This window comes from Hirundo rustica, chromosome 22, assembly GCF_015227805.2.
Source record: "Hirundo rustica isolate bHirRus1 chromosome 22, bHirRus1.pri.v3, whole genome shotgun sequence".
Classification (NCBI taxonomy): domain Eukaryota; kingdom Metazoa; phylum Chordata; class Aves; order Passeriformes; family Hirundinidae; genus Hirundo; species Hirundo rustica.
In genome coordinates this window covers 1583205-1721764 of record NC_053471.1, presented here as the reverse complement: position 1 = coordinate 1721764, position 138560 = coordinate 1583205, and the positions used below count along the sequence as shown (strand labels likewise).

General features: G+C 52.3%; 9 protein-coding genes across 11 annotated transcripts in view; 5 read left to right on the top strand and 4 right to left on the bottom strand.

Annotated features, from left to right (window-relative positions):
• Window positions 1-22964: 22964 nt before the first annotated feature.
• On the top strand, window positions 22965-38223 carry LACTBL1 (lactamase beta like 1). The gene is made up of 7 exons (XM_040084725.1): window positions 22965-23029; window positions 25599-25743; window positions 27290-27399; window positions 28955-29112; window positions 30970-31217; window positions 34797-34902; window positions 37245-38223. Exons 2-7 carry the CDS (start codon window positions 25638-25640, stop codon window positions 38221-38223), a joined length of 1707 nt encoding a protein of 568 aa, XP_039940659.1. The 5' UTR covers window positions 22965-23029; window positions 25599-25637.
• Window positions 38224-83726: 45503 nt separating this feature from the next.
• Window positions 83727-88571, top strand: EFHD2 (EF-hand domain family member D2). Of its 2 annotated transcripts, none has more exons than XM_040084547.2 (4): window positions 83727-83923; window positions 87069-87216; window positions 87339-87473; window positions 87612-88571. In XM_040084547.2, the coding sequence occupies exons 1-4, from the start codon at window positions 83727-83729 to the stop codon at window positions 87744-87746; spliced, it is 615 nt and encodes a 204-aa protein (XP_039940481.1). In that variant the 3' UTR covers window positions 87747-88571. The 2 variants fall into 2 exon arrangements, with proteins under 2 accessions (XP_039940481.1, XP_039940482.1); XM_040084548.2 differs by lacking the exon at window positions 83727-83923 and adding an exon at window positions 84712-84824 and having other exon boundaries at window positions 87612-87800.
• Window positions 88572-89420: 849 nt separating this feature from the next.
• On the top strand, window positions 89421-90872 carry LOC120762439 (chymotrypsin-C-like; the record flags this gene model as incomplete). The annotated part of the gene is made up of 7 exons (XM_040084862.1): window positions 89421-89516; window positions 89594-89691; window positions 89773-89898; window positions 90015-90151; window positions 90234-90379; window positions 90530-90682; window positions 90770-90872. Coding segments are annotated over 7 exons (774 nt in total), but the record flags the coding sequence as incomplete, so codon positions are not given.
• A 5628-nt stretch (window positions 90873-96500) lies between these two features.
• Window positions 96501-98537, top strand: LOC120762265 (chymotrypsin-C-like). Its single transcript, XM_040084494.2, has 8 exons — window positions 96501-96540; window positions 96658-96749; window positions 96827-96924; window positions 97006-97131; window positions 97220-97356; window positions 97440-97585; window positions 98249-98401; window positions 98504-98537. Exons 1-8 carry the CDS (start codon window positions 96501-96503, stop codon window positions 98519-98521), a joined length of 810 nt encoding a protein of 269 aa, XP_039940428.1. The 3' UTR covers window positions 98522-98537.
• A 1337-nt stretch (window positions 98538-99874) lies between these two features.
• Window positions 99875-106079, bottom strand: CASP9 (caspase 9). Its single transcript, XM_040084642.2, has 10 exons — window positions 105948-106079; window positions 104832-105051; window positions 104388-104459; window positions 104207-104238; window positions 103499-103675; window positions 102740-102829; window positions 101937-102084; window positions 101402-101581; window positions 101122-101231; window positions 99875-100542 (listed from the first exon to the last, which is right to left on the bottom strand). The coding sequence occupies exons 1-10, from the start codon at window positions 106077-106079 to the stop codon at window positions 100450-100452; spliced, it is 1254 nt and encodes a 417-aa protein (XP_039940576.1). The 3' UTR covers window positions 99875-100449.
• Window positions 106080-109100: 3021 nt separating this feature from the next.
• On the top strand, window positions 109101-120387 carry DNAJC16 (DnaJ heat shock protein family (Hsp40) member C16). The gene is made up of 14 exons (XM_040084638.2): window positions 109101-109282; window positions 110276-110342; window positions 111201-111531; window positions 111777-111961; window positions 113041-113145; window positions 113736-113894; window positions 114242-114372; window positions 114603-114786; window positions 114959-115141; window positions 115364-115440; window positions 115691-115771; window positions 115859-115957; window positions 116388-116558; window positions 116935-120387. The coding sequence occupies exons 1-14, from the start codon at window positions 109122-109124 to the stop codon at window positions 117329-117331; spliced, it is 2331 nt and encodes a 776-aa protein (XP_039940572.1). The 5' UTR covers window positions 109101-109121; the 3' UTR covers window positions 117332-120387.
• Window positions 120388-120390: 3 nt separating this feature from the next.
• Window positions 120391-124500, bottom strand: AGMAT (agmatinase). The gene is given in 9 exon segments (XM_040084640.2): window positions 120391-120976; window positions 121083-121167; window positions 121431-121610; window positions 121946-122141; window positions 122279-122327; window positions 123069-123271; window positions 123378-123775; window positions 123777-124082; window positions 124084-124500. Coding segments are annotated over 9 exon segments (1518 nt in total). The 5' UTR covers window positions 124111-124500; the 3' UTR covers window positions 120391-120902.
• A 553-nt stretch (window positions 124501-125053) lies between these two features.
• Window positions 125054-134521, bottom strand: PINK1 (PTEN induced kinase 1). Of its 2 annotated transcripts, none has more exons than XM_040084639.1 (8): window positions 134189-134521; window positions 132048-132347; window positions 130998-131101; window positions 129194-129376; window positions 128658-128821; window positions 127565-127692; window positions 126602-126838; window positions 125054-126236 (listed from the first exon to the last, which is right to left on the bottom strand). In XM_040084639.1, the coding sequence occupies exons 1-8, from the start codon at window positions 134516-134518 to the stop codon at window positions 125976-125978; spliced, it is 1707 nt and encodes a 568-aa protein (XP_039940573.1). In that variant the 5' UTR covers window positions 134519-134521; the 3' UTR covers window positions 125054-125975. The 2 variants fall into 2 exon arrangements, with proteins under 2 accessions (XP_039940573.1, XP_058279318.1); XM_058423335.1 differs by having other exon boundaries at window positions 129194-129358.
• Window positions 134522-136419: 1898 nt separating this feature from the next.
• The window catches only part of CDA (cytidine deaminase), a 2464-nt gene continuing 323 nt past the window's right edge, over window positions 136420-138560 (bottom strand). Inside the window, exons 1-4 of the mRNA XM_040084637.1 lie at window positions 138545-138560; window positions 138134-138245; window positions 137816-137873; window positions 136420-137193 (exon numbers count right to left, since the gene is read on the bottom strand). The exon at window positions 138545-138560 is cut by the window's right edge and continues 323 nt beyond it. Coding sequence (XP_039940571.1) covers window positions 137080-137193; window positions 137816-137873; window positions 138134-138245; window positions 138545-138560 — 300 coding nt within the window. The 3' untranslated portion in view covers window positions 136420-137079. The remainder of the gene's footprint in view (window positions 137194-137815; window positions 137874-138133; window positions 138246-138544) is intronic.

The window sequence follows — 138560 nt, the reverse complement described above, 5'->3', positions numbered from 1 at the left end:
GAAAGGTGTCAGCTGCTGTGTCCTCACAATCCCTCCCTGGCTGCTCCTGATTGTCAAGGATAAGAGGTTTTTGGGCAGTAGTTCTGACCCAGAAGTCAGCATTTATTGCAGCGTGATCTTTTGCTTTAGGCTTTTTCTTGCCTCACCCTCGGCAGGTCTTAAGTGAGATTGATTTCTGGTGCATGTGTTTCCTTGTCTGGGGCCTCTGGTGGATCTGGTGCATTTGTTGGGATAACATGATGAGGGATAAGCACAGACACCGGGGTGTTTGGCTGCCAGAGCTGCCGGGGGACAGGTTTCTGCTGCCAAGTCACCTGGGCCTTGGGCTCTGTACAAGCAACACTCTTCTCCTCTGCCATCACTCACGTCCCTTCTGTCAGCCCGTGCTTACCTGGAGACAGCCCACACAGTGCTGGGAGCCCAGGCAGGAGGAGCACCACGGGCGGTGGTGGATCTCACAGAATCAGGGAATTGTCAAGCTTGGAAAAGACCTCCAAGATCGTCAAGTCCAACCTTCACACGACTTAACCCCCACAGCCACCAAACCACAGCACGAGGGGTCTGACTGGTTTTTTGACCCCACCACCGCCCTGGGCAGCCTGTGCCAATGGCTGAGCACCCTTTCAGTGGAGGATTTTTCCTTAATATCCAACCATTTCCTCTTGTTCCTTGGGAACAGAGCCCAACCAAGCCCCAACCCCAGCTGCTCCCTCCTGCCAGGGAGTTGTGGAGACCCAGAAGATCCCCCTGAGCCTCTTTTACCCCAGGCTGAACAACCCCAGAAGGAAACATTTTGTTTGAAGGGCAGCCTCTCATTTTCTTGGCTCACCTGTGAGCTCCCAGCCCCTGCCTGGCCGGGCTTTGTCACATGCCAGGGTTTCGTGAGATGCTCTTGGTTCTCCCTGACTTTCGGGAGGAACTTTGACAAAGGCTTTTGAAAGACTCAGTAAATTGCATCCTTCGCTTTGCTGACACACTTGAAGCAGGCAGAGGAACACAATTTTCCTTTAAAGAGGACATGCTGGGTTCCCTGTCCTGCGTGCCATAACCAGTAATGAGAGTCAAGCACGTCCTCTGCACACTCCCAGGCTTTAACCCCTCTTGCTGCGCTGCCTGCTGCGAGGTGCACAAGGAAAGGCAGCAAATGACTGAAAACCTAAGCAAACCCGAGGGTTAAATGGGAAAAAAAAAAAGGGGGCAAATCCAAAAATGTCTGATTCCAGAGAAGCAGGAGGAATGGATTTTGAGGGGTGAGTAGGGCTTTTTCTCTTGGCTAGAGATCGTATTCTCAGTTTGCCCTCCTAGAGTTTGAAAAACAGCAGAGGGAATTGCTAATTAAAAGATACAACTCGACAAACTAACTCTAAACACCTCTTGCATGTTGTTTGTAGCTAAAACTTGAGTAGTTAACAACAGGATCAGTAGCTAACTGATCCATCAGGATCATCCCCAGTCCATCCTCCCTCTGTGACAATGGAATAACTCAGCTTCTCCAGGACCCTGAGCTCCCCAGGTGAGTCCTTGCTCAGAGCTCGCTGTGCCAAATCCCCTGGCTCAGAAGGAAATTCTGGCTCAGAAGGAAATTCTGGCTCAGAAGGCCTCACCTCTTTCTGCTGGCATTTATTTATATGCCAAGTTCAGAGCAATCTTCAGGTTTTCCTCAGGAGTTTGATTACAAAACTCAGGTACTTGATTAGATTTGTGGTTTACAGTTAATAGTAAGCACAGCTACAAATAATTAAGTATTCCACATGTGACTTAAAAAAAAAAAAAGCAGGAAAATACCATCTCCTGGCGTGGCAACAATGTTATATTAGGGGGAAATGAGAGAACATTCCCGGCTCTGTCCCACTGACTCTAAATAGTTCTCTCCTGGTCACTGAAAGAGATTTTCCCCTTCATGGGTTGTCGTGAACAAGCTTGGAAAGGCTCCTGCCTTCACAGAAATCAGCGTAAGGCTGTCCTGCCCTGCACTGAGATGCCAAACAACGAGGATAATGCCTGACCAGAGCGAACAGATCCACACGGGAACACATTCCAACTCCCCAAACCCTGGCCAGCCAGGGCTGGGCAAAATTCATCCCTCCAGAGCTGAGCGTGCCAGGAGGGTGCTTGGCAAACCCATCTTCTGCCAGGACAAACAACCCCAAAGCTCGGGAAGAGCGAGGGAGCGCAGAGCCACAGAGCAGGTCCAGTGATCCCAGGAGGGGAAGAGTCAGAGTCCAGGCAGGAAGGGACCCAGCAGGTGAGGACTCGGCTGAGTGGAAGGGAAGCAGTGGAATGGAAGGAGCTGGAGGGAACCTGAAGGTGGTAGAAAACAGAAGACGAATTTCAGGAAAGACACGGACTCATGGAATATGTAATCATGGAATGTCCTGAGCTGGAAAGGACCCACAAGGACCATCCAGTCCAAGCCCTGGCCCTGCACAGACACCCCAAATATCCCACCCTGTGTTGGGAATGTTGTCCAAAGGCTCCTGGAGCTCCGTCAGCCTTCGGGGCCGTGCCCATTCCCTGGGGAGCCTGGGCAGTGCCCCAGCACCCTCTGGAGGAAGAACCTGTTCCTGAGCTCCAACCTAAACCCCTCTGACAGAGCCTGGACACCACTGAGTTAATGCAGTGAAAAAGCTTGGGTGCGGCTGTGGCAATGGACCATCCCTAAGGAAGGGCAGTGGGTACAGTCAGGCTGGAGTTTGACGAACTCCAGGTGACAATCTGAGTGTCCCAGGGCAAAGCAGTGCCCGGGGGTAGTTCAATATCTCCCTGTGCTCTCTGGGTGACAATTCAGGTACAGCCTCATCATGTTTGTAGGCAACACCAGAGGTGAGGAAGCAGCTGGCAGGGGAATGGAAGAGCTTTAGCCCAGGAGAACCTCAACAAACGTCGGATCTGGGCCAACAGGAACCTCTCAAACTGCTCCGGGGCAGGGCAGGGTAACCCTGGTCAGCAGCGCAGCCCGGGAAGCGATGGATCAGCCTGCTGGGAAGGACCAGGAGGACAGATGGAACACGAGTCAACAGTGCACTCTCATGGCAAATCAGAGAAACCACAAACTGGGCTTCACCAGCACCGGGACCAGAAGGGAGGAGTTACCAGTTCCCTCTGCTCGCTGCTGGGATCCCCTCTTCTTGTCCTTCCCCCAAATCCCCTTCCCCACCCAGAACGAGAGGATGTGACCGACTCACAGGGGACGTGGCAGGGGCTGGCTGAGGCGTCAGGGCTCCGACACGTGGCCCCAGGACAGGTGGAAGGAGCTGGTTTGTGCTGTCACACAAAGATGATGCTGAGGGGCTGGAGGTCACAGCCCACAAACTGTTGGAGGGCACTTAGAGAATGGCACCGAAGAGACAACAACGCTCTGGGTGGGATAGTAGGGGAAAAAAATTCCAACAAAGCGTTAGCTCTCACTCCATCAGGTCCCAGAGTGACCACAATTCCCAAAATATCTGCTGCACCCCAGAATCACAGAGCTCCCTGCAGGATGAACATTCCCATGATCTTCCATTCAACTCCCTCGTCTGCACAGCAAAGAGCCACCAGGATAATGGTCCCTCAACATTAAATTGCGTGGGATTCTATTTGCCTAAAACTTCTCGCCGAGCAGATGTCGGCATTGAGACCTGCTCCTCCAGGAAAGGAAATGAAAAGTGGAGCATACTAAGATCAATCTGTGAACCATCAGTGTCGTGCGAATTGGACAGTCGGTGCCACAGTTTGGGATATTGCCTGCTTTGTGCACAAGTGAGGGAATAGTTTATGATAACAGTTTTTGTATAATGTAAAAAAAAAAAAAAAAAGAAGAATAGATGACTGTGGTAGCTGAGGGGGGAAGAGAGGTGGGGAAAGCAATAGAAACGGAAGAAAACAAATTAACCAGCAGCTGAATTCTTTTTATACAGTTGTGTATCAGCAAAAGAGAAAACTAAACTAGAAAATTTTGACTCATTCAGAGCAGACAATGTTTTGCTTGTTCTTAAAGGCATCTCGGGGAATGAATGCAAACTGAGAGGGAGATGTATGCAAATTCATGCAAATTCATCTGCAAATCAGCACATACCATCAGTCTCTTGGCACGCTCCCAGCGTCTCTGTGCCAGAGGGACTGAGGAGGGACTGAGGAGGATGAGGGGCAGTGGAAGTGTTGTGGTCTCTCCCAGCAGGACCCACAGCCCTGGGACGCTGTTGGCCGCACTGGGGCTGTTTTTCCTGCTGCCCTTTTCTCCCTCCTGCATCATCAGCATCTCCTCCCTCTGTCCGGGAAGAGAGGGAAAGCTGGAGCGCAGGAACAAGGCAGGGACTGACACCTGCAGTTCAATTTGCTGGCCATCATCCCCTTTCCTCCAATAATTTTACCTCTGAGCGAACAGAAATCGTCTGTATTTTGGCTTCTCCAAGCCCTGCCCAGAAGTGTCTGTGTTTGTATTCTCACACTCATGTTTCCCTGTACTTTAGACTTCTCTGTATTTAAGGATTCACCTCTTCTGTTTGCCAGCATCTTTCCTTACACCCACGCAAAGAAATGCTCATAGTTGTTTATCCTCTGCTTTTCTTTCCAGATCACTTTTTTTTAAAAAAAAATATTCTGTCAGAATGAAATATTTATGAGTGTTCTTCATTTTGGGCTTCATCCTTATCTCCTGAGACCAGTGGTCCTTACTGACATCCGAACAGTAAGACTAAATTATTTCTCCTCCTTCCAAAGGAAAACAGCAATTTATTGTGAGCTTTTAGGGTATTTTGTAGGGGATTAATTTTTTTCTTCCTTCTGCTTTGTTGAAACAGCTTCGTATTAATTGTTCTGGGAAAGTAAAGTATTAAAATGCATTAAGTTACTCATCACTTAACAATTAATCAAATCCACCAAGATACATTTTTTGGGCAGTGTCTGTCAGTACCAACACCCAGCTCTGAAGGCCATCTGAACATCTTCCCAATTCTTTCCACCATCCTGCCCTCACCTGTCGTGCTCCTAATAGAATTTTGTCAATCAGGACAGGAAAAGGGACAGGGCAGAAACCAGGATTTATAGTTGCAGTCAAATGTTGGACTTGACAATCCTGGAGGTCTTTTCAAACTTTAATAATTCTGTGGCTCTATAAAGAAATAAGCATGTTTTTAGGGCTATATTTTTATATAGCCCCATTTTTTTTTTTTTTTTTAATATATGTATTTTATATTTTTAGGGCTATATTTTTAATAAACATGCTGTCATGCATTTAGGAGCTCCACAAATAAAGGAATAATGTGCACCTGGGTTTATGTGTAGAATCAAATGGCAGAAGATGTTGTCCAGAGAGGCTGTGGAGCCTCTGTCCTTGGAGGTTTTTGAGGCAGAACTGGAAAAATCCCTGAGAATTCCTTTCTGACCTCATACCTGACCCTGCTTTGAGCTGGAGGTTAGATCAGAGACATCCTCAACTCCCTCCAACAAATTCCCCTATAAACTGGTGAATTGGAATATTTCCCCAGGCAAGCTGTACTGAAGCTCATGGAATGTGTGATTTGAGGGTGTACTCCCCAAGCCTCAAATCTTTAATCTGACACTGTTCCTCTGCCACAAGCCAATGGGAAACCATGCTCAAAAATCCCAGGGGGGCCAAAAATCCCAATCCCCCTGCCATGCTGCTGGGGAGACTTTGTGCTTTGGGTGGCACAGGCACGAACCCCAGTGCTGCGTCCCTGGCACACGAGGCTGCTCCTGGATGCAGAGGGAAGGTGTCAGCCAGGCTCTCCTGGGCTTGAACCAAACTATTTTTAAGTCTGCCCCATCTTTGGAAATGCCTGTGAGTTCCCAAATCAAGAGCCACAATCCTCGCTGTTCCTGCCCCACCCTGAGATATCGGTACAGCCTCTAAGTGCCTGGCAGTGGAGTCCAGATCCATCGTCTGTCCTGGAATCACAGGCTGCTCTGGGCTGGAAAGAACCCTGCTTCCAACCCCACTGCATGGGCAGGGATGCCAGCCACCAGACCAGATACATGATCCAGGCACGGGTACTTTTAGATGATGGAGGCTCACAAGTGTATCAGCAAATTTAAATTAAAGGGTCCTATTCCTTCACCTCCCCTTCCCCTGTGCTGGTTTTGTTCAGAGCTGCGCAGCTTCCATTTAAACACATTGTTCAACTTCTTTCATCTAATACTTTCTGGGATATTATTTCCAAACCCTGGATGTGTCCAAGGCCAGCTTGGACAGGGCTTGGAGCAACCTGGTCTAGTGGAAGGTGTCCCTGCCCTGGGCAGGGGGTGGAACACTTCAAGATCCCTCCCAGCCCAAAACACTCTTCTTTTTTGATTTGATGATCTCCAAAGTTACCTCCCAACCCAGGCTGTGATTCAATGACCCCAGCTCCAGCTGCTGCAGGCAGCTGCGAAGGTCTGTCCTCCACAGCTGAGGATTACCCCGTGGCTGGGCTCCTCTTTGCTCTGCTCCCGGTTTTCTGTATTTATGATACTTTTAACACGTGCAAAACAGCAAGCTCGGCGTGGACAGGATGGAGTTACACTTTCCCCGTTAGGTGAAGCACAAGGAATCAGCAGGAATCTCACAAACACTCCATATTCTGCTCCCGAGGGTTTGGACATGGTATCAACACCTTAGGAGGGAGAGGATAACCCTGTTGAGGCTGTGAGTGCCAGGACAGCCCAGTGAGGTCAGTGGCACCTTGTGACAGGCTGCAGAGGAGCCCAGCACTGCTCTGGGACCTCAGGAATCGATCTTAGTACGCACACATCTCAGTACTCAGCCACCCTGAGTTCATGGCTTGTTCCTTCCCATATGCCACAGGCAGAGCAAACTCAAGAGAAATTATAAAGAAAAAGAAATTGATATGACCATATTTACCATAAATAAGGAGAACAAACTCGAGAGAAATTATTAAAAATTAAAAAGATAAAAGTGGAAAGGGGCATATTTACCATAAATCAAGATAATTTCATTAGTCACAGAATTCCAGAATGGTTGGATTGGAAGGAATCATAAAGGTCATCTTGTCCCACCCCCCCTTCCACTAGACCTGGCTGCTCCACAGCCAGCCTCACCTCTCTCCAGCCTCACCTTAGAAAATTATTAATTGTGAAGGTTACTCTGAAGCTCGGGGACCAGCTCAAACAGAGCCAAAGTTGGCTCACACCTTCCTGGCTGTATTTTGGGAGCTGTGGGAAGCACACCAGGCTCGCAGTGATGCTGCCCGACCAGCCCGCAGTGGAACTGCTGCTCTGAGGGGTTTTTTTTCCCATTTTTGGTAAGCGTTTGTGCCACCCCTGGGCACCCAGCCCGGTTCCTGGCCCATGGAACGCCTCGTGTAAAAGCAAGTTGGTGTCACTGGGCTCTGGAGGCCCATCCATGCCGCAGGGCAGCAGGGAGTCCTCCTCTCCTCCGTGCCTGGGCGTCACCCGTGTCCAGCAGGATGGACATGGAACAATGGTGCTCCCCCTCTCCCTGGGCTGGGAGCCAGGAGATGCTGCTGCTGCTTGCAGTGCTTAATCAGCACATTCAGGCCATCACCTGGACAAGATGATAAGATTTTCAGCCATGTCCCTGAAGGCCAGACCAATGGGACACAGCAGTTGTTCAGCAATTCATCCTCCTTAAGGAACCAAAGAGCCAAAGTGACACAAAACCAGTTCATAGAGCCACAGAACGCCCTGAGCTGGAAGGGATCCACAAGGATCATTGAGTCCAACCTCTGCCCTACAGGACAATCCCAGGAATCTCACCATGCAGTCAGAAGACCAGAAGACATCCCAGGTTTCCAAGACCTTGCAGGAAAGAGCCTTAGGTAGCCTGGTGTGACCTCAGAGCTGTAGGCTGGACTAAATCACTTCCTGACCCCAGGACAGGTTCCATTCTGAAGGACGTCCTGGGAAAAAATAAATGAAAAAGCCCAGGCACAGCTCATGGAGGTGCAGTTCCCCACACTGTTCCAGAACATGAGTAAGTTCATCCCACCTTTTGAAGCAAAAGGAATTTTCTTCTCTGGACTTGAGAGACCACTCCTTTAATGTCCTCACATCTGCAGCACTTGTCCGGAGCTGCAGCTGTAAATCTGCTGTGACAGCTCAGCACAAGGGGGAGGTCTTGTCTCACCTTCCACTGCTCCAGAGGTGCTCAGCACACGCCTTAGAGGTGCTTGGATCTCCTGGAGTGGCTCTGGGAGCTGGAACCCCTTGCAGAAAGGTGGACAAGCACAGGAGATACTGGGGGAACTGGGACTGGGGCCAAGGAAGAGTGGGGAAGGTGGGAAGATGAACGAGAGGAGAGGATGCCTCCCCTTGTCAGTGGCAGGAGCTGCTCCAGTGGCTGAATTGCCCTGTTTCATCCTTTTTCATCTCCGTTTTGTGGGCTAACTTTTGGGATCTGGAGCGTCCCAGTTCCAGCAGATCACCCCAGCTGCACTCATGGTCTGTTCTGGCACTGGGACACCCCAAACACCATCACTGCTCTGGCCCTGGTTCCAGTACAAACTGGGCTGCCCTGTGCCGTCCCCACACATTCACTGGGGACCTTATTTGTTCCCAGCAGCAAAGATGAAAAAGCAGCTGCCTGTGTCAGCCCTGCTTCTCGAAAAGGCCTGCTGGAGACGGGGGGAAAGAGCAGGTGTGTCACTGAGACACACAAAGCAGCCACACACAGACAAGAGATTTCACAAGGCAGAGGTCCTTCCGAACCAGCTCCAGCTAAGAGAGCAGAGAGAAGAGACCCCTTTGTTTATTTTTTTACTTTTTATACATTTGTGGGTCTAGCAGAAGATTGGCTTTTTGGGGTTTCCACCCCTCAGCCTCAGTGGCCAGACCAATTGTCAGTTACAGTTGTTTTCAGATTAGAAATATGCAAACAAAGGACAGAGAATGAAAAACAAAGGATTTGTTTATGTTACATCTGTGGGAATGGTAGAAAACTGCTCTTAATATTGTACAATAACTAATTAGATCTGACTCCGTTTAAGAAAATCAAAAGGCTCAGAAAAACCAGGGTAACACAGGTGGATTTAAATCAGAACTCAGGGGGTAAAGGCAAGTCAGCCTCTCTCAGTCACACTGCGGTGATTCACTATTCCTCTGCCCCATGCGCCTGACACCACAAGCCAGCTCCAGCTCTGGGCTCCTTCTGAGCCCTCAGCCTGCTTTCTTCCCCGGTGGGACAGCGCTGGCCTCATGCTCACCCATGATCTGACATCGTTTTCCCCAGCACTCAGTCCCCAGCCCTGCCTCCCCTGCTGCCCTGTTGCGTCCCGTGTCCATTCCCCGATGCTCAAGTCATGTCCTTTACCCTCTGACAAATAAAAGTCCAGCCGCACCCAGTGACAAACGAAGAGCTGTTTTGTTCTCTGTTTACCTCCAGAAATGGAGAGGTTTTGAATGCTGGGCTAAACTGGCACTTTGCTGTGCTCCCCCCACGGCTGCTGGGCTCTGTGCTGACCCAGGGGAGAGCAGAGAGAGGCTTTGGGCTTTACACCCAGTCCCCAGCGACGGCTTTGTGGTGTCTGGGACGTGTCCCTGCGCACGTTTAGAGCGGTGGCATCGTCCTCCCGACCCGGCCCACGGCGCACGAGGAGTTAAGGAAAACTGCTGGATTAAAATCATTTCATTGTCCCCGGCAATCCCTGCTGTTAGCCATGGGGAAGGGCCTCGTCTGCAGCTCCCTTACCACAAAATGAAGGGTAATTTCATCCAGTCACCTGCTGCTGACCTATTTAAAGTACCCGGAGCAGGGCGGAGCAGGGCGCCGCTGCAGGTGACGCAGGTGACACGTCCTGGGGACACCTCTGCGGGGGCACAGGGCACCCAGGGCACCCTCTCAGCGTGGGCAGTGTGAGCGGGCAGCTGGCACCGCTGGCACGGCCCTGGGCAGGCTCTGGGGTGGGAAGGCGCTGCACAAACCCAGCCGAGCCCCGGCCCAGGAGCCACAACTGAGCCCATCCTGCGCACCCAGGCTCTGGGGAGCTCTGTGCCTCCTTCCTCCGCTGCTGCCCAGATACCCCCATCCTCCTGTGGGCTGAGGAAGGGGAAGATTCCCTGTACTCATTGCCACAGCTGGAGCTTTCCAAGACCTGAATTAACTCTTCTTTCTTGCGGTGATTTGGTTTGAGCAGCCGAGTCACTGTGAGGGCTGCGGTGGTGAGCTGCACGCTGCTGTCTCCTTGGTTTGGAGGAGGCAGACACCAGCTCCAGCAGCCTGGGATACCTGTGCCAGAGGACACAGCTCTGCTGAGAAGAAGCAAACTGTGCTGAGCCCCCTCCCTGGGGTCACTCTGGTCCCCAGCAGGGATTGCCTGGCTTGGCTGGGTGACTCCTCAGGGAGGCACGGAGCTCAAGCCTCCCATCCGCTCTGTAGGAGGTGTACAGTAATATGAGGAGCTTGTTATATCTCTTATAATATTCAGTCTTTTTCCAGCTCTTGGAGTCCCTTGGTGACTATGGGAGAAACGCTGCTTTCATTAAAAAAATTCAGAAAGCTTTTGCACGCACACTGCTATACGAAAAATAGCAGTGGGTGCAATCCCAAGGGCTCCAAAAAGCAGCTGCAGAGGGAAAAACACCTAAAACCTTCATGGCCAGGCATGAATCCACCAGAATCTTCTCTGCTGACTGCCCTCAGCCCTCTCCAGGGTTTCTCTTATTCATGCACCCCTTCCCCTCATCTCCCTCCCAGCCTGGAGCCTCTTTAATAATTTTCTCTCCCCCTGAGCAAACTGATATTCCCCTTTTCCCAGGCCACTCCATGGCTCCAAACGATTCCAGGGTCTCTCCCACTGGGGACAGAGTGGGGGGAGGCAGCACTGGGGAGGCAGGACAAAGGATAACGGGGTGGGCGATGCTGGCCGTGTGCAGGGTGATGCCACCACCCGTCACAGGGACATCCAGGACCACTGCCAGTGTTAACTCACCCTGGCTGGAGACAGTCGGGGTCTTACCAAGCTCAGCCTCATCATGTCCAAGGGAGCTCAAAGAAACCCACTGCTGCCCATGCCAGGGGTGATGGAGCCACTGGGTGGGTAGAAATGGTGGGATTAATTAACTAACTAATTAAGAATTCCAATCATTAAGGTTGGGAAAGCGCTCTAAGATTCTCCAAGCTCCACTGTCAACCCAGCACTACCAGGTGCGCTCCTAAACCACGTCCCCAGTGCCACATTCACACGGTTTGGAACCCTTGCAGGGATGGTGACTCCACCACTGCCCTGGGGCAGCGCCTGACCACCCTTTCTGTAAGGAATTTTACCTTCTATCCGACCTAAAGCTCCCATGGCACAGCTTGAGGCCATCTCCTCTATCCCTGTCACTTGTCACCTGGGAGCAGACCCCAACCCCAACCTGGCTCCGTCCCCTTCCTGCTGACAAAACTGCCCAAAAAGCCCTCTGTAGTGGCAAGCTGTGTAATTTCTCAAATTGATGGAGAGGGAAACGCTGAGAGCCGGCGGCACAAAGATCACAGGCACAGGGCTGAGTGGAGCTGCACCAGGGCTCCCTGGTGGATCCAGGGAAAGGTCACTGGGATGGAGAGAGCTGGAGAGCTGCAGGCATGAGGGGAGAACTCACTGCCTGAAAGGGCTGGAGAGAGGATGGGGACGGATTTGGGTGTGTAGATGGGGACAGTGGCTCAGAGAAGCTGTGGCTGCCCCTGGATCCCTGGAGGGTCCAAGGCTGCGTTGGACAGGGCTTGGAGCACCTTGGGACTTTGGAATGTGTCCCTGCCCAAGGCATGAGAAGATGAAATGAGCTTTAAGGTCCCTTCCAACCCAAAGCAGCTGGGGATTCTGTGGTTCTGTATAGTGGGACACACAGCAGAACTCCTTCAGCTTGAAAGTGAACAAGCACAGGGTGCCAAAAGCCTCTGCTGCAGCCCACCTGAAGTGAGTCCTTGAAAAGAGATTTCCCTCTTTTTCTTGTGAGGAAGATTTCAATTTTTAAAACACATAAAGGTTTCTCATATTTTCACTTGACTCCATGAAAAAGAATATTAAAAAAAAAAAGTATTTAAAAGCCCCAGTATTTTGAAATGTTAAAAACTGCTCTGCCAGGCCAGGCCATGTCGTTTTAACACGCTTGAGATTGTGTGTGTGTGTGTTTTCCTGCCTCACCTGCAACGGGAAATCATCATTTCCAAGGGCCTTTGCTTGAGGCACGAGGTGGATTACCAGACCTGTGTCCTTCGCTTAGGAATAATGGCCATTAAACTCCCTGTTGCTATGGGGCTGCAATTTCCAGAGGCGATCCCCATTATCGGAGAGCCGGCTGCTGGCAAGCAGCTAATGAGAGAGCTTTGAAACGGCTCAGTGAAAACCCAGCTCCCTGCAGGCTTCAGAGCAGCTCTGAAAGAGGAGAGGGAGCCAGAGCTGGGTCCAGCTGTGACAGCCCCAGCGTGGGGCGGTGGCTGTGGCTGTGGCTGTTGCTGCACAGGCTGAGGGAAGGCACTGCTGGAGCCAGCTCGGGGGATTTTCTGCAGAGATTGATCGTAGAATCATAGAATTCCGGAATGGTTTGGGTTGGAAGGGACCTTGGAGCTCATCCAGTGCCACCCCCTGCCATGGGCAGGGACATTTTGCGCTGTCCCAGGTGGCTCCAAGCCTCATCCAGCCTGGTTTTGGACACTGCCAGGGATCCAGGGGCAGCCTCAGCATCTCTGGGCACCCTGTGCCAGGGCCTCACCACCCCTCAAAGCCAGGAATTCCTGCCCAGTATCCCATCTATCTCTGCCCTCCGGCAGTTCAAAGCCATTCCCTCTCGCCCTGGCATTCCAGGCCCTTGTCCCAAACCCTTTTCCAGCTCTCCTGGAGCCACTTTAGGCACTGGAAGGGGCTCTGAGACCCCCCTGGAGCTCTTTCCAGGGGAGCAGCCCCAGCTCTGGCTCCAGAAGGGCTCCAGCCCTCAGAGCATCTCCAAGTTCCCAGTGCCCAGCCTGGAGATTTCCAGTGGCACAAAGACTGAACTCACTCTGTGCTAACGACCTGTGGATAATTAGGGAGGTTGTGGCATCCACAACGTGTCCCTTCGCTCTCTGGGTGCAGGTCCAGGAGCAGGGAGAATTTTTGTCTCAACATGTGGCCAAGTTGAGAAAGATTAAAAAAAAAAAACCAAAAAAAAGTGTTTTCTGTAAATGTATTAAATAAATGAAATGTCTAGAAAGGAGTTTACTCTTGTCAGGGAGCCAGAGGGCTCCCTGCTTCCTGAGGGACCACAAGGTGGGAGCCAGGGACCATGCTGTGGCCACGGAATCAGGAGTTCCACCAGCCCCATGGCACCTGAGCAAGGGGAGCAGAGCAGCACCAGCCCCGTGGGGAGGGGCAATCCAGAGTGGGGATGGTGAGGCAGACCCACACCAGGGTCAGGATCCGTGGAATCCACAGGCAGGGAATGGGCACGGCTGCGCTGGGCACCAGCAGAGTTACAGCAAAGCCCAGGCAAGGACCAAAGGCTCAGGTGTGGAGTTCAAAGGCAGCCTTTGAGCCAACAGGCAGGGCAGGGAGGCTCCAGGTGAGGCTGGCCCAGGCCATTGGTACTCCCAAGGCCTTGGCAAATCCTCCTGGAAATGAGGCACATCCAACCCTCAGCAGGGAGCAGTGTTCCCTGTTTGATTTTATCACAAATCCGCTTTCAACAAAACCCAAATCCCCAGGGTCCGTGGATCATGACATACGAAAGAAAAGAGTCAAACCATTGTGCCTCTGCATTACTGACTTTGAAGAAACCTTGGAAAACGTGTCCTGGCTGCCTCCAGTATGGAATATTTCCTCTCAGGCTTCTGGCTCTTGCTTCCTGATCCCCTGAGCTGGGCAATGACAGCAAATGGCACCGCCGGCCACCCCCTCCACTGCCACCCGCGCCACACCATTGCCACGATCCTGGGTACGGGAACGTGCAGCTGGAGCCCCTCTGGAACTCCGCTCCGTCTTTTGACTTTCAAAGCTCACTCCAAGCGCACAAAACCATCAGTGAAACGAACCAGCTGGTGACAGGACACAAAGGCTGACAATGGTGCCCGGCAGGACACAAAGGACACCCGGAGGGACAACAAAGTCCCGGCTGGGCTCTGCGATGTGGGGCGGCAGGAGGGGGAGAACGCCGCTCACCCCGCTCCTGGTTCAAAGGGCTGTGAGGAGAGGAGGGCAATTAGGGCTGGCAATGCCCCCAGCAGCCCCCCGTGTCACTGCGACGGGCTGACAGCCCGGGGAGGAGCGGACAGCGCAGCCCAGCCCCTGTCCCCGGGACGTGTCACTGCTCTCCCGGCTTCAGACGGCGCCTGAGAGCCTCCCTCGCTCGTTTTCTAATTCCTTCTTTAACTGCTCGAGCACCTGGGCCTCATTCATCTGCTCAGACTGTTCGAGGTGTTTTTTTCTTCCGGCCAATTTAAAAAAAAAAAAAATTAAAAAAAAAATCTGACGGCAAAATATCCCCATCAGTCTCCTCCAGCCAGCAAAACCAGACCTTGCCGTGTTCCCTGCTCTGAGCCAGGGGCTGGGCAGCAGCTGGGGAGCTCCTGAAGAGCTGCAGGTGCAATCTTTAGGCAGGAAAATGGCAGACTGGGACCCTTGAAGGCGGAGAGGTTGAAAAACTACTGAGAGAAAGGCGTAGGGGAGAGCTTTTCCTTATGTGATCATGGAATCATGGAATCCCAGAATGGTTTGAGGTAGAAAGGACCTTAAAGATCGTCTCCTTTCAAACCCCTGCCGTGGTTGTGGTGATGAGAGAGCCTTGGCTGACAGCAGAGCTCCCACCCAAAAACTCCCACCTACTTCCCCAAAATACTGGGGGGAGAAAAAGGGGCAAGAAAAGAGGATAAGATGGGGAAGTCACCAATTCCTGTCACAGCCTAAAACAGACACAATCTGGGGAAAGGTAAATTAATGTATTGCCTTAGAATCTGGGTGGTGGGAAACAAAAGGACAAACATCAAACCAACGTGCTTCCTCCTCACACCCCAGCCCTTTCTCAGATTCAGTTTTGGTTCTTCACTCCAAACTCCCCTAATCAGCCCCCTCAAAAAAAACCCACAACAATATATATATAAAAAAATATATAAATATATAAATATATATATATATATATATATATAGTTGCGGGGGTTTTTTGATATATAGATATAGATATAGATATAGATATAGATATAGATATAGATATAGATATAGATATAGATATAGATATAGATATAGATATAGATGATATAGATTATATAGATAGATATAGATATAGATATAGATATAGATATAGATATAGATATAGATATAGATATAGATAGATAGATATAGATATAGATATGGTGCAAGGGACATTGGGGGCAGCAGGTCAAGGTGAGCACAAAGTGGTTTTTTCCTCCTCACCTTTCCTGTGCTCCAGCCTGGGAACCCCACAGGCTGCAGCCCTTCAGGAAAGCCTCCTGCAGTGTGGTCCTTCGTGGGCTCTTTTCTTTCTGCCCTGGAGCGGTTCCCGTGGGATGCTGTGTGAGTCTCTGTCACAGCAACATCCCCTCCACATGTGCAGGGAACTTCTGCTCTGGTCTGAGTCCTCCTTGGGCTGCAGGGAAAATCTGCAGCTCCATGCAGCCCCTCCTGCGCCATGGTGCCGCTCCTCTTTCGCTTCTCAAGTCACTCTTTCCTTCTCCTCCCATCTGGCGTTTTCCTCCCTTTCTGAAAGGTTTTCACAACTTTTCAGAGTGAAGCCACCTCGGCTTCATTGGTGGGCTCAGCCTTGGCCACGGAGCTGACTGGGACCAGCCCCCTGAGGGGGCTCTGCTAACTGGGACTGACTGGGACTGACTGAGACTGACTGGAACTGACTGGGACTGACTGGGACCAGCCCCCTGAGGGGGCTCTGCTGACTGGGACTGACTGGAACTGACTGGGATTGACTGGGACTGACTGGGACCGACTGGGACTGAGTGGGACCAAACTGGGACCAACTGGGACTGACTGGGTCCAGCCCCCTGAGGGGGCTCTGCTGACTGGGACTGACTGGGACTGACTGGGACAGACTGGGATTGACTGGGACTGATTGGGACCAGACTGGGACCAGACTGGGACCAGACTGGGACCAACTGGGACCAACTGGGACCGACTGGGACTGACTGGGACTGACTGGGACCAGAATGAGACTGACTGGGACTGACTGGGCCAGACTGGGACTGACTGGGACTGACTGGGACCAGACTGGGACTGACTGGGACTGACTGGGACTGACTGGGACTGACTAGGACCAGCCTCCTGAGGGGGCTCTGCTGGCTGGGACTGACTGGGAATGACTGGGAATGACTGGGACCAACTGGGACCGACTGGGACTGACTGGGAATGACTGAGACTGACTGGGACTGACTGGGACTGACTGGGACTGACTGGGACTGACACGGAGCTGACTGGGACCAGTCCCCTGAGGAGGCTCTGCTAACTGGGACTGACTGGGACCAGACTGGGACTGACTGGGACTGACTGAGACCAACTGGGACTGGCTGGGACCAAACTGGGACCAACAGGGACTGACTGGGACCAGTCCCCTGAGGGGGCTCTGCAAACTGGGACTGACTGGAACTGACTGGAACTGACTGGGATTGACTGGGACTGACTGGGACCAGACTGGGACTGACTGGGACCAGCCCCCCGAGGGGGCTCTGCCGACTGGGACTCCCCCACTGCACACTCCTGCCCCTCCCAAATCCTTCCCGTGAAAGCCCATGTGGGATGGCAAGCTGCCTCCCCAAATCCAGCTGGGGAAACGGGATGGGAGAGGAGCTCGAGAAGCAGGAGGAGTTTCTGGAAGCAGGAGAGGTGTGGGGGCCCAGCAGGTGCTGCAGGAGGGAAGGGGCTCTGTGTGGGGGGAATTTCCCAAGCTGCTGATTCCCAAAGTGTCTGCATTAATCACCTTAGTGCCAAAGGTTGTTTCTGGGCAGGGATGGAAAAATAATTCAGCTGGAGAGAACCTGACGGGCATTCTGGCTCTCTGCTCCAGGATCTGTGTAAAATACCTGGTAATTCAGTGTTCTTTGCTGGCAGTGGAGACAGACGCAGCCAGACCGGGCAGCTCGGGTCCTGGGCGGATCTTTGTGTTGATCTGCAGCTGAGTGGGGGGAGAAGCCTCCAGAGCCCTCAGCCAGCTGTTTGTTTCGGTCATTCCCTATCCCACTGACTCCTGGGCAGAGCTATTCCACGGATTGACCTTTGCAGCCCTCTGGTGTTACGAAACACAAAATCCTTTGGCTGCAGTGCCCGTTGGATGTTCCCTGCTGGCTGCGGCTCCCTGGGTCACGGGGGTGCCCTGGGAGCAGGAGGGAGAGGCTGCCCTGGAAACCACAGCATCCTCTTACGCCCCTTCTGAGGTTTCTCTAAGCTGGGACCCAGTGGAAAACCATTCAGTGGAGGCCATTCTCAGGCCTCCCCAAGGACTGGGGTTGAGAAATATCGGTTGTTTGGCTTAATAAGTAAGTTTTAAATCAAAATAGGTCACCCGGAGTTGTAACATTGTGTGGTTTAGCGGCTTGCTTAGCTTTCCTTTCTTAGTCTGAGTAGCTGGATTGGCAGAAGCCTCAAGTCACAAGCTCTGAACTCTCACCCAGATGTGCTTTTGGGAGGAATGGAGTTCATTTTCCCAGTCATTTTCCTCGTAGCTGGTACAGAGCTGTGTCTTGAATGCAGTAGGAGGATAATGCTGATAACACACTGATGTTTGCGCTGGTCCATGCTTTCCCCAAATCAGGAAGGGTTTGGGTTCCCCCAAGCTCCTCCGGCTCAGCGAGAGCTCAGGAAGCACAGAGCAGGAGATGAGGAGGCTCCAGCCGTCGGTGGAAGCTGCAGCTCCACAAGATAAGAGAAGTCAATGGCCTGGAGCGTGCCTGGAGACAGAAAGAGTCCAATAAGGTGCTGCAAGGCCGCAGACCAAAAATCAGCACTGGAGGCACGAAGAGCACATGCACACACTGCGAGGGTAAAAAAGCCCAGGGATCTCCTTTTTCAGGGTCCCTCTGCAGGGACAGCCAGCTCAAGCTGTTCCCATTGCTGTAGCACTCATTTCACTTATTTTCTTTCTTTTTTCTTTTTTCTTTTTCTTTTTCTTTTTCTTTTTCTTTTTCTTTTTCTTTTTCTTTTTCTTTTTCTTTTTCTTTTTCTTTTTCTTTTTCTTTTTCTTTTTTTTCTATTTCTATTTCTTTTTCTTTTTTTCTATTTCTTTTTCTATTTATTTTCTTTTTTCTTTTTCATTTTTCTTTTTCTTTCTCTGGAATAGGATGTCTGAGACTCTGATGCAGGAAGCCAAGGGCAAAGAAACTTTTTTTAAAGCTGGGCACCTCAGGTGGGACCCAAGACCACAACCTTGGATCCTTTCATCTCCAAAGATCCATTACCAGCAACGTGTGAGTTCCCCTGGGTGGGAGGCTGTGGAGGTTTAGGGATGGAATTTTCCAGTTTAGTGCTCCCATGCTTCCCCTTGCTTCCCTCTCCCTCTCCACCTGTGGGTGGCTGAAAAGGACAATTGGAGGCGTGAAAGATAAAGATGGTGGGTTGAGATAGGAACAATTTACTGGAAACAGAGATGAGATAAGAAAATGAACAGCAACAGCAACAATACTGAAGACAAGGGGTGTAAGAAACAATTCAGTTGGAAAAAAAACCCCAATAATAGACAATACCCAACCACTGCCTCAGCTGAAGGGGACCCCTTTCCCCCTTCTCCCAGAAGAGTCCCTTTCCCTGCTCCCAGCAATTCCATAAAGTGGTACAGAACAACCTTCAGGTCCTGGTCATGCCCCTTCCAAGCTACTGCAAAAATTAACCCTGTCCTGGTCAGAACCCGGACCAAGGCACCAAAGTGGTAAAATTCCATCAGTAGAACTGGTGAAAACACTGCAGTGAGTTTCCCTGTACTGGGGGCTGAACCCCTCCTCCTGCTGCTTCCCCAGGCACAGCCTGCTCAGCACAAGGCACACACAGAAGAGGATTTAAATCCCTCTTGGCTCCTGAAAAGGATGGGAAAATCAACCCGGCGCTGAGGAGGGGATGCCTTTAACGGAGGTATTGCAAAACCGGGAAAAGAACTTCTGGCACAGCAGGTCTATCAAAAAGGCACACAGATATCTCATACGGAGGAGACTGGATGTTTATAACCAGAGATGGAGCCCCAGCAGGGCAATGGCCACCACAAGGGACCTCTGACAGCACAGACTCACTTCTCTGAGGCATTGCCTGGGATCCCAGGATAAAGGGAATGTTGGTACGTGTGGGATGAGGCCACCGTAAATAACCTTGGTAGCAGGGGCAGAAGGAAATCAGAGTTCCCAGAAATGGGGAGCAACAAAACCATGAGGAGCCCGATTACCTCTGATTAGTGAGGAGGTGGTCGGCAGCCCCATTGACCAAAATTTGGGCACACGTGGGGTTGTTATCTTCTTTTCTTTGTGTTGGAAATGGGATTAATACACAAGAGTCACAGTTTCGGACTCAGTTGTTTATTAATTCTTATCTATATTACAGCCTCATGAGTTGAGTCGTGAGCTCTAACTAACAAGGTAGAAAATGGATCCACCTCTGACTCTTTCCAAGGTTATTTAAGCGCTAATCACCCAATAACGAGGTGACACCTGTATTATTTATACTTTTAACCCAATAACTGACCACACAAGGTCCACAATGAGGACCTTTTTCACCCAATTAGAGAAAAAACACCCGAAACCAAGAAGGAGAAGGTGAAGAAGGACTTAGCCAAAATCCTGAATCTCAGCCCTAAATCCTCCACCTTGCCCCGTATATATTACTATACACTAAAAACCCCAAATTCTCAGTTTTTCACCCTGTGAGATCACACAGTACCATTCAAACCACGCACCCACAACCCCAGTGCCATCACTCAATTTTCGGATGCCTGTTCCACGGCCTCAAGTCAAACGTAGTGCCTGCCTGAGGGTCGGTGCCTTTTAGCACAGGAAGCCCGAAATCCTCCGTTTCCAGAACTGCAGCAGGCACAGCTCTGGGGCTCAGGCACAGCTCTGGGGTGCAGGCACAGCTCTGGGGCTCAGGCACAGCTCTGGGGTGCAGGCACAGCTCTGGGGCTCAGGCACAGCTCTGGGGCTCAGGCACAGCTCTGGAGCTCAGGCACAGCTCTGGAGCACAGGCACAGCTCTGGGGCTCAGGCACAGCTCTGGGGTGCAGGCACAACTCTGGGGTGCAGGCACAGCTCTGGAGCTCAGGCACAACTCTGGGGCTCAGGCACAGCTCTGGGGCTCAGGCACAACTCTGGGGTGCAGGCACAATTCTGGGGCGCAGGCACAACTCTGGAGCTCAGGCACAGCTCTGGGGCGCAGGCACAGCTCTGGGGCTCAGGCACAGCTCTGGGGCTCAGGCACAGCTCTGGGGTGCAGGCACAGATCTGGGGCTCAGGCACAGCTCTGGGGCTCAGGCACAACTCTGGAGCTCAGGCACAGCTCTGGGGTGCAGGCACAGCTCTGGGGCTCAGGCACAGCTCTGGGGTGCAGGCACAGATCTGGGGCTCAGGCACAGCTCTGGGGCTCAGGCACAGCTCTGGGGTGCAGGCACAACTCTGGGGCTCAGGCACAGCTCTGGGCTCAGGCACAGCTCTGGGGTGCAGGCACAGCTCTGGGGCTCAGGCACAGCTCTGGGGTGCAGGCACAGCTCTGGAGCTCAGGCACAACTCTGGGGTGCAGGCACAGCTCTGGGGCTCAGGCACAGCTCTGGGGCTCAGGCACAGCTCTGGGGCGCAGGCACAGCTCTGGGGTGCAGGCACAACTCTGGAGCTCAGGCACAGCTCTGGGGCTCAGGCACGTGGCTGCACAGGCTCCACTGGGTATTTTTGGGTGCTGTCAGATTCTGGGCTGCTATTGGAGATACTGGAATGAAGGGATGGTACTGGGGGGAATGCCCCTACCTACGAAGATCTGAAGAAGGAACAGGATGGCAGGTTCCCCGAGGTGCATAATCCCCCTGGACCTGGAATGTGACTGGGTGGATAACCACGCCCTCCCCTTTGGAGAGTATTTATGATGTGCTTTATGAATAATATAATATAATATAATATAATATAATATAATATAATATAATATAAATTATACTAGATTATTCTATATTATACTATATTATATTAATTATACTATATTATATTATATAATATAGTATAATATAGAATAATCTAGTATAATTTATATTATATTATATTATATTATATTATATTAGTATATTATAGTATAATAGAGAATAATATAGCATAATATAGTATAATATAGAATAATATAGTATTGTATTGTATAATTAATATAATATAATGTAATGTAATATAATTAATATAATCATATTAATTATTATAATTAATACAATACAATAGTGGATTATCAGCATTTCCAGCTCACAGCATGTTACGGATACCCACACCACAGCTCCCCGTTTTCCGCTCTGCGCTACCCCTGGAGCCAGGAAATCACCAGCAATCCCCCCTCTGGCTGCATCCCTGGACAGATGCTGTGCTGCTTGTGGCAGGGTGAGGCCTGGCCCATTAATCCATACTCAGAGAGGCTGGCAGCTGGATTAGTGCTTCAGATGCCCTTAACATCTGCAGCTGCAGGACAGCCCCAAATTCCTCAGCTGGAAGCCGGAGGTAGCAGCGAGGCTGGTAAGAGCTCTTTTTTTGGGGGGGGTTGGGGATTGAATTGCTGGTGCCAGGTAGATGGTTGAGGGAGGTTTTATGGGAGATTTTGTGGGAAAGATGGTGGTGGTGCTGTTATCCCGGCACTTCCAACCCTGTCACACAGTCCCTTGGCTGTGGGTGTGATTCCCAAGGGCCAGGGGGTGTTGTTGGCTGTGCAGAGGGAACAGGGTGGAGGAGCCTTGCAGGGGGGCTGGAAGCCACAGGGAAAATGTGTCAGCCCTGGAGGTCTCAAAACTTCCGTTTCTTGTCTTTGGAGGTGAGGATGGTCAAGGAAAATTGGGAAGTCCCAGAGCTTGGGGGCAAACACAAGATGCTGCCAGACCAGAGGCAGAGAGAGGGAAGGTGTTGCTGAGGACTTAACTTTTGTGGTTACTGTGGCTTATCTCATAGAATGGGTTGGGTTGGAAGGGACCTTAAAGACCACCTCATTCCAACCCCCATGTCCCTATCCAAAGCCAGTCTGTCCCTGCAGCTCTGCTCACCTGAGCTGGGCTTTGTTACCTGGGGCTTTGTTACCTCTTCGCTCTGCTTTTTTCCTGCACCAACTCTGTTCTCTTCATCACAGGGGTTTACAAACCCTTCATTTTCAGGGACCAGCAGCACAGAGGATGAGAAGAGCCTCCTGAGCAGCCATGGAGGGGTTACAGCTGCGGGTAAGGACCCCCTCCCGCAGCTCCCACTATCCTCCAGGGTGCCTGGCAGATAAGGGGGGAGAAATCCCAGCTCCATCTCTGCCCTGCCAGCCTGGGAGCTGGGAATCATTCCCTTGTCTGTCGCTGTGGGGGGAACTCCAGGAGGCCATTCAGGATTAAGCCCAGAGAGTGCCTGAGCTCCTGGTTTAACTCCCCGCGTCCCCTCCCCTCGAGCAGCTCCAGGGGCTGGCTGGAGGCACACAGGGACTGGCCCTCTCCTGCTTAATCGCCTCCTGTTCGGATGTCAGGAGGAGATGAAGCTGCTATAAATAGACGGTGAAGCCCTCCTGGTTTCAGCTGTGATTCACACACACGGCACAGGAGCATTAGGAAGAATTAACATCCAATCTCTCCGGCGCTTTCCTGTGCAAACGCCGTGCTGTCCCCGCCACTTAAGCTCCTTTCCTGGGAGGGGGGGATCAGCAGCACTCTCTGGAGGGCCTGGGTGGGCCAAATGGATGGGGAAACCCAGAGCAGGACCCCAGGGGAGATGAACCTGGGGCAGGTATCCTGGGGAGATAATCCAGGCTGCTGCAGCCGGTGACGGAGCAGCGCCCGGCCGTGACACAGAGCTGCCTTTGGGAGATGCTGAGGGCTCCTGCTCCCCGCTGCCCGGGGCTGAGGCTGCCCGGGATGGGCTTGTTGAAGTGCCTACACGCCTGGACGAGGGACAACAGCCTTTGGGACTGAGGCAGCTCCTGGAGGTGGTACGTGAGGGGCTGGGGGTCTTTCTGGCTCTCCCTAATCCCTGCTGCGCTGTGCCTTGACCGAGCGACCCTGGTGGGGCAGGACGGTGACCTGGGTGGCCCATTGGGAATCCCCAATTTTTCTCCCCATCTTAATTTTGCAAAGCTCAGGGGGGGAAAAATACCGTATCCTGCTGCTAAGCTGTCCCCATGGGAAACTGCGTGCACTCATTCCTGCATGTGTTTGCATTCATTTGCATGTGTTTAAATGCTCAGTGTCCCCCTCCCCCTGCCTTGCTGTGTCTGTGCTGTGAGCAGTGACAGTCACAGAGACACGGAGTGAGGGGGAAACCAGAGGAAGGTGAGACCAGACAGGTCCTGGAGTGGGGATTGTGATGAGTGTTTGTAGGGAGCTATCCATCTGCTTGCCTGGCAGTCTCTCCCAGGTGCAGGGAAAAACCGGTGTTTTCCCTGAAAGATGGTTTGGAGGGCAGAGCATCTCCTCGGGTGGATGAATACCTCTCGCACGTTCCGGTATCTGGTGTCCCATCAATGAAGGAGAGATCCATATCTCCAGTCCCTGGTATTGCCAGGGTTTCTTTGCATTCCCACAGGGCAGAGAAGGAAAAAGAGCCATTGGGGCACTCATGATCCACATGAAGTAAAGGGGGATTAGACTGAAGGATGGGTTTGGACTAAAAGATGAGCTCAAACTCGGTGTCTTTGGGACCTCAGTTAGTGGCCCAGGGAGTCTGGAGTCCATGAGATGAGGAATACACCAGAAAGGGGGATTTGGACTGAAGGATGGGTTTGGACTAAAAGATGAGCTCAAAGTCGGTGTCTTTGTGTCCTCAGTTAGTGGCCCAGGGAGTCTGGAGTCCATGAGATGAGGAATACACCAGAAAATCGCCTTCTCACCTTGTTCTTTGGGATTCAGGAATCGGGGCTTTTCAGTGAAGCAAGGAAAGAGACTGAAAAATGGTCAGAGGAACTGAAAATTGGTGGAGGAGTCAATGTTATTAAGATGGGATAAAATTCAAGAAAGTCACCCCGTGACCACTCCAGGGCAGAGGGTCAGCTCTGAGTGACATCCTCGAGCACACACTGAGCCCTGCCAGTGTGAGGGGATTAGAGATCTCAGCACAGGCTCTTCCTTGAGTGGTGGAATCTCCTGCCTGCTCAGGCCCTGGAGGAGGTTGGTACATCCAAAGAGAAATGGGATTGGTGACAGGATGGCATTCCCCTATTTAGAAACAGGCTGGAATACGGGCCTGGAGCGCTCAGGCAGGCTCAGGTGTGAGTGGGTCTGCAGGCACCCGCACAGTCTTCAGCCATCCTTGAATTTTAATTATGTTATGGAAGAACCTGACATAAGCTGCTTTCAGAAATTCCTAGAGGAATGCCTGACCGGGCTGAGGGCCTTCAGGAAAAATTATGATATATTTCTGTTATTACGCAGAAAGTGGAACTACAACCCAGAGTTCTGCTGAAGGCTGGAAAACCCAGCTGGATCCACAGAATTTTGTGTTAGTCTGGGAGAGGTTCTGCAGATTCCCTGGCTGTGAGTGACAAGGCTTGGTTGATTTGCAGAAGCTTTTGCATGAACTATCCTGCATCTCAAAAACAAGGAGGAAAGAAAAGGCTGTGTGGAAATCTAAAGGGAATATTTCAATCTGTCTATCCTACAAGTGAGTCCAGACAACCTGAAACAGCTTAGGAATGTGGAACATATTGGATGCAAATGGCAGGCCATATGTTTTAAAACATTAATTGCCAAACTTTCAAAAGCACCCTCCTGACCTCCTGCAGGCAGTCAAGGAGCACAGCTCAGGCTCAGGCACCTCCTCATTTGTCATCTGTTCCTTGTTTTTCCTCAACACTGATCTGGTTCTCTCACCAACCTGGATGGTCTCCAGTGTTGTGAGAGCTGCACACACTCAAATATCAGGCAGTTTCCCAAAACATGGCATCTGTAAATGCCAAGCTTACAGATGGTACGTGATGGAATGGGATTTACAGGCACAACAGAGAAGGGTAAGGGCAGCACAGGGTGAAAAAATCCATCATTCATCTAGAAAAGCTGGATCTGCTCAGATGGTCTGGCTGGTGGCTGCCATGAACAGATGCTGGACTCTGGAAAAAAGGGGCTGGAAAGATATCCAGGAATAAGTCAAGGTGGTTGAGAAGGAAGGAAGGGAGAGCTGCAACTGAGACTCCTCCCAGGCTGGGATGATGAGCTTCAGGGGGAGAAGGAAAAGGAGTGGTTGGTGCTCCACAAGAACCAACAAGAGGAGGAGAGGAATGGCTCACAGAGAGCCAGAAAGTCATTTCTGGTTCCAGTTACCCCTGCCCTTGTGCAGCAATCTGAATTCTGGGTACTGAAATTACCCCAGAACCCCAGAACAGTTTGTGTTGAAGAGACCTTAAAGCTCATCCCACTCCACACCCTGCCGTGGGCAGGGACCCTTCCACCAGCCCGGGTGAGTCCTGTCTCTGCAGCAGCTTCATTCTCCAGCACAGGGGCCTCTCTCACAGCTGACACACGCAGCTGTTTTCTCTCTCCCCTAGCCCGTTCCTTTTCCATCCCCAGCAGGCACCCTGCAGCCGGAGCTTCCTCAAGCTCGCTGCCATGGAGGTGAAGTGGATCCACGTCTTGGTCGTGTTCCTCTTCCTGCTGTCCGTGGCCATGACCGGCTGCTTCCTGTGGCAGTACAGCCTGCCCAAGGTGGAGCCCAGTGAGTAGGGGGTTTTAACCTTGGTCGTGGTGTGGCACAGAGATTTGGAAAGCTAATAAAGGCTTTATTCCCGTTTCTCCCCAAAGAGCTCTCCCCCAGGTTTCCTCAGACAGCAATAAAGCAAGGCCACAGGGGAGGTGAGGGCTGGGTGGATGGAGGTACCACATCCACCAGTGATGGTGTGCAAAGAAGCTTCATCACTCCTGGCCTAGATTTGGATAACTGCAAAGGAGGCTTTTTTTTTTCTTTTTTTTTTTCTTTTTTTCTTTTTTTCTTTTTTTTTTTTTCTTTTCCAGTTACTCCAGTTTGGAAACAGGTTTTTCTATACCTTACCATGTGCTTCAGCTTCAGGTTTTTCTCTCTTTCCTATTCCCCAATTCTTTGCTCTGGCTTAAGCCCCCTGATTCACACTAGAATTCATGGAATCACAGAATCATAGAACGGTTTGTGCTGGAGGGACTTTAGAGCTCACTCTGTTCCACCCTCTGCTATGGGCAGGGACACCTTCCACTGCCCCAGGCTGCTCCAAGCCCTGTCCAGCCCGGCCTTGGACACTGCCAGGGATCCAGGGACAGCCACAGCTTCTCTGGGAACCCTGTGCCAGGGCCTGCCCACCCTCACAGCCAGGAATCCCTTCCCAATATCCCATCCATCCCTGCCCTCTGGCAGTGGAAGTCATTCCGTGTGTCCTGTCCCTCCATCCCTTGTTCCCAGTCCCTCTCCTCCTCTCCTGGAGCCCCTTTAGGCACTGGAAGGAGCTCTGGGCTCTCCCTGGAGCCTTCTCCTCTCCAGGTGAGCACCCCCAGCTCTCCCAGCCTGGCTCCAGAGGGGCTCCAGCCCTTGGAGCATCTCTTTGGCCTCCTCTGTTGATTATAGGAAACTCAACTGATGCACTCAAGCTGACAGATCAGGGTAGTTGCATTTACGAACACCTTGGGATCAGCTGGGAAAATAGTGCCTCCAAGTAAGGGAGTTCCCATCTCTCTCTGAGTTTAAAGATCTTTGCTGACCACAAAAATTTAATCTCTCTGTGGGAAATGGAGGATGCAGCCGATTCAGGAGACAACTGATGGAGCAGGTGTGGGCCCTACCAAGTGTTGTTAGTGCTGGATTTCAGGTGGCCCTCACAGGTCACTCCTGTCCCTGTTTCTGAGGTTGGGACACAAGGGATGATTCTTGGTCACTGTTCTCCTGAACCCCAGCTCAGAATTCCCTCTAGACACGGGCAGTCCTTTCCAGGGGGGCTAAACCCACTGCCAGGCACCCCAGAGCCTTCTGCAGCCCCAGTTCCTTGCTCTCCCAGGTTGCAGAGTTAGCTGAAGCACATCCTGTGTCCATGCCACGCTGGAATTAGCAGTAACAGGGCCCAGTGCCCCTGCCAGCCCTGTTTTACACCAGACAGAATAATTCAGGGTTGTCCCTTCCCTATGCAGAAATGTCCCTTAGGCCAACACAAGCAAGAAAGCTCGTGGTGGCTGCTGAGTGAGGTCCAAGCTTGTCCATGTGTGTGCTGAAGTCACCTGTGTCACCCTGAACCGTTTTCCAGATCCATCTGTGATGGAAGTGAGGTCAGAAGCTGTGCAGATGTGTCCCCGCTATCCTGAGCCAGTCCCGCTGGACCACCCCCTCCCCATCCTGAAGGAAGCACTGGAGAAGGTCTGTGGGGAGGAGGGGGACACACAGCTCTTGGCTGTGAGGTCCGGGGGTCCAGGGACCCGGGGGAGATGGAGGATTTTGCCACTGATCATCCCTGGGGAAGGGGGTGGGGAATTGAGGAGGGGGAGAACGCGCAAGCCTAGACATGGAGGTGTAAAACTCCTCCAGTGAACAGGTCAGTGAGCACTTCTCTTGCCCAGAGGGCGAGCTGGGGTGGACAAACATCATCACTTGTCCGTCAGAAGGTCTGGTGAGCTTCCACCAGCAAAAAAATAATGGCTCCTGGCATCTGGTCCACTATGAGGCAGCCCTCATGTCCTGGAGAGTACCTGGCTCAGGTATCTCCAGTGCCAGTTCAGCAGCCAGTGCCAGTTCCTTATTTTCATTCTTTGCTGGCTTTCCCCACACCCCTGTTTAAAAATCAAAAAGATGACCATACATAACTCCTGGGAAGGGAGTGGAGAGGAAGGAGAAGGGGAAAGGGAAGGGAAAGGGAAGGAGGAAGGGGAAGAAGACCTGCATCTGACTGGAAGAAGGTGTGATACACTGTCATTATATCCTCGGTGTGAGATGGATCAGACATTTTAGCACTGCCTGAGGTTCTGGCAGACCCCATGTGCTCTGAGGAAATACTGCAGCATTGCTCTGACTGTCTGGACCATAGGTACAATCATGCTCTGACAGGACATTCCCTATTTTAGCCTCTATCAGGGCTAAATCAGCACTGTAAACAATATTCAACATGCAAGTAAATCAGGGATTTATACAGTGGAAAAAATGTTTTCTGTTATATTTCATGTTACTTCTCTAATAATCTAAACAAAATCCTATTTTATTTGCCTTTTTTTTTTTTTTCTGCCTTAAGGCACTGAGCAAATGTTTCCACAGGAGCATCCACCACAGCCCTGGGCTCCTGTTGCTGAGAGCTCAGGACCAGGTTTGGGCAGTTTCCCTGCACACACATGGCTTTATCCACATTGAATTTCAATTCCCATCACTTCACATCCACTTTTATGAAGTCTCTGCCTGTCTGCAGGTCCAGGCAGTTCTAAAGGTCAGACTGAGAAGAGGAGGACCATGACTGTCGACATGAATATTAGACTCACATGGGTTGGAAGAGACCTCAAAGCCCGTCCTGTCCCACCCCTGCCATGGCAGGGACACCTCCCACTGTCCCAGGCTGCTCCAAGCCCAGTGTCCAACCTGGCCTTGGACACTTCCAGGGATCCAGGGGCAGCCACAGCTGCTCTGGGCACCCTACATTGTGCACCACGGGTGGTTGGTTATTGGGTTGCAATAAAAATAATTTAGGTGCCATTTCATAATTGGACAGTTTATCCTTAAAAGGCCTTGTAAAGAAAGAGATCGGAGCCATTTTTTAGTTCATTAGCTGGGAGTCACTGTCTGTGAGACTGTAACGTAGATAAGAATTAATAAACATCTGAGTGCAAACACCAAACACCGTCTCTGGAGCATTTACTCCCGACTCTAGCAGAAAAGAAGATTTAAAAAAAGCCACACTTTTGGAAGCTCATGATTTCCCTTCCGTCCCCAGGTGGATCAGATGCTGCGGCAGAAGATGCACAGCTCCGGCCTGCCGGCCATGTCGGCCATCGTCATCTACAACGACACCGTGCTCTGGACCGGCAACTTTGGGAAGAGGAACGCCTCCGACCCTGCCTCGGGGGTGCCCAACGAATACACCATCTACAGGTGAGACCCCTGGCACCGGTGTGAGAGCCAGGAAAGGGCACACGCGCCCACGGAGAGCCGGGACCTGGCAACAAAACCGTCACAAACTGCGGGAGGTTTTGCACAAACGGGACGCGGCCACTGGGAGACGTTCCTCGAGCCTTTACTGCCACATCATTCTCATAACAGGTCGAGACAAATGCAAGATGGCAACAACTCGTGTCTTGCCAGCAGCAGCTGAAGATTTTTTTTTTTTTTTTTGTTACAGGGCATTTTAAAATCTTTCTAGCCAACAGCACGTTGCTAAAGCTTACAGACAATTGTTCCAGCCAGTCACTAAAAGCACGCGTGCACCTGCTTCAAACAGTGCTTGCTTGAATGCTTTCTGTTAACAATACACAATACTCTTATTAAGCTTAAAACCTTCTACTATCTTGCTAGGTGTATTTTTCTGCAGTCTTAAGGTCTGTCCTGGCCAAACCTAGAACTCAAACTATTGTTTCATGTCCTTGCTTGCTGTACTATTGTAACTTTTCCTACTTTCAAGCTTTGCAGCTGTGGCTAGTCCTCAGGTTCTCCTGCTCTTTCTGTTTCTGGAGCCTGCTTTTGCAGCTTTCTGAAAATCTCCTTTAGTATTTCCCACACAGGTCCATGCAGGAACCTCTTCTGGCTTATGCTGGAACTTTGTGAGACAAAGCGAATTCCTGGACTGTTACATGCTGGTGGTTTACTGAGTTACTTTGGATTTATGTATGGGTGTTTTGTTTTGTTTTGTTTTGTTTTCATTTAATTCCGGCAATATTTTAAATTGGAATAGCAATGACCCTAAAGAACCTGAAAACATACTACTTACATGGGAATGGTTTCTTGTCCAGGGCACAAACATGAAGACCAAGAGCTGGCACAGATTTGGAGAGCAGAGAGGAGACACAGGGTTCAAAAAAAAAATAATAAATGTCAGTTTAGGAAAAACTGATTTTTGGGATGAATATCTACAGAACATGTAAAGTAGACCCATAAGCTTATTCTTCATTCCAGTGAAGTCAAACTCATATTGCCTGTTATTTTTTAGGTTAAGACAGAATCAAGCTTTTAATGTGTGCTAAAACCCAAGAACAATGATGAAGGAAATGCTTCCTTCCTCTGAAGATGAATTTTCAGTCAATTGTAACTGTGTTAGCTAAGAAACATGGGTTGCGCTCCAACTATAAAATTTTGCCCGTGAAATGAACAATTTTGGACGGTTCCAGCAGCTGTGATTATCTGTTCCTTCCCATCTGTGTAATGGTAAAATGACCTCATGCTCTCTTTCCCCCAGAACCATTGGATGATTTGGGTTGGAAGGAACATTCAAGCTCTGGTTCCAGACCCCTGCCATGGGCCAGGGGTGAGGTTCACGTCCCTGGGTGGCTCAAACCACCAAACTTTCAATTAACAGCTGAATGTGCTGACTGATGTGCCACAGGGGTGGCCTGGATAGACCCCAAAACCTGTGGAAATCTGGGATTTAGGGAGAGTTTGGTAGTACTGGGTAAATAGTCCAACCTAAATGATTTTGTGATTTTTACATTGAAATTCCAATAAACTACTTGAGAGTTTTTATGGTGTTTACTAACCAGTAATTTACAATTTATGTCGTTTTATGGATGCCAAGTGAGTAGAAAGAGATCAGCAGCCCACTGCACTGCTGGGGGGCAGGCAGAGGTTATGTTGCAGCCTACAAAGATTCAGATTTAGGGATATTAATTCAAACTTCCTACCTGTATTTTAGCCATTCCCTCTGCAATGAGCAAAGGTGTCACGCAAAAAATCACGGTGACCTCTTCTTTCCTCTTGATTCTTAATGCTAAATTCCTCCAAATGTCTCTTCCCTAACAGAATTGCCAGTGTCTCCAAGATCTTCCCCACCATTATGTTGTACAAGATGTGGGAGGAAGGAAAAGTCACATCCCTTGACGACCCACTGGAGCGTTACGCCCAGAACTTTGTCATTAAGAACCCTCTGGGGAGGCTCAAGGACTCGGAGCAGAGATACACAGCAGACGGGCTGGTTTTTCTGGAAAAAGGCTCGATGCCGCTGAAGCCATCCCGAGTCACCCTGCGCAGAATGGCCAGTCAGCTCTCAGGTGAGGCAGCTCCCCGAGCGTCCCCGGGCCTCTCTGCCCTGAAACACACCGCAGATAGCAGACTATATTCCAGGAATAAAAAAAAAAAACCTGCTGGAGGCTGTTTCCCAGTGCACTGGGCACTTCCCAGGGATCGGGCAGGGCTCTTGGAAGCACGGTGCCAGCAGCTCCGTGGCATGCTCAAAGGGAACTCCTGTCCAGGACACCAGGCAGGAAAGGGGCTGAGATGAGGAGCTTTTGCCCCTGCAAGGTGAGCACAGAATCCTTTCAGGTGAACACATTTCTTTCAGGTCAACAGATTCCTTTCTCCTCGGTACCATGACCTGAAGTCAGGCTCCAATTGCACAACAGTGTTTCCTACTCCAGCCCCAGGCGCTCTCGTTTTTCTGAGATGTAGAGTTCAGGGTCAAATCTCTTTGCTTTGAATAGAAAGGCCTTGATTGCTGAGCTAAATTTAGCTGTCAGCGTGGTTCCTGATCCAGGATTCCTGAGCTATTAATAGCTTGGCACTTGCTGTCAGAGAAGTGTTAATCTGCTGCTACCTTCAGAATTGGGGAACTCATACATGAGGGGAGAAGGAGCTCACAGGACTAAGAACTTTAACCTTTCTCAGAAACAAAGCTGCTAATACTTGACTGAGGGATTTGCAAAATGTAACAGCCAAGGAGACTGTGCTGATAGCACGTGAGGTATTTTGATTCATCAAACACTTGCATTTTTCCAGATTGGAATAGATGCCCTAAAAATTAGGACCTAAAATCAAAATAGCATGCCTGCAACTTGCGGGACCTCGGGATGGGGTACAGCATCATCTGAAGCAAGCCAGTGTGAAAACGAGGGCTCCCCAAAATGGAATGATGCTGAAACCTGGAAGGAAGCAGATAAACAACCCAAAGTGGCCAGTGGCCACCTCCCAGCCCCTCTCCCTGCAGACAAGGTGTGGCTCCGTCCAGCCTGATGCTGTGCCCTTCAGGGGCACCAATTCTGCCTGGTCCCCTGTCACTCTCATGAGCACCTGGAGCTGCTCTGACTGCTCCTGTCACCCAGGGAGGTGTGAAGTGCACCCCAGGAACGTTGTAAGGAGCATAAGTCAGAAGAGTACCTGGTCATGGCATAATTGTTTGTGCTATGCAGCCCCTCCATCGCTTCCATCTCCGTGCTGGATCTGTGCCCCTGCTCAGCTCCTTTTATGCTCCTATGTATTTTTGGATTTTAGAATGTGGCCCAGATTTCCCAGAGCACCCCCACAGGACACACCAACCCTTGGACCCTGACAATTCAGTAGAAGGAGACGCACAGTTTCAAAATCCCAACTGCAAATCAAAGGAATGTTCCGGTTCCACTTTCCGTTTGCTGTGTGTCAAACCCCAAAAAGGAATAAGTTCTGCTTAGCACTGGGATCAAAGCCACTGCATGACACATTGTAAAGTGGGTTTCATCTAAATTCTCCCAGCAGAAACTGATCTGTAATAGATCCTCATTATCTGGTCTCTCCACTGCATATTACAAAAGTAACTCCAAAGGTTTTTCTCCTCAGCACTTGATGGGCCCATTGCTGGAGGGAAGCTCCGGCTTGTTAAGACCATGATTTTCCACACAAATGACAGGAGGGGATGCAATTGTAAATTATTAACAACGTGCTTGTCACTTCAATTAGCAGCCCATGAGGCAGAAATCAATGACTCTGGATTATGTTGTGCTCCGGTTTATCATTTCCAATGAACCTCAAGGAGACACTGCGCCGCTGTCGCAGAGCTGGCGAACTCTCCCACTGCTCCGACGTTTTCTTTGCTGCCACTGGGGCAAGTATGTAATGAAGGAGCCCATTGTGCACTGGGAGATGTCAGTGCATCTCTTATCTGGTCATGCAGCTGCACAAACAACCGCAGAGCAGGGGCAGAAGCAATGCTCTCACTCCAGCACAAATGCCACGTTCAGGCCAGCTGAGAAAAACAAATGCTGCAAAAGAATGGGGCCTCGTTCAGCTTTGGCAGGATGCAGGACAAGAGGAAAAGGCCTCAAGTTGTACCAAAGGGTGCTTAGGTTACATATTAAGAAACAAATTCTCAGAGGAAGGGTTGTAAAGCCTTGGCAAGGATTGCCCAGGGAAGTGGTGGAGTCACCATCCTGGGAGGCATTCAGAAAATGCGAGAAGTGGCACTTGGGGGCATGAATTAGTGGTGGACATGACAGTGCTGGGCTAATGGCTGGATTCCATGGTCTTGGAGGGCTTTTCCAACCTGAGTGAATCCATGATTAGGACATGGTCACTGAGCACACAACTGTGAGTCATTTTTCTGACAGAAACATAACATTTCCCAGTTTTCTCCCAAACATCAAAGCAAGTTGCACATCCACATCAAAGCAAGTTGCAAATGGCAGCAAGGATTCCATTCCAAAAGTGATCCAAGTTCTGGCCTAGGCAAGCCACAGATCCAGTGCAGAGGAGCTGGGGTGACTCAAAGAGTACTGACCAAAAAATTTTAGGGAATCCATGTTCAGTGAGGAATGAAGTGTGAAAAGAACTTGATATTTTCCACATTTAGAAACCCTGAATAATTAAAAGTGGACAAAACCTTGGTTTTTTCTATATCGAGAAACCCTGACTAAATGTTGCTGAAGATGAGAGGGAAGATAAGAAAACTTTAGGCCAAGCCTGGAGTTGTCCAGAGAAGTTTAGGCTCTCTGTGGTGAAGTGTAAAGAATGAAATCCCGTTAAAAGGGGCTGTTACACATGTTTGTGGTCAAGGGAATGCAGGCACACGGAAACACAGGGATTTCCCAACACCCTGTCTGCCCCTCTCTTCCAAACCACACTGGGGGATCCAGGATAATTTCCATCATTCATTGAGGAGCTTTCACTGAGATGCAGCAGCCCAGAGTTAAATTTGGGGCAGGACCTGTGTAACCCAGAGCCAGGAGACTGTGACTTGGTGCCATGTCCTGCTGCTCAGCAGGAGCAGGCCCTTGCTGTGTCTCCAGAGCTCTCGTGTCCACCACTACTGGAATTCCTTCTGAGCCAGGTGTTTTTAGCTCCACGAGGGTCCAACACACTCTGAGGGCATCCAGCACCTCACAGAAAATGGCTTAAATAACTTTGCGAGACGGCGTGGTCGAGTGTATCTTGGAAAAGCAAAGAGGTTTTAATAAAAGAAGAAAAATAGTACAAAAACAAAAGAATAAAGATGTGCACAGTGTAGGGACAGGTCCCACACACCTGCTGCAGCACCCCGAGAATGCACAGAGAAGCCTCGTCCTCTTCCTTAAGTATTGAGGGATTTGGGTGGGTTTTTTGGCAAACAGTCCAATACAAAATAACTACATTTCTGAGGAACAGATAAAGCGACCATCAGTGGTTTTTGTCTTGGCATTGAGCCCAATTACTGCCAGGGGAGCAAATAAGTTTCTGGCGCTCTTCCCTTAAAAGGTTCTGGGGTGAAACTTTTCCTCACAGAAAACACCAACCTGGTGCAGTGCAACACACCACCGGTGCTTCCATTTTTCCGCTGAACCTTGCCTTTGCTCCCTCTCCTCCAGAGCCATCATTTCCGTGGTTTCTCGCTCTTTCCCCTGGCACAGGTCTGCCCAGGAGGCTGCGATCCACCAGCCTGCTCTGGAAGGGCAACACACAGGACGCCCTGGCGCTGCTCAAAGATGATGTCCTGGTGGCCGACCCAGGAACCAGGTCAGATTAACGTTTATTTAGAAGCTTTTGGTCTGGATGCGTTCTCCACCCTCAGCCCCATCCCCAGCCTCCACGGGCAGTGGATAAAAGGCAGCCATTCCCAAAGAGAGCTTCAGCCATCTCCCCACACACCTGTCAGAGGCTGGGAAAAGAGACTGTTGGAAGTGTCAGGGTTGTGTTTAATTTTTTAAGCCCAGGTGAGCCAAATTAGACTGCTATATTTCACTTAATGAGCCTTAAATGATGCAGATTTTCAAAAGTGGAAAGGCACTTTAATTTAAGCAGCTTCAATCATCACGGGTTTCAGTTAAAATCATGTCTGTGGTGAGTTGTGTGTCTCTAAATGATCTAAAATGTCTATGAATGCTTGTTTCAATTCCTGTAGCCTGTTAAAAGTCTGTTACCTGGGTTGCAAACGCTGGAAAATGTCATGGAATCATAGAATCCCAGACTGATTTGGGTTGGAAGGGACATTAAAGATCAGCTTTTTCCACCCCTCTGCTGTGGGCAGGGAGACCTTTCACTACCCCAGGTTGCTCCAAGCCTGTCCAACCCAGCCTTGGACACCTCCCCACAGCCTTCAACAGCGGACAGCAGATGAGTTAAAGGATTCAAACTAACTGGGAATAAACCTTCTAAGGCTGCAAAATTGCTTGTTTATTAATTACAGTCTGAAATAATTTACCCAGGATGGCTGAGGATCTACCAGTCATTTGTGTTAGCTCTGTCTCGTATCATATAAGAGGCTGTGACGGATATTCCTTAAAGGATTTCAGGACTTCAATACCATCAATTTCTTTGGTATTTTTATATCTTTATTGTAACTTACCTCTGTTGGTATCGTTATTTTATGATCCCGATGAAGATAAATAAGGACATCCCCTCATAGTCTCTCAATGCCTTATTAAATGATATGTTGATAGTTTTTACTCTCTCTTTGTTCGTGGTTATGCTTCCCAGCCAACAGATCATTATCCCCAAAGGGAGTTCCCATTCACTGATACAGATGTTTTAACATATTTTTCCTATGTTGAAATTCAGCTCCATTTCGAATACAAGGTTTTACATACAGAATGTGCTTGTTCATAGGGTAAGAATGTATATGCTCACCGTGCTTTTATTCAACTAAATGGGCTGGAAAAGGTTGAAGTGGTACCAAATTTATGATCTAAATAGGTCTCAATGAGATGTGTGGCTTCACACAATTAAAAAAACCAACAGGGTTGAAAAATATAATGAATTTTGAAAATGTGTTTTTAAAAAATGCCCCTTCATGTCTTCATGCCATTAAACTTCATTCAAGTGTGAAGACTTAAATCACTTCATGGTTATTAAAGATTGGAGTACTCAGGTTTCTTTAATGACTCCACATTGCTGGATGCTTCTTTGTGGGCTTTTAAGTGCTTTTTAAGTGCTTTTTACCATCTTAAGGTAGCTTAGGTATCCAAGTGATTATCCCATGGCAAATCCCCAAAGAGGTTTACCCGGGATTTTGAGACCTTTAAGGTGAGCACCTGGAACTCTCCACGCTGCTCTTAAAAAGAATGGATGGTGAACAATTATAAACAGCAAGTCAGGTTATGCAAATATAGAGGGATTGCTTCTTTTCCATCTTCAGCTCTCTCTGTACATCAGGGTTAAACAGCTCTGTTGATGTTCCCGTAAAACATTTCTCTTTCTTGATTTAACAACAAATCGTGGCAACAACATGCAGATTTTTCTCTGTCTCCCCTTCATCTGTCATTCCATAAAATGTGAATTTTTCCCCGAAGAAGAGAGACCCAGCCACTGATTTCGCATATCACTGATGAATAGCTGATCCCAACTGATGGAATCTTGCGTGGTGTCAGATGTGATAAACCCCACAAAATTCCGTCCCCTCTGAGGGGCCAACCCTTGCAGAGAAATGGCTTAAAATAATTTGTGAGACAGCATGGTGTAATGTGTCTTGAAAAAGCAAAAAGATTTTAATAAAAGAAGAAAATAATACAAAACCAAAGAATAAAGCTACGCACAGTGTAGGGTCAGGTCCCACACACCTGCTGCAGCACCCCAAAAATACACCAAGAACCTCGTGCTCTTCCTCAAGTATTGAACAAATTAGGTGGATTTCTTTCGGCAAATAGCCTGACAGAAAATAACTACATTTCTGAGAAACAGCTAAAGACACCCTATCAGTGTTTTTGTCTTGGCATTGAGCCAATTTCCACCAGAAGAGCAAAGAAGTTTCTGGTGTTCTTCCCTTAAAAGGTTCTGGGGTGAAACTGAGACCCTTTTCCTTATATAGAAAACATCTCCCTGGCGCAGTGCAACACCCAACACGCATTCCTCTTCCTTCCCAGATGCCACTACAGCAACCTGGCCTTCTCCCTGATGGCCCACGTGCTGGCTGACCACGCGGCCGACGGGCAGTACCAGCGCTGGATCTCGGAGAACATCCTGGACCGCCTGGGCATGGAGGACACCGGCTTCGACATCACGGCGCCCATCCGCTCCCAGATGGCCGTGGGCTTCTACGGCAGCCAGCAGCCGGCCCCGCTCTACGACCTGGGCTGGTACCGGCCCTCTGGACAGATGTACTCCACGGCTGCTGACCTGGCCAAGCTGGCCATGGTCTTCTTGGGCAGCTACCACCGCCGGCTGCTTGAGCCCGACACGGTGAAGACGATGCTGACGCCCCTGTTCAAGTGCTCCGTTGAGTACTTCGCTAACAAGACAGGCACGCCCTGGGAGATCAACGAGCAGCTGGGGTACGATGTCATCAGCAAGGACGGGGACCTTGATGGTTACTCAGCAACCTTCTCTCTCATCCCCAAGCTCCGCCTGAGCTTCATCGTGCTGATGGCAGGGCCCAGACCTCAGGGTGGGAACATCGTGACTCAGACGTACGAGTATCTCATCCCTGCCATGGAGACAGCATTCAGAGAGGCCGACAAAAGCTTGGTTCCCCCTCCAAACCCCATCCCTTATGTTGGCTACTACACCTATTCCAACCTGACTTTCTACGAGATCAAAGTTGGAATTGGTGGGGTGCTGGTCATGCAGCAGTTTGGGCCTCACGTGGAAGAGCTGATCCCTGAAAAGTATCGGACGATCAAGCTCCACCACCTGGAAGATCGCGTTTTCCAAGTCGTTTTTGACAAGGAGTTCCCGTGTGTCCTGCACCTGGGCTCCGCCTCCATCTCGCTGGAGACACAGAACGGGCAGCTCTTCAACTTCTACCCCTTCGACCGCAAGGGTTTGTCCCCTGGCTTTGACGCCCCGGGGCTGAACACCTACAATGTCGTGCGTGTCCTGCGCAAGCCCGTGTTCTACAGCTAAACATTCCCTGCTCTTCCCTCCGCTCCCGGGAGCTGGCTCCGAATCGGTGTCTTACCAGACTCTCCTGCCTGTGTGGCTTTGTGGATGCCATTCAAAAGGGAAGGATGGAGGCAAATGACTTTTTTGCCAAACAAATCCTTCCCGCTTTTAAGACGACTTTAATGACTTGTCGTTGGCCCCCAGCAGTGGCACCTGGAGATACCTGCAGGAAAAGGGAGCGGGAAAGTGCTGGATGGATGTGTTTGGGTGCCATAATAAAAAGCTGAGCACTGAAGTGTCCGCTCTTATATTGTCTGTTCGATGACCACTGTGGTGCTCACCTGCTATCATCAAAGGGCTGAGAATTCCCTGGGTCTCTCAAAAAATGTCTCTTTGTCAGCCCAAGGATTTTTTCCAGGGCTTTCCAAGAGCCTGTCTATCACAAACAAGATCCCTTACCTGGGTTTGCCAAAAGCATTATGTGCTAAAAAATGGCACCTGTTTATCACCAGGCCCTGCTTGGGATTCCTGGGAAGTGAGGGTCTGATTGTTTCCAGCATCATGAACTTTGAAAAGTACAGGGCAATGTGGCTCTGTCTTGGCCCCTTGGCTGGTCCTTCAAAGGATGCTGGAGCAGTGCAGATGATGAGGCTCGCTTCTGGGAGCAGGAGCACAGGAACACAAGGTGGGATGCTCCAGCTGGACTCAGCTCTGTGAGGGTCTCAGTGTACAGAAAAGTGTGTGAGCATGGTGTGGAAATTCAGGAATGCATGGGAGCTTTTCTGTACATTTTGGGCAGGATGTCTGGATGCAAAGGTACCCACTGTGTTTCTGCAGCTGGGAGTGAAGGTGCTGAGGGGAAGTGCATCAATCTGGGGAGCAGCACCTTGGGGACCGTGCCCCTGCACCTACGGAGCCACTGGTGTGTTGTGTTATCCCCTCCTGTGCCCAATCCATGCCAAGGAGTGATTGTTTACCCTCAAAAGCTTCCAAGAAAAATTAGGATTTATATCCCATGTCGCTCACAGGTCAGGAGGAAACACCACCCCTCCATCTGTGTGATGGAGAGCTGGAGATGTTTTAGTTTTCCATCAGAAACGCAGACACCCAGAAGTTTTTTCTAGTGAGTGACCCTCACACCTGTTCACCAACATTTGGGGGGCTCTAATTCATTCTCATCAACAGCAGATTACGCTCTCTGCCACTCCTGAGTCAAATTAGTTTCCTGAGCTGCAGCAAAGCTTACTCACCAAAGCCTGGCTCACCCCAGGAAGGTGAACAAGAGCTCAGTGAGGGCAGGAGAACCCTTCCCTGACTCAGAGGGGGAAAGGGGACCTTGAAAGACCTGTACAGAGGATTTGGGCGAGGCTGTGCATGGCAGACAGCACAAGGTGGAGTGCTGGGATGGTGCAGTCAGTCATGGAGATCAGCCAGGGTCACAGTCCTGAGTCCAAATTATTTCTGTCACTCTGTGCCAAAGCAGCATCCTGAGAAGGGCAGAACCAGCTCTGTCACTGGGAGGGGGGATGATCTGACTCCATCAGCAAGTGTTTTACGCCAGCTTTAACAGCTCTTTGTGAATTTGCCTTTTTTTTTTTTTTTAATTCCTCAAACTTTTATAGAATCAAAGTTACCACTGTGAATAATGTTTAAGGTTTTGTGTACGCTTGCGGATGAATTTAAAAATATCCCACTGTTATTTCACCCATGTCAGAGACTGGCTCCACAATCCGTACAACAAACATGCAAAATTTGCCCATCTGTTCACTTTTCACTGAATCTGTGCTTTAAAAAGTGACTCAATGTGTCTGCAACAGCCTATAGAAACACAGCGCTTAAAAATGTTTTTAGAATTACTCATCAGGGAACCAAACAGATAGAAAATGCTTCATTAACATTCCCAGCATCAAAACCAGACAGGAACAAAACTTACTTTATTGGTTTAAGAGGCCAAATTCTGCCCTAAGGAGCGCTAATGAAATGACATAATATTGTAATAGTGTCCCTTAAACTGTAGTTACCCTACAAGTTAAAAGACTCTGGACTACTAAGAACGAGAAAAATCTGGAAAATATAAACACCTACATCTCAGGGCTTTGAACCCTTTCTCAGTGAAGTTTAACGTCTCCAGTCAGTGGAGTGGATTCATCTCACGTCAAAGGGTATAATTGGAATAAATTGACGAATCACACTCTACAGATCCCCAGCCCCCAGCTGGGTGGGATGGACCCAGGCCCTGCTGTCATGAGCATCTCTTCAGCTGGAAGGGAAACACTTCCAGAACCTGCTCTCAGGTAAGGACAAGTTCTCACCTTGCTCGTCACCATCGCCCTGAAGACGTGAGATTCACAGATTAATAGCTCCAAACCAAACAAGGTGGTGCTTGTTGTGGTCCCATCCTAACATGACGTTGGTTATGACAACTTCTTCCCCTTTGGATTGACTCTGCCTTCAGGAGAATCAGCTCAGGTGAGCATCACGCTGATATCTGATATGCATAAAGGGGTGGCTGTGCTCCCTCTCCCAGTTGCAGCTACACCTCATTCATGAGGGTTTTGCCCCCATTCTCTTTGGCAGCTGTGTCCCATTTATCCCCAGCCCTCACTGCTGCAATCTCCCTGTCTCTGGTCACTCCAGCCCATGGAGCCCTCACCTTTCATCCCTTTCCTCTCAGGGCCTGAAGTGGAGCATATCCCCCGAATTCACATTATCCACTCAGGGAAAGTGCTTTTTCCCCAAATTCACATTATCCACTCAGGAAAAGTGCTTTTTCCCCGAATTCACATTATCCACTCAGGAAAAGTGCTTTTTCCTCGACAGGCTGTGCTCTGGCACACCCACCCCAGCCCCTCATGGCTAATGAGCAAACACGGTTTTAATGTTCCAGGTAGAATTACTGCACAGACAGAGCTGAAACACAGTTATACTACAGTCTGCAGCGCTAACCAAGTTGACAAAAAATTATGAAAAAGCAATAAAAAGAAATTGATGTTTCATGGCCAGAAACACTCAAAGACATAAAAACAGAAAGAAAAAAAAAAAAATTCCCTTTCTCCGCTGGGCAGGATTCAAAGCTCTTTTGCAGATACAAACGGGAATTGCGGGAATACAGCGTAGTTGAAGTGCAGTCACAAGCTACCACTGAGACTGTGTGTGCAACCTGTAATTAAGAGTCTAATTATTTACCATGGACCCTTGGGAGTCTCCCAGACCTGCCCATTGCACACACAAAGGTTCCTGGCTTCTTGGCATTTTGAGAGCTCTGGGCATTCACCCCAAGCCAAGACACAAGGATTTTCACAAGGCAGAACGCTTACACATCAGGACAGTCCTGCTGCTCCTCCAAACTTCTGGGAGGGAATTTGCGTGGAGCTTGCAAGTCTGAAGTGACCTGTGCCGTGCAGCCTCTCACAGGGATGTCACCCTGTCCTTGTCAGTGCCGTGGTCTGGGTGACAAGGTGGTGTCAGGACACAGGTGGGACTCAATGATCTCAAAGGTCTTTTCCCACCTAATTGATTCTGGGGTTCTGGGATTCTTGGAGTGTCTGTCTCTCACACTTCCTGCACTTCTCCCCCATTCCCACTCTGTTCCCTTCAGCCCAGGTGCTGCCCAGCGCCACGGCAATGGGTAAGTGTCTTCTCCCCCTCCTCCCCACCCCTGGTCTGGCTGTAACTGCTCCGGGCAGGTGCTGAGCCTCCCCCGGCAGCCATTCCCGATTCAAACCAATTATTGGGATTGTGGGTTGACGCCAGCTCTGCCTGGCAGCAGCTCCTCTTTAGCTCCCAATTTATTCCTCCAAGGAGTGATATTTCTGCTAGGGTTGGGCAGGCACATTTCGTTTAATTTCAGCTCCTACCTGAGCACCGTGGGTAAGATGCGAGAGCATCCGGCTGGCAAAAGGTTGTGGAAAAACTTGGGAAGAGAGGAGTCAGCAGGAGGATGGAATGAGCACAAGAGGGAGCCGAATATAAAAATGTCCGGCCACAATTTCCAGCCACTTTCAGCTAATTATCGGATATACTGATGAAAACGTAAGAAAAGCAGTTGGTTAAATCGAAAATCTGAAAGATGGGAGCAAAGCGCTCCCAAAGAGGCAATTGGAAAATATTGTGCCCTGCAGCCCCCAAACTGTGGGAGAGACAAGCTCTGCTGGGAAGAGCAGGTCAGTCCCAGGTGACAGAGGGCTGCCTTCCACAGCTCCTCCTGGGGAAACCGGCGGAATCTTCAGCATTCCAGCGCCAGTTCTCTTGGCCGGAGTGTTTGGCTGCTGTTGGTTTGGGTTCAGCCCCATCACTCCCAAAAATCTGTTGACACTGTGCTTGTTGTAAGAGATGAACCCCCTCAGGGGTGTCCCTTTGGGTCCCCATCTGCCACTGCACCTCGGTGCTCCTTCCTGGTGAGGATGCAGAAAAGCCTCTGATCACTTAACGCCATCCACACCCCCTGGTGCCTGCCAGGAAATCTGGGATGAACTGGGACATAAAACTACTCTGGAACACCTCACACACTGGTGGGATTTACCGGCTGGAGGGTGGGACACGCTGTGGGACACAGGGGAAGAGCATTTGATGACTGCACAAATCTACAAAGGTTTATCTGGGGGAGGTGAGGAAAAGAGCAATCCAGGGGCTTTGGAGAGCAACAACATGACAAAATAAAAAGATAAGGGATTCAAAGGAGCCTCCAGCTTCCCTTTCATCTGTCCAAGCTGGAAGATGTCAGCTCTCAGTCTGGCCCTTCCTTGTGCCATCTGATGCTACACGAAGTCCTGTATCTGCTGAGATGTCCTGACTGACTCGTGAGAGTCGGGAGGGGCTGGACATCAGGGTGATGGCCACTGTTTGCCACAACAGTGAATCCAAAAATGGGAGATGTCCCCAGGAAGGATGTGCACAGAATCTGGAATGGCTCCCAGGACGGCAACCTTCCTGGATATTCACAGCTGTGATCCGGAGAATCACAACACATGGGACAGTTTTGGTGGGAAGGGACCTTAGAGCTCATCCTGTCCCACCCCTGCCATGGCAGGGACACCTCCCACTATCCCAGGGTGCTCCCAGCCCCATCCAACCTGGCCTTGGACGCTTCCAGGGATCCAGGGGCAGCCACAGCTTCTCTGGGCACCCTGTGCCAGGGCCTGCCCATCCTCACAGCCAGGAATTCCTTCCCAATATCCCACCCTACCCTTCCCTGTCAGTGGGAAGCCACTCGCCTTTGTCCTATACAAAGAAGAGGATTTAATTCATCCAGGAGTCAGTGGTTTCAGCATCAGGATTATTGTCCTCATCCTTTTCTTGCACGTGCTTGAAGGAAGCTCAGGTAACACCCACCTGTCCTGGCACTCCCCACGCTCTCATGTGTGGGTGACAACAAAGTGTGAGGTTCCTGTGAGGTGGTCGAGATGTCCAGAGCCATCCCCTGCCGTGGGAGCTGTGGAGCCGAGGGCAGAGACCAAGAACATGTGTGGGACGTGAGCTCAGGGCTCACAGAGTAGGAGCAAGTTCAGAGAGCGCAGAAACCCCTGAGGAGCTGGGAAGAGAACAAATCTGAGCCAAGCCCTGTGGTGGAGACCCACAGGCACCGGGGGAGCGGGGCACCACAGAGTGCTCCGGCTGAGGAGCAGCTGGGATTTAATCTGTCGCTCCAACAGCCTGGAACACGAGCAGGCTGGAAGCAAGCCAGGCCACGCTGCATGTCCTGGAAGCCACCCAGGGCTCCCCGGTGCAGAAAACAAATGCTGGAGATGGTCATGGGTGCCATCAGCAATTGCTCCTCAGGCAAGGGCAGGGCACTTCAGACAATGCCTGCGGTGGGAGTGAGTCGCTGTGTGCTGAGCTGCTGCTCTGACACCGTGGCCATCTGCAAGAATAAAGGAACACTAATCCAAAAAAATTCCATCGACAGAGGGTGAAAGGGAGGAGGAAGCGAAAAGAGAGGGATATTTGCACACAAGGTGTTGGGAGAGGGGCTGGCAGGGCCAGCAGGCCAGAGAGGAGCAGGTGAGCACAGAGCTGGTGTAAGGACAGCAACCACCCTGGAGTGTCACCGAGACACACAAAGCAGCCACACGCAGACAAGCGGTTTTGCAGAGCAGAGGTTTCTCCGTCCAGCCCAAAAGCTGAAATCCAGGTGGAGAGAGAGCTCTTTGTTTTATTTCTTACTTTTTATACATTTGTGGGTCTAGCAGAAGATTGGCTTCTGGGGTTTTTCACCCTTCAGCCAAGTGGCTAAACCAACTGTCAGTTACAATTGTTTTCAGGTTAGAAATACGCAAACAAAGGACAGAGAATGAAAAACAAAGGATTTGTTTATGTTACATCTGTGGGAAAAGGTAGAAAACTGCTCTTAATATTGTACAATAACTAAAAAGATCTGACTCCATTTAAGAAAATCAAAAGGCTTAGAAAAACCAGGGTAACACTGGAGAGCCTCAGAGGAAGGCTCAGTGTGTGCAGACTGCTGATGGCTGCACCAGGGCTCTTCCATGGCGTTGCCGGTGCTCTTCTGAAGGGGCTTTTGTCATTAACAAAAAGAATAAAATTAGCAGAGTGGTTAGATTTGGGGGAAGCTCACAGGGAATGCTCTTTTGAGATGCCAGTGTTTCTGCTGGTCCCTCTGCACACTCAGAAGTCAACAGCAATCTTTGAAATTCCTCGACTGTGTGACACAGTCCCTGGGCCGAGTCTCCACTCCGCCCCACAGACTCTCTTCACCCAACAAGACATTGAAGACTGTATTTTCTTCTCAGACCCTTTCTCATTTCCCTCTCATCCTCGAAAATTGTCCAGCACTATATTTCCTCTCTGGAATGTTTTTTTTTTTTTTTTTTTTTTTTTTAAGTAGGAGACCACAGGAACTCCTGATCTGCTGCTTGTTGAGGAGGTTTCTCTGTCCATTTTTGGTGCAGACATTGAAGTCATCTAGAGAGACACAGTATTGCTTTTCTCACCCAGCAGCTGAAGACTGGGATGGGTATTTCAGCCTTTCACACCTGTCTGCAGTTTCTCCCTAAGAAATTCCTTCCTCTTCCAGTTATTGTGAGGAAATCCTCACACCTCACAATGCTCTGTTTGACTGATTATTTTGTAAGCTTTGAATATCAGCACTGAAGTGCTACATCAGGGAATCCACTGGGCCCAGTAGTTATAATTTTACTAAGCCTTTTCCCGACAAATCGTGTAACTCAGAATCCCAGGAAACCACTAAGCAAATTAAAATCCGATGCACAATAAACAATTCAGCTTTAAAAAATACACAGCGCAATAAATGAACCAGAACTGGCCCCGTTCCCATCCACAAAGGAAGATTAGTGGGAGCAGTGTGACCTCTGCAAAGCATCAAAATATCCAGGAGTGCGGTATAAAAGTGCCCACCCTCTTTAATTGCTGGTTTGCCTTGATTGAAAAATATCAGATATTTTCTGGAAGGGACCATAAACCTCCTATAAATCTTGTTTCAGAGAGATGCAAATCCCTTTCTGCCATTAACCCAGCACCCAAAGTTTGCCCAGTGCAGAGAAGCTGAGTTCTTGTGCAGAAGAGATCAAGGCCGTCTACATCTACTTACAGGACAGTGACAGAGAGGACAGAAGAGAAGAAAGTGGTACCAGACAGTACAACAAGGGGCAGTAGTCACAAATTGCAGCCTGGGACGTTCAAGGTGGCTTTTAGGAAAAGCTCTCTCCCCCAGATTTCTCTGCAGCCCTTGCACAGGTCACCAAAGAGGTGAGGAACCTCCACCCTCTCGCTGGATACTCCATTCAATATTTGGATTGATGGAGGCGCAGTCACCCTGATCTAGTGTGGTATTTCCCCACGAGACTAGACAACCGCCGATGGCAAAAAGAAAGAGCCTGCTCTTTGTCCAGGGGGGAAAATACTGCTTTATTCTCCAGTCCTGCCCTGCTTGGCTGGAGATCTTCCCAATAGCTCACCGGTGCCAAAGAGAGCTCGGCCCCACCTGTCCAGGGGCTTTTTCCCCAGGGGGCAGGGCCCAGAGGCAGGGACAAGACACCATCCAGTCAGGGAGAAATGGGAGTGGAAGAGAATCAGGTTACAGATAAGTAAGGAAAAATCACATGATACAGATTACAAATCCGGTAAAACACGATACAAACCCAATTAATGCATTACCACAATCTAGTGTAGGGAACCGTGCTGTGAGTGGGTGTCGGGTTTTTTTCCCCGAGATTCAGGTGGTTTTAGAGTCTTTTGCCCTCTGCAAAGCTCTGAGCCAAACACAAGAAAGAGACGGAGTCTTCAGGTCCTGATTTTTCAAGGTCGCGTGCTTCGTTTATTATTTCTTATCTTACAATTTTCTCAGTGCCCAACAAAGGTCTGTGCAGCTGCTCAGGCGTCTGGTGACTCCTCCCGAGCTGGGCAGTCGTTATCTTTTATACTAATTGCTACATATTCTTCATTTATCATTACTTGCCAATACCTATCACTTATACTAAACAGGTCATCTCTACTTTGACCCAATCTCTTTAAACTCTTTTGTGCCACCGTCACTGCTGAAAATGGAGTGAGGGAAGAAGAAAGAGGAAGAGGGAGACAACGCCCCAAATCCTTCATCTTGCCCCCATTCACTTCAATGCTAAAAACCCAAATCTACTGTTTTTTCACCCTGTGATAAGCTAAACTACTGTTTTTCACACTCTTGTGGCCTGCAATCCCTCCCGCAGTGCAGGAAGCCTCTCCTATGGACTGAGATCAAAGCCAATGTCCCTCTGGGCTCTGGGCTGGGGTCCCAGACCCCCCTGCCCAGGTCTCTGACCCTCCAGGGCAGCCAAAGGAATGCCCTGGGCTCCAACAGGTGGGAGGTCCATCACCCACAGAAATTCCTGCGGCCAGGTTGGATCAGCCCAGCTTAGAACTGAAGGAAAGAGTAGGAGCGTTTCTGAAACACTGGGACTTGGGCCTTCTTGATGAGCAAAGGGGTACAAGGACAGAAGGATCCTCTGCTCAGCTCTTCCTGAGCTCCTAAAGCTGGGGCTTGGCTTTGCAGAATTTATCCACACTATGCAAATATTGCCTTCTGTGGGAAGGACAGTCATGGAGTACATCTGATCAACGTTTTTCCCCTCACATCAATATGGAAAATTGGGGGGCAATCCCCATTTCGGTGCTTGGCATTTCGGCAGCGCTCGGGACATTCTGACAAACCTTCCTGGAACCATGACAAGCCCTGCCCGTGTGTCTTCCCTCCTGCAAGTCGTGCTCAGCCTCTTTATTAAAAAAAAGCCAGACACATCTGGGGTGAGTGGCTGGAAACCTTCCAGATTTCTTGGCTGAAGGTCCAGCTCCGTATTCGAGGCAGTGCTGAGGGAGATCTCACTGCTCCTGTGCCTCTGCCCTGGGAATCCAAGTCAGAAGAAGGAAGAGCTTTCACCAGACGTTGCCAGGAGCAGTGTTTCTGTTACCCTGGTTTTTCTGAGTTTTTTATCGCTTTTTGATTTTCTTAAATGGAGTCAGATCTTTTTAGTTATTGTACAATATTAAGAGCAGTTTTCTACCTTTTCCCACAGATGTAACATAGACAAATCCTTTGTTTTTCATTCTCTGTCTTTTGTTTGCATATTTCTAACCTGAAAACAATTGTAACTGACAATTGGTCTGGCCACTTGGCTTGAGAGGTGAAAACTCCAGAAGCCAATCTTCTGCTAGACCCACAAATGTATAAAAAGTAAGAAATAAAACAAAGAGGGTCTCTCTCCGACCTGTCTCAGCTTTGAGGTGGAGGAGAAACCTCTGCTCTGCGAAATTTCTTGTCTGCGTGTGGCTGCTTTGTGTGTCTCGGTGACAGCGTTCCTTTCCTAACAGCTGGGGTTGTGCTGTGTCAGGTACCCAGTTCCCAGGTACCCCCATTCCCAAGTATCTGCTTCCCCTGCCTCTTCTCTTTTTAACTCTTTAACTTTTCTTTGGGATGTTGTGAAATGTCAGTCAGGAATTCCACAGGAAAGGAACCACAAGGGGCCCGCCTGGCAAAATCTGCAGCTTTATGGGATTAATTTTATATAAAGGAGCTTGATAATGAACAAGTTGGTTTGATTGTATCTGAGGCAATTTTACCACCTCCTTGCTATCAGTCCAGAGAAGCTGTGGCTGCCCCATCCTTGGAATTGTCCAAGGCCAGGCTGGATGGGGCTTGGAGCACCCTGGGATGGTGGCAGCTGTCCCAGCCCATGGCAGGGGGTGGAACTGGATGAGCTTTAAGGTCCCTTCCAACCCAAATCATCCTGGGATTCTGTACAATTCTATTTATTTTCCCTCTTATTCATCATGGATCCAGGACAAACTTTGACATTTCTGGCAAAGGCATGAATATCCCTAAAAGTTCTTAATTTAAAAAGTCAGCGGGAAAAAATGCAGGATTGCTGAGTAACAAAATAGATTTTTTTATCACTCCCCATACCCAAAACGCCGGCAAAGCAGTTCCTACAGCTCAAATTTCTGTCCAAGGGACTGTGCTGTCCCCGTGGGCAAAGAAACACTGCGGGTTTCTCAGCCCACTTTGGGACATCGTGGTCTGGGAGCTGTGTCAATGATCACAGAGCTCCAACAGCTCCCGCTGCCAACTATCTTTCCTACAGATTTTTTTTTTTTTTTTTTTTTTTTTTTTTTCAGTTTTGACTCACATCTTCTGGAAGATTTATAACAGCTCAGCACCTGGGAAGGTATTCCCGACGGGATTTTTTTCTTTCTTTCTTTAATAACCTGACAAGTCTTAACAAATTCACTTTTCCGTCTGTTCTACCTTTCACCATCCCAGGTTGCTCCAAGGTCCAGAGCCTTGGACACTTCCAGGGATGGGGCAGCCACAGCTCCCCTGAGCCTCAGAGAGACAATTTGCATGGTGGAACCCCAAACAAATTACAGGAGATGGGTTAATTGAGAGGAGTCCTTTGACTGTGTGTCCAGCAAGGATGGATTTTCCTGTTTTGCACATGGAAAAATCTACCACAGAAGTGTTTACAGCGATGTCTTCTCTCCTGATTTATTACAATGGAAATTCAGGTGCCATCTGTGCCTGCTTTTCTGTAATATTACAAAAGAGCAGGTACTGAGGCAAGAGAGCCAAATTTACTAAAATGGGAAATTTCAATTATGTTGCGTAAGGATGTATTTTTCTTGTTTTGTTTAGGCTGTATTTTGCTAATGCTTATTTTATCTGAATAACTAGGAAGCATTTTCTGATCCTTATTTGTCATTTGGAAGCTGAGAACAACCTACACAGTGAGATACCGTAGTAAATATAATTTTAAATATTTTGTTTGTGGAGATAAAAGTGAATAAAAACTGTAAATTCATGTAAATATATGCAAATATAGTCTCTTGAAGACAAAGAAAATGCCGTTTCAGGTGTTTGGGCGAATTGGATGAATATGGCTTAAGCATCTCTTTGCCGTTGTTTATGCGGGTCACCACAGAGATAAAACAACAGCAGGTCGTGGCTGAAATTCCCACAATTTCCCACTTGTGGTTTCACTCCTGGTCCCACAATCACCGTTTCAGAAATCTTTATGAACTAACTATGGTAAGTACTCCTCTGTTAGGAAGAAGTGATTCGGGGATATCACCCAGACATCATCCAGAGGGTGCTGGCACTGCCCAGGGAATGGGCACGGCCCCGAGGCTGCCAGAGCTCCAGGAGCCTTTGGACACTGCTCTGAGGCACAGGGTGGGATTGTTGGGGTGTCTGTGCAGGGGCAGGAGTGGCACTGGATGGTCCCCGTCGGTCCCTTCCATCTCGGGACATTCTGTGGTTCCCTATGGAAGTGCTGATACAGCTGAGGGCAGGGGGTGGGAATGAGGAGATCTTTAAGGTCCTTTCTGCCCAAACCATCCTGTGATGCTCTGATTCCTCCTTCAGGGTGTGCAGTGACCCACCCTGGCCCAGCCCTGCTCTGAACTGAGGCTGTGACAGCCCCAGGGCTCTGCAGGTGACCTTCCTCCTCCCCGAGGTCACTCTACTGGTCTTTTGTACCTCATCACAATAGAGGCAAGAACCCACGTGGGACCCGTTCCTCACATTCCTCCTGGCCTCAAAAAGGGATGGACACCTCTCCTGAGCACCGTTCCTTCCGTAACCTCACAAAGGATTAAACCAGAATTTCAACCCAGCCCTGACAGAGGAAGAGCTTTGTAGGCTCTGCACCTGAAGCAGATGCTGGTGACCATAATTCACAGGGATTTGGGGGGGAAAAAACCAACATCAAATCAAAGTTCAAAGCCCAAAACTACTGAGTGCTATTCCACTTTAGAGGGTCACGCAAGGGAGCACTGAAGGGGATGTTAAAGAATTTCAGCTCCTGGGATTAGGATTTGTGGGAGGGGGATGTTATCCTGAGCATCTCTGAGGATTGTATTTATATCAGAACACTCATGGGTCCAGATTTCTCCGGGAATTAGCAGAGCAGTAGCAGCTTCCCACAGGGTGACAGAAGGTGACACAGATCACTGGGTGGAGCTGGATTTGGAGCGCTGCCCCCGTTAATCCCGGGGATTTTCACAGACAGCCCCAGAACAAGCACTGTGCTCATCCTGGGAGCAGAGCTGTGTGCCACAGGAGGATCCATGGGGACCAGCACAGAACACAGAGGAGACAATCCAGGAATCTTCCTCCTTTCACTTCAGGTCTGTGGCAAATGTCATCTGCTGCCGGGTCAACATTATTTATAGCTTTGAGGACACAAGAAGTGGTCCCCAGAGTAGGAGGTGCTTTTTTGTGCTTTGAATGAAGGTCTGAATCCTTCTGTTCATGATGAGCTATTTGAATAAATTCTCAAAAAATTCCTGCAAGTAATTCCCATGAAGTCTGGGGAGCTGTATTACTTTTGTGCTATAAATCTGCCAGAGGGTAAGGTTAGATGGGATTTTGGGAAGAAATCCTTCCCTGTGAGGGTGTTGAGGCCCTGGCACAGGGTGCCCAGAGAAGCTGTGGCTGCCCCTGGGTCCCTGGCATTGTCCAGGGCCAGGTTGGACAAGGCTTGGAGCAACCTGGGATAGTGGAAAGTCTAAAAGTCTGAAAAAATGTCTTCGTCTTTTCTTTTTTTTCAATTTCATATCCCACATCAAAATGTAATCCATAATAATCCCCAGGTTTTTGCAAAGCTGCTCCACTCCTGCTGAACTCCTGCTGGATTACCTGGCATGTACCTGCTCGTGTTTATTCATTAAAAAAATACAGGACTGCACCTTCAGGCTCCAGAACAGACCCTTCCTCTGAAACGTCTCCCAGTGCAAATCATCTCTCACAGCCAGGTTTCATCTGCAAATGTCAGCAAAGTCTGTTCAATACAAAGTGTTAAATGGAAATATTGGATCATGCTGGCTCACACAGATTCCTGAAGAATCAGCGCTTGATGCAACACCCTGGTTTGACAGGGAACAATTCCTAACTCCTCTCTGAACGTGGCTTTCTCCAATCAGCTGTACAAGGATGTTGTGATTGCTCTGTGATGAGATAATTTTCTCAAAACAAGCACAATAAACTCAAATTATTCAGTTAAGGTTACACTTGAAAGACATTCAAATATGGATAAGTGGGAAGTACGCAATCCACACAGCCAGATCTGGCTTTTTTCACAGCTGAGTTACTTTTTTAGGCTCAAAATATTGCAGAACATGTGGGTTTGTTTTTAAAGATAGCACGAGTTGGCAGCAGAGCCACAAAAACACTTCTCATCACTTTTGCTACGATTTAGGGCAATCTGAAGAGTTTAAACATCTTTTCTTCCCTAACTATGAGCTGATTATCTTGATGTGTAGTATTCCCTTGGAATTTCTTGAATTTATCACACACAGCAATATCCCTGTGGTGGTTTTTAACCCTCCCCAACCGGTCTTTTCCTTCAGTGTGAACTCAGCTTAAATATAGGTTTAATACAATCTTTTCTAAGAGCTGCTCATTCTTTCTCTCAGTGAGCAGATTTCAGGTTTTAATTATTTAAGATTCCCTTTCCAGAAGGGCTCATGGCCCTGGGAGAAGCTGTGGGAGCAGGTGCTTGAAGCCTGAACCTGGAACGGCTGCTTGCCCTTCCCATCTCCATCCTTTGTCGCCCTTCTTCACAAAAAATTCACATTCCCTTTCCCATCTCCATTTTATATCACCCTTCTTCAAAACAAAAATTCACTTTTCGCCCCCTCCTTCTACTCCTTAATAGCCCCACATTTAAATGACCCCACCGCAGAGCTGTAAATAATAATGTCATCTGGAACAATTTTCTGCAAGCCCCACCACAGGCCTGAGCCAAGGCTCCCTGGGATGCTCTTCCCAATTTCCCTTCGATTTTCTACCTTTAGTGAAATAAAAAGAATGAAAACAGCTACATCTCCAATATTTGTTGGCCTTTTTTTTTTTTAATACGTGGTCTTTGTCTTTCAGGAGGTCATCTCAGGGACCTGGTGAGGAGATGTAATGATATTCATTATCTCAGCAGACAGAAGCACAGGTGAAATCTCAGTTTCAGAGAAATAAAACCCCAGCCTTGCTGATGAGCAGATCCTGGGTTTGTCCTTCCCAGCCTGGATGGTCTCGCCAAGACAAAGCCATGGGAGGCGGGGTCAGCAGTGAGCCCTGAGGAGCTATTTTGGAATAAATCTCCATTAGGAGTAACGGAATTGGCAACGTCCATCACCTGGAGGAGGGGGAAAGAGGAGGGTGGGGAAGACAAACCCCAAACCAGATGGCACCTTCATGTGCAGTGGAGAGTCATACATGCTAAAAGGGGTGACAGTGCTGGTTGATTTTCCACACATTTGTTTTGCAGACCTGCTGATCCCATTGTGAGTGACCCACAGACACGTGGGGCGAAGGGAGGGCCAGGCTCTGCCTGCTGGAAGGTGCTCGGTTGGTTGGATCCGATATTCCGTTTACCTTCGTAAAAAGGTGACCCAGAATTCCTCAGCTCAGCCCCTGCCCCAACAGCAAGGCCAAAGAGGAGCTGGTCTGTGTGAGGGCTAAGCCAGTGAGCAAAGCATCCCAGAATCCCAGAATCCTAGAATCTCAGAATCCCAGAATTCCAGAATTCCAGAATCCCAGAATTCCAGAATCCCAGAATCAAATAGGTTGGAAGAACCCTCTGAGATCATTGAGTCCAGCCTATGACCCAACACCATCATATCAACCAGACAATGGCACTGAGCACCACATCCAGGCTCTCCCGAAATCCTCTGGGGACAGGGACTGCACCACCTCCCTGGGCAGCCCCTTCCAGTGCCCAATCACTCTTTCTGTGAAGAACTTCTCCCTAACGCCCAGCCTAAACCTCCCCTGCTGCAGCTTAAGGCTGTGTCCTCTGGGATTCCCGAAGTGAGGATCCCCTGCTGCCCACACAGACGCAGATCTGGAGTCAGGGTGTACTGGGCAGTGGTGCAGCATCTCACCTCTCCTCTTGCTCCATGCATGGCTGGCTGGAGGCTCCCAGAGCACTCAGGGGTCTAAAAAGGGGCAGCAGCTCCGTGTCTGTGCTCTCCAGGGTCTGGGAGGGATCAGCAGCTGAGGTTGGGCAGCTTTCCACCAGAGAGCTGGGATGCGGCTGCATCTCAAATCCTGGAGCAGTTCTGGGGTCCTGAGGGCAAGAAAGACATGGAGCATGTCCAGAGAAGGGGACAGAGCTGGGGAAGGGGCTGGAGCACCGGGAGAGGCTGAGGGAGCTGGGAAAGGGGCTGAGCCTGGAGAAAAGGAGGCTCAGGGAGAACCTTGTGGCTCCGCACAACTCCCTTACAGGAGAGGACAGCCGGGGGTGGGTCAGGATCTGCTTCCAGGGAACAGGGACAGGACAGGGGGAAACAGCCTCAAGTTGTGCCAGGCTGGACATCAGGGAAAGCTCCTTCACAGGAGGGGTTGGTCAGGCTCTGGAACAGGCTGCCCAGGGCAGAGGTGGAGTCACCATCCCTGAAAGGGTTCAAAAAACACGTGGGTGGACCTGGTATTGCTGAGTCAACGATTGGACTTGATGATCTTGGAGGTCTTTTCCAACCTCAGTGATTCCCTGATTCTATTTAGGCTGGAAATGTGGAGGACGAGGTCTTTACTGGCAGCACAGGACTGATGGAGAAGGTGAGTGAGATCCATGAGGAAAGGATTCCATCGCCCAGATCATGGGAGGGCTCAGCTGCCATTTGAGTTTGGTGGGTCGTCGTTTCAGAGCTCCTGCAGGACATGCCTGGAGACGTTTTCTTGATGTTCCCTTCCTTGATAAGAAGTGACCGTGAACTGCAGGAAGGTTTCTGTTCATTTCTTTTGCTTCCAGCAGGTGCCAGGACGCTTTTGGCAAATGTCGGCTGAAAAGCAGACACATAATCCCACAAGGGCATGAAGAGGCACTGCTCGTGTTTTGCAAGATTTTGATGAGAAATAACGAAAAATCCACAGTGGAGCTAAAAAAAAATATCTCATTTTCCCAAAGACAGAGCAAAACAAAAATGTCGTGTTTTCAACACCATTTAATTTTAAGTGGTCCCACTGAAAATTAAATATAGATTAGTTTTCCCCTTTAACAAAGTAATTTTCAACATTTGTGGGACAGGTAGAACAAATAATTCTGCTTTCACTTGTCTGCCCATGAAGTGAGTCTGGAGCTCTGCTCTGCTATTTCAGGAAGCTGAAATTATTTTTTCCTACCCCATTTTCAGTTGCACTGCATTGCACAGGGCGTTGGAATTCATTTTGTCCTGGACAGTCTGAGAGTTTTCACATCAATTTCTCCCTGCTGATCCAGACAGAACCACTCCACCTGTCACAAACACCTATAATTGTACTCGTGTGTGTGGTACAAGAACAGGCTCACAATCTTTGTGCCGTCTTTTCATCTGTTTGAGAGGGGCCCAATAAAAGTAATAATTCTTTCAATAACCAATGAATAATCAATGAATTACCAAAGCTATCCGGTGAGCCACATGGTGTGTTTATAGAGGTGTATTTACGTTTGGAGTCCCCCAAATATAAATTGATTTACTCCATCAAATCAAGCACGAAATTCCTGAAAATCACTTTCATGGTAATGGTGATGATAAGTATAAATTTCCTGGGATTTTGATCACTTGAAGAACAGTTTATATCCAGAGTGGGACCGCTATGGCTCACCCAGTGTGCACACATGCCCAGACACAGAGACACTGGAACAATTTTCACTCCATGGGTTTTTCACGATAACTAATTCCAGGTGAATTAGGACACAGAACTTTAGTCATTCCCAGAAACAAAACAGAACAAAACAAAAAAGTGACAGTGGAATTAAGGATTCTGCGTTATCACAAAATGAGGGGGGTTTAACACAGTGAGATAAGTGAGAGCTGCTTGTCCAGGTGTTTCCCTCAGATCCCAGACAGGTTGTGTCCCAGATTCCTGCTGGGGGGAGAAGGTCATTAACCCCAGCTCCAGCAGAGACTGATTCCTGCCAAAGAGAGAACCAGCTCTTGCAATTCCAGCTGCCAATTGTCCTGTCCGACCTTTTTTCTGACCTTTGTTCTACATATTCCCCTTCCACGACACCATCAGCTGAGCTCAGACTGCTCCAAGTGCACATTTTATCTCCTCCTGAAGGGAGGACGTTCTTCCACTCCAGAGCAATTACATGAAGCCTCAGAGAATCCCGTGGCACATCCCCACACTGGACACAGCCTTCACCTCTAACTCAAAAAAAAAAGGAGAAGAATTTTAAGCTAAAAAAAAAAAAAAAAAAAAATCTCCAAATTAAATCTAGAAACACATTCTTCTAAGCAGAAAACCCAAGTGACTGGTGGCAGCAAGAGCCAGAGCTGGGCTTACAGGGGAAAGATCTGACAAAATACTTGGATTCTGGTTTCTGAACACCCCTTTCTGCTCCCCACTGGGCTGTTTCCAGCGAAAGTCTCCCCTAACTGGAACAGCAGCCAGGAAAAAAAAAAAATAACAAAAATTAATCAAAACATGTATTTAAAGGGTCTGTAAGTATATACAGAAAGGGGTTTTTCACTTCTAAGAGAAAACAATTATTTTTTATATACTGAACAGTTTCCCACGCGAAGATTCTCCTCATTGAGGTCTTTGGTTGATTGTTTCTCAGTGGGGATGCTGAGACAGACGAACGCAACTGTATTTTAAATTTCTTTAAACTTAAGAACTTTTTTAGCAGAGATTGATCCAGTGGTTGTTAAATTCTGGACATGGTTCCTGTGGATGCCAATCATGCCCCGGCAGAAATATTCCCTTGCAAAAGCCACACTCGACTGCACCTGAATCATGCAAATTGCAGCTTGAAAATACCAAAAATCTCTTTCTTCTCTTAGTTTTGGGTGTTGCTTTGATCTGGGAGAGGGTTCGTGGAGGTAACTTCATGGCTTATTCACCCTCACAGGCAATTAATGTTGAATTCCTAAATGCTTGAAGAAATTCCTGGGCAGAGCTAATGGGTAACAACAAAACCCCTTCACTACAGCATTTCAGGGTCAGAGACAGATTAATGTCCTTTTAGTAGTAATTTGGTTTCCACGGTAATCTTGGAAACAGTTACATAGTTTAGATTCTTGATCTGGCAAGTGAGATTTTTTTCCACACATGATCTTTATTTGCAGTGGTGTTATGCTTCTCTATGACAAATGAGATGGAAGGTCTTTGTTAAAATGAAAGGGCAGCTGTTTATATACCTTGAAAGAAAAGAAGATTTTTGGATCATTCAGTGCGTGCCTTTTGCCTCTCATGTTCTGGAAAACTCTTGATTTCATCAAATTCTGACCCCAAGCAGAGTAAGGTGTGCAAAGACCACAAGGATAAAACAAAAGAAACTTTAAAAAAAAAAAAAAAAAAAAAAAAAAAAAGGCAGCAGATAAGATAACCTGGTTAAACTTTGACTTTTTTTAACAAAGAAACCACAGAACAACTTCCTGGGAGTGCAGATTTTATAGTTTGGGATAAGGAAGGTTGGGTTGTCTCCTCCTCCATCGCAGCCTCATTGGAGAGCAGGGTTAAGGTCACTGGTGCCCAATGAACTCTGCACTTGTCTAAAACGTGCCCTTGGTATTGAGGTTCCTTATTTTTCTTGGGGACAATCTGAAATACCTGTGAGATCCGTAATATCAGTCTGAACTCACTTTGGAAACTGCAGGAGACAACTGAATGAAGTTCAGATTTGGTCTTTTCTCCCCTGCACAAAACCCCTCGAGCAGCAGATCCAAGACCTCTTGCCACGAGCCTTTTCCTCTTTAAGTTACCCAGCTTCCTATGAAGTTAAATATTCGTGGAGCTAAAGACTGTTCAGGCTGGCAGATCAAGAGCAACTCCCTGGAAAACAGCCATTAAGGTGCGTGCGAGCAGGAGGTGGGACAGCTGGCTGAGGACACAGAGGGGGTTGAAGGAGTCCCTTGGCAGCAGAGAAGAACACTCCAGAAAAGGGGGATGTCCCTGCCCTTGGTGCTGGCCACCTAAAACGCCTTTGGGTTGTTGGCCATGTCACGTCTGGTACCCCCAGCTCCGCTGGCTGGGCACGATGCGCTGCCACAGTTCCCTGGTGGATGAAAGAGAGCGGGTTTAAATGGGATTTTGGGAAGGTATTCCTCCCTGGGAGGGTGGGGAGGCTCTGGCAGAGGTTGCCCAGGGAAGCTGTGGTTGCCACAACCCTGGAAGTGTCCAAGGCCAGGTTGGACAGGGCTGGGAGCAGCCTGGGGCAGGGGAAGGTGTCCCTGCCCATGGCAGGGGGGGCACTGGATGGGCTTTAAGGTCTCTTCCAACCCAAACCATTCCAGCATTCTATGACCAGGCAGCCTGATGCCTGCAGAGTATCATTTTTGGTACCTCCACATCGCATTCCAGGTGTCAGTCCCCAGCTGGAGCAGCTCCAACTCGCTCTCAGCCAGTCCAACACACTCTGCCCGTGCTGCCACCCAAAATCCCTGTTCCCTGTTCCACAGCCCCACTCCACACACAGCCGGCCACGCACACGAGCTTTGTGGCTCCCTCAATCCCCATTTCCATCCTCTCCCACCCACAGACTTATAAAATGTGATTGTGGTGATCTCACTTTGAGGAATTCAGTCCTCCAGTCCCAGTCCCAACCTCAAACCTGACGCTGTCATCCCATCAATCCCGGCCCAACATCTTCCCAACAGCTCTCTCCACCCTCCTCTGCTCCCAGATGATTTTTCCCTTTGCTTCAGCCCCAGGGACCTGCGACACGAAACCCAGTCCTGACACATCGCTGTGTGCAGAGCAGGAGAATTTACAGACAGCAGGAAAGGCCTTGGCTGTAAATCTGTAAGATTTTCATCCTTTGGAGCGGAGCTCAACAGCTCCCAGATTTTTCCCGGTGTTTAAACATCCGTCACGCAGCAGCGACTGTCCTTGGCCATCATCGGGGCTCTTCTGCCATCTCCTGGGTGAGATGGATTTTTACATCAGGAAACCCGGAGTTCCTGATGGGTGATCTGGATTTGAAAAGAAGGGGATTTGAATGTTCATTTCTGCCCTTTTCTTAAAATAAATAAATAAGCAAACCCGCAAAACCGCCAACAACAAAACAGGCAAAGTGCTCCTCAGTCTCCCTTCAAAGGGGTTCTAACGCTTAAATAATTTATTTGTGCTTCTTGGGCTGAAGGAGTTTGTTAACTCATGTTACTTTTAAAGAAAAAATTAATGCTCAGCTGTGCATCAAGTCCACTCCAAACGTGTGAGCCACTCAGCAAGCAAGGAAGTTAAATATGGAAAATCTGTGGTTTTTTTCTTTACCCCAAACCCGTGGTAACAACATGCCCATCACTGGCATAGTGACTGCCAGGATGTCTTTAAGAAAAAGAGTGAATTTCTTACAAATGAGTGGATTTCTTACATTTGGATCAATCTGGACTGAGAGCACACTGGGGGTTTTTTTGGGCTCTTACCTCCGGGTTCGCAGCCTGGCGTCTCCCAGCCTGCCTCGATGAGGAGGAAGGTTTGCAAAGCTATTAAACACAAATAAGGGTTTGTTCCCAGACAGTTTCTCCAGCTCTTGCTCAGGCACTGTGAAAAATTTGTTGCTGAGATGAAATTTCACGCTCTTGCTGTAGAATCATATGAGAGAATTACAGTGTTTGGGTTAGGGAGACCTTAAAGCTCATCCAGTGCCACCCCCTGCCATGGGCAGAGACACCTTCCGCTATCCCAGGTTGTTCAAACCCTGTCCAGCCTGGCCCTGGACACTTCCAAGCATAAACCCTCTCCTGCTTCTGCCTTTCTGGCCAATGCAGCAGTCAGCAAACTCCACCTGCTGATCTTTAAGGTTCCTTCCAACCCAAACCATTTGATGATTCCATGCAAAGATCATCGAATTCCGCCTCTTTTCCTGGACCTTCCTTAGCTCTGCAATGCCCAAAAGAACTTTCCTGCAAGGATTGATGCCTCACTTCCCATCTCCCGCTTCAGGCAAGGAAAGGTGATGAAAAGGTGCCTGATTAGCAAGTTAAAGGCAGGTCCTGCCAAGCCAGGCTCTTCTCCAGGGATGCCTCTGCATTCCCAGGACATTCTTGGCTTGGTGTCCATTTGATTGACCTCTTCCCTGTTTTCCAAGCAGGGAATACATATCCATGCTATCTGTAGGATGAAAACGTGGTGACCACGGCAGAACCGCACTTGCACACCAAGGATTTCGGGATGCGTTTCCATGTTTAGGAAGAGCAGAAGGGAAGCAAAAAGGCTGATGGAAGTGGAGTTTATTTAATCCATAGGGCTTTGATCAGAGATATCCCAGCCTAGGAGTTTGTGAGCTCAGGGGCTGCCACAGCAAAGAACACTGCACCATTCCCAGTCCCCAAACTTCAGACAGTCCCATAAGCAAAGAGAGGTGCAAATGTTCCTTAGAGAGCAGGGACACACATAGGGAATGGCCGGGACACCCTGAGCGCAGCGCTGTTAATTTTTAGCAGCTGTAAACTGCATTTGCCTTATTCATCTGACTTCCTGGCTAACTAACGGCCCATCTGCACCCTGATATCCATCCGGGGTGATTGTGCTCCGTGTGCATCCCACAAATAAAAACTGGTCATGGGGTGTCATTATCCAGAGGCGTTTCAACCACCTGCACGTTGCCAAAGGAGCATAAAACTCTGGGAATTTCCAGCCCTGGCAAAGCCCAGCTGGGACTGGACAATTTCACAGTTAATGCAGCAACTTGTAACTGCCTCGGTCAGTGCTCACCCAAAGGTTTTGAAGAGTTATGGAATTCAACATTTAACCCTCTTCCATTAGGCACAGGAAGAGACAGTTAAAATGTCTAAATACCTCTTCCCATCTGCTTCTGTCTTTCCTTAGACTTCCTTCAGCAAAACCTATAATTAATGTGTGGAAAGGGAGTTTGTTCATGGGTTCACAGGCAGTGAAGCATCTTGTATCGCTCCCAGAGCTTCTCCAAGCTCCAGAAAATCTTCTGGAGCCCGGGACAGATGCAGCAGAGATGCTCCTTTCAGAGCATGGAAAATTCCCTTGGGGTGGAAGTGAAAGGAAGTGTGGGCTAGAGCTGCTGATGAGCAAAGGATCCCCAAGGTCAACCTGGAGCTAATTCAGAGACCAGCTCTGGATTCCCACTATTTGCTCCTGGCTCCAGCAATGTCTTTTACTCCACAATAATTATCCCGCTCCACATTTTCACCAACCATCCTTTAATTCCAAGCTGATTTTAAAAAATTAGGTGAAACTCAGCACAGCTATTTTCAGCCAAAACTTGGCGAGAAATTTGCAGTTTCTGGTTAAGACCCAAAGAAGATGGTGAATTTCCAAAGCATTTCTCTCCTTTTTTCCAGTTTTATCAGTTGGTTTAACAGAATTACCTCACTCTGCAAATCTTCACTTGCTGGCATGGGAATAGAGAAAGCGTAAGACTTCTCAGGGTATATGATATTTTTCCAAATGCCATTAATCATTAAACACCCTCTATATGATCCATTGCTAAATATTATTGAATGCCAGAGGGTCTCCGAAGGAATTCTGGGGCAGCTGAGCTTGCAGGGGAAGAGTCAGGTGTGAGCACCCGGTTATGGAATCACAGATTCACGGAATATCCCGAGCTGAAGGGGCCCGCATGGATCGAGTTCCACTCCTGGGTGCTGCAGTTGCACTGAACAGAAGCAGGAAAATCGAGTCAAATTAGAGTGGGGGGGGAGGGAAATGATTAATCCAGAGCTCAAGGCAGCATCTGGAAAGCTCTGAAGAAGGTCACAGGACCCCTTTCTGGCACATCCACGGGGCTGTCTGGGGAAGGCTGTGAAAAATGGGCTAAAAGAACATTTCAGGGGTTGTTTGGCAACCATTTGCATTGTGATAGGAAATCTTTACCCTGGGCCCAGATAAGAAGATGTTTAATGGTTTATTAAGCAATAACTCCATAACTTCCTGACAGGTTCTGCTTCCAGGGAACAAGGGGGATGAGAGGAAAGAGCCTCAAGCTGTGCCAGGAGAGGTCTAGGTTGGGTATTGGGGAAGATTCTTCACAGAGCAGCTGGTCAGGCACTGGCACAGGCTGGTGGAGTCACCATCCCTGGAAGTGACCATAAAACCTCTGGATGTGGCACCTGGGGACATGGGTTAGGGTGAACATGATAGTGGTGCTGATGATCGGAGAGGTTTTCCATCCTAAATGATTCCGTGGCTCTGTGATGAACGCGCTCCTGTGGATAACCTGATTGGTGTGAGGGTACAAACAACGCAAGGTGAATTCCCCACCCTTCTCTTCCCAGAGATGGAAGCCCTGCCTGGCTCTGGCAGAACCTGCTCCTGACCCTTCTCCGTGCCCAGGGAAGCCACATGGATCATCCCCTGCAGTCCCAGCCCAGCCATCAGCTGTGGTTTGCCATATTCCCTCAGCATCCCCTGGCTTGGGAGTCCTCTCCATGGGCAATGGATCCCCAAGGTCAGCCTGGGGCTAATCCAGAGATCAGCTCTGGATTTCCACTATTTGCTCCTGGCTCCAGCAGCATCCTTTACTCCACAAGAATTATCACACTCCACACTTTCACCAACCATCAAAAGTGCCGCAGCTCCTCTTCGCCAACCACAGCCATGGTCTTGCTCTCTCCTACCATCCTTCATCCCCAGGGTGGGAAGGATTCCTTCCTGTCCTGGCCACTCCCTTTCCTTTGTCCCTGGCTCCACTGAAGAGGCTGCACAGAGCATCCAGGACATGGCTGGAGAGGAAATGTTTGCCCAGGAAGGGCGGAAACTGAGGGGAGACAAGGAAGTGCCACAGCAGGGACTCCAAAACTGCTGAGGGAATAACTGTGCCCTGGTGGGCTGCAGCAAAGGTCCAGCAGTGCTGAGGGGAAGGGAAAGCTGGCTCTCCCTTCACGCCAAGGCAGCCAGAACTCTGCAGGGTAAATAGAAGGTTCAAACCCCCTGCCAGTGCCAAGGGGTGGATCCCAAATACTGAAAAAGAGCATAAACAGCTGTGAAAGAGATGCAGCAGCCTCCAGATGAGATCAGGCTGGAGAAGACCTAGGCATGACTCACTTAAAGGTAAAAAAAATAGAACACAAATTCAGGAATCCCAGATAAACGTGAAAACTGACCTCAGTGATGAATAAGAAAGAGAGAGCTTTGTACAGGTTTCAGCTGCCAGATCCGCTAGGTGCACGGAGATCACCTTGAATGCACCTGCAGAATGGTCTGATATTTCTGTAACCATAACTAACACAAAAGAAACACTAATCCTAAACCTAATGTGGACCTTCATCAGAAAAAAAACCCCATGGTGTAACACTAACCATGAAACTACCCCTCACCCAAACATTAGCTCAGATCTCAGCATAAGCACAACCCTAACACCAACCCTAACTCTACTCCTAACCCTAATCCTTAACCTTAACTCTACTCCTAACCCTAATCCTTAACCTTAACTCTACTCCTAACCCTAATCCTAACTTTTCTAACTCGTCATCCCAGTGGATGAGGGAGATGCCTGGGTTCAAGTTTGCTCCGTCCAAACCTCAGGTTACTCTGAAAGTTTACAGAAATCCTTTGAGGGACGTATCAACAAAAATCCAGCGAGGTGCCCATTAACATCAAAAGCCAGCGGGGGGGAAAAAAAAATATCCAGTCAGAATATTGAAATCTGCTGTAATGGGATGGATCACTGGGCTATGAAACCTACAAAAAGAAGCTTCATCTCATGAAACAGAAGGAAAAAAAAAAAATTAGAAATTTAACAACTGGAATAGGGTAAAGAAATTTAAGGTGTGGACTAGGTTAAACAATCCCAAAGCGCGTTTTGGGATCACTGAGATGCAGTTGTTGGGCTTTTTATCACAAGCACAAAATAAGGAATACTAATAATGACCTTGGGCTAAAATTACATTTCACTTTTGTTTAGAGAGATGTTCCGCTCTGGGCACATGAATAAATCAATGCGCAGCACATCTGCTCCACGAAAGTGTAACCTGACAGTTTGGAGTGGCAGCTCCCCCCAAATTAAGAGTTACTCCAAGCCCTGGTAATGGGATCATCAACAGCCCATCGCCAGGTTGTGCATATTCAACCCACTGATTTTATGACAAACCATTTGTCAAGGTCCCTGAAGGTGAGAACAGATTCTGAGTTCTCAGCATTTCTGAAAATGTACGCAGATGTCTCTTTTTTTTTTTTTTTTTTTTCCTCTCTCTTAATAAGAAGAGTCTACTGAGGATGATAATGATGTCATGGAAGTCAAAAAACAGTGAGGTGACAAGAGATGTTTAAAATCATTTTATAATGTCAACAACAGCAAGCTCTGCCTCCAGAACTGGCAGCTGTGGACTGGGTAAGCAGAGCAGACACCATTGTCCAGCTCCCTGACACCGCCAGGGACAAGAGTGGCTGGGTGCAATGGGAACCTTCTCCTCAGGAAAGACAAAAAGCACTAAATTGATGTTATTTCTCTGTGCCCCGACTGCATTCCCAGCACCCACCAAAGCTTCTCCATCGCTGCCCTCCACAGGGCAGAGAAAATAGGATGGAGGATTCGTGGGTTGAGATAAGGGCTGGGAGAGATCCCTCAACAGATATCCTCATGGGCAAAAAGCAGGCTGGGATGAGAGGTATTGACTGAACGCATTACTAACAAAATCAGAGCAGGATAATGGCAAGCAAAAGCAGACCTTAAAAACACCTTTCTGCCACCCCTCCCTCCTTCCCTCCATCATCACAGAGGCGTGGGAATGGAGGTGTGTGCAGCTCATGTCATTCCTGCTGCTCTCCCTCCCATGGGAGACAGTTCTCCGTGAACTTCTCCAGCCTGAGTCCATCCCATGGGCAGCAGCTCACCACGAGTCCCTTCCACAGGGTCAGTTCTTCAGGAGCTGCTTCTGTTCCCTGTTCCCTGGTGTCACTGCCCATTCGGTGCCACTGGGATGATGCTGGCCAACATCTCAGCTTGTAGAAATAAGGTTTGTGAGGGCCCAGCATGTTAAAAAACGTTACTGGGTTTAGTCAGGACATTTGGAAAATGATCTGATGCATCTAGAAAAGGTGAAGAACAGGACAAATGTATGGAATTGATCCTGATGGAATTGATCCTGTGATAGTTCTGACCGTGGAATGTGCAATTTTCTCTGTGCCTTCCATGAGCTTTTTCATTCCTTTTTTAAACCCCTGTAAATATCTGCCATCTGACCCTGCACGTGATGAGCCCACAGCTAATTAACACTTGTGTTACCCTGGTTTTTCTGAGTTTTTAAAGCCTTTTGAAATGGAGTCAGATCTTTTAGTTACTGTAGAATATTAGAACAGTTTTCTACCTTTTCCCACAGATGTAACATAAACAAATCCTTTGTTTTTCATTCTCTGTCCTTTGTTTGCATATTTCTAACCTGAAAACAATTGTAACTGACAATTGGTCTGGCCACTGAGGCTGAGGGGTGGAAACCCCAAAAAGCCAATCTTCTGCTAGACCCACAAATGTATAAAAAGTAAGAAATAAACAAAGGGGTCTCTTCTCTCCGCTCTCTTAGCTGGGAGCTGGGATCGGAAGGACCTCTGCGAAAATCTCTTGTCTGTGTGTGATTGCTTTGTGTGTCTCGGTGACACACTTGTGGGAAGAGACAAATTCTTTGGTGTGCTCTGAACCTGCAGCCCCACGGTTCTGTGCGGCGCTCTCCCGTTCTCGTGTCCGAAGTGACGTTGTGACATCACATCCCATCAGCCTCCCCCAAACTGCTCAGCACTTTTCCTGCCTCTTTCCCTGACTCTTTGGCCTTCTCTGTTCCCGCGAGCTTGTGCCTGCCCAAAGTGCCACACAAAAATGTCATTTCAGCACCGAGGGCTGGACTGCTCTCCGTGGTTCCTTCTCCTGCCTGTTCTGTGATCCCTGGTTCCTCTGTTCTCTCATTACTTCTCCATGATCTGAGAGGTCTTTTCCAACCTCAGCAATTCCACGATCCCATGCACAGCACAGTCACCTTTTGCTCAGGAGTCTAAGCGGCAAAATCCTTTCTTTCTGACTAGTTGTAGTTTTTCCCCCTCCTCTAGTGGTGTTTCTTTTTCTTATCCTACCAAAATTAGGTTTTAACTGATTTCCCACACTTTCTGGAGGGACCCTGGAGCAGGAGGGGTGGTTCTCACTGGGCTGATTTTCTCTCTGGGACCAGACATCTTTTTTAACAGCTTTAAGCTACATTCTGAGGACACAGCAGCTCCTTCTTTCCCTGTGGGACCTCTCCTACAGAAAGAACACCCTGACCCTGCCCTCCCCTGCATGTAGGAGCTGAGCTCTCCTTGCTGCTCTAACGATTCCGTCAGGTAACAGTATTTATGTAGCAATGTTAATTAGAGCCCCTCCAATGATATCAGTGCCCAGGGCTCACTGAACAGCAGTTAGAGCTGTGGGTGCCCAGAACCAGGTGCTCAAGGGCTGCTGGAGGTTTTACATCTGCAGGGGTTCAGCTTCAGCCCCTGAGCAGTTTCTTGAGCACTTTGATGGCCTCGGGAGCCTGTGCTGAGCTTCTGCTTTAGACCCCTGGTAACATATCCCAGCCACCTTCTTTTCCTGTATATGACTAAAAAATGCTTCCATGGGGATCCTCTTCCAGGATTTTCCCAGGGACTGAGGTGAGGCTGACTTACTCGTAGTCCCTAAACTTCCGTCTTGAGTTTCCTCTGGGAGATGGGCGAGATGCTGAGGTTTATTTTTCAGGAAGTTCCTTTTTCACCAGGACCTTTCAGAAAAGATTCTTGTGCTGATTCCAGCCCGTTCTCCCTGTGCCTTGGCGTGGAGGGCAGTGCACTTCCTAAACCACAGCACCCTTTGGAGGCTCCTTTGGAGGGACCTCCCTTGACTGGGACAAGTCCGTCCCTTCATGTTAGGAGGAGAAGAAGCTGCCTTCTCTCAGAGTTCTTTGGTTGTTATTCATTGTACCCCCTTCAAAATTTGAGTTCTGTTCTGCCCCTTAGTGCATCTCTAGTCCAAGAGGATTGTTTCCCTTTGCGCCCTCTGTTAGGAAATAGCTCTTGAGAGCCTCTTTAACCTTTGCCAGGGAATTTAAGCTCATTTCCCACAAAAGACAGGATAAGATTGCCCTCCAGTGGCTTACAAGAGAAATAAAGTCAGGAAAATAAAATTTAAAATAAAATAAAATAAAATAAAATATAATAAAATAAAATAAAATAAAATAAAATAAAATAAAATAAAATAAAATAAAATAAAATAAAAATATAAAACATAATATTATAGTTTGGCAAACTCTGGTTCCTGCTGTCGTTCTCACAGTCATTGCCCCTTATCCTTTTGCGTTTACTGAGAGAGCTGCACCTCAGGGAAGAAAAGGAACAGCTGCCGTGATTGCAGAGAGAACAACAAGTGTCCCTGGAGGGACAGACAGATAAGAGAGGACTGAAAAAAAAAATAAGCAGAATATAGATATGACTGAGGTGAGGATGAAAACAGCCCTTGGATTTGTAGGGAGTTGATAAAAGGTAACACAGCTGCCCCATCCCTGAGTGTCCAGGACCAGGTTGGATGGGGCTTGGAGCAGCCTGGGATAGAGGAAGATCCATAGCAGGGGTAGAACAAGACAGGCTTTGTGATGTTCCTTTCAACCCAAACCCTTCTGGGATTCTGGGATTCTATGAACTGCAGCAAAGGGCTGATCCAAAGAGAAGAGGTTTCAATAACAGGCATGAGGAAGCTTTGGACGTTGATGAGGAAATTGTAGGGCCTTAAGAACGAGTCAGACGAGCACCTCCCAGGAACAACCTGGCAGGAACTGCTTCTGCTTTTGTAGGAAAATGTAAATCTGTATTTCAGCGTAAATCTGTGTGGATCGAAAGAGCACACAGATCTGTCAATGCAAGGATTTATCCATAGATAGACCAGTAGATCTCCATGAATCTGGATCAACAGATCTGTAGATCACCGCAAATCTGGATCAATACATCTGTAGCTCACCAAACGTGAATCAGTCGATCTGCATCTCACTATAAATCTGCTTGGATCAATAGATCTGCAGGTCACCATGGATCTGTCTGGATCAAAAGATCTGTGGCCCAGCAGCCGCGTGAGCTGCTCTGGTTTCACAGGACACATCTCCCGTGGCTCCTGGTGGCATTTGCACACTCTATTTCTCATCTTTCACTGCCAATGCACTGAACCAAGGAAGCAACACCCACCCACATGCCAAACATGAGCTCTGGAGTCAGACCAGCGGCTCTGAGTCCATGGCAGGGGCTGGAACGAGAGGGTCTTTAAGGTCCATTCCGACCCAAACCATTCCATGTTTCTGTCTCTGTGTCCAGTGCACAAAGAATCACAGAATGTCCTGAGCTGGAAGGGACACACAGGGACCAGCCAGTGCCACTCCTGTCCCTGCACAGACACCCCAACAATCCACCCTGAGAGTGGTGTCCAAAAGTTCCTGGAGCTCTGGCAGCCTCAGGGCTGTGTCCATTCCCTGGGGCAGAACCTTTCCCTGAGATCCAACCCAAACCTGACACAGCTCCAGCCGTTCCCTGGGGTCCTCTCCCCGCTCACAGAGAGCAAAGATTGGAGCTGTCCCTCCCCACGCTCCAAACTTTCATCTCACTGTACAAATCTCTTCCTTCACTTTCCTCTGCCTCTTTTGGGAGAGGAATTTTCTCTCTCCCAAGGCTCTTTCTAGCTGGAGGCTTTTCTGATCCACCCCTGACTGGTGTCCTGGAGAGACACCTGTGACTGAGGAGTGGGACATGCCCTGCTGCAGCAGGGAGGGATGGCGTCCTGGTGTCCATGGGGTGCTGTGACCCACCTGGGGACAGTGGGCACAGCTTCTGTCAGCAGCTTCGGGAACACCCAGAGATGATGCCACAGCCCCGTGCAGAATTTTATCAGGCAATAAACATTAACAATCCGCAGCCCAACTGCCAGAGTGTTGCTGGAAAGGGATTTGTTGTTTTTTATGAAGGAGAAGATGAAAGGCTGGCGGGAGAGAAGGCCCCAGTAACCTGGATTCCATCTGACTGAACGCACACATCCTCCCATAAAACTTCACCACAAACGAGAGTGGTTTGTACCCGGCCCTTTGTCGGTTTTGAGTGATCCAGCCGCAGGAACCAGGATCTGCAACTGCCCCTATTTCACACGGAACAAACATTATTCCTGCCATAAACTCTTCGAGGCAGGGCTCCTGTTTTATTTGCATTTATTTGTCCAGCCTCTTTCCAAGCCAGCTCCTGGCATCCTGTACTCCCAAACCCCCCAGGTGACTCTCGGAGACGGCCGCTGATTGATTTAACTGATCTCTCTTTTTTTGCTGCTGCTTCTCGTGGGGAGCTGCAGGACCTGGGAGCCCAGCAAAGGCTGCCACAGGCACAGCAGATCAGCAGTGCTGGGGCTGTATCTCCAGTAGCTGCTCCTGGATCTTCCCCATGGACCCCTTCAGACTCCAAAATCTTCCCTGCCGTTGGCCTCGTGCCTCTGGCAGCCAAATCCTCTGGTTTTCACATCCTCACTCGCATGCAGGCTCCTGGCTCCCGAGGCTCTTACCCAGCCACTGAGGCTGAGGGGTGGAAACCCCAAAAAGCCAATCTTCTGCTAGACCCACAAATGTATAAAAAGTAAGAAATAAACAAAGGGGCTCTCTTCTCTCCGCTCTCTCAGCTGGGAGCTGGTTCGGAAGGACCTCTGCGAAAATCTCTTGTCTGCATGTGACTGCTTCGTGTGTCTCAGTGACACATCTACCATGAGATACCAAAAAATCAAAATTGCCTGGGGTAAATCACCTGAGAGACACTTCAGGCCCCAGCTGGGAGACACCAAACCGTGGCGTGTTTGCTCTTTAAAGCAGCTGAACGCTGACAGGGATATTGGGATCTGCTGTGTTGCCTCATCCACTGGAACAGCAAAGCAGAGAATTTACTGATCTGGTTAAAAAAGTGTCTCACCATGACAGGACTGAAAACGGCAATAAAATACCTTTATCATTAATTCTGATTCCAGTGCCCGATAGTGAAATATCCCAGAAAGAGGAGAACGTGGGATTTGTCTTTCAGACTCTTGGAAAAAACAAAACAAAACAAAACAAAAAACCAAGTTAAGATCCTGGAAACATCTAAGAGAACTCCTATCCCAGTGATAACAGTTTTTATCAGAACACGGCAGCGATGCAAAACATTTAAAGCAGATTCTCCTTGGCTGTGACATTGCTTTTATGGGATTTTTATTGCCTATAAAGCAAATCACGTTGTTGCTGGTTGTCTCTCTGCCCCTTTAGTTAAAATGTTACCCCGAGGACAATCACATCTTTGTGTGCTCAGTGTTTGCTGAGCGCTCCGGGATCCTCGGATTTGCACGGGGTGGGAGCAGAGCCCCACCCAGGGGTGACACCAACCCCATCAACATTGCCTCTAATCCTTCTGCTGCTTTTTTTTTTTTTTCCCCAGGAAAAGCACTGGAATTCCCTGAAAAAGCTTCATTTGAAATTAGCAAAAGCTTCTGTTCTGTTTCCTAGCTGGGGGCAAGTCAGAAATTCACTGATATTGAACAAAAGCACAAAAAGAAGGGTGGCTGAGCACTGGAAGGGGCTGCTCAGAGAGGCTTTGGAGTTTCCATCCTTGGAGACATCCAAAAGTCATCTGGAAACGGTCCAGGGCACTCAGGTCCCAGGGAGGTGGGATGGGATCACCCCCAGTGCCCCTTCCAACCTCAGCTACTCCAGGATTCTGTGAAGAAATGGGCTTTGAGCCTTCGCATTTTTGAGCATTTTAAAGGAAGGGAGTGTTTTTTGCTGGCAAAACAAGTTCTTTTATGCTTGTCTCAAATTCTGTTTGGAGTTTCCCATGTAGGGAAAATAAAAAAAGACCCGAAAAAAGAGAAAATAAATAAATAAATAAATAAATAAATAAATAAATAAATAAATAAAAATTTTAAAAGTAAAAAATAATGGAGAAACAAACATCTGAAATACAAGAAGAATGTGTGCAAACCAAGATGTGCAAATGGCCAGAACGGTGGGAAGACAGAGGTTATTGGGAGAAGAAGCAGATAGACACAAAATTTCTGGATAGAAGGGATACAAGAGTGGGACTAGGGAATAATGTGGGTGGGAATTGGAAAGAAACGATGGGATTAGGATTTTAATAGGATCTACAGCCTGTTGGTTGAGAACACTGGTGGCTAGAAGAGGGAGTAAAAAGATGAGAAATGTGTAGAAATTATATATTTTAAACTTTAAATATTATATTTTATATATATCTTAAACTTTAAATGTTATATATTTTAAACTAAGACAGAGTGATCCGTCCAGGGAATTTTGAACTTCAGCAGAACAGAGTGAGAAATGGGCAAGGAAATCCCACAAGGACCTAGACTCCTTGAATGAGGTAGGAGAAGCTGCTCTCTTCTGATAAGGAAGAATTAAATTCTTTTTCTCTGAAAGATTTACATTTCCTGTGGCTGCTATCTCTTTGCGAGTACCTCCTTCCTCTCTTTAAAAAAATACCCCACATACATAACTTCTATTTTAACTACAAAAACTACATTTTAACTGCAAAAACTACATTTTAACTACAAAACTGCAATTTACTGTACTATCAAAACATTAATATAGCACTACTAATCAACACAACGTAGTGCATATAGCAAATATCCTGCATTGAGCCATACAATATGCACTTTTCACAACACCCACACCTTCACCCATCAAATTATCTGTGAGGACATCAGCACGCATCTTTCCCGTCGTGGAGGAGGAAGAAATGAAAAGCTGGAGCTCCCTCTGCTGAAGGAACTCAGTTCGATGGGAAAATGGAACAGCACGGGGCGGAGATGCATCAGCAAAGGAAGACCTGGAAATTGTCCTTTTCCTCTATTTGCAGTGCATCAAGGGGCTGGAGCGGGACCTGGAGGGGCTGCAGGGGCAGATGCAGAAGCTCTGAGAGTGTCCAAAAGCAGGTAGCTGGGAAAGCCAAGGTACACCACGGGCTGCAGGGGCACTCAGAGGGCAGATGCCATCATCCCAGAGGGGTGGGAAGGGCATCAGCAATCCCTGGGAGCACAAGCTGCATGGGCAGGGCATCCAGCTGTCCTGAGATCCAGCATGGACCCTGATGTGTCACCCTGGTTTTTTCTGAGTTTTTTTAAAGCCTTTTGATTGTTCATAAAAATGGAGTCAGACCTTTTAGCTACTGCACAATATTAGGCGCGGTTTCTACCTTTTTCTCACAGATGTAACATAAAGAAACCCTTTGTTTTTCATTCTCTGTCCTTTGTTTGCATATTTCTAACCTGAAAACAATTGTAACTGACGGCTGGTCTGGCCAGTTGGCTGAGAGGTAGAAACTCTAGAAGCCAATCTTCAGCCAGACCCACAAATGTATAAAAAGTAAGAAATAAACAAGCAGAGGCTCTCCGCCTTGGCTCGGCCTTGGCTCTCTCAGAGGAACAGCACTGCCCTGCGAAATCTCTCGTCTCTCGTGTGATTGCTTTGCATATCCCAATCACACTGATGGAAGAAGAAAAGAAGAAAAGAAGAAAAGAAGAAAAGAAGAAAAACAGATGGCAGAGTGCCCCGTGTGGGTGTTGGATGAGGAAGTCAAGGATGGACGATACCCCAGGGACCAAACCCAGACAAGAAGTGCCGTGAAGCGTCAATGCTGCGACCCCGCTCCCTGCAACAGGATTGTCTCCCGGTATTCCAAAGGCACATTTGGACTTGTCTGATGGGAACAGCGGCTGGAACGCCCACGGCGTGGTTTTGGGTGTCGCTCTGAAATGCCGAAGCTCTCGCTGCGGGTGGAGGAGGAGCTGCAGGCAGCCTGGTCCCAGCAGCTGGGGCGGCTGCGGGAGATGGGCGCAGGGAGCGTCTGCTGCTCTCTGACGCGCGGCGAGCTGGGGAGCAGGCAGGGAACGGCCGGGATGCAAACATCACCACTGGGCTCCGGGCAGCACCGGGATGCAGCTTCCCATGGGGAAGGATGTGCTGTGGAAACAAAAACCCAGAGTCCTGAGCACCAGGCCCTGGCACGGGTGAAGTACAAAAGGCTTATCCGCAGAATTTGTGCGGGCAGCACGGGCAGCGGAGTTGAAACACGACTTTAAAGAGTTCAGGTTTTAGCTAAGGGTTAGAAGCAATTTATATTGATCAAGATGTAAGTTAGATTAGTAAATGGTAGGCTAATGATTATTAGATGCCCAAGCTAGAGCTGTTATATTATGAGCTTGTTTATAGAAAACATGGAGTAAGTGAACTGTCATAAGAACAGATTGAAACCACTAAGAACAATGGCCAACACCTGGACTTGGCATCAATCAATCATGAAGCAGGGGACCTTGGACACTGCCTGAGGGTCACAGAGACCTGACAAAGACTCTCCTGACTTCATCCTTTGAGATCACTGACCCAATTCGAGACCACAGACCCAATTCGAGAGAAGAACTGCGCACGTGTGAGGGACTAATCGCGTCATTTGAATAGAGAGCGGGGATGGGAGGTGCTGGGGTTATGCATATGTATTGTAGGTAAGGTCTTGGAAAATAAACAGAGACCAAAGAGCCTTGTTCGGGGTGGCCACGCCTTTCGGAGGTGACTCCCGGTGAATAAACATCCCACTTTCTAACTTTAATTAGTGAGAGGGTCTGTGTCCGTGACTATATCGGTTTTCAATGACTCAGAGCAGTTTAACAGGACACAGAAAAGGAATCTGTAATCTTAGTTACGCTGTCCAGGAGCCACACCAGCCTTCCTAAGTGCCTGGGTGATGCTGCTCTGGGCAGGGAAAGCCCTTTGCAGATAACATCATGCTAGATATTGATCATCAGTGATCAGCAGAGCGGCTCTCAGTGATTGTGATTGTTACCATGGATTGATCCCTGCTGCAGCTGGAGTCTTTCAAGACCCGAGTGATGCAAGTCTGTTCTCCATCAGCAGCTGGCAGCACAGGGAAATCTGTGACAGAGCAGCAGGTGCGTTTGTGTTGGAGTCCAGGGCATTCCTTTGGTTGCCCTGGAGGGTCAGGGACCTGGGCAGGGGGATCTGGGACCCCAGCCCAGAGCCCAGAGCTCAGAGAGACTCTGGATTTGATTTCAGTCCATGGGAAAGGCTTTTTGCACTGCAGGAAGCATTGCAGGCCACAAGAGTGTGAAAAACAGTAGTTTAGTATATCACAGGGTGAAAAAACTGTGGGTTTGGGATTTTTGGCATTGAAGTGAATGGGGCAAGATGGAGAATTTGGGGCGTTGTCTCCTTCTTCTTCCTTCTTGTTCCCTCACTCCATTTCTGCAGTGACGTTGGCACAAAGTAGTTAGTGAGGATTGGGTCAGAGTAAAGATGAGCTTTTTAATAATAGTGATAGACATTGGTAATAAATAGTAAATAAAGAATATGTAGCAATTAGTATAAAAGATAAGGACGACCCAGCTCGGGGGGAGACGTGAGAAGTCCAAGCCGTGGCAAACATCTTGTTGGACTGAGAAAATTGTAAGATAAGAAACAATAAACATGAAGTATGCAACCCTGAAAAATCTAAACCTGAAGACTCCGTCTCTTTCATCCGTTTGGCTCAGAGCTTTGCAGAGGGCAAAAAAGACTCTAAAACCACCTGAATGCCGGGGAATTTAAACTCCCACAAAAGGAGCCCCCGAAAGGTTTGGACACCAGCTCACAGAGAATGTTTGGAGCCTGCAAAGCCCCGAGTGGCTCAAAGGCAACTGCTGCAGGTTGGCCGTGGTCCCTGCTCCATGTGCAGTAGGGCTGCAGCACCCAGGCTTCTCCAGGTGAGGGTTTGTGCTGTGGCCATCCCAGGATAACGGCACTGCTCTGTGATGTGAAGGGAACACAGTCCTTTTTGTCTCCCAAAGCTTGGAGGGAGCCAGTGCTCTGCAACAGGGACAAGCCCAGGAGTCTGTCGTGGCTGCCAGCTTGCAGCAAATCTCAGCTGTTGCTCTCTGGGACCATCCTTGGCCCCTCAGGTGGAAAACAGCATGAGCCTTGTCCTCCTCCTTCTTTGCCCGCTTTTGCCAGGTGGTAGAGAAGGTCAGGCAGATCTCTGATGAGAGAGAGATGAGACAACAAAGTCGTGAGAGGGAGAAGAGTCTGCAGAAGGAATTCTTCTCCTTTGCAAGCTTGGAGCTTGAGGTATCTGCAAAACACCGAGGTGTTTAAGAACTCCCTGCAGAAGATCCAGGTCAGCCCTTCAAGTACTAAGGACCAAGCTGAGAAATAGTGACTCGGGGCGTTTTGTTGGCCTGAGGAAAGGTCAGAGTAAAGATACAACCCTGAAACAAAGTGTCAGCCTTAAGTGTTCATGTGGTTGTTCCCGGGAGTTTGTCACAGATTCTCCATAAATCCCATCCCGTTCCACCCCCTGCTGTGGACAGAGACACCTTCCACTGGACCAGGTTGCTCCAAGCCCCATCCAACCTGGCCTGAGATGTTGTCTTGGTTTGGAAAGACAGGTGTCTGCCAGGAAAACCAGCGCCTCCCTTGGAATGGAGAATGTAAACCCCCTTCCCTCCAAATTATTATAATTGTGCAATTAGGGGCTTTCAGGCAAAAATATGGGAATAGGAGTAACAGTTCTTTAATTGAAATATATATATATTCCAAAAAAAAAAAAAAGAAAAAAGGCAAGGAAGCAAACAAAAATCCTGGAAAAAACCCCAACAGACTCAGAGAGTCAGGGATCCGAGCTGGCACGCTGGTGGTCAGGGTGTTGGGAGCAGCCCAGATAAATCCTCCTGCAGTAACAGCTGTGGTTCTGTGGAGCAGAGATGCTCCTGTAGGCAGTCCAGGGTGGCGAGATGGGTCCGGTCTTCCTCCAGAATCCCGTGGAAAACCCGGATCCCTCGTGTCCTTCAGCGCCAGTTTTTATCCAGCTGGGAGCAGCTGGCTCCTCCCCAGTGCGTGGAGCATCTCCCGGTGGGTGATGGAATGTGTCCTGGCACCGGTGGGCACTGATGGGCCGTTCTCAGGAGATGTCCCCTGGAGGATGGAGGGGAGGTGACAGAGATAACAAACACGGCCCCACCTGGGTTTAACGGCTGGGCCGTTATCAGGAGGCATCCTCCTCCTTCCCCCCTGGAGGAGCAAGAGAAGGATAAAACATCTCCCAAAAACCAGCTTTCAGCAGGTGGAATAGAATACACATTTCTAGGTTACATAATCTAAGATGTTCAGAAATGTTGTGTCATTTGCCAGTCCTTGAAGGCCACTGACAGTGGAGACTGGCTTGTTCCAGCCTGGTTCCATTTGTTCAAGGCTTGCCTGAGGAGCCCCTGCAGCAGCACCATCCTGCAAGAGGAGCTTGGGCAGCTGGAGATGTTGTGCCTGGATCCCTGTGTCTTGGGACAGCAGTGGTGGACACAGCACGTGGTCCCCTGGCCTGGCTGGAGGGCGCAGAGCAGCTCCTGGGCAGTGCGGGGATGGATCTGTGCACCTCTGGCAAAGGTCTGTGTCCTGATGGGCATTCCTGGGAACGTGGGATGTCCTGGCAAGCCACGTGTAGAGGAGAAAGTCCAGCATGAGCATGGATTTTTCCTTGGGGGGGGGAAAAAATCGCAGAATCATGGAAATTTTAAAGCTGGAAAATACCTCCAAGGTCACCAAGTCCAACCATTAAGCCAGCGCTGCTTTCAAGCACCTCAGCCTCACACTTTTTGAAAATTTCCAGGGATGGTGGCCTATCCCAACACCTGACCCTCCTTTCCATGGAGAAATTTTCCCAGATATCCATGATATGGTGTGTGAGCACCCCAGACAATGAGGCTCCATTGACATTTGCAGGGCTCTTGGCCGCTCTCAGGAGCTTGTCAGAAAAGAGTAAGGAGATGGCACAGAGGAATCAGATGTTGCAGGTAAAGAAATATTTATGCACATAAAGCAGGTGGATTTGGACTCTTTCTATGGGTAAATATGATGGCAGTCCCAAAAAAAAGCCAGCGTGGCACCTGGATTGGGGATGTGCAATAGCTGAGATCCCTGAGCCTACAGGAAATGTAAGGGAGACAGAGCCCACTCTCAGTGTGTCCCCGTCCCTAATGCAGCAAGGATGGAGAGATCTCTTGTGAATATTTTGAGTGAACGTACACACACATCCTTTAATACATCCGTGTCTCCCTGCAGGAGCAATTAGAGAAGCTCCAGGAGCCGCAGGCAGAGTTTCTGCGGGAGCACACAAAGGAGCTGGGAGCAAAACATGAGCCAGGAGTAAGAGATAAAAATCCAGCAAATTATCCTGGAAAAGGACAAGGAGAGCAAACAGGTACAGTGACAGGGTTGGTATTTCAGAAAAGGAATGTTACACAGGAAAAAAGGACGGCTGAAAGAGCATTGCATAACGAGAGGAGCAACCACCAGCTCCGAACAGAATGCAGACCCAAGAGGCTGGCTATCCTCCCGTAGGGATCCAAGTGATAATGGATCCATATTGGATCTGAGACAAATCCTGCACGGTTCAAAATCACAGCGGGCAGATGCGCAGTGCCAGGCCCAGTACCAGGCACAGGGCCTTAGATGGGAACAGCGGCCCTTTTCCTTGGAAAACTAAACTCAGCCCCCCAGGCTCCTGATGTCAGTTGGTAGGAGGCGTTTGGCGCTCCAAGGGCAGCCAGGGCTCCAACTTGTGGCTGCTTGCATCTGGGAGAACTCCTCATCCGTTTGGAATTCTAGCTGGCAGAAGCCCGGTGCCAGGCATGGGGAGGTTGGACACGAACAGAGGCACTTTTCCATGGGAAACTAAACTCATCCCCCCAGGTTCTTGATGTCAGTTTGTAGGAGGCATTTTGCGCTGCAAGGGCAGCCAGGGTTCCCACTTGCGGCAGCTTGCATCTGGGAGAAATCCTCATCCGTTCGGAATTTTGGCTGGCAGAAGCCATTGCAAGGAAAATGGCCAGGCGCAGCGCGTTGGACACGAACCTTGGCCTTTTCCATGGAAACTAAACTCAGCCCCCCTGGGATCTGAGGGCAGCTGTTAAGGGCAGGGCAAGGCTTTGCAGGGACGAGCCCCACTGTTGCTTCCATGAGGATGCACCAGCTGCAGATCCCCCAGGAGTGGGGGATGAGTCAGCCAGCATCCCACGGGGCTGTTCTGTGCTTCGGGGAGCTGAGTGAAGAGCAGAAGGTGGAGCTGGAGCACAGCCAGAGGCAGATGAAACACCGGGAGTGGGAAGTGAACCAGCTCAGGGAGAAGCTGTCTGAGATGTCCAGCCTTGTGGGGGAGAAGGATCGGGCTCTGAAAGCAGCAGCTGAAGAGTTAAGGTGCACCTTTACATAACCCGATGCTTCACGGATGCCACTCCGTGTGTCCCCAGCAGCTGATGGTGTTTAGGGTTCTCCCCAGAGCATAAAGGCACGTGTGAGAGCATCAGGATGGAGCTCAGCTCTGAATCCATGACACGGGAACCAAAATGGGGGTTTAGTGGAGCTCATGCCAGTAGATGTGTAACTCTACACTTGTATCCCACCCACACCATGGTAGTCATCACTGGGTGCCCAGGGTGCTGCTCTTCACAAGCTGTTGGGGTCACCTTCATCCACATGGGCTCCCACAACACCTTTTCTCTCCACACAGCCAAGCCCAAACGCCCTGCCAGGTGCTGAGGGAGGGATGCTTCCCAACCAACACCGGAGAACCCAGGGGATGCTCCCAGGACCCCAGTGCAGGTGGGTGAAGCCTCCCAGAGGGTGAGTCCTCATGGAGAGCACCGGGGTTTGCCAAGAGCACGGATGGCACAGGTGAGAGCCAAGCCTGGAGCTGCTCCCCGCTGGCCCGGGGGTGGGATGGCCGGGCACCCTTCCCGAGCTGAGGGCTGCCTGTGCCTCCTGGGATCCCGGGAATCCTTCGCCCGCACCAGGCTGCCGCTGCTTAATGAGCCGATGTTTGCGCGGCGCTTCGGAACCGCCAAGGGTTGTGCGTGCTAATGGCAGCGTTAATTGCCAATTAGAGGGAATAGCAACATGCGAGAGCGTTCCTTCCTTTTCCCAGCCTGCCGAGCTGCGGACGCTGGCTGTGCAGGTGATGCAGTTTCGGGGTTGTACGTGCAGAACTGGGGGCAGCTCGTCGCACAGGGCAGGAAGAAAAACTCCTCATTCTCCCGCGCCAAATCCCCGCTCGATTTTCCCGAGGCTGGAAAAGGGGAGGACTCGCAGGTGGCGGCGGCAGCAGATGGAGGGACTGCGGGAATTGTACATTCTGTACAGGCAGCCGGCAGCACGGGGGCCGGGCAGTGACTCACAGCCAGCTGATGAGCGGGCGGCAGGAACTGCCCGTGCCTTCCACACGCTGCTGCGGTGGGGAGAGGAGGATCCCAGTGCCTGGGGGGGCTGTTCGGGAGCGCGCTGAGCAGAGACGTGGCGTGAGCTGGGGGTCTGCAGCCATCGTTGGCTGCCCACAGCACACAGCCCTGTGGCTCTAGCCCCATGACAGGTTTTTGGATGTTTGTCGCAATTCAGGGAGCTGGATGGGGCTGGGACAGTGCATATGTAGGGAGTAGCGTCCACACAGTGGGACACAGTCTCTGAAGAGCGTTGGTGTTTGGGTGTAGATGCTCTGTGGTGGTGCAAAGGACGAGGGAAAAATGCCGATGTGGCTGTTCAGAGCTGTGCACCAACCCTCTCCTGGCTCTCCAGAGCAGGGCTCAGATCCTGACCACGGCACAGCAGAGCAGGAGAGAGGTCTCTGACAAGTCTCTGATACCCCCCCAAATCCATGGAGATGCTCCCCAGGCTTTGTCCTTGTGCCAAGTGCCCACTGTCTGGCAGTAGGGCTGCGTTTACACTGAGCTTGTGCTGCGCCAGATGCAGACTGAGCCAGAACCTGTCTTCTTCCAGGAGCCACCATCAGACCTGGCTGAGCTCGGTGCAAAATGCCAAGGTCTCAGGCACGAGCAAACGACCCAGCACCAAAAAGAAGGTTTGGCCGAGCTCCGGGAGAGAGTAAAGGTGCTGGAGAAGAGACAGTGCTCAGGTCAGCAGGGCTCTCCTAGAATTATGGAATGGCTTGGCTTGGAAGAGACTTGAAAGACCAATTTGTTCCACCCCCTGCCATGAGAAGGGACACCTGCTTCTCTCCCAGGGTGCTCCAAGCCACGTCCATCCTGGCCTTGGGCACTTCCAGGCATGAGGCAGCCACAGCTTCTCTGGGCACCCTGTGCCAGGGCCTTCCCACCCTCACAGGGAGGCTGAGAAAGCTGGGCAGCCTCAAAGCTCTGTGGAGAGAACAATTTGGCATCTGCTTGTTTGCCTCCAGGTGCCGTGAAGAGCAGTTCAGAGCCGCTGGCGGTCCGGATGAAAGGCTTTCCAGAGAAGATAGTCCAACAAAGAGGCCTTGAACTGGAACCTTACCTGTGTTGGGAGAAAAACTGAAGGCTGGCAAGACAGGGAGGCAGCGTGTGGTTTGTAATGCCCGTGACTTTGTTTGGAAAGTAGGCCCTGGGACAGGGAGAAATAGGTTTTCAGAGCTGCTGCATGAGTCAGGGTGGGAGATGCAGGCTGAGGGATGGCAGGCAGTGCTCCTGCAGAGGGTGGCAGCTCCAGCAGGACCTGCACATTGTCTGGTGCTGCTGGGGTTGCACCAGGGATGCCATGAGCCGAGCAGGGTGGCAGGTTTGGGACCACAGCCATACTGGGGCGGTTTCCCATGAGGTGAAAGGGAGGCTCAAAGGCCACTTGAGCAAAAGCCAGGCCCAAAGTGGGCTCCATGGGTCTGCAGGTTCCTGACCATGATCCTAATGGGGGCTCATTCACCAACGGCACAGCCAGCTGAGGAAACAGACTCGGGTGAGGAGGTAGTAGGTCAGGGATAGATGTGGTAAATCACGTGTGCATGCCCAGTGTGTGTAGAGTTTAGATGTCTTTTTGAGCTCATTCCAGAGGTATGTCACATCGGGATGCTGCAGGAATGTGGAAGATGAACTGCTCTGTGGGCCAGTGGATGACATCCCTGTCCATGGCTTCCCTGCTTGATGACCTTTAAATTTCCATACTAAACCATTCCATGATTCTACGGCCCAGAGCACATTGTGTGTCTGCCAGGACATCCTGGGACCCCCAAAACGTGCCATGGTGCATCAGAGAGGCTGGGGAGCAATGGAGGGAGCTGCCAGGGAAGGGGTCCGTGGATAGCACAGCTGGTGGGGTGGGCAAGGGGGTCTCTTCCCTCCAAAAAAGGCAGGGAAACACCCATCAGGGAAAACAGTCGTCTTAGAAAAGGAAGCAATCCAATCCCAGCGAGCCGTGCAGCGGGGAATGGAATGCAAACCTCCTTTCCTTGGGACACTGTAGTCTCCTCAGGAAAGCAGGCAGAAAGCAGCTGGCTGAGCAGCGTGATGGAATGAAGCAGACCTGGTAAATAATGCATTCCCTCTTCTTCCCGCAGTACCTTGATGTAATTGGTGCTCTGGGAAGCCTGATGGGGATGAAGGGGCTGTCAGGAACGCAGCCTCTGCAGCACCTTCCTCAGGAGAGAAGGGCAGAAGTGGGACTGCAGAGACAAAAGGCCCTGGAGCTGTTGTGCAAAAAGATCGGGAACCTCCAGGTTCACCTGGAAAGGAAAGAAAAAATGCTGAAAGATTATGAGGGAAGCGTGGAGCAGCTCAGGTATGGAAAGCCAGGGTTCTGAACATGACCTGGTCCTTGGATGCAAGGTGACAGGGAGCTCGGGGCAAGGAGTGATGTGGCACTGCTGAGCCTAGGGCCACAGTACCAAAGTCAAACGTCAAGAGGAGTGGGGAAAGGTCCTCCCAGTTTTCTGCCATGGTACCTTCTGCAGCCTCCCGCGGTTGAGCAGTGTCAGAGCCAGGAAAGCCTTGACAGGTTCCCTTGTCCTGGGTGGCTGGAGCCTGGGACAGCAGCGGCATCGGCTGGGGCGGAGGGATGGTGTCAGCAGGGCCAGGGAATGTGGGAGAGCACAGCTGAGTGTCAGGGGGGTGATAAGGGCAGAACACCCACGGAATCCTCCCCTCCTGTTTTGCACAGGCAGAGACAAGCTTCCCTGTGAAGGGGCCAGGAGGATATGTCCAACCTGGAAGATGAAGCCCACAGGGAGGCAGAAGACAAGGCTCTGCTGCGAGAGGCTCCGGAGAGGATGCAGCTCCAGCTGGACCAAGAGAAGAGGCTGCAGCAAGCAGCCAAACGGGACAAGGTGAGAAAGCAACACCCAACTCCTGCTCTTTGTGCAGCAGCCAGCTCTCCACCTGTTGGGAACCATCCCCAGTCAGTGGGACCATCCCAAGAGGCTGGAGGTTCCAGGCCCCCAAGGCTCAGCCGCAGCACGGTGGCAGCATCCCTCGGTGAAGCTGGAGGAGGTGCAGACACCCGTGGCCGTGGGTTTGCACCACGTATGAGGGTGAGGGAGAAGAGCAGGTCATGCTGAGCTCTCGTGGCCAACGCTGCGTCTGCTGTCTCTGTTCTGCAGCCTGGAGCCACAAAGCCTCTCTGCTCAGTCAAGCCAAGGGCCACGGAGCACGTGGCGGATGCTGTCACATCGGGAAGCTCGTAGGAGCACCACGGGGACCTTCACTAGGTGATGGTCTGCAGTAGGAACAGGACATGGCCGTGGACTCAGAGCATGGAGGTGTGGGGTGAGGTGTGGGTGCATTTCGAGGAGCCCCAGTTTGTATCCCATAGCTCCCGGGCCCAGTGGTGCGACTGTACAATGTAGGACCTTATTTTCCCAGAGTCCGTGTCCCATAGAGTGTGGTGGGATTTATGAGAGGGAAAGGTGGTGAGGATGTGTCCAGTGTACACGTGTGTGTGTGTGTATTTATGTGTGTGAGTACAGCCCAGTGACACGTGAAGTCAGCTGTGGGGGACGTGTCCTGTCCTTGCTGGAGCGGCCTCAAGCACACGAAGCCAGCGTGGTTTGAAACATCCCTTGCAGCTGCTGTGTCCTCCAGCCTCTGTCGTGTCACGGGGGAACTGGAACATAAGGCACGATGTAGTACGGAATTCTGGAATTCCTGGAACTCCCCAGGAACGCTGGACCTGCCACCAGGGAAGGGGGAAGAAGAGGACCTCTGTCAGCCGCGCCAGTACAGCAGCAGCGCGAGGACAGGCTGGGGAGATGAGAGCGATGTGCTGGTGGGTTGGGGTGGGCTGCGGTGAGTACAGGCTCACTGACTGATTCCTGCCATTAGCAAGGGTGAGAGCGGACCCGGGATTTTGGGGAGCAGCAGTGTTTTGGGGGGGCGGGGTCCCTGCAGCTCCAGCGCATCCTCCCTGCAGCCGCTCAGAGTCATCCGTGCGCCGAGTCCTCTGCAGATCTCTGCAGCTGAGGACAATCTGGATGTGAGGAAAGCCCCGCTGGGTGGTGGGGGTTTTTTTTTTTTTGGTCTTTATTTTTTAATAGCATAAAAAATGTCTGGAAGCAACACAGAGGGCTGCAGCGGGCTGATGCAGGGCCGCATTGTCTCTGGGCACGCAAAGCACCCACGTGTGCGCAGTGGCCAATCCCTAGTGGCAATGGCAGTGCCGCCGTGGGGCTCTGGTGATCGCTGTGGCCTGGTTTTCCTGCTCGCTGTGCCGGGAGCAGCTGGATGCTTCCCTGCCTGAATGCCTGGGTTTACGTGGGGGCAAGGCATGACCTTGTGCGCCTGTGTAAGTCAAAGGTGCCGCCGTGGGCACTCTGCAGGTGGATCTGGAGGTGCCGGGCTGCTCCATGACCCAGTGTGTCCTCCCCATGCCACCCTTGGCAAACTCTGGGTCAGGAGTGGATGGAGATGGCAAAAGCACAGGCGGCTGTGAGCGCACCACTCTCCCCGCACCCTCCTTCGAGCCTGTGGATTCACGGAATCACGGGTTGGTTTGGGCTGAAAGGGAACCCTAAAGATGGTCCGGGAGGATCCCACCGGGGTGTGGGCCCCACTGGTGATGCCGAACCCTAAGGACCATCCCAGGCTGATCCCGCCGGGGGATGGATGAGCCCCAGCCGATGTCGCCGGCGGGGCAGAGGGGGTCTGAAGGGACGGCGACGGCTGACGGAGGGCGGCGGGCAGAGGACCCCGGCGGGGCTGTCCGAGGGGACGGCGATGCGCCGCCGGGGGCGGGCAGCCGGAGCCCCCCGTGGCGGGCGTGGGGGAGCCGGGGGGCCGCAGCCCGGCCCCGGGGCGGAGCGGGGCGGAGCGGCGCGGCCATCCGGGCACCGCACCATGGCGGCGGCGGCGGAGGAGCCGGAGGGGCGGCGGGGCCGGGGGCCGCGGCCGGGACCGGCGCCGGGCAGCCCCGCGGGGCGGGCGGTGGGCGAGGGCTCGCCCGGGGGCGGCGGCCGCCGCGTCTTCAGCCCCGCTGGGGAGTTCCGCGAGTTCTCCCGGCGGCAGCTCCGCGACATGGAACGGCTCTTCCGACAGTGAGTATGGGGCACGGAGAGAGAGGGGGGGGGGGGGGGTCCCCCGGTGGCAGCGCCGAGGAGGACGGGGGACCCCGCGCATCCGGCACCCAGGACATCCCGGTTCCTGCATCCCCGGCATCCCGGCTCCTGGCAGGGCACATGCCCCAGCATCTCCCGCCCCGTGCCTGCGGGCGGGACCCTCCTATTCCTTGTGCGAGGGACCCCCAGGCACCCCAGCCTTTTGCGGGAGGGATCCCCCGGCCTCTTCTCGGTGACTCCCCGTCCCTTAGCTCCGTGCAGCAGGGATGCCAAGGCACCTCCAGTTCCTTGCAGGAGGGATCTCCCTCCTGCCCCTCTCAGAAGGGATGCCAGGGACACCCCCGCTCCTCCCAAAACCCCTCACAAGCTCGGGTGCCGGGGACACCTTCCCCCAGCTCCTTGCAGGAGGCGTTCCCGTGTGCCCCTGAATTCTTGCGGAAGGAACCTCCTGTCCCCCTGGTGCTGAGGCTGGAGAAAGGGGTCTGAAAGAGGGGACCGGGGACCCCTACATTCCCTCTGCCGCATGACCGAGGGATCCCGCATCGCCGCAGCTCCCGGGGCCGCGGAGGCCAGGCTGGCGCGTCCCCGGCATCCCTGTCCGCGCTGCGTGCCACCACGCGTGGCGGAGCGTGACTCGGAGCACGAGCTCGGCCCCCGGCCCCTGGGGAAGCGGGGGAGCTGGCAGCGAGCCTCCAGCCCTGGAAATTTCCAGGGGGAGCCAGAAATGGGGATTGCTCCAGCCGTGGTCGCGCTGATAGGCGCGGGGATAGCCGAGGGCGAACGGGACAGCCCGGAGCATCCCCACGGATCCCTCCCGCGCTGGGTGCTTTGTGCGAGGAGGCGTGGAGACAGCGCAACTCCGGGAAGGCGCGGAGATACGGTACAGGCGAAGGCATGGCTGCGACATGCCAACACCCCTCATCCCGTCTGGCACCGGGGGCACGATCCTGGGTGGTCTCGCTCGGACCCGAGCGGGGCTGAGGGGAGGAGCTGGGGGTTTGGAGGCAGTGACCGGCCGAAGCACAAGGCTGGGGGGGCTGCGGGCACACCCTGCCAGCATCCCTGGCGGTGCGCGGAGCCTCGCTGTTGCCCGTGTCCTGCGGGGGGCTGGCGCCCACCGCCAGCGCATGGCAGGCAGCCAGACGCGCAGCTTCTGCTGCAGCAGGAGAGAGCCTGCGGCGGGGGGCAGCGCGCTCGGGGTCCGCGGGGAGGGGGCAGCGGCTGCTCCCGGTGCCGGAGGCGATGTGTGGCCGTGCCGGGGGTGCTCTGGGCGCAGATGGCCCGGCGGGTGTCGGCGCCGAGCCGGAGAGGGAGCGGCGTGCGGAGCAGACGTGTTTGCTCTGGCAGCTGCGGCGTCTCGCTGCAGCGAAAGGAGCAGCGCCGGGGCTGCGAGGCGCTGGGGAGGTTTGGGAGCCGGGGAGGGGTCTCCCAAGGGAAGGGTGTTCTGGAGCAGAGCCCTGACGCACTGTCCTCGCCGCTGTCGCTGTCCTCGGGATGTGGCAATCCGGCTTGTAGAGGATAAAGAGATGTGGGGAAGGGTTTTGGCTCTCCACAGGGGAGGTGGTGACCTTTGCGAGGTGCAGGATGCAGGTGTCCCAAAAAAAAAAAAAGCAGAGGAGGGGATTGAGAGAAAGGAAGTGCCCTGCATCCGGGGAGGTGGCTTGCGTGGAATGAAGTGGCCAAGTCAGGCCAGGCAACTCGCCCCTTGCAGAGAAAATCTGTGGGATGCAGGATGGAGAAGGACCTTGGACAAGGGCATGGAGTGACAGGACAAGGAGGAAAGTCTTCAAAAGTGACAGAGGGCAGAGTTAGTTTGGATACCGTGAGGAAATTCGTCCCTGTGAGAGTGGTGAGGCCCTGGCACAGGTTCCCCAGAGAAGCTGTGGCTGTCCCATCCATGGAAGTGTCCAAGGCCAGGTTTGGATGGGGCTTGGAGCAGTCTGGGATAGTGGAAGGTGTCCCTGCCCATGGCAGGGGGGAACAAGATGGGCTTTGAGGTCCCTTCCTGCCCAAACCAGTCTGTGATTCTGTGATTTGATTCCACACACTGGGCTGGAATGAGGTCTCCTTAAAAGTCTGTTCTAACCCAAACCATTCCATGAATCTGTGATCCTATGCTCCAAGGGAGGTATTGGAGGCAAAAATCATGTGGGATCTGTGCCCACAGCCCCGCTCTGAGCGTGGTGGCAGCAGTAGACAGGGGTGAGCAGGACCAGCCCCACTTTGGGATCCCTGGCACATCAGGAAGGTTCTTCTGGAGACACAGACAGAGCAGACAGCAGCAGGGGAGGTACAGATGAGTCACGGACCTGCAGCATGGGGGGCCGGGGCTCTGCGCGGCTGCTGCAGTGATAAGATACAGAAAAAAAAGGAAAAAGCCCTGTCACAATGGGTGCAGCGTGTAACTGCCCACCTACAACGTGTGGAGCTGCACAAAGCGTGGCTCCACGCTGGCTCCCCGTGGAGATTCCACTGTGCCACAGCAGCGTGGCGCCAGCACGGCCCACGGCGCGCGGGCAGCGGGCAGGGGAGCGGGCGCTGGGGTGGAAACTGGAGGGGACTGTGGCATGACCGCAGGCAGGAGTCTCAGGAGAGGCATTCCTGACAGGTCTGTAGGCAGCATCAGCGGGCAGAGCTGTGCCCAGAGCTCTCAGCCAAGCCCAGGCACCCGGCTGGGGTGGAGCATGGATGGCACGCTGGGCAGTGAGGGCGGGTCACCTGGAGGTGTCATAGTGAGGAGGAGGTGGTGACACGGGGAGCAGTGCCCGGGGGGCTTAGCCCGGTGGCCTTTATGCCATGCTGCAGCCAAGGGGAGCGTGTGCTCGGGCTCCTGGCACGGGGAGCTGGCAGCAGGCTTGGCAGCATCCCGGCAGGTCCTCCTGCCAAGTGCTGCACGGAAACGGGCACGATCCCGGATGATGCTCCGGGGGGTTGTTAGCGGTTCAGCAGCAGTTTCCCTGTGGTCTGGAGAGCTGCCCATCAGTGCCCAAGCCCTTGCTGATCCTTCTTTGCTTCCCAGCCAGGGTGAGAGCACGCAGGGGTCTGCTGGGGGGGCTCAGTGTGGGGGGCTGTGTGGGCTCTGCACCCCACGGTGATGTGTCAGGATTGTGCCGCCATCCTGCAGGTATGACGCAGGGAAAGACGGCTTCATTGACCTGATGGAGCTGAAGCTGATGATGGAGAAGCTGGGGGCTCCACAGACACACCTGGGGCTGAAGAACATGATCAAGGAGGTGGATGAGGACCTGGACAGCAAGCTCAGCTTTCGAGAGGTGAGGGGATAGGAGGCTCCACGCTGGCAGGGAGATGTCTCGGGCCACTTTTTGGGCTGGTGAGAAGGTGGGCACTGGCTTTGGGGTCTTCAGGGAGCCAATGCTACCGTCTCCCCTCGCAGTTCCTGCTGATTTTCCGGAAGGCAGCAGCGGGTGAGCTGCAGGAGGACAGTGGGCTGCACGCCCTGGCCCGTCTTTCTGAGATCGATGTCTCCACAGAGGGGGTGAAAGGCGCCAAGAACTTCTTTGAGGCCAAGGTGAGGCAGGGCTCAGGAGGTCCCGCTGCAGGCTGGCAGTGCACCGGGGCAGCTCGGTGCTGGGTGGGCAGGAGGTGGAGGTGTTGGGGTGGGCAGGAGAGCTTGGCAGAGGTCACACACGGACATTTCCATCCGCAGGCACAAGCCATCAATGAAGCCAGCAGGTTCGAGGAGGAGATCAAGGCAGAGCAGGAGGAGAAGAAGAAGCAGGCTGAGGAGCTGAAGCAGAGGAAGGCAGCCTTCAAGGAGCTGCAGTCCAACTTCACGCAGTGACGGGGCCAGGCAGGACTGGTCAGCGGCGCCCGGGGCGGCACCGCCGCCTGTGCCGCGCGCCGTGCCCAAGCCGTGTGCCGCCGGCAGGATCCCGGCGCGGGCTCGGCACGGCGCCCACCTTGCTGGCAGAGCCCGCTCGGCCCCGGCTCCCCGCTCCCCTCTCGCTATGGTGTCCGTAGGTGTCGTTCGTGCCCCCCGCCTCCCCAGCGTGCCCCCCACCCCGGACAGCACCCTGCTCTCTGCCAGCAGCTGCGCTGGGGGATGCTGCTGCCGAGTCCCAGGGGAGCTGTGCGCGGAATGTCCGTCCCTGGGACACCCGTGCCCGGGCTGTTGTGTGCTGTGAGCGCACTGGGAGGTTTGCAGGGTTAGGGCCTTGTGCAGGTGGCCGTGGCGGGTGTTGTGGCTTGGCACCTGTTGGTGTTGCTGCGTGTGACACCAGTGGCAAAAGCCATGGCGAGGGCCAGGTGCTGGTAGAGGGGCTCTGTGTGTGTGTGTGTGTGTGTGTGGTGCCGGGGGGTGGGTGTCCACCCCACTGACATGGAGCCCCCCCAGGAGCTGTGTCTCTCTTTATTTGGTCAAAGAGGTACAGAAAGGCGGCTGCTGGCTCGTGGGGCTGTATATTATGTTTTCTCATGTTGTGTTCAGCCTGGCAGGATTGAGCGTGGTGGCCACAAGTGCTTGCCGGTGGTCACTCTCATGTTTCTGGGTTGCTGTAAAAACCCACATCTGTCCCACAGTGTCCCCCGACGGTGGCATAGGGGGTGTGTTATGTTGTTGGTTTTTTTTTTTTTTAATTTAATCCCAAATAAATATTATATTTCTTAAGTGCTGGTTGCTGGGGTGCAGCTGTGGGATGGGAATGTCTGTGGCAGGGGCTTGGGTGGCGGGGAAGGAATCTGGGGGGTGGGGTGTGACCATGGGCACGGGGTTCCCGTGTGGTGGGAGATGGTGGCACTGGACAGGGATGAGCTGTGCCTCACTGGCGTGGGAAGCAGCAGGGGCCTGACCCAGCTGTGGGGACGTGGGGCTACCGAAGGCCATCAGCAGTGATGCTGGTACCTGTGCCTGTCCCACCCTGTGGCACCTGTGGGGTTTTGGCCGGTCTTGACCACATCAAGAGTGAGATAAGGGACCTTGTGCCCTGGGGGGTGGCGGCGTGAGGGCTGCAGTGTCCTCGGGGATGTTGGTGCTCGGGGTTGGGGGCTGCAGGGCTGCCCAGCACCCCACTGGCAGCATCATGGGTGGGGGGCTGCCCACCAGCTGTGCCCCAGCAGGGACCCTGCCCATTCCCAGAGCAGGGCCAGGTGTCCGTGCCATGCCCCAGCGTGGTGCCAGCACATGACGGGCAGATGTGGCCGTTCCCAGGCGGGACGGTGAGTGCGATAAGAGGGGCGATGGGGCTGAGGAGCCCCTGTGCCCACAGCGTGGGACAGTCCCCACATGCCAGGGGCAGGCAGGGTCACTCCAAGGTCAGACATTATAAGAGGGGTGAGCGCTGAGACACCTTTGATCAGCACAACCATGCTGGGAGCCGTCTGTCTCCTCGTGCTGCTGGGCTACGGTGGGTGCAGGGCGTGGGGAAGGGTCGGGGCAGGGGGGGACAGGGCAGTGGAGCCTGCCACGGCCCTGGGCACGGGCACAGGCGGCCTCTGATGTCCCTCTGCCGGGTGTCACACAGCCTACGGATGCGGCCAGCCGGCCGTGCCGCCACAGCTGGGCGCCCGCGTGGTGGGCGGTGAAGACGCCGTAGCCCACAGCTGGCCATGGCAGGTGAGGGGGCACAGGGACAGGGAGGGGGACGGGGATGGGGACGTTCCTGCTCTGACCCTGTGCCTCTGCTGCTGCAGATCTCGCTGCAGTACAGCCGCTCTGGATCCTGGTACCACACCTGCGGTGGGACCCTCATTGCCCCCCAGTGGGTGCTGACAGCTGCCCACTGCATCAGGTGAGAGTTGGGCTGCCGGGGGAGTCTGTGCCTGCAGGATGAGATATTTGTGGGGACTGACACCCCCTCTCTCCCTGGCAGCTCTTCCATGACCTACCGTGTGGTGCTGGGCAAGCAGGACCTGGCAGAGGATGACGAGCCCGGTTCTGTGGCCGTGGGTGTGGAGAAGATGATCGTCCATGAGAAATGGAACTCCTTCCTCATCATGTAGGGGATGGGATGCATCAGCGGTGGTTCGTGGGTGGTGTGGCCACGGACCCCCATCCCCGTGGCCAGGGACCCTGTTCTCATGGCCAGGGTCCACGGTTTGTGTGTCCTTACAGCAACGACATTGCCCTGATCAAGCTGGCAGAGGAGGTGCAGGAGAGCGACACCGTCCGCGCCTCCTGCCTGCCGGACGCCGGCAAGATCCTGCCCAACGATTACCCCTGCTACGTCACCGGCTGGGGACGCATCAGGAGTAAGTGGGGCGTCCCCAGCGCGTCCCCAGGAAGGGAATGCAGGCACAGGGTGTGAGGTACGAGCTTTGTCTGTCCTTGCAGCCAACGGGCCCCTGGCTGACATCCTGCAGCAGGCTCTGCTGCCCGTGGTGGACTACGAGACGTGCTCCAAGAGGGACTGGTGGGGCAGCCTGGTGCTCGAGACCATGGTGTGCGCCGGCGGCGACGGCGTCGTCTCCGGGTGCAACGTGAGTGTGGGCGCCGCGTCCCGGTGGGTGTCCGAAGGGTGCGGGGCCGTGGGCACCGGGAGGAGAGGGGATGGAGCCGTGGTGGTGGATGTGGGCCAGGAGGGATGTGGGGTGCCCAGGACCCACGGCCCACACCGCCTCTCCCCACAGGGCGATTCCGGCGGCCCCCTGAACTGCCAGCGCGAGGATGGCGTCTGGGAGGTGGAAGGCATCGTCAGCTTCGGCTCCGGCCTGGGCTGCAACGTGGCCAAGAAGCCGACAGTCTTCACCCGGGTGTCTGCCTACATCGACTGGATCAACGAGGTGGGTGCCCCTCCCCGTGCCCTCACGCAGGGGCTGTTCTTGCCCTGCTGAGGGTCTTACCGTCACCTCCCTGCGTCTCTTTGGCAGAAAATGAGCACAAACTGAGGAACCGGCACGTGGCGATACCGCTGTCGACCAAGATAAAACCAAAAATGCTGAGCTGGTCTCGCTGGTGGTGTTTTTTTTGGAGGGGGGAGGTGTGGTAGGGGTGGGGACACACATCCAGGGCTGGGTGTGGCGATGCCAAGGTGCTGCCTGTGTGCTGGGGAAGGCGTCCCTGTTGTGCAGTGGGGCTGGGCAGGGCTCTGGGAACGCTGTCAGGCACCTCCTGCAGGATGCTTCCAGTCCTCATGCCGTGGCTGAGCCAAGAGGCTCGAGATTTGGCAAGCAGTTTGATGGGAAAGGGGCTGGGGTCTGTTCAGGGGAGCTCCAGGGAACCCAGCTGGCCCTTGGAGGTGATCTGGAACACTCGGTAGCTGCCCGGGTGCTTTAGGGGACCTCACTGGCACTGCCGAGATGAGGGCTGACCTTCAAATGGGGGTCTTGAGGGAACTGGGTCGGCCTTGGGGGGCTTGAGGGAGTCTGACTAGTTTGGGAGGGGTCAGGGGTGCCTGCAGGAGCTCTGTTGGAGACGGAGCTCCTGGGAGCTGTACAGCACTGCTAGCTCCATCTCCAGGACCTGTGACGTGGCCCGGGAGTGGAGCATCCTACCATGAATCTCCTTCCGTGGTGGCTGGAGGAACAAGGTGGGTGGTGGGCAGCTGACAGGACCCCCGGCTGTGGGGTTCTCAGGAGGAGCCAGGCCTGCCCTGGAGGAGCCAGGGAAGTTTTCCAGGAGAGAGGCAGCGTGTTGGCAGCAGCAGGTGTGAAGGGCTGTCCAGGGAGTGTGGGTGGTGAGCCCCCGAGCAGAGCCATCCATCACACCGTTATCCCATGGCTGCTGGAGCCCAGCCGGGATCCTCACGGGGCGAGGAGGAGGAGGGTGAGCAGGGATGGGCGAGGAGGAGGAGGGTAAGCAGGGATGGGTGAGGAGGAGGAGGGTGAGCAGGGATGGGTGAGGAGGAGGAGGGTGAGCAGGGATGGGTGAGGGTGAGCAGGGATGGGTGAGGAGGAGGAGGGTGAGCAGGGATGGGTGAGGAGGAGGAGGGTGAGCAGGGATGGGTGAGGAGGAGGAGGGTGAGCAGGGATGGGTGAGGAGGAGGAGGGCGAGCAGGGATGGGTGAGGAGGAGGAGGGTGAGCAGGGATGGATGGCAGCACCTCGAGCTCGGCGTGGGTCGTGATGGACAGAGCCTGCTTTCGGAGCCGTGGTGCCACGGGACCATTGAGTGGCACCGTCAGCAGCCCAGAGAGCAATGCTGGCACCTGCACCAGGGCCCAGGAGCACTGGCACGAGACCTGGCACCGTGTGAGCCACCTGGGGACTCTCCAGGGACCCCCTGGCACTTGTCAGCCTGCCCGAAGTTTTAGCAGGTGAAGAGGGGTGCAGGGTGGGGAGCGTTTGGGATGGACAGGAACTGTGCTGTGGCAGAGGAACCGCAGGGATCACCCCAAAGGGAAATTAAAGGCTGTCGGTCAGAGGATGTGTGGAGGTGACTGCTCTGCACAGCAGGACGGGGCCAGGTGCTTGGGACACTGGCAAAGGGTTGGCAGCAGGAGCTGCTGCCTTGTGTGGAGAGCTCCAGGCTGTCCACGGGAAGCTGGGCAATGTGGGGTGCCCCTGTCCCCTCTATGTACCCACACGTGCCATGGGGACAGTTGTTTGGGCAACGTGGAGCGCAGGACCCAGGTGTCTCACAGCCTGTCGTGTGTGTACCTGTCCTCAGAGGGGGATTGGTGGAGGGAGGAGCCCTGGGCAAGGCCCCAGAGTGCCACAAGCCTCCGTGCTGGGGCATCAGCCCTGCCCCAGGCAGCCAGGCACGGGCACCCCCCGGCAGTGTGTGTCACCCCAGGTGATGGATTCACAGCGTGTGAACCAGCGTCCCCCCGCCCAGGAGGCGGTGCAGGGTTGTGATCCCTCTGGGTGAAGAACGTTTTTCTGACATCCAGTCTTTCCTTGGACACAGCTGCAGCCGTTGCCTCGGGTCCTGTCCCTGCTCACAGAGAGCAGGCGGAGGTGGGAGCTGCCCCTGGGGAGGAGCTGCAGCCTCCGGTGAGCTCTGACCTCAGCCTCCTCCAGCTGAACAAACCGACTACAGCCTCAGCTGCTTTTAATCTCTAAGGGCTGCATTGAGTTCAAGGAATGTTTGTTCTGCTTGCATGTTAATCGTCAATTATTGTTATATTGTGTTCATATATTTTATAACTGGCACATTAAATCTGCAAGTTAACCTAAAGAAGTGTAAGCTTTATTTTTGTTAAATATGTCACATCTTACATAGACTCCTTAGGATGTGTCCATTATGAGGTACTGAACAATATGGGAGAACAAGGGGAAGTTTAAAAGAATACAGCAAAACTTTGGGAAGTTCATAGCTTTTACTTCACTGTTGGAATAAAAGTACTCATACACGAATAAAAATGACATCTTAAAAGTGATCTTTACCCACTCCTGGGAGCTTGGCACACCCAGGGACACACGAACAAACTCCCCTGACCCTGAGCAGCGTCCTGCTGCTGATGGCACAGAGCCATAGGGAAGCACGGCCCCAACACAAGGTGCCAGCCCACATCCCGAGCTCCCCTCAGTGACATCCAGCACTGAAACACAAGGAGGAGGGAGAAGAGCAGTGGGGTCCATGGAGTAACCCCAAAAGAGCATTCCCACATCTCTCCCTGAGCCCACGCTGTCCTCCAGCTCCACCACACCTCCCAACACCACACCTGAGCCACTGCAGTGCTCCTGCCCCGCTCTCACCCCCGCCAAGGATGGCCCAGGAAGGGACAAGCCACTGCAGTCCATGTCATGGAAGAAGAAGGACAGGACAGAGCCATCTCTGCCCAAAGTCAAGCAGCAGCTCCCTGCACCCCATGGGACACCCCAGGCCCCGAGGCTCCCTTGGTGAGAGAACTGGGGAAATAAACAAGGGGAAGAGTGCAGGGTCACCTTTCCCAAAGGAAAACAGGTCCAGGGGAGATGGGAGCAGCCCCAGCATCACCTGTACACCCAGGTGCTCTGTGCAGAAGTAGCCAACACAGGACAGGGCAGCCCAGAATCTCACCCCGCAGGGCTGTGGGGAAGGGGTCACACGTACCACGGAGCCCTTGGAAAACCCTGGGCAGAGGCAAGGCCATTGCAGGCACAAGCTGGCTCCTGCTGGATCCCCTTGGCGTGTTTGGGTGGCCCTGGCTCCCTCTGGCAGAAGTAGCCACCAATGTCCAGGTGCTCTTCTCCAGCCACATGTGGGCCTTGGCCCCCATCACTGCCCTGAGGCACCCACCACCAGCCAAAGATACAGAAAACAAAACCCTAAAATAAACTTCTGCGGCTTCAAACCATAAACACAACAGTCTAAAACGACAACATAAAGCAAAAGCCCCCCAAATCCTCATGCATTCACTTCGTAGTCGTACATGGCGCAGCCGCACACCCCCAGGGTTTCCTGAGTACAGAAGGTACCACCGGCATCCAAGATCACAGGATCACAGAATGACAGAATGACAGAACCACAGAATCGCAGAATCACAGAATCACAGAATCACAGAATCACAGAATCACAGAAGGTCTGGGTTGGAAGAGACCTCCAAGATCATCGAGTCCAACCCAGCCCCAACACCTCAACTAAACCACGGCACCGAGTGCCACATCCAGGCTTTGTTTAAACACATCCAGGGATGGTGACTCCACCACCTGCCCAGGCAGACAATTCCAGTACCTTATCACTCTTCCTGTGAAAAACTTTTTCCTAATATCCAACCTGTATTTCCCTTGATGCAGCCTGAGGCTGTGTCCTCTGGTTCTGTCAGTGCTGCCTGGAGAAAGAGACCCCAGCTGAGCACAGGCACCTTTCAGAGCTGTGGAGAGTGATAAGGTCACCTCTGAGTCTCCTTTTCTCCAGGCTGAACAACCCCAGCTCCCTCAGCTGTTCCTCACAGGGTTTGTGTTCCAGCCCCTCACCAGCCTCATTCCCTCCTCTGGATGCACCCAAGGGTCTCAATGTCCACCCTAAACTGAGGGGACAGAGCTGGACACAGCACTCAATGTCCATCCTAAACTGAGGGGACAGAGCTGGACACTGCACTCAATGTCCATCCTGAACTGAGGGGACAGAGCTGGACACTGCACTCAATGTCCACCCTAAACTGAGGGGACAGAGCTGGACACAGCACTCAATGTCCATCCTAAACTGAGGGGACAGAGCTGGACACAGCACTCAGTATCCACCCTAAACTGAGGGGACAGAGCTGGACACAGCACTTAATGTCCACCCTAAACTGAGGGGACAGAGCTGGACACAGCACTTAATGTCCACCCTAAACTGAGGGGACAGAGCTGGACACAGCACTCAATGTCCACCCTAAACTGAGGGGACAGAGCTGGACACAGCACTCAATGTCCATCCTAAACTGAGGGGACAGAGCTGGACACAGCACTCAGTGTCCATCCTGAACTGAGGGGACAGAGCTGGACACAGCACTCAGTGTCCATCCTGAACTGAGGGGACAGAGCTGGACACAGCACTCAATGTCCATCCTAAATTGAGGGGACAGAGCTGGACACAGCACTCGAGGTGCAGCCTCACCAGTGCCGAGTACAGGGACAGAATGAGCTCCCTGCTCCTGCTGGCCACACCATTCCTGATCCAGGCCAGGTGCCCTCTTGGCCACCTGGGCACACCCTGGCTCATGTTCAGCCGGCTACTGACCAGTGCCCCCAGGTCCCTTTGCTCCTGGGCACTGTCCAGCCACACCATCCACAGCCTATAACGTTGCAGGGGGTTATTATGCCCAAAATGCAGGACTCAGCACTTGGATTTATTAAACTTCACCTTGTTGGACTCTGCCCATCCATCCAACCAGTCCAGATCTCTCTGCAGAGCCATCCTATCTTCCAACAGATGGACACACACTCCCAGCTTAGTGTCATCTGCAAATTTGCTAATCAAAGATTCAATACCCTCATCCACATCATCAGTAAAATTATTGAACAGAGCTGGCCCCAGCACAAACCCCTGAGGGTCACCACTGGTGCCTGGCCCCAGCTGCATGCAGCACTGTTCCCCACCGCTCTCTGTGCCCGGCCATGCAGCCAGTTCCTAACCCAGCACAGAGTGCTCCTGCCCAAGCCACGGGCTGCCAGCTTATCCAGGAGTGTGCTGCGGGAGACAGTGTCAAAGGCCTTGCTGAAATCCAAACAGACAACAACCACAGCCAAGGCAGCAGCCAGGAACAGGCACCCAAACATGCCAAGGATGGGCACACAAGGTGAGCAGACACTGATAGGGACCCAGGGACACCCAGGGATGAGCATTTCAGTAAGGGAGCACCTTATCCCTGGGGGAATGAGGGGCAGGGGGCAGGGAGCGTCCTGGGGGAGTCGGTGCTCAGGGATGGGAGCTGCAGCACCCCACTGGCAGCATCATGGGTGGGGGGCTGCCCACCAGCTGTGCCCCGGCAGGGACCCTGCCCATTCCCAGAGCAGGGCCAGGTGTCCCCGCCATGCCCCAGCGTGGTGCCAGCACATGACGGGCAGATGTGGCCGTTCCCAGGCGGGACGGTGAGTGCGATAAGAGGGGCGATGGGGCTGAGGAGCCCCTGTGCCCACAGCGTGGGACAGTCCCCACATGCCAGGGGCAGGCAGGGTCACTCCAAGGTCCCGGCAGTGCAGACACTATAAAAGGGGTGAGCGGCCCCGCTGAGACACCTTTGATCAGCACAACCATGCTGGGAGCCGTCTGTCTCCTCGTGCTGCTGGGCTACGGTGGGTGCAGGGCGTGGGGAAGGGTCGGGGCAGGGGGGGACAGGGCAGTGGAGCCTGCCACGGCCCTGGGCACGGGCACAGGCGGCCTCTGATGCCCCTCTGCCGGGTGTCACACAGCCTACGGATGCGGCCAGCCGGCCGTGCCGCCACAGCTGGGCGCCCGCGTGGTGGGCGGTGAAGACGCCGTAGCCCACAGCTGGCCATGGCAGGTGAGGGGGCACAGGGACAGGGAGGGGGACGGGGATGGGGACGTTCCTGCTCTGACCCTGTGCCTCTGTCGCTGCAGATCTCGCTGCAGTACAGCCGCTCTGGATCCTGGCGCCACACCTGCGGTGGGACCCTCATTGCCCCCCAGTGGGTGCTGACAGCTGCCCACTGCATCAGGTGAGAGTTGGGCTGCTGGGGGGGTCTGTGCCAGCAGGATGAGATATTTGTGGGGACTGACACCCCCTCTCTCCCTGGCAGCTCTTCCATGACCTACCGTGTGGTGCTGGGCAAGCAGGACCTGGCAGAGGATGACGAGGAAGGCTCTGTGGCCGTGGGTGTGGAGAAGACGATTGTCCATGAGAAATGGAACTCCTTCCTCGTCCTGTAGGGATGGAATATGTCCGGGAGTGGGTAGGGGTGGGGGGAAAAAATCTGGTGACCACATCCTCACTGTTCGTGCGTCCTCCTGTAGCAACGACATTGCCCTGGTCAAGCTGGAAGAGGAGGTGCAGGAGAGTGACACCGTCCGCGCCGCCTGCCTGCCGGACGCCGGCAAGATCCTGCCCAACGATTACCCCTGCTACGTCACCGGCTGGGGACGCACCAGGAGTAAGCAGAGGGTCCCCAGGAGGGTCCCCGGGGGTCCCCTGGCGAGGGGCTGCGCAGAGCGTGAGGTGTGACTGTCCTTGCAGCCAACGGGCCGCTGGCCGACGCCCTGCAGCAGGCTCTGCTGCCCGTGGTGGACCACGAGACCTGCTCCAAGTGGGACTGGTGGGGCAGCATGGTGCGCACCACCATGGTGTGCGCCGGCGGCGACGGCGTCGTCTCCGGGTGCAACGTGAGTGTGGGCGCTGCAGGGTGGTGCCTGCCCCCAGCGCAGCACCGACCAGAGCAGTGCAGGGACACGGGCTGCAGGGGAAGCACGGGAGGGGAGGGGAGGGAGCTGAGGCGGCGTGTTGGAATAAATCAGCCAAGACTCCATTTTCCACATGCAGAAAGGCAATTGTTCATTCACAAAGCTCATATTTATGGGAAATATCAGAAGTCTCTGTGTTAAGCTTAACTGTACAGCAATACAGTGAAGCTCAGTTCATTGGTGGGTAAAGGGCTACTGTGTATGTCTATCAAATTTTCTCTCCCTGAATTATGTTTGCATTTTTCCTTTGTGGGTTCTCATGGGACAAATCGCATTCTTTACACAGGTGCACTTGTTTCTCACCCTCAGAACAGATTGCTGTGTTAAAGGAACTTCTCATCCTCAAAATAGCTTCACACGGGAACTTTCAAATTGCTTGCTAGCCGCACTTAAAAGAAATGACTGGCCAGCTTTGGCAATTTTGGCAAAATCTGGCAATTTCAGCAGAGCAAGGCCCGATTTCATAAAGCCTTTCTTTTATAATTGCTCTACCTGCCTACGACAGCGGCGGGTGCTGTGTGGGATGTGGGCCAGGAGGGATGTGGGGTGCCCAGGACCCACGGCCCACACCGCCTCTCCCCACAGGGCGATTCCGGCGGCCCCCTGAACTGCCAGCGCGAGGATGGCGTCTGGGAGGTGGAAGGCATCGTCAGCTTCGGCTCCGGCCTGAAATGCAACATGATCAAGAAGCCGACAGTCTTCACCCGGGTGTCTGCCTACATCGACTGGATCAACGAGGTGGGTGCCCCTCCCCGTGCCCCCACGCAGGGGGGTTGGCCCCGCTGCCCCTGCCCTGCCAGAGGTCTCACCGTGAGCCTCCCCTTGTCTTGTCTTTGGCAGAAAATGAGCACGAACTGAGGGCGCAGCATGGAGCACAAGTATCGAGTGCGATAAAGGCAATAGTGCTGAGCTGGTCTCGTGTGGTTCTTTGGAGGGGACGCGGTGGAGCAGAACCAGGGCGGTGTATCTTGTGGTCCTGGGCTTCTGCCTGTGTGCTGGGGAGAGCCCCCACATCGTGCAGTGAGGGTGGGCGGGGTCCTGGGGAGCCTGAGGTGGGCAGGGATCCCACACCCAGCTAGGAGTAAAGCCACGGCCATCCCCGAGCCAAAGGGTTCAAGGCTTGACTGCTGGTTTGATGGGAGAGTGGCTAGAATCTGGTCTGGTGGTCTTGGGGGCTCTAGGGAACTCGGGGTGGGCTATAGGGCCCCTGGTTGGCCCAGGGAGGATTTAGGTGTCTTGGCTGGCATTGGGATGTTTCACGGGATCTTGCTGGTAACTGGACTATTGATGGCAGCAGATTTACAATGGGGGTGTTGAGGGAGCTGGGCTGGTCCTGGGGGTCATCCTGCAGCCCCACCTCATTCCCTCCACCAGCTGCGCCGCCAGAGTGCTCACACCCTGCCCTCACCTCCGCCAGGGATGCCCTGGGGAAGGAGCAGCCACTGCGGCCCATGTCATGGAAAGGAGAGGGACACGGCTGAGCAATCTCTACCCAAAGTCACCCAGCCACGGCGCCCACCCCAGTCCCAACGCCTGCTCAGTGAGAGAAGCGGGGAAATAAACAAGGGGAAGAGTGCAGGGTCACCTTTCCCAAAGGAGAACAGGTCCAGGGGAGATGGGATCAGCCCTGGGATCACCTGAACGCCCAGATCCTCTGTACAAAACTGGGACAGGGCAGCCCAGAGCCACACTCCCCTGAGGGATGGAGAAGGGGAATAGAGAAGGAAACAACCATGAACTCTCACAAACACCCGAGCACAGGCAAAGCCATCACAGCCACACCCCAGCTCCAGCTGGACCCTCCTTGGGGCGCTCAGGGCAGCCCTGGCTCCCCGCTGCAGCACCCTCAAAGCACTTGAAACACACCCAAAGGAGTATGGAAATACTCAGTGACTGCAAAAGCAGATTGGCAATTCCCTGGCTCCTCCAATTCAATATCCCAAGAACCGGATATTCCCTGGGAATCCCCAAACACCCCTCAGAACAGACCGACCCCAAGGCCTCTGCACCTCCCAAGGGTGGCTCCAAGGATGCTTTCCCCCCTCAAAATCCAACACAGATGCAGGATGTCTCACCCAAGGCAGGTGCGGGATGTCTCTGCACAAGCTCTTTAAGTACTTTCCCTCAGCACTGGTATTTCAATGAATCCTCACGGTTTCCTGCTGTAACTCCTGTCTGACTCCTCAAAAGGAGCAGGACGCCTGCTCCCTAGGCTGGCACAGCCACATGGTAAATGACCAGGGCAGACCTGAGTGAAGGTTCCTACTCTTCCCACTTCAGAGGAGCCTTCAGGAGGTGCTGAAATGGCAGCGGAGGAGGAGATGGAACGGACAAGGGAACACAGCTAAAGATTTGCTCTTCAATTGCATTTATTAGAAACACTGACTGCAAAACTCATCCCATTTCACTTGAACATCAGACCCTGGTCCCCTCAATCAGTTACCCAGGCAGCACAGGACACAAATACCATGATCAGCAAAGGAAAACGCTCTGAGGCTGAGTGTAGCTGTGTCAGGATGAGCCAGAAGTGCTCTCCTCTGGCTCTGTTCTCCAGCAAAGGGAATTCCTGCTCCATCCACAACATTTCCCCTCGGCACAGCGCAATCCCCATCTCATCCCCACTCCCGGGCAAAGCCAGTGCTCGCAGATCACATTTCTCCAGACAAACATCTGGGCACGCAGACAAAACCCACCGGGAGCACCGACACCAAGTCGTGGTGGGCACAGATTTCCTTCAGCCACAGGAAGAATCTCCAGCGCTTGGCAGGGGGCTCGAAGCCCACGTGTCAGTCACACACGAAGAAGAACTTTTTACGGAGGAAATTGAAACATCCCGGGATCTGCTTGTACCTCCCCTTGGCAGAGACAGCGTCTGCCACCTGGGAACAGGAGACAGGCTGAGGAACAGGATGCTCTCCCCATCCCTCAAATGGCTGCCACGCCAAGGCGGCCAAAGCAGCACCACAACGACCAGAAAGCAACAACAAGGTGATCCTGTAAGTCCTCTCTCCCTCTACATTGGACCCTTCTCCTACCCATGGAGAACAGAGGAAGTATCTGGGGCACCCAGATTTGTATGTAACTTTGGCAATACTGAGTCAACAAGGCACACAAAGGAATATGTAGATGAGCCAGACTCGTTCCAAATCCCTGTGCACTGTGCTCCTCCACCCCCAGGACACACTTCAAATCCCATCAGCTTGGATAGGACAAGCCATGACATTTTTCAGCAAATTCTTCAGAAGGATTAAAGCCTGCATTGCCAGGATTACTCCTCCAGTGATTTTTGGCAGATTGAGGCCAGACACTTTCTTTGCAATTAAACCTCTCTGCAGTACCTCCAATCAGGCCGTCCCTAAACTCAACACCCAATATCCTCACTCATTTTTTGAGTGTAGGCCTCCAACTGATCACTATTTCCTTCATAGACAAAAAGCAGAAAAGAAAAAGACGTTTACCCTCACTAACATGCTGAGCAGGTCTTCCGAATGGGCGCATTGCTCCAGCACACTATCCAGCATTTCCACGTACCACGAGCCACGCAACTTCTCCCTCCAGGAGACAAAACCTTCAGAGAAAGGAGAACGTTATGCCAAAACCCATCTTTTCTCATCCCAAAAAGTTCCTGCTGCTCAAACAAAGCTGCGTTGTCCCGAACTTCCCCTGTCTTTGGCCATAGAAGTTCCAATTTTGCTAATTCTCCCATGCCCAGGAAAGGATTTGCACAGGCTGTTTCACCTGGAAAAGTTGAGTAGGAAACCAAGATGTCGCTGGGCGTGGGCAAACTGGCAACGGCATCGGGCTCATCCACGCGCGCCGATGGAAGCCGAAACGGGGTCGCGTCCGATTCCAAAGAGCCCCCAGGAGCTTCCTCTTCAGGCGAATCACAATCCACTACAAAGCCTTGATCTCTTTGTTCTGAAAAAAGCAGCAACAAGACAGCTCCTGACGTTCATCCCGCGCCAGAGATTCACGGTTCTACATCCGACATTAAGAGAAGATGGGGAAAGAAAAGGACAAAGGACCTAGAACAAAATAAGGCGTTTTGGCCTTTCGGATGCACGGGGTGAGTCAAAGTCACTGGTGTTTATACAAAATTCCTCACTGTGTGTGAAGAGCTGGAGAAGCCTCTCAGCACATGGTAAGAGAAGAGGCAGCTGGTGTGAGAGGACAGCTGGAGAGAGGGGCAGTCGATGAACGGGAAAGGAGCCAAAGCCACAGCCTGACCACACCTCGGCAGCCCAGCGCTACCGGAGCCAACACAAAGATTCACCTCCACCACAGGCCTGGATGAAGAACAGTTTGGGTTTTCCTCTCAAACTCGGGCAATTGGACCCATTGAAATAGTTCACAATCTTTTCTATGGGAATGGGTTTTCCATCCGTTCCGTAAACGCCTCCGGGAAACTGAATATGGCTCGTCTGCAAGAGGAAAATGCAGGAGCTGGTGACACAGAGGGCAAGGCCAGTTCTGAGGCAGCCCGCTTCCCATCAGGTGCTTCATGGCATAAAGGTACCAGAACAAATCCTGGTGTTTGTGGGAACCTCTTGTGGCCAAGTCAGGGTGAGGGGACACCCAGGAGACATTTGAAATGCACTAAAACCCAGCAATCCAACTTCCATTATCCAACTCATATCCCACACCCTCCTGCAAAGGAGTTCCTCATCCTCTGGTACAACAGGCACATGCCATACACCATTTTCCTAAGAATGCCTCTCATTCTTCAAGAACTGACTTGGAATAACCAGGCTTTATTGCTAATAGCACCTCCCTGTCAGAGCTGGAGAACAGGAAGGACAGCATGAGGCTGAGTGGGACCTCCCTTCAGCTCCAAATCATTAGCCCCGACTTCCAAAATGGAAAACACTTGGCCACTGGCACCACTGGATCAGGCTACACTAGAGAAGCTCCTGCTTTCTTTAACCCAGAATAAGGGTGTAACTCTTTGAAACATGCTGCAATGGCAGAACCAGGTTTTGACAGACCACTTCCCTCTCACCCTGCGTGAGACCTCAGGCCAGGGAATTAACCCCTTCCCACGCCTAAGGAACAAAGGGAGAGATGAGGCAAACTCACCTGACAGCCATGGGAAAGGATGGCCACAACACAGCAGTCCAAAGCACTGTGGTCCTGCCGTGACAGGCTCAGCAGCTCCAACACCATTTCCTACATGGAAAACGTCACAATGAGAGTTTTTTGAACCGTATCTCAGCCACAGGTTACTGCCAGGCCCTGCTCTAACTGCACTGCCATGGATCTGGTCAATCTCTGCCACAGGATAACATGAGCCCCAAGTACGGCTGGCAAAAGCCATTGGCAGAGTGAGTATTTCTGCATCTCTGCCCTAATTTAACACTGGCTGTGTTAATCACACTGATTTCTCACCTCCCTACACTCTTTACAACACAGCACCATGAACCAAAGCACATTTCCACGTGATTAATCTGCTGAAATCCGCTGCTTCTGACTGGGAGCTGGTGGGTGAGCAGAGAACCATGTTTTACTTTCAGATGATCATGTTCCCCCCGACACTTCCAACAACAGCCAAGGGTGGCACAGACAGACATGACACAGCTGTCTGAGCTATCCCAAAAACACAGCTTCACTTAATCCCTACAAATCCCAGCCAGGATTCAACACTTGTGCTGGGATGAAAATGTGCAAGGTCCTCTCTTGCAGAGCAACAATCAAGTGAGAGGATGTAAGTGGTCCATTGTTTCTTTGTGGGAGGTTTTCAGTGCGCTGCCAACACAAGACACATCCCCTAAAGAATTCCCGTCGTTTCCAGGGGCTCACCTCTCATCCCTCGTGTCAGCAGGACACAACCAGCCTCACCTGAGCTTTCAGATTCCGCCGGGTCAGGACAGTGAAATGCAAGGCCTTGAAGCGCCTCTCCAGCTTCTCAGAGTCGATGTCAGAGCCCTCTCGGGTGGACAGACCCGAGTCTCTGGAGAAATTGACATTATTGAGGATCAGGCAGCGTCCGCAGGGATCCGCTTTCATCTTATAGCCCTGGCAAGGACATGTCACAATTAAACTCCCTCTTACTTCAAGTGCTTGCTGGCTAATCCAGCAGGATACAATGCCAGTGAGGAATGGGAGTCCTTAAAGTGGCTCATTTCACAGCTTTTTCATTTCTCTAGTCCCAGGGATGGGGTAGGAGCATCCATTCTCCACACACGTCTTCTCATCAGCAGCCAGGAACAAGAAACAACCCACTAAATTGGGGAAAACCTTTGTGGAAAACCAGCTGCTGCTTTATCTTCGACTGCAAGTTGAAATTTTTGGGGAATTCTTTTAGGCATCATCATCAAACCTCATCAAAAGGAGCCAAGAATTTGTTTTATTGTTGTGATAATCTTAAGCAGGATCTGGCTAATGACTGACCCACTCTGAGACCATTTGCCCCGTTACAGCCCCGGAGCAATTGCTCAGGTAAGACAAAATGAGAACCAGCTCTTCCAGAAGTATTTTCTGGAGTCACCCATGAGGCACAAAGCTTTTGCCCAGTAGGGAACTCCTCCAGCCTACTCAAATACTAACCTGGTCACGGCTCCTCTTGTCAACAGCTGAACCTACAACACAAAACAGACACAGGATTCAGCTCGCCACAAGACCACACTCCTGGAGTTCACGTCTTTCCCAACACACAGGAATTTCCCCTTCCCACCACACTGGAAATGAGCCTTTGGCATGCTCGAGAAGAGCCTGGAATGTGGCTTACCCTGGGCCAGCACAGCAGGTATTTGAGGTCTTTCTTGGACTGGGATAGACAAACGTTCATGAGGGGTCACATCTGTAATGACATGGGACAAAAGTACAGAGGATGAGTCTGAGCTAAAACGACTCCACTGCTGAAAAGGAGGATATACAGGAGAAAAGCTGTGGAGGGCCCATCCCTGGCTCAAGGCCAAGCTGGACATGCCTTGGAGCAACCTGGGATAGTGGAAGATGTCCCTGCCCACGGCAGGAGATGGAATGAGATGAGCTATAAGGTCTCTTCAAACCCAAACAATTCTGGGACTCCACGATTCTCCCAGCAGTTCACCTCTACCAAGATAATAAAAATCACGACTTCCCCGACTCTTGCCCAGAGCAAGAAGGATCCCAGCTGCCACCCCCCCAACACTGCTGTTTGCCAAAAACACACCACACCCTCAGCATTGACCTTTAGGATGTTTTTCTTCCCGCAGCTCCAGCTCCACGGGCCGCAGGTCCGGCAGCTGCGGTGGCACCGGCAGGGATTCGCACTCCCGGATCAGCATCTCGGCGAGGTCGCCCTGCCCGGTGTCCCGCAGGATGGAGAGGAAGGCAGGGAAAGCTTGCTTCCCTCGAGTCTCCAGGTCAATGATCAGCTGCCGGGCTTGCTCTTCTCGGCTGCCAGCGCTCTGCCGAGGAGAAAAACCCAGAAAGAGGTGTTCATGCAGTGCCTGGGCAGCCCTTCCAACCGCTCTGAGCAGGGGAGTGTGGGATCTGCACTCAGGACGTGGACACGGGGTAAACAACAGCAAAACCGAGTGGAAATAGTCACAGAGAGCCCCAGCAACCACGGGACCCCCAGCCCTGTCCTCCCTCCAACAACAATGGTCACCACTGGGACACCCAGCCCACTGAGGAGTCTAGAGGGAAAGGGGGAGAGGGAGCACCCCAAGTCTGGCCCCTGGGGACAAACAGGCACCCCTGGGCTGTCACCAGTGTGTAAGATGGGGTAAAAACACCCCCAGGCCTGTCACCTGCCACCAATGGGGGGAACAAGAACACCTTAAGGGTGTCATCGGATTGGGATGGGGACACAAAGAGAAACCCCTGCACCCTGGGGCTGGGGACAAGAAGAGACAAGTGAGGGGGAGGGGTTTCTCAAACATCTTATCTGCACAAGTACCAACCCCAGGCCTTGTCATCAGAGTGAGGGGACACAGGGCCATCCCTATGCCACCAGAGCTAAAGGGACATGGAGTTCCCCTAAGAGCTTGTCACCAGAGAGAGGGGGCTGGAGTCTCACTTGGAATTCAGGACACAGTACAATCCCTTCCATGTCTGTCACTAGAGTGAGGGGACTTGGGGGCCACCCCCCAGACCTGTCACCGGGCTCAGGGGACATGGGTTCCCTCTTTGGGCCCAAGAGGACATGGAGCCACCCCTCTCAGTCCTGTCACCAGGGCTCAAGGGACACAGGACCCTCCCCTGAGCCTGTCACCTGGGTTCAGGGGATGCAGGATGCCGTGCCCACCCCCGGCTCTCAGGGAACACGGACCCGTGCTCAGCGTCCCGCCCCCTGGCCCACCTGCAGCTTCTCCAGCATGAGCCGGGTGAAGATCCCGCGCTGCTCCAGCGGGTCCCAGAGCGGCTCCACCCGCAGCGCCGCCACCAGCCGGGCCCGTCCGCGCCGCAGCGCCCGCCGCTGCTGCTCCTCCATGGCCCCGGAGCCGCCGCTCAGTGCCCGGAACCCCGCACAATGCCTGGAACCGCCGCTCAGCGCCCGGAGCCGCCGCTCAGTGCCCGGAACCCCCGCACAATGCCTGGAGCCACCGCTCAGTGCCTGGAACCTCCGCTCAATGCCTGGAACCGCCGCTCAATGTCTGGAACCCCCGCACAATGCCCGGAGCCGCCGCTCAGTGCCTGGGAACCCCGCACAATGCCCGGAGCCGCCGCTCAGTGCCCAGGAACCGCCGCTCAGTGCCCAGGAACCGCCGCTCAGTGCCCGGAGCCGCTGCACAATGCCCGGAGCCGCCGCTCAATGCCCAGGAACGGCCGCTCAATGGCTGGAGCCACCGCTCAATGGCTGGAGCCACCGCTCAATGCCCGGAGCTGCGGCTCAATGTCCGGCGCCGCCGCTCAGTGCCTGGAACCGTCGCTCAGTGCCTGGAACCGCCGCCGGTCTCTCCCCAGACTCACTGCTCTAACCCGGAGCCGCCGCTCAGAGCCCGGAGCCGCCGCCCAATGCCTGGAACTGTCGCCGGTCTCTCCCCAGACTCACGGCTCTAACCCGGAGCCGCCGCCGCCCAATGCCTGGAACCGCCGCCGGTCTCTCCCCAGACTCACGGCTCTAACCACGAACCGCCTCTCAATGCCCGGCCCCGCCGCCGCTCCCTTCCCGCAGCGCCGCCTTGCCCCGGAACCGCCGCTCGCTGCCCGGAAGCGCCACCGCCTCGGAGTCCCAGAACCACACACGGAGTCAGGCTGGGAGAGCCCTGGTGTGGTCCAGGAGGGTCATCCCAAAGCAAACGAAACAGGACTCCGTCCTTTTGTGTTCTGGTGTTTTGTTGGGTTTTTTAAAAATATCTCCAGGGGCGGACACTCCACACGCTCTCTAGGCACTATGTCACCCGCACAGAAAAGAAGTTCTTCCTCATGTTCAGACAGAACTTCCTGTGCATCAGTTCCTGCCCGTTGCTCTTGTGCCATTGCTGGGGCCCCCGGAGCAGAGGCTGAGCCCTCCCTGCAGACAGGGACAGGGACAGGGACAGGGACAGGGACAGGGATGAGGGTCCCTCTCAGCTGTGTCTCCTCTCAAGGCTGAATAGCCCCAGCTCCCTCAGCCTTTCCTCAGCAAGGGAGATGCTCCAGGCCCTTTCTCACCTTTGCTGATGAGGAGCCCAGAGCTGGACACAGCATTCCAGCTGTGCCTCCCAGGGCTGGGCAGAGGGGCAGGGTCACTCCCAGGGCTGGGCAGAGGGGCAGGGTCACTCCCTGACCTGCTGCCAACGCTCCTCCCAGGGCACCCCAGCACCTCACTGGCCTCTTGGCCCCCAGGACGCTCTGCTGGCTCCTGGGACCCCCAGGTCCTTCCTGCAGAGATGCTCCAGCAGGTCACCCCTGCCTGTGCTGGTACCTGGGGCTGTTCCTCCGCAGGGGCAGGACCTGCATCTCCCTTATTGAGCATCATTAAATTTCTCTCTGCCCAATTTTCCAGCCTCTCAAAGTCCTGCTGAATAGCGGCACAGCCTTCAGGTGGATCGGCCATGTCCCCAGTTCCATATTTTTGCCATCACTCTGTCCAGATCGTTGATAAACAAGCTGATTAAGACTGAACCCAGTGCTGATCTTTGGGGAAACCACAGACTGCAGACCTCCAGTTGGATCGTGCCCTCTGAGCTCTGCCATCCAGACAGCCCTTGACCCACCTCACCGCCCGTTCATCCAACCCACACTCCCTGAGCCAACTGTTGTGGGTTAAGCTGAGTTGGAAATTGTGCACCACGCCGTTACTCACACAACTCTTCCCTTCTCTTCCCCTCCCACCCCGGTGGAATGGGAAGGAGAATCATAGTAAAACTTGTATGTTGAGAAAATAACAGTTTAATAATTGAAAATAAAGCAAAATACAGTAGTAATGGTAAATTACAACAACAATAACAACAACAATAATAAAAGGGAAGACAAGTGATGCACAATGCAGTTGCTCACCACCCAATGACTGATGTCAGATCCCCTTCCTGAACCCAGATCAGCTCCTTCCCAGTCATTCCCCCCGGTTTATATACCGGGCATTCTGCGGTGTGGAATGTCCCTTTGGCCACTTGAGGTCACCTGTCCCATCTGTGCTCCCTCCCAGCTTCCTTTGTGAACCTCCTCACTGCCAGAGCATGAGACAAGAAAGAAGTCTTTGATTTTGGATAAACATGACTTGGCAAAAAACCAAAACGGAATCACAGAACATGCTGAGATGGAGAGGACCCACATGGATTATCGAATCCAAGTCCTGGTCCTGCACAGGACATCCCAAGAGTCACATCATGTGCTTAAAAGTGTTGTCCGAATGCTCCCTGAACTCAGACAAGCTCAGTGCTGTGCCCATTCTCTGGGGAGCCTGTTCAGTGCCTGACCACCCTCTGGGGAAAGAACCTTTTCCTAATGTCCAGCCTACGCATCCCCTGACACAGCTCCAGCCATTCCCTCGGGTCCTGTCGCTGTCACCAGAGCAGAGATCAGTGTCAGTCTCTCCTCCCTGATCAGAGGAAGTTGTAACTAAAATGAGTCTCCCCTCAGCCTCCTCCAAGCTGAACAGACCAAGAGCCCTCAGCCGCTCCTCTTCCCCTCAAGGCCCTTCCCCAACTTCACCGCCCTCCTCTGGACGCTTCCTATCACCTCAATATCCTTCTCAAATCGCGGTGCCCGCACCTACCCTCAACGCCCCAGGTGAGGCCGCCTCAACGCGGAGCAGAGCGGCACAATCCCCTCGCTGACGCGATGCCCCCCAGGACACGGCTGGCGCTCTCGGCTGCCGCCATCCCCATGCCGAACCCAACCGCAGGGCGCTGCCACAGCTCCCGAGCGGCCGCGGCCCGTCCCTCAGAGCCCTCACCTCCGAGCACTCCGCCGCGGCGGCGGCCGCGCTCCCCCGGAAGCGCTCCCCCGGGTCTCCATGGGGACGGCGGGCGGGCGCGCCGGAAGCGGCGGCGCTCGGTGCGTGAGGGCGGCCCGTCCGCTCCCTCCGCCCGCGGGGCCCCGCCGGACCATGGAGCCGGGACGGGCCGGCTGGTTCCTGCTGCTGCTGCTGCTGCCGGCGCTGGGAGCGGCCGCGCCGGGCGAATTCGACCCGTACCGCGTGCTGGGGGTGGGCCGGAGCTCCAGCCAGGCCGACATCAAGAAGGCCTACAAGCGGCTCGCCCGGGAATGGTACGTGCTGCCCTTGCACCTCGTCCGTCCGGCCCCGGGAGCCGATCCCGGGGTCGGGTCGGTGACAAGGCCGGGCCCCGCGGTGGCATCGGCCGCCTCGGCCGGCTGCGCGCCCCGGGTTCCTCGCAGGCCGGGAGTCAGCCTGACACCCGTAGATGCTCCGTGCCAGCGATGCGTGCTGTAAAACCCTCGGCAGTCTGGCTGCGGGGGGAGAAGTTCGCTCACAGTCTGCTTACGAGGGGGAAAAGTTCTCCCAGAATCAGGCTACGGGAGGAAAAGTTCTCCCAGAGTCTGGCTAGGGTGGGAAAATTCTCCCGGAGTCTGGCTCCGGTGGGGGTTGAAAGTTCTCCTGGAATCTGGCTGTGGAGGGAAAAGTTCTCCTGGAGTGTGGCTTTGCGGGGGGAATTCTCGCAGAGTCTGGCTACAGGAAAAATGTTCTTCCAGAGTCTAGTTGCAAAGGGAAAAAGTTCTCCCGGAATCAGGCTACAGGGAGAAAAGTTCTCCCAGAGTCAAGTGATGGAGGAAAAAGCTTTCTTGGTGTCTGGCTGTGGGGAGAAAAATTTCTCCCTGGGAACTTTTAATGCAGGAGGGTTGAAGTCCCAGCTTGATACCTCGATGTCCAAGGGCCGTTCAGTCCCTGTGCTGTGGCAGGGAAATGTGTTGGATGTGCAGAGGTCACACCCCTCATGCAGGTGGTGTGTGGTGAGGGGCAGGCTGACAGCATAGGAATAAAATGAATAAAGTCGGCTTCCCTGCAGCTTTTAGAGCCCATGTTGTTCTGTGTGAGACATCCCCGAGGCCACGGCAGGAGGTGATTCAAGGAAGGACCCGGTAGTTATGTAGGGCAGCAGCCGAGGGAGGCATTGCTAGGAAGGAGACGCGCTCCGTGTCCTGGGCTCACCTCGGGAATGTCACTGCCCATGTCCTCCTCACCTCCAAGCAGAGGCAAAGAGCTCCCCCAGTGACCCCTTCTCCTCTGGTTCTGCCCCATAGGCACCCTGACAAAAACAAGGACCCAGGAGCAGAGGACAGATTCATCCAAATTAGCAAGGCCTACGAGGTAACACATGCTTCCTGTAAACTCCTGCTATCGTTAACATTAAGTGACCTTATTTTTCCATACATGGCTTTGTGTTTTTCCAGTGTATTTCTGTGTGGGAAAGGTGCCTGGCTCTGTGGAGGTGGACATTACCCACCCAAAAAGTTTGTTCAGCTTTGTTGACAGAGCCACTGGAGTCACCAGCATGGTTTCTGCTGCAAATACTTTGCTACAGGTCTGCCCTGCCTAAAAAGCCTCAAAGGAAGAAGGGGTATTCCCCAAGCCCTGCCTGGCTGGGCAGTGTCTTGACTGTAGCACACATACATAAAAGCATTTTGGGGTGATGTAAGCAACGTTCATCATCACAGGGGTTTGGTCACCTCAAATTATTCTTAGCAGTAGTTATTTGCATGTTCTGGAAATTGGTTGCTCCAGTTTGTGGCAGCCAAGCCCATGGAAATCAAAATAAATCCTTATTTCCCTGCTAAAAAATGCAGACTCTCTGCAGGGCTTCTGGCTGCTCAGTGAAACTTTTTGGCACTTTCTGAACCCTCAAGATGCAAAGAGACACCAGCAAAAGCCACTCCAGAAAAGAGTGTTTGTGCTCGGAACCCAGGATGTTCAGACCCAAGGAGCTGTTGGTGACAGAAGTGGGTACAGCAGTCTGGATTTAGTCCTTTTCTCTGGGTTTTGAGGATTTTTTACTTTTATTTACCACAGTGAGCCAGAAGGATGTGATGCTTCCTTTTTCCAAAATATTTATCCCTCTGATATGCAGCAAAGCCTGCATGTTCCTTACATTATTTACTGAGGGATTACACTCAGGGCACTTCCCCCTCATGGTTTCAGGCAATCATCATCCCATCATTTGCTTTCCAGATTCTCTCCAATGAGGAAAAGAGGGCAAACTTTGATCGCTACGGAGATGCTGGGGAAAGCCAGGCCTTCTCTCAGCAGCAGCATCGCCAGTTCCACCGCTTCCACGATGGCTTCTATTTTGACGAGTCCTTCTTCCACTTCCCTTTCAATTCCGAGCGGCGCGACACGTCCGACGAGAAGTATCTGCTCCACTTTTCCCACTACATCAATGAAATTGTGCCGGATAGTTTCAAGAAACCTTACCTCATTAAAATCACCTCAGACTGGTGCTTCAGCTGCATCCACATCGAGCCCGTGTGGAAGGAAGTTGCTCAGGAACTGGAGGCGCTGGGTAAGGATGAGGTTGTTGGGGTTGGGTGTGTGTCCCTCGCCCAGTGAGGCTGCGGTGGTTTGCCCTCGGGTTTGTGTGACCCAGTTTAGGCCCTGTGGATTTCCTCAGGGTTTTATCCTAATGCTCTCCCAAACATTCCTAACTCCAAAGCAGGGTGCTGGGCAAAGGAGCAGGTCATCGATTTTCCACTGGGAATTTGGGTTGCTGGGGTTCTTACAGGTGAAGCGGGTGCTCTCCTTTTCCAGGAGCAGGAATCGGCGTCGTTCACGCGGGGTACGAGCGGCGCCTCGCCCATCATCTGGGTGCCCACAGCACTCCAACCCTGCTGGGGCTCATTAATGGGAAAATAACCTTCTTCCACAACGCTGTCGTTCGGGAAAACCTGCGGCAATTCGTGGAGAACCTTCTACCAGGCAATCTTGTTGAAAAGGTAGGTTCTAGCAGGGGTCTCAGATGCTGCTGCTCCTCTCTGCCTGGAGATCCCTCTCTCTCCTTGGCTGTTTCGGTGGCTAATCTGTTTAATTCGGGCCCCAAGCTGATCTGTGTCAAAAAGCTCCAAACCCTGGAGCTGTCAGAAGCGTTCCCACCCCGCAGCTCTGTAACACTCGTCCTTGAGAAGAGCCGATCCTGCCGATCCCTGGTCACACCAGTGATTCTAGTGGTGGCTGACCCCAGCCGTGACACCCCACAGCTGCCAGGGCTCTACCCAAGCTATCCCTAGGACAGGAACCTGCTGGATTTCACTTCTCTCCTGCTTTCTTGGCATTTCATCCAGCAGATTAGGGACTCGCTACCTCATAGATCACATCTGCTAAAACTCACTGACAGAGTCCCGTTTGTTTTGTCCAGTTTTCCTTCAGACTTGTGAAACGAGCTGGCAGCATGAGCCCTTTCGAAGTCATAAGTAAAACTTCCTAACTGATATAATTTCAGCCTTCTGATGATTTTTGACAGTCCTAAAATGCTCACCACCCTTGTGCTGTGGCTGGGTCAGCCCCCACACTCTCACCTGCCTGGCCTCTGCCTGTGGCCTTGTTCACCTCACCTCATTTTCCCTTGGGGTCTTTATTCTTGACTTGTCTTCTGGGTATTGAAGTTACTGGACCTCTCGCCCCAAAAATAGGGATCATTTCCCCTTCTACAGTAACTGCAGCCATTTATGTCCTTTCTGAGAGGTATCACACCTGAAGCAGAGCAGGTTTAATGGAGCTCGCAGGTGCCTTTTAACTCTTGGTTTCCTGTTTTTATATATAGAATATGGTCCCAGCAAACAGGAGAATAACAGTGCTGTTGGCATTGACTTGGAACGGCATCAACAGAAGATGCAATAACTAAGATGGCTGAGGGAGGTCAAGAGTTGGTTTTAATTCACTCATTAATCAGAAATACATGTTGGAAAGACCACCCCACAGTCTGCTTCCTGCAGCACCTGGACAACCTTTTCAGGCTCAGCCCTGGTTCAGACACCTCGTTGCAGAGGTTGAACTAACGCTCTGCTTCTGTCTAAAGATTACAGATAAAAACTACATCCGCTTTCTGTCCGACTGGAGGAAAGACAACAAGCCCCACGTGCTGCTGTTCGATCACATGCCAGTTGTGCCGTTGTTGTACAAGGTAATGTCACTTCTCTCACTTCACCGTTGACTTGCTTATAAATCCGGATGTTCCGAATTAAAACACTGCCACTGCTGTGAGCAGAGGTGGACTGATGCCTCCAGACACCACTGACTGGTTCTAGGAGAGCAAAGTGATTTGTGCAGGTTGTAAGTGACGTGGCCAGGTGACCAGCTTTGTTAGGAGTGTGTTTCTTTGTCCTGACACGGTTACCCTTCATGGGTGTGAAGGTGCAGGTGTGTTTCAGAGGTAGCAGCAACACAGGTGCACAACCTTTGTTGGGAATGAGAGATGTTTGTGGCATATCTAATTTGGGTTGCTGAAAATCCCATTTCCTGAGAAGCCCCTGCTACCCTACAACATGTCAGGCTGTAAATAAAGCTGTGGATCCGTGGGGACTCCCGGAAAATGACTGAGATGATGCAAAGTTTGGTTCAGTGAGGGAGAGGAAGGGCTCGTACCTCTCACAGCACATCTGATGGCATTCAAACAGCGAGATGCGTTCTCAGAGCAAAGCCATCACAGGCACTTGGGGGAGAAAATGCTTACTCTGTGACATTACCACCTGCCGGGGGTTTCCTCCCTCCCAGCTGACGGCGTTTGCCTACCGAGATTACCTGTCCTTTGGGTACGTGTACGTGGGACTCCGAGGCACCGAGGAGTTGTCCCGCCAGTACAACATCAACGTCTACACTCCCACCATGATGATCTTCAAGGAGCACATCGACCGGCCCGCTGACGTCGTGCAGGTATCGCCCAGAGCCCTCTCCAAGAGCTATGGGAAAACGGCACAGAGCTTTTCTGGCCGAGCTGACGATGAGGGGGTGGTCAGCGGTGCAGTTTGGAGGAAGAGTGTTTGTTCTCAGATTAAACTGAGGCTTTGGAGGAGGAGACGGAGTGTTAGGATAGGGGAAGCTTGGGCCACTCCAACCTGTTTGGTAGGGGGGACACATGTAACTTCCCAGTGTTGGGGCCTCAAAACATCTTGGGTCATTGCAGGGAGGACCACAAGGGCTGGCAACCATCAGGAACATCCATCAGCTTTCCCCTCCTCTTCCTGCTCATTTTTGATTTCTGCTTTCTTGGTTCTTGCCAGGCACGAGAAATGAAGAAGCAGCTCATTGATGACTTCCTTTCTCAAAATAAGTTCCTCATGGTGGCCAGGCTCACCAGCCAGAAGCTGTTCCAGGAGCTGTGTCCTGTGAAGAAGTCTCACCGTCAGCGGAAGTAAGTCACGTGTCCCCGTTTTGTTTCCCATGGCTCTGGGGCTGCTCCTAGAGTCACTTTTGGTTTGATTCTGAGGGAAAAGAGCAATGACTGCATTGGATCATGCTCAATATCCACGCTGTCAGAGAGGTTTCTGGCTCATCAGGATTGTTGTGGCAAGAGGAACGGGTTTGTTGTTACCTCTCACCTCCAGACTGACTCTTAATCCCGCATCTCGTTGTGTCACCCAGGCACTGCGTGGTCTTGCTCACCGGGGAAGGAGAGAAGTTTGCTGAGGCTTATGAGGCCTTTTTGACTTTTGCTGTGGCCAACACAAAAGACACGCTGAAGTTTGTGCACGTCTACAGTGATCGGCAGCCGGAATTTGCAGACGCCTTGCTGATGGATGAGGAGAAGTATCACGGAAGATCAGCTGTGAGGGTTTCCTTTTATTTTTTTTAATCTCTTCTCTTAGCCTGCCATTTAATTGATGCTCTACCTTGATATGACACCTGATTCTGGGCAGTGGTTTGAAATGAATCATCTGTCTAGAAGAAAACAAAAGCCTCTTCCTCTCTGACATCTGCCATGCTCTCGGCTCATCCAGGTGGTCATTCTGGAGAGACGCAATAACGCGGGGAAGATCGCCTATAAAGCCTTGGAGGAAGCCTGGCAAGGCAGCAAAGAGGACAACTTCATCCTCCTGGATCTCCTGGACCAGCTGAGGACAGACCCTGGCCTTCTCTCATCTGAGACTGTGGTGGCAGACCTGAATGACGAGCTCGCTCCCGTAAGTGTACAGCCTTTCCAGGTGCCTGACATCCCTGTTTCCTTTGTGGACAGTCCCATTATGGTTGTTCAGAGGCATTATTTATATTTTAAAATAACAAGGCAAAACTCCTAGAAGATTTCTTGCTTACAGAAAGTAGCTCATGGCATGCTCTGAACCTGTTGGAGCTCTTTATAGCAGTTTTGTCATTTAGTTTTTTTGCTTTTCATTTTTTTCGAACAGATGTTCCTTATCCGATGGTTCTACTCCACACTGGACTACGTCTCAGACTGCTGGGACAGTTTATTTCACAGTAACTGGTACGGACTGGGCTTCCATTGTTGGTATTCACTGCTCCCCTGCCACCTTATTTTAAAATAGATCCAATCTTAGCCTCCTTTTGGGTGGGAGCAGGACAGCACTCAAAAACATGATGGTCTTTAAGACCCAAGAAAGAAGCTGAGCTTCTGGGGAGGGCACACAGTGTTACCTGACATAGGCAGGAACTGAAATTGAGGCAGAGAATGTGAACTCACAGGCCTGACTGCTGCTTGCATATCTCCCCCTCAGGCGAGAAATGATGCCACTCCTGTCCTTGCTCTTCTCCGCGCTCTTCATTCTCTTTGGCACCGTTATTGTTCAGGCTTTCAGGTGAGTGCACACCAAAATGCCCCCAGGGAAAGCTCCTCAGTCCAACCCCAAGGCCTTAAACACACACAAAATCACCTTCCTCTGCAGTGATTCGAGTGACACAAGGGACGCTCCACCCTCGGGGAAAGAAGAAACGACCGCAAAGACGGAGAAGAACGACGCGAGCTTCAGCAAAGAGAGTAACAGGTTCCTCCTCTAACTTCTCCAGAATGTTTTCTGCATTGCTTGGGGAGCACCTGTGCAGGGAGGGTTAGTGAAGAGCAGAGAAGTGCTGAAGTAGCGCAGAGTGCAGTTGTTGTGCAGGGCAGTGCAGGCACAGCAAAGAGGGAGGACGAGTGCGCAGCCAGGACCCAGCCAGCAAGGACAGGGGGACACTAATTGCTTATTTAACAATTCCCACCTAGTTTGCCTGAGACAGCATCCTCAGAGGATAGGTAAAGGTCTGACCCACCCATTCAGGGAGGTGCAAACCAAGACATTGCATCAGTTACACTGGCTTTTGTTACAGGGCACAGGGATGGCTCAGCATAACAGGCTGGCAAATGCGCTCACAGTTTCTCCATCCTCAATTGCTCCCAGTCCCTTGCCCCTCTTTCACTCAGTCTTTTTATTGCAGCAGGATTCCCAAAAAGGGCTTTGTTGAGGTGACTGAGCTAACGGACATCAACTACACCAGTAACTTGGTGCGCCTGAGGCCGGGCCACATGAACGTCGTCTTGATCCTGTCCAACTCCACTAAAACCCCCCTGCTCCAGAAGTTTGCCTTGGAAGTCTACACGTTCACAGGGTAGGCTGGCCCCTCTCCCAGGCTTCTGTTGCTGTGTTAACCACTTGTGTGATGCTGCTCTGGTGACACGTGAGGAGCAGGAGTGAATGTTTCTGGCCAGCGAAGCAGCCTCTGCCCTCATCAGTGGCAATGAGCCCCCCAAAACCAAGAGGCTGCTCCCAGCCAGACTTGGTGATGGTGGCCAGAGGGCTCAGCTGCTGGTGCCACTTTGGCTGTACCTGTGTTTTGACAAATAGAAGGCACCACGGTGCTGCATACGCTGAGCCGAAAAAGGAGCTGCGGCAACGCGGCACTGCCCTGCGCTTGTTGACAATTTCTTACCTGTGCAGCAGGAATCCAGCTGCTGATCTCACTGTTTGCTCTGCTCTTCCCCCAGGAGCAGCTCTCTTCACTTCTCCTTCCTCAGCCTGGACAAGCACCGAGAGTGGCTGGAGTATCTGCTGGAGTTTGCGCAGGATGCGGCCCCCATCCCAAACCAGTATGACAAGCACTTCCTCGAGCGTGACTACACAGGCTATGTCCTGGCTCTGAATGGCCACAAGAAATACTTCTGCCTCTTTAAGCCTCACAGATCAGGGGACGAGGGGGGAACCCTGGGATCGTGCGAGGATTACAATGCTTTACAACATGCGGAAGCCAGAGGGAAATCCTCCTGCAGCCCGGGATCTAGATCCATTAAAAACAAATTACACAAATTGTCCTTTTGGATGGAGCGCCTTCTAGAGGGTTCCTTACAGAGGTTCTATATCCCCTCGTGGCCCACACTAGACTGAGGGATTTTACAGAGATTCTAAGGGGACAAACTTTTTATGAAGATGACAAGGGACAGCTCTTTCCAGGAATACTCAAACAAGCGTGATGAATGGACCTTAGGTTTTAGATGAACTCCCCTGGGGCCGGAAACCAGAACACACCTCCCGCGTCCGGAGCCTGGGAGCGCAACCAAGCGCATCCACGCGCCCTCCGCCGCCCCGCCCTGCCTTTGGACGCCGTACAACAGAAGAGCCAAGAAATCTGTTTTGCCCCTCTCGTCCTGCCACGTCTGCTTCCCGAGTCTCCCCCATCCTACCTCTTGTTTTACCTCGGTTGAAGAAATCCGTGACTTCCCTGGGTGCGGGCCAGCCGCGGCCAGCGACGCAGGCCGGGTCGCGCTTCTCCCTCCCCGTCCCCGTGTGCTTAGCCCATGGTGCATGGTGTAACCCTGCAAGACCCTGCAGACCCTCCAGGCCCTGCCCTTCCGAAAGGCCTTCCCCCACCAGGCAGTCGTGCTCTCTCGGCTTTCCCCGTGGTAAGTGATGCAGAATCCGGTCAGGAGCATCTCCCTTGTAGCAGACCTTAGCTGGGACTCCCCCGTGGCGTGGGCTCGTGGGCGATCTGCATGTTTCACGCTCCTCGTGTCATGGTTCCACCTGCAGCTCCACTGGCCGAACAATAACAGGGAGGGAAAGGGCACGGCCGTAAAATACTGTCAAAGCGTTGAGCCGTTTAAATGTCACGTTGATTTTTCAGATGCCTTTTCTGCTTCTGTTGATTTTAGACGATGTATCCTAGAGCCATAACTTTACCTGCGTCCTCAGATTGTAGGCGTGAGCTGCTATGAGCCAGTAGATGTGTAAAAAAAACTCTACGTAGCTGCCAGGGAGTCACCCGGGCTCCTTGCAAACACTTTTCCAGCTGTAGTACAAACCAACCTTCCTTTGTATCGAGGAACCTCATCCTTCAACGATTGTATTCTTGAAATGTTGCCCCGGAAGTGCTGTGTCATCAGACCCTTGCGTGCGTGTGAAGCTCCTTTGGTTTAGCGGGGGGTTGAGATGTTGGGTTTCAGCCTCTCACCCGTTTCCTTCTTGCCCCAAACCTCCATTTCTCCACTCAGGCTGCTTCCGTGGCTTTGTGTTTGTTTGCTTGGGTATTTCTTTCATCTTTTGGAAGCGGTGGGGGGGTGTGTGAGGTTAGAGCAGCTGCACTGCCCTGGGTTTGGACGATGCTTTGCTGTAGCAGTGCCCCAACAGCCACTTCCCACAGGCCCGGGGTGAGGCAGAGGGAGGACAAGCAGCAGCCTTGCCACCGCTTAACACTCCTCAAGTGTCCAAGTGAGGCAGCAGGGCTTCTCTTTGTGGCCAGGACTGAAATCCTGTGAGGTTTGTTCTTCCTTTTCACCGCTCCAGTGCTGGTACTGGCACCCAGGCCTCTTCCTTCTGTGGATCTGGAGCCCTGTGGCGCCGTCAGGCTCTGGCACTGTCCAGGCACAGGGATGGAGGCCAGTGGCCTTTGCCCCAGGGCTTGGGACACAGAGCACTCGGTGATCAGTGGTGTTAATTGCAGACTCAGCCCTTGCCACCTTAGTTACCATCTTAGCAGAGCAGCCAGTCAGTAGTGAGTGCCAACCCCTGAGCCAGCTGCTGGTCCCTCACAGAAGCCAGAAATGCTCGTCATTGCACTCCCTACGTGCCCTAATTGCTCCCAAAGCCTTGCCTCATTGCATTTCCCCATCCTGGGAGCAGACTGGCAAGCTCCAACCCTCAGAGGTACCTCAGATCCCCTGTAAAACGTGCTTCAAATAAAGGCTGCGATGCTACAAATGATCCCCACGTGAGGTTAATTAATTCCAGCCCAGTGCACTCCAGGCCACAGAATGAGGCACTGAAGTAGAGGGGAGGAAAGTGAGGTCTTCTCCCTGCCCAGGATCTCCTGTGAAGCTCCTGTGAAGGCGCACAGGCAGCGCTGACAGAGAGCAGAGAGGGAGTGAAACACCAGCCTGATGCTCCTAGGCTTCATTTCCACCTGGCTGGAGCAATCACCACAGCACTCCTGCACTTTTCCCACAGCTTGCCATGCAGGATGTGGCTGGAATAGGTTTTAGCCCAGCAGAAGGCTTCACATAATGTCTTAAACATTTGCAATAGCAGAAGAACGCTCTCTGGATCTCTGCTGTCTCTTCAGCTGATCAGAAACAAGAAGAAAACCCTCAACTCATGGAAAAAAGTGCCTAGTTATGCTACAGTGAGGGAATTCAGCCCAACCCTGAGGAAGGGGAGAAGGCTTTATGGCCTTCACATCCATTGTGTGTGTTGCACGCTGCCAGAATCCTTGGGTTTATTTTCTTTTTTGCACAGGTAACCTCCCCTTTCAGCCAGGCTTGAACTGAGGGAGAGCTTCCATCAGTCCACCTGTGCCGGCTGCGGCTGGACAGGAGCACAGCTCCTGGGTTTTTATGGAAACTTTTGCCTGGGTTGAAGCAAAAGCCAGGCTGCTCTGACCCCGGGTTTAGCTGGCTGCGGTGCCAGCGTGGCACTGCAGGTGTTTGCTGTCTTGAGATCACGGTCAGAGCTGCTTATCCCAGGATCTGCCCTCTCCCAGCAGCCGTGAGCCGTGGCCCCCGTCGTTTTGTAAACGCCTGCGATTCTGTTCCACACGTGCTGATCCGTAATCCAAAGACTGAGGAGATTGGGTCCTAGTGCACTTTCCTAGTGAGATCTGAGCGATGGCACAGTGCTCGGAGCTGAGGAGAAGGGATACAGGCCCCAGAGTGGAGGTTGTTCCCAAACTCCTCCCTGCCCCTGTCTCTGCCCTTCACCCACAGCAAGCAGGAGCCAGGACACGAGCGCAGCCTGACAAGTAGGACTGAGAACTAGGTACCTATTTTGCACTTTTGATACTGGGAGGGGGGGGGGGAATTAACTTATTTGGCAAACTTGTCTTTTTTTATTTTGGGGGGTTTTTGTTTTGTTTTTGTTTCGTTTTTTTTGTATTTGTGAACAGGCACTGATGTCATTTTGTTTTAAGACAATTACAGGTTCGCAACCAAAATAAACTATTTTAATGTGTGATGAGGTGGCTCCGTGTCTCCATGTACAAACTAACCTCACCTCCATGTCCTCTCAGAAATTTCAGGAGCGTTAAACCGCTCCTGCCATAGGAAACTCCCGATTATTCCACCAGCAGGCAATCTAGTCAAATATCTCCCTGCTCTCAGCAGGAGGCTCAGGCTCTCTTCATGTCCTCCCTTCTACCTTCATTGTCCTGCTGCGACATCCTGATGGGACAAACCTTTTACCAGTGACAGTTTTTCCAGGAGCCCTGTGAGCTGGATGAATCATTCCAGTGGCAAAACGGTATTAGCCTCATCTGCCCCTTTCCCAGGCCAACTCCAAAGCTCCAGACCCCAGTTAAATGGGGTGTCTCGCCCATTCCCTACAGTTTCCCAGCTTAAAAGTACCTCTTCTAATGGTAAATGGCATTTATTTCATGCTGCAAAGCCCATGCTGGATGCAGGGAAGGGCCCATGGAAAGCCTGGCTGAGCACACGGAGTAGCATTGCCCCAGGGCAGGTGGGAACTGCCCTCACAGCGTCTTCACTCCTGGGAGGACACACAGCATCTCAAACAGTAGGTTTGCCCCCAGGAGGGCTGTATTGCCTAGAAAAACAAGACAAAAACAGGAATAAATCTGTGTATATCCAGCTTTCACCCACAGCCGCCTGTGCCAGGCACTTGTCCTGCCCTCAGACATCTTCAGACTCACCAGAGACATCGTACATTGGTGCAACTTCCACAAGGTCACACCCCACTATGTTCAGGCCTTTGCAGCCACGAATAATCTCCAAAGCCTAGGGAAAAAAATAGATTTGGGATGAAGAAACACACCTGACTTAGCAGACTGGTCTGGATTCTTCTTTCCTCATATTCCAGTAGGGAAACCCAATCTCTACAGACCGAATCGTATCAGTTCCACATTCCCCTTCCTCATCACCGTGAAGATTCATTTCCTGGCCTCCCTAAACTTCCACTTTGCTGTGCTGGTGAAATGCCCTCCTTTAAAGGGAGCAGAACATCCCATTCCCCCTGGGAAGGGCAGCAGTGCCCCCCTCACCTGCGCAGGTGTGAGCCCAGCTATCTCGGGGGTGCCGGTGCCCGGGGCGTACGCGGGGTCCAGCCCATCGATATCGAAGCTGATGTACATCGGCTTGTCCCCCATCTGCGCCCTCACCTCCCTCATCAGCGGCTCCAGGGACTTCATCCAGCACTCCTCAGCTGGAACCACTCGGAAACCCTGCGGGAACACAGACACACAGGCACCTGCTCAGGGAAAGGGCGGAGGTGAGGAGCATGCCTTGCCCTGCTGGGGGACATCTACCGGGAACAATCCCCGTCCCAGGAAGCTGCAGAAGTGCACCTGGAAACACCTTCCACTCCCCACACGCACTTTCTAACTCTCCACCCAGCTGACACTCAGCGAGCCGGGAGCGCTTGTCCTGCACGCAAGCCGCCGGCATGGAACAAGAGGCAAAAAAACCGCCTTTATATCCGGGTGAAACCAAGCAAGTACTACTGACGCGGTGTTTACGGCAGGGAGAGCACGCGGCGCTCGGCTGAGGATCAGTTCACCTGTTCCCGGCAGTACTGGTGGGGATCGGGGTCGTAGGAAGAGCCTCGGATGCCGATCTGCACCACGCGGCCGCAGTCCAGCAGCCCTTCCTCCACGCAGCGCCGGAACGGGCTCCCGTGGTAGATCTTCTCCCCCAGAGCGCTGTCTCCGGTGTCCGTGTGAGCATCCACGTGCACCAGTCCCACAGGACCGTGCCTGGGCGTGACAGGGTGGCCAGGTGAGTCCTGGCCCGTGCGTGGTGGCCCTGCCAACGGCAGGGATGGCAAAGCAGGAGGCTTCCCGAAGGCTTTTTCCCCAAGTCCTTTCTCTCCGTCTCCAGATCAGAAACTTACTTTGCCGCCAGGGCCTGCAGGATTGGGTATGTTATGGTGTGATCTCCACCTGCAAGAGGACACAGGGAAGAAGGGGAATACGCTACAAGAGCTGCTCAGCGCTCATTACTCTTTTTCCCAAGTCATTTCTTTTCCCTCTTTGCATTTATCCTGCACTTATTTATGCAAGACTTCATTGCCAAAGGAAAACTAACACTCCCAGGTGCAGTTTGCTTCCTCTCACCTCTCCTGGGTCCTCTCTTCTCCTGGTCTTCCTTCTAGGGAGGACCAGATATGCAGGACTCCAGCCTGTGGAGCAGGACCCTTGATTTGGTTTATAAATAGACATTTGATCAGCTTCTGAGGACGCTGTAACTGGTGATTCGCCCCTCAATACTCCACACACTCACTGCCTTCAGCGATGCCAAGCAGTAACAGCTATGAACTTTAACATGCACCCAAATCAGGCCTTGTGCAAAGCCTGGTGCTCATCCAGCTGCAGGGACACAAGGGACAAAACCTGCTCTTGCTTCAGGTCCTGCTCAACACGACACCAAAACACGTCACTGGTTGTATTTACAGACTGAGCTGTCCTCCTCATTTTTAACCCAAAGGAAGAGGCATCACAGAACATTCTGTTCAGCAGAGAGCCTGTGAATTTACCCACGATACAGCACAACAGCCCAGGCAGGGGAGGGATTCATCGCCTGCCTTCTGCCAAGCCTGGACCGAATGATGGGAGGAGGAGCAGAGCCAGGAGCAGTTTGACAGAGCCAGGGCACAGCGGCAGGACAGGCAGACAGCTCCTTACCCAGGGTGAGGGGCACACAGCCCGAGGCCACGATCTCCTGGTAGGACTCCCGGATGAGGCGGCAGCTCTCGGGCAGGTTGTAGAGGTTGACGTTGACGTCCCCGATGTCGGCCACCCGCAGCGAGTCGAACGGTGCCGCCCCGGTGCTGCCGTTGTACCTCCTCACCATCGCCGACTCGGCGCGGATCTGCCGCGGGCCGAACCTGGGCGATGGCAGGGCTGGGAAACGCCACCAGGCATCGTTCCCACCGCAGGAGAGCCGTGCCCCATGGCCAGAGGGAAGCACCAGCTTCCCTGGCTGGCCCTTACCTGGCTCCCGGCCGGTTGGAAGTGCCCGTGTCCAGCGGAACACCGACAAAAGCCACATCCAGTCCCTCCGCTGACGCCTGCACGGGAAGCCTCATCATGGAGCAGACCCCCACGGGCCGGGCCACGAGCAGGGCACTGGGGGGAACGTTGAACCGTGAGCTCCGGCAGCTAGGGGCTCTGCTCCGTGGAACCAGGGGCTGGAGGAACCCTGCAGACGCCCTGGTTGGGGAGCTGGAGGTGGCCAGAAGGGCCGGGGGCCGCAGGCTGTGGTGTGAGGCGGTCACAGCGGTCACAGCCAGCTTGGGAGCACAGAGCCCGGCTCCCCGCGGCAGCAGCTGGCTGCAGGCAGCCCCGAGCAGAGGCCTCATCCTGACCCACACGCTCCCACCCTCTGTCCCACTGGGAATGCAGCGAGAGGTGCTGTGGAGCCCGTTCCCAGCTGGGGCAGAGCGCCAGCCGCCTCTGCCAAGCCTCGCTCCAGGGATCAAAGTGCACTGGACACTCCACTGCCCGGGGAAAGGCAGAAATCCAGCCCAGCCTCCAGATCCACCCTCCCAGCCACCCCCTTTCCCAATGGCATCGTCCTGGCAAACACTGGGAACAAACACGGCAGCGAGGAGCAAACGCCTGTTCAAGGATTAGCGGGACAGGGCAGGAGCAACATGCTGGGAGATGTCCCAGTTTGCTCCCCTCAGGCATTTGCACACAGACAGCACGGCAGCATTTGCTGCATTAACAGCCTGTACTTTTAACCTGCACTCCACAAAAGCACCCAGAACGCTGAGGAATCATAAAAAAGTCTCGTTAGCAGAAGGCAGAAGGGAAAGAAAACAAAAGGGAAGTCTGACCTCAGCAGAACCACGGGGGAACAAAATGCAAGCACAGGGGAAGCGTTAACAGGGATTTAGGGACAAGAGGGACAAGCTGCAGGACAAGCATTTTAGGCCGTTTTTGAGGACAGAACTGAAATGGTTTCCAGGGGAAGCAAGTTTCCAACGAGTGGAGTTCACCAGTGCAGATAAAACCCTGGCTGGGCAAATACAAGCACACTTGATACCGGATGGCTCCAGCCCCTAATTCTGTTCCCTACTTATATAGAGACTGGACTTTGCAGAGAGGGAAAGGCATGGGAATGAGGCTCATAGCAGGAAAAGGGCTCAGAATAGAGATCGAACCACACAGCAACAGCATTTACTCCTCAAAAGGCTCCACAGAGTGTCCAGGGCATGGGACTCACTGCCAGACCCGGGCACACACAAAGCAAAGGCAGCAGAAACACTGCAAGAGCTCAGCAATGTAAGGAACAGCAGCACACACTTTGGTTGGGTCAGATCAATGTTACAAAGGTCTTTTTTTGCAGATTTTCCCCCGATTCCCCAGGCTCTGAGCTCTTTGCTGCACCAGAACAACGCGCAGAACCCTGAGCGCAGGTTACCCTGCGATGATCAGGGGTATCAGCTGTTGTCATCCACCTGGAAACTGCAGGAGCAGCCAGTGATTTACCATGCAGGAGAGTACAAAACACACCCCCAAGGCAAGGTCTGTTCCTCTCGGGAAATTCCACTTGGAGTAAAACACCGCGTTCCACAGTTAGCTCTGCAAAGAGCTGAATTCGCATTTAAGATACCCCGGAACCAACGCTCCACAGCCCCAATTGGATTAAGAGAACCCACACAGCCACAGAACTTTAATTTATTGTGCAACGAGCATTAAGTAACTTTCTCCCCAAGTTCCCCTAAACACAATTATAGCCATGAAATTGAATGCTGTTTCATAAACACGGCTGTTGTTATTTAGATTGACGTCTCCCCACCGAAGGGTATTATTTCATTGAAGGAAACACAGGCAGGTAAAAGAGCAGAGCATCACACTAAGCTCTTTAAGCAGGAGCTGCTGCCCAGCCTCACTTTGTTCGGAGCATTATCCCTAACTGGAGGGTCTGACTCAGCCTCGGGCCCCGGGGCAGCTGCCACCACAGAGCTACAAGAGTTAACAACGACGAGAAGCGGGATTTGAGGATGATGTGCTTCCACTACCCTGCGCACAACTGTGAGGTTTTTAGTGCTGCTGACGCTCGCGTTACCAGGCAGCACCTCATCAGCAAGTTTTCAGGCTGTCATTTCACAGCTCAGAAGAAAATGAGTTTCAAACCAGCCTGGTTACCTCATGAATAGAGACTGCAGGTCCCTCTATCAGCTTGGATCTGTGTGCTGTTTAAGTTGTGATGTTTCAACGTAAAATGCAGCCGGACGCCCCCTCCTCCCAGCCACCCCTCTGAAAGGAATCTGCTTCACTCAACACACAACTTACAAGTGAATTCATCCCCAAAGGGCAGCAAAACCAACCACGTACCTCTGGACACCTGCAAGGTGCACACAGCCTCCCCCCAGAGGGTAAGGAAGCAAGGGCATCTCCTCTAGCAGGGACACAAAAGCAGCGTGGTTAACACTTGCTGGAGAGAAACTCAAGCTCCTAAACACAGGCCTGCAGCTTGTTCCCTAAAGCACTACAGGACTCCAGGCAGACAGAAAGGACAGGTTCCTAGGTGCCTTTAGAAAGTGCCATTTATGTGGGATGCTTGCGTTCCAGGTGGTTCTTTCACCCAGAGTGGCTTCTCCAGGCCAGCAACAGGAATATTGCTGCCCAGAGGTCTTCAAACTCGAGGTTTGCCAAGAAGCACATCTTCATTTTGGTTTCCACCTGGCTCTTCTCCGCCAGCCTGTTGGTGAGCAGGGTGGCTGCAGACTGGCAGAGCAGCCAGGCGATCATCTGGTCGGGTTTCAGGGACCTGGATGCTACAACACTGTCACCCCAGAGGCTCAGGTGCAGCACGTTGGCAGCCACTCTGGCAGACAACCTCTGCAAGAGGAAGGGGAGGGGAGATTAGCTGATCCTGCTGCACTCCACGGAGCACTGGCACCTCCAAAACTCCCTGGGGACTCCACTAAGGCACCACCCTGTGAATTAGGAAGCTCTTTGAGGCTATTACTGTATATATATCTAATGCTGTGTGTAACCCTCCAGTGTGAGGTCAAAGCATCTCCTGAAATCCCTGAAATGATTCAGCACCACTCAGCAAAGACTTTTTTGGCTTTGATCCCTGTGTTGGTCCTTCGACCCTGCAGTGAGATCTGGATTAACCCCTGCACCTGCAGCCTTCCAAGGCAAAACAATCCACCAGGGATACTCCCAAAGAGGATATCTTGAAGGCGACAGCTTCTTACCTTGCTGGGATCTCTCTGAAGCAGCATCTTTATCACCTGCTTCACCTCGAGGGGCACGTGGTCGGGCAGGCTTGGCAGCTGCTCCTCCCGGTAACTCCTGCTTTCCAGAGCCGAGTCCCCGTGGCCATAGAAAGGATTGGCCAGGCCCAGGATTTCGTAGGCAATCGCTCCAACAGCCCAAGCATCGGCTTTACTGTAGTTGATCACCGTGCCTGGACCAGGTGAGGCTGTGATCACCTGCCACAGAGAGTGGGCTACTCAAATAAACAGCTCGAGTGCAGCCTCTGAGCTGAAATTCGATTTTTGATGATCAAACCAGCATTTTCCCTGTAATAAACTTAAGGCACTGAATCCAAAGGTGGGTTGCATCTGAATCTGTGGTGTAAATATTCCCTGTTGGCATGCTCTAAGCCTCTGGCACTGCTCAGCCCACTGGGGTGCTGGGAGGAGTCTGAACACTGCACGGAGGCTTTAGCCATTGCCCCGACCAGCATTCCCAGAGTCCCAAGGGCTATCTCCTGCTGGAATTACGGAGACAGGAGACCTGCAGAACAACAACCAACACCACTGCAAGGTGCTCCAGGTCCAGCAGACAGTTAAGGGTATCCTGGCTTTTATTAGGTTTATTATCAGAGAAATAAAAAGGAACTGTAAATAATTTCACAACCACCTTGAACTTCAGTCAAAAGCTACTGTTGCAACACAAGGACTGCTGCATTAAATTCTTAATAGTTACATGGAAAGGCTGAATAAAGACTAAAGAGTAAATCTGGGGTAGGGGGGGAAAGGCTGATTGTGCCTTTTAACACCAACTGATTACGTTTTACCTGTTAGAGCCCAAGGTGTCTATCTGACATAGTTCACCAAGGGAGGACACAAACCTTCCACGCCACCAAAACTTAGTCCTGACAGCAGAACAAGCAGAAAACCAGCACCACAAAGCACTGCCACAGAGGGATTTACCTCAGGTGCCATAAGGCAGCCGTTGCCACCCCGATCCACATAGGAGCTGGTGAAGGGCAGCCTCAGGCCGATGTTCTCGTCTGCCAGACAGCAGCCAAAGTCAGTGATGACCAGCCAGGGGCAGCCAGCTGTGAACAACACACGACTGCCAGAGTTAGGGTTCCGTTTGGGAGGACCTGGCAGCACCAAACACCACATCACATCCACAGCCAGCCTGGTGTCCTCTGCAAACTGGCCGAGTTTTGATCCCCTCGTCAAGATTGTGGGTGAAGATACTCAGCAGAGTAATCTGGTCTAGTGGGAGGTGTCCCTGTCCATGGCAGGGGGTTGGAATGAGAAGAGCTTTAAGGTCCCTTCCAATCCAGGCCATTCCATGATTTTAAGATTTCTAAATCCTGAGCCCTGGGGAACAGAGAATCCTCTGTGTCGCCTGCCTCTTGGGCTGGTTTCCAGGATGGCAGGGTGGATTCCAGTGGTCTCTCTGTCTCTCTCCCTGATACTCATCAATCAAATTCTTCCACTCCTAATTGCACAGACCTGCCTGCTTCCTATTGCCTCCTGCCAACTTGAATCCCAATCACACCAAAAAAGAGCTCAGGTAATTAAAGCTGCTGTTAGAGGCTGACAGAAGAAGATGTCGATGAAAATGCTGCTTCCCTTCCCTCCCAATCCACGTTTCCCCATCCCAGGGTGCAGCACTATTAACCTGGCCACGGGCTGGGATTTTAAGAGGTTCCCTGTACTCTTTGGCTTGGGAAAGATGACAGAACCAAGAGCCTGAAGCAAAGGCTCCTGCAGCACCCCAAACGTGGCATCCCCGGATGCTCCAGTCAATGCTGGCTGTGCTCATGCAATCCATCACCTCAGCAATAACACTATGTCCACGTTAATGATCCAAAACCTCAGGCACAGTCAGGATCGATGACTTGCTGCAGTGACAGCAAACACTAGGCTAAAAGCTAAACCTGAGATTATTCAAAAGGTTTGATGCTTCTTTCCCCTAACACGCAGCGGGGTGGGACTTCCCCGAATACCAGCATGACCCAATCACCTCTGTGAATTACCAGGCATTTATCCTCAGGGATTTACCTACCAGAATCCAATTCAACCAGGATGTTGTCAGACTTGAGGTCTCTGTGTGCTATCCCATGTCGAACAAGGTGGTCCACGCCTTCCAAGAGCTGTAGGATCATCACTGTGGAGAGGCGAACATCTGGAGTGTTCTCCTGCAGATACTGGTGCAGCGTGCAGGGGTAACTAGGCAGAACAAGGGGGAAAAAAATGGGAATTCGTATCCTGGAGGCTTATCACTGGCAGTTCAATCAGTGTTGGCTGATCTCATTACTGATTCTACTCCATCTCCAGCAGTGTGCTCAGACTACAGGTGAAGTTCAGGCTTAGAAGGGCAGACAAATGGGGACAAACTCCACATTTCTCACTTTAATTTGGGGTAATTATTAAAAAGAACGGTTTGTCTTCATTGTGGAAGCACAGTCAGAACCTCAAGGACTTGGAACAGGTCCTGGGAGGCGTTTCCAAGAGCATACTCTGCTCTTTGGCAGCAGCCCAGACCCAAGTTCTGCAGGGATGGAGTACCCAAGTCACGTTAACCAGCTGCTCTCCACCTACTTCTTCATCACCAAGAAGAGCGTGCGGCTGTGACCGATCCCTCTGGGGTTCAGGCTCAGTGGAAGGACGTCGGGATACTCAGCAAAGGCCCCAGGCAGCAAAGGGACGGAGGATGTGAACGCTCGGATCACCTGGATTATATTCGGATGAGGCTGCAGCTTCTTCCTGCCAAGGACAGGTTTTCTGTGCAGGGGAGAGACACCATGCATTGCACGAATCCATCAGTTGGTTCTGAGGGATCACAGGCACACTGCTGCTATTGCTGGAATCACTTTTCATTATTATGGCCTGCCCTGCACACCAAAGGGCTCCCCAGCAGCGTGCAAACACGTTTGTGCTGCACTGGGAGCCTCAGCAGAGGGAGATTAAAGCTGCACAGGGAGGATTACAGGAGTGCATGTCAAGCAGACAGTCAGACACTCACATCCTGGAATCCATTCACTGAGCAAGAACACGGGCAGCAGTTTCATGGCCCATTTCCCATCCAGCATCTCAGCCCAGTGTTCCCCAGGTGGATGCAGAGCACCTGCAGCCCGTATGGACCCACTGCAACAACGGGCACCTCCCAGCACCTTCTCCAGAGCTCAGAATCCACCCTGGTGCCTCCCTGAGCAAACTGAGCCAATCGAGGCCTCACGGGGGCCCTGCTGTAACCGGATCTCCCTATTCACAATGGCCAAACAGGAAATAAGGTGCTTTACCTGCAGCACAAACAAAGCTTTGATAAAAACCCTCACACATAACATGCAGCTTGCGTTTTACTCAAGCCTCACTAACCCTTCCATGCTGCTAACAAAGGCAGAGGCAGGCACAGGCTGCTTCTCCATTCAAAAAAAGCTACAGCAGCTCTAGAGAATAACGCCCAGTCGCAATTACTTTGTTAGACATATAATAAAGGTCAACTTCACACTGGGACTATCAATTTAGACCCTCTATTCTATGGCACAGGCAGGAAGCTCTCCCTGTCCTGAAAAGCAGGTTACCTATTTGTCTGCAACACAGATCTCTCATCTCCTGAATGTCAAATATCCCTCTGGCTGCTCCACTGCATTCCCAGCCAGCCACGGGCACAGCATTCATTATTCATTTGTATTGGCAGCCGGGGATGAATTTGAAATTTAAATCAGACAATCTGGGCCGTGCACTCCATTGTTTCAAATGGAACAAAAAGATGCGTTTCTGAACAAAAAGATAGCTAACTTGAGGTAGTTTAGAAGTTTCCATTAGATTTTCCACCTTCATGCTGTTTGCTCACTTCCCACTCGGGTCAAAGAGCAGGAACTGAGTCATTTCCATTTTCCTTCTCATCAGTTTTCCTGCACTAAAACAGTTTCAACCTCCCTGTCTAGAACCCATTTCACACCAAACAAGTTCTGAAACCTCCCAGTCAAACTGTATTACAGTGAAATCATTTGACGTTTCATACACTCAAACTGTTCCCGACTGCAGCGATGCAATTAAAAAGCGTCACAATACAAATTTACACGGTGTTTAACCAGTGGCTCCCCCAGCCTTTACCTCAGCAAATGCCAACACATTTCAACACAGGGAAGCTGGCACAGCCACAGACACCCACCGGACCATGGCGGGACCCCAAATGCTCCCAAATTATTGGTGCACCCTTCCAACCCCCTCCAACCACACAGCTTAGCAATGCAATTCCCTGCATGCCAACACACTTAACAATCCCCAGGATCACCTGCTTTCAGCAGCTGTTCTAGAAAGCCCTGTCCACCTCCTTAACAGTGCAAATTGCTGCAAAATTAATCAAGGGATCAAAATTAGCACCTCGCCACCTCCATACCTGCGGCCAGAGACAGCTCCATATTCCCCGGACAAGGCAATGCCTGTGGCTGGGACGAGCTCTTGGCCCATGGCATTGAGGATGGCTTCACTTGAGGAACCAGCCTGCAACAACAATCACACCTCACGTTGGTTTCAGCTCCAAAATCATCCGGCCCCAACGCGAGCTGAAAGCCGGTAATGCTGATGCTGGCACTGTGTCTGGAGCTGGATCAACTGAGACCAGATTCCAGCACTTCCCTCCCTGGAAAATCAAGGAAGGCAATTAAGTACCTAAAGAGTTCACCAAGGGAGGCCACGAGGCCTTTATTAGCAGAAATAAATCTGTTTGTCACTTCAAATTCATCCTCAACGGTCAGCAACCCAAACTACACCTTAGCACTCGCTTTCAACTTCCAAACCCAAGTGGAAGAGCCCACAGCTAAATGCCAGGGTACTTCTGGAGCCCAAGGGATTCCAGATCTTGGCACTTTGGAAGATTCTCTTGAAATAGTCACTTGTCACATCAATGGGGAAAGCCACGTGGATTTTTTTAAACAGGGAAGAGTCACACTGAGGAACTGGATCACCACTCACTCGGGCTGGGAAACATGGGAGCAGATCTTGGAAAGCCACCCCACAGCAAGGGGACACAGCAGGCAGGTTACCGTGCACCCTGAGATCACTGACTCTTCAGGAAGGAAAGCCACCTCTGTCCTGACACTGATGGGACACCAACTCCTAAACCACTGCCAGCAGAGGCTTTCCCCTTCTTAGACCTTGCCAAGAGAGCCAGCCTCAGAAAACCTTTTCTTCCCAAACCATCACCTCCGTACCCAACAGCTCCGGCAGCAGCTCTCCGTGCCGATTCCAGAGGGTGATGAATGCTAATTACCTCGCTCTGGGACTCCTCACTAACACTCAACATCTCCAGTGTCACCTACCAATAGCTTTGTTGTGACACACTCATCCCGCACTCCACAATTAGCGCTTCCAACACTTCAGTATTAAACATCCCAGCCAGAATTCCCCAGCAACAGACACGGGGGATGATTCGGCGCCGACTCCTTACCGAAATGTTCCACATCATTTTGATAGCTAAGGGAAAAGTCCCTTTGGGTTGGTGCTTCACCACAGGCTCCTCCTCAGCCCCGTGGGAAGCTGAGCCGCGGTCCTGCTGCACGGCTGGGACACGGCTGCTCTCCGCACGATCCCGAGGAGCGGGACAGAAGGGAATAGCTGCTTCGTACACGGCGGCACTGCAGCCCTTCCCGATGGGCTGGCCGATGAGATATTCCTCCAGCTTGAAGCCCTGCCAGCGGAAGGAGCTCAGGGGATCTTTCTGTGGCTTGTTCTTCCCGACAAACACGGTCTGAAAGGAATATGAACAGAAAAACCCGCTCAGTTATCCCAGGCTTCCCAGCGAAGGAGAACTTGGTGTTTCAGAGGTATTGCACGTCCAGGTGGGTTGGTCCAACCTGAAAGTGTCGATGAGACCCCAGCCACTGGGCTCAAATCACTGTGACCACGTGAAAGATCATCTGCAGGCCATTTATTTTCGTCTGATACAATTTACCCCTAAACCAGTCCCTTCTGAAGGTGCCCTTTTTAAGAGAAGAAAAGGAACCAGGAGAGGGAGTCATTTGCCAATATAGAATATAAATATATTTTGCCCAGAGAAGCTGTGGCTGCCCCATCCCTGGAAGTGTCCAAAGGCTGGAAAGGGCTTGGAGCACCCTGGGATAGTGGAAGGTGTCCCTGTCCATGGCAGGGGTAGAAAGAGATGGGCTTTAAAGTCCCTTCCAGCCCAAACCATTCCATGATTCTGTGGTTGTGTAAAGAAAAGTTTAACGGAACACCTCTGAAAACAGATGCTTTATTATGCTTTTCTCCCTCTCCACAAATAAATCTGGCAAACAGCATTTAAAAGAAAATCCCATTAAAAGCAGCAACAGGATAAACAATGGACATTTTTGTGGCAGTTGACTGTGAGGGCTGGTTAGTTTGAGGAAGAGTGAATCCATGATGGGAGGGAGCTGGGGGAGGAAATCAAGAGATGTGGGAAAACAACACACGGGAGGCTGCTCTGGAGTTTCATCACAGTTCATGATCAGCTGTCACCTGGACTGATACAAACAAGTGGCGTTCTCTGTGAGCTGCAGCCCCAAAGCACCGGTGACACCCTAGGGATGTGTCATGGGACACAGACCCAAGGACACCAAATGGAACAACCCAGTGAGGACAGAGAAGAGAAAGCATCCTGAGAAACTTCAGGGAACGTGTCTGCTGGTCAGTGGAGCAGGTGACAGCTGGCTCTGAGCACCAAAGGTCTATTTTTACCCAGGAAATATGTTCCGTCCCCTGCGCCTTGCCAGCACGGCCTGGCCCAGCACCACAGGGTCCCCGTCTGTCTCAGGGAGAGGGGTGAACCTGGGGATCAACATCAGTGTCCTGGGACACGAGACCCCCATCAGCAGGGCCCCAACCCTCGGGGGGGGGACAGGGACTGAGGGTCCCCCCCCTGCTGTTTTAAGTACCTGCTTTAGGGTGATGAGGGGCTGCTGAGTGAAAGGCTCTCCCAGGACCTTATTTTTGGGGAGAAAGAGGTGCCTGAGGGCTGCTCATTGCAGCACCCGCCACCTTCCTTGGGGAGATGGGGCCGTGTCTGGGGGTCTCCCCACAGTGTGCCCTTCACAGGGACTGTCGGGGGGGCTCCCCGCACTAGTGATCCCCCTTCCCCTCAAGAGGGGTGCATGAGGGGCTCCATAAAACAAGGCTGTCCCCTTCACCAAGGGTGTCTGGGGGACTCCCCACAGCAGTGACCACCCTCCTCCCCTTGAGAGGGGGCATCTGAGGGGCTCCTCACATGAATCCCCCTCCCCTTTATGGATGACGTCTAACGGCTTCTCCAGAGCAATGACCCCGCACTACCCTTAACGGGGGCTGTCTGAGGGACTCCCCAAAGCAAGGATCCCCCTTCCCTTCATGGCGGGGCGTGTCTAAGGTGCTGCCCACAGCACTGACACTCCGTGACGTTCATGGAGTGGGGGCTCAAGGGGCTCCACAAGCACCACCCTCTTTCATGAAGGATGTCTGGAGGCCTACGATCCCCTGTGCCCTGTGACTTGGAAGGTCCCCTCAGCAATGTCCCCCCTCCCCTTCACGGAGAGCGCCCCAGGCGCTGCCCAGCGGGATCCCCGGGCCGCTTCCCACCTGGATGTGGCGACACGCCGCCTCAGCCCGGCGCTGCTCCTCCAGGCGCGGCTCCACCAGGCCCAGCGCCACGGCCAGCGCCAGGCAGACGCCGCCGCCGCGGCCCCGCCGCGCAACGGCCGCCAGCCCGCCCGCCGAGCCGCGCAGGAAGAGGCGGCGAGCAGCCGGCAGCCAGGCCAGCCAGGGCCGCCATGGCGCGGGCGGAGCGGCGGGCGCGGAGCCGGAGAGGGAAGCGGGGCGGGGGTCGGAGCGGGGGGCGCGGGGGGCGCACGGAGGGCGGCACCGCGGGAGGAGCCGCAGGGCCCGGGCCAGCAGCAGCCGCACCGCCATGGCCGCCGCGGCAGGGACAGGGGCGGGGCCGAGAGCGGGCCAATGGGGAGAGGCTCCGCCCGGAAACGCGCCCGCGGGGGGGAGGCCACGCCCCCCGGCACGGGACCGGGGCCGAGAGGGGAATGGGAATGGGAATGGGAATGGGATTGGGAATGGGGCTGGGAATGGGAATGGGAATGGGATTGGGAATGGGGCTGGGAATGGGAATGGGAATGGGAATGGGGCTGGGAATGGGAATGGGGAATGGGAATGGGAATGGGAATGGGAACGGGAATGGGAATGGGGCTGGGAATGGGAATGGGAATGGGAATGGGAATGGGAATGGGAATGGGGCTGGGAATGGGAATGGGAACGGGAATGGGAATGGGGCTGGGAATGGGAATGGGAATGGGAATGGGAATGGGGCTGGGAATGGGAATGGGAACGGGAACGGGAATGGGAATGGGAATGGGAATGGGAATGGGAATGGAAATGGGAATGGGATTGGGAATGGGAATGGGGCTGGGAATGGGGCTGGGAATGGGGCTGGGAATGGGAATAGGAATGGGAATGGGATTGGGAATGGGAATGGGAATGGGAATGGGAATGGGGCTGGGAATGGGAATGGGGCATGGAGAGGGGCAGGGAATGGGAATGGACAATGAATGGGGCACGGAGCAGGGCAGAGAATGGGAATGGGGCTGGGAATGGGGCACGGAGCGCGTCAGGGAGTGGGAATGGGAATGGGGCATGCAGCAGGGCAGGGAGTGGGAATGGGGCAGGGAATAGAGCTGGGAATGGGGCACGGAGCAGGTCAGGGAATGGGAATGGGAATGGGAATGGGGCAGGGAATGGGACGGGGAATGGGGCATGGAGCGGGTCAGGGAATGGGGCTGGGAATGGGGCACAGAGCGGCGCAGGGAATGGGAATGGGGGTGGGAATGGGGCTGGGACTGGGAATGGGACTGGGAATGGGAATGGAGCTGGGAATGGGGCACGGAGCGGGGCAGGGAATGGGGCACAGAGCGAAGCATGGAAATGTGCATGGAATGGGGCATGGAGACGGGCAGGGAGCAGGGCATAGGAGCGGGGCATGGAATGGTGCATGGAGCAAGCCATGGAGCAGGCGTGGAGTGGGGTACTGAACAGGGCATGGAAGGGGACGTAGAGGGGATGTGGAATGGAACATGGAGCAAGGCATGAAGCAGGATATGGAAGGGGACGTGGAGTGGGGCATCAAGCAGGGCATGGAATGGGTCATGGAATGGGTCATGGAACAGGCGCAGAGCAGGATGCAGCCTTGTGCAATGCAGGGCATGGAGGACACAGCTGGGAGTGCCTTGGCATGGAGTACAGGGCACTGCCCTGGGAACAGCCAGGGCACAGCCCAGTGTGTTGAATCATCAAATCACAGAATCACAGACCAGTTTGGGCTGGGGGGGACCTCAAAGTCCATCTTGTTCCACCCCTTCCATGGGCTGGGACACCCTCCTCTATCCCAGCTTGCTCCAAGCCCCATCCAAACCTGGCCTTGGACACTTCCAGGGATGGAGCAGCACAGCTTCTCTGGGCACCCTGTGCCAGAATCCCTCCCTCCCCTGCTGCCCGTGCTGTGGGATCAGCCCACAGCCAAGGCACATCCAGCCTCTCCTCCATCTCCGAGTCCATCCCAGCAGGAGTGTTCTCCATCTTCCAGCCAGTATGGATCCTGGGGATGCCCTGAGCCAGGTGCAGCACCCTGCACTCGGCTTTGTTGAACCTCACGAGGTTCCCAGGTCACATCCAGCACCCCCAGCCCTGCCTGGGCTCAGGACAGCCCCAAGACCCCACTCCCTGTGTTTCATCTCTTGCTACAACTACAGGAGATAAACCAGAGCTGCTTTTATTTCACTTGGGCATGACAGAAATGCTCAACCCAGCACTGGCTGGGAAATGTAACAAAGTCATTTGTCATTGTATTATAAATCAATAGTGTGATCAACAAATGGCATTACCCTGAAAGCACAAAACCCTCCAGATGTTCTCAAAAACTCCTTGTCCTCTTCTTCACCCCAAAGAGAATAAAAGCAAGGAAAACAAGCTGGGGAGAAACGAGCAAAGGACACACTCAGGGCGATAACCATCCTGTTCCAGCAATCCACCTAATCTGGATTGGCTCACTAATTACTTCTGGGTCTGATGGACCTTTTCCTGCTTGCTTTTGCTTCTCTTCAGAGCTGAAGGATCCAGCACTTTCTCAAGCAATGATTTTGCATTCTTCAGGAGTGGTTTCTGTACCAAAGCCTGTTTGAGCTGTGCATCAAACCCATGTCCTGCCTTGCCTACAGGGATGTCTGGACGCTTTTTTTACTAATAACAGGGAATTTCTATGATTTGATTTTGACATCTCCTTGGGGCAAGGTGGAGCTGGAGTCTGCAAATCAACATTGAATCAGAAGATGAGCCAGAGGAACGAGCAACTTAAATGTATAAACACATTTCCCACTATGCTGTTCCCGAAAAGTTGCTTAAAGGCTGAGGAAACTGGGGAAAAACCATTGTCCCCTGTGCCTAAGGGCAAAGGCCAGTGGTGGCCATGCTGCTCAGACCTTCTTCAGGTCCTCAGGACCAAAGGAGAGTGGTAGAAGCTCCTCCAGCCTCTTCACAATATAGGTGCCATCTGCTTTGGTCAAGTAGACATCCCAGTCTGTCCCAAACTGGAGGAGGAGAAAGAAGACCATGATGAGGGAGAAGAAGGGAAGAACCTGCATTTCTTCCCCGAATTTCTCATATACCCCTTTTTTTATTGAGTTTCACAGGGATCATCCCCCTCTATTGTGTGTAATGCTGGCTTATCAGCATTGCTTCCTCTAGAGGATATTTTGGGCTCAGATCCTGTGTTTTCACCCCACCTGCTGCATCTGACCCTCGAGCAGAGCCCCGCAAGCCATTAAATATTAACAACCCAAAAACGGGCTGTGGGTGCTGGGATTCCTGCAGAGGAGGGAGACGAGAGCCCGACAGGATCTGTGGGAAGCTCAGCTTTTGCAGGAAAACCCCCATTTCTCAGGCTTCCAGAGCCAAAGCAAGGACTCGAGGGCAAAACCCTTCACCTGGAGGAATAAACGCCCCTGGGAAGGGCAAGCTAATGGATTCCCACTGAACATCCACCAAGGGTTGGAATACCCCCTTCCCAGCAGATCAAGCAATTTGAGGAGCCTGGAGCCAGCCCTGGGGCTGAGGATGGGGGATTGCACCCTCCTTGGCACCTCCAGGTGTTTTAGGGGGAGATGCCTGGGGTCAGGGAATGAGCCGCAGAGCCCCCAAACAAGCTGTCACCTCTCTCATCACTTGTCTGCAGGCGCCACAGGGCGTGATGAAGTGGTCCCCCATGTCACTGCCAAAGGAAAAAGGCACAGAGCTCAGTCCTGAAGTCAGAGGAGGGGAGAACACCAGCAGAAGACCTTCATGCCGCGATAAATACAGAACCACAACAGACTGGCCCCCCAATTCCCCCAAAAACACCGTGAAAAACTTTATTCCCCTCACCAAAAGACGGGCCACAGGCAAAAGGATCTGTCCTTGAGGAGCAGCGAGGCTTTTCCTGCTGGTTCCCCTTCCCGTCCCTCCCCGTTCCAGCTCTCGGAGCACCCTCACCTGGTGATGGCCATGGCCTTGAAGCTGGTGTGCCCCTCGGAGATGGCTTTTTGGATGGCGGTGCGCTCAGCGCACACCCCCAGGCTGTAGCAGGCGTTCTCCACGTTGCACCCTGCAGGGACAACCCCCAGCATCAGCCACCCCGAACCCCACCGGCTCATTTCTCCTTAGGGAATTTACAAAGAAAAGCCATTTTCCCCCCCCCCCCCGCTTCCTCTTATTTATTTTCCCATCCGCTGCGATCTTTGGCTCGGTCCGTTTCGGCAGCTGCCAAGAGGAAGCGGGGGAGGAAGGACACACAACACCAGCACCCCGCAATGACCCCTCTACACCCTCACACACGACCCAAGGCTTGCTGGGGGCTCCCCAAAATCCCCAAAGCGGGGGGGAAATCTCATGTCCCCATCTTACCCGAGAAGATCTCCCC

Excerpts from the sequence above, each read along its gene's own strand:
- CASP9 (XM_040084642.2), bottom strand. The coding sequence starts at position 106,079 with ATGGAGGAGCAGCAGCGGCGGGCGCTGCGGCGCGGACGGGCCCGGCTG. Across the intron at positions 102,085-102,739 it reads TCCTTTCCCATGGCTGTCAG|ACGAGCCATATTCAGTTTCC; the intron begins GTGAGTTTGCCT and ends TTCCTCTTGCAG. Across the intron at positions 100,543-101,121 it reads TGCTCAGCATGTTAGTGAGG|GTGGCAGACGCTGTCTCTGC; the intron begins GTAAACGTCTTT and ends TCCTGTTCCCAG.
- LOC120762265 (XM_040084494.2), top strand. The coding sequence starts at position 96,501 with ATGCTGGGAGCCGTCTGTCTCCTCGTGCTGCTGGGCTACG. Across the intron at positions 96,750-96,826 it reads CCCACAGCTGGCCATGGCAG|ATCTCGCTGCAGTACAGCCG; the intron begins GTGAGGGGGCAC and ends CTGTCGCTGCAG. Across the intron at positions 97,357-97,439 it reads CGGCTGGGGACGCACCAGGA|CCAACGGGCCGCTGGCCGAC; the intron begins GTAAGCAGAGGG and ends CTGTCCTTGCAG.
- DNAJC16 (XM_040084638.2), top strand. The coding sequence starts at position 109,122 with ATGGAGCCGGGACGGGCCGGCTGGTTCCTGCTGCTGCTGCTGCTGCCG. Across the intron at positions 115,142-115,363 it reads TGAATGACGAGCTCGCTCCC|ATGTTCCTTATCCGATGGTT; the intron begins GTAAGTGTACAG and ends TTTTTCGAACAG. Across the intron at positions 116,559-116,934 it reads GAAGTCTACACGTTCACAGG|GAGCAGCTCTCTTCACTTCT; the intron begins GTAGGCTGGCCC and ends CTCTTCCCCCAG.
- LACTBL1 (XM_040084725.1), top strand. The coding sequence starts at position 25,638 with ATGGAGGTGAAGTGGATCCACGTCTTGGTCGTGTTCCTCTTCCTGCTG. Across the intron at positions 25,744-27,289 it reads CCTGCCCAAGGTGGAGCCCA|ATCCATCTGTGATGGAAGTG; the intron begins GTGAGTAGGGGG and ends ACCGTTTTCCAG. Across the intron at positions 34,903-37,244 it reads GTGGCCGACCCAGGAACCAG|ATGCCACTACAGCAACCTGG; the intron begins GTCAGATTAACG and ends CTTCCTTCCCAG.
- PINK1 (XM_040084639.1), bottom strand. The coding sequence starts at position 134,518 with ATGGCGGTGCGGCTGCTGCTGGCCCGGGCCCTGCGGCTCCTCCCGCGG. Across the intron at positions 128,822-129,193 it reads CTCTTCTTGGTGATGAAGAA|TTACCCCTGCACGCTGCACC; the intron begins GTAGGTGGAGAG and ends TGTTCTGCCTAG. Across the intron at positions 126,839-127,564 it reads GCTGCCTTATGGCACCTGAG|GTGATCACAGCCTCACCTGG; the intron begins GTAAATCCCTCT and ends TCTCTGTGGCAG.
- EFHD2 (XM_040084547.2), top strand. The coding sequence starts at position 83,727 with ATGGCGGCGGCGGCGGAGGAGCCGGAGGGGCGGCGGGGCCGGGGGCCG. Across the intron at positions 87,217-87,338 it reads GCAAGCTCAGCTTTCGAGAG|TTCCTGCTGATTTTCCGGAA; the intron begins GTGAGGGGATAG and ends CTCCCCTCGCAG. Across the intron at positions 87,474-87,611 it reads AGAACTTCTTTGAGGCCAAG|GCACAAGCCATCAATGAAGC; the intron begins GTGAGGCAGGGC and ends TTCCATCCGCAG.